This window comes from Chiloscyllium punctatum, unplaced genomic scaffold (assembly GCF_047496795.1).
Source record: "Chiloscyllium punctatum isolate Juve2018m unplaced genomic scaffold, sChiPun1.3 scaffold_57, whole genome shotgun sequence".
Classification (NCBI taxonomy): domain Eukaryota; kingdom Metazoa; phylum Chordata; class Chondrichthyes; order Orectolobiformes; family Hemiscylliidae; genus Chiloscyllium; species Chiloscyllium punctatum.
In genome coordinates this window covers 2,307,323-2,438,394 of record NW_027309792.1, presented here as the reverse complement: position 1 = coordinate 2,438,394, position 131,072 = coordinate 2,307,323, and positions in this window count along the sequence as shown.

Sequence of the window (131,072 nt, the reverse complement as noted above, 5' to 3'; positions counted from 1 at the left end):
TCGCCCTCTGTTTCAGCCCCTCTGTTTCAGCGCCTCTGTTTCTCGCCCTCTGTTTCTCGCCCTCTGTTTCAGCCCCTCTGTTTCAGCCGCTCTGTTTCTCGCCCTCTGTTTCAGCCCCTCTGTTTCTCGCCCTCTGTTTCAGCCCCTCTGTTTCAGCCCCTCTGTTTCAGCCCCTCTGTTTCTCGCCCTCTGTTTCAGCCCCTCTGTTTCAGCCCCTCTGTTTCAGCCCCTCTGTTTCAGCCCCTCTGTTTCTCGCCCTCTGTTTCAGACCCCTCTGTTTCTCGCCCTCTGTTCAGCCCCTATGTTTCTTGCCCTCTGTTTCAGCGCCTCTGTTTCTCGCCCTCTGTTTCAGCCCCTCTGTTTCAGCCCTTCTGATTCTCGCCCTCTGTTTTAGCCCCTCTGTTTCAGCCCCTCTGTTTCTCGCCCTCTGTTTCAGCCCATCTGATTCTCGCCCTCTGTTTCAGCCCTTCTGATTCTCGCCCTCTGTTTCAGCCCCTCTGATTCAGCCCCTCTGTTTCAGCCCCTCTGATTCAGCCCCTCTGATTCAGCCCCTCTGATGCAGCCCCTCTGTTTCTCGCCCTCTGTTTCAGCCCCTCTGTTTCAGCCCCTCTGTTTCAGCGCCTCTGTTTCTCGCCCTCTGTTTCAGCCCCTCTGTTTCTCGCCCTCTGTTTCAGCCCCTCTGATTCAGCCCCTCTTTTTCAGCCCCTATGTTTCTCCCCCTCTGTTCCAGCCCCTCTGTTTCAGCCCCTCTGTTTCAGCCACTCTGTTTCAGCCCCTCTGTTTCAGCCCCTCTGTTTCAGCCCTTCTGTTTCTCGCCCTGTGTTTCAGCCCCTCTGTTTCTCGCCCTCTGTTTCAGCCCCTCTGTTTCAGCCCGTCTGTTTCAGCCACTCTGTTTCTCGCCCTCTGTTTCAGCCCCTCTGTTTCTCACCCTCTGTTTCAGCCCCTCTGATTCAGACCCTCTGTTTCTCGCCCTCTGTTTCAGCCCCTCTGTTTCTCGCCCTCTGTTTCAGCCCCTCTGTTTCAGCACCTCTGTTTCAGGCTCTCAGTTTCTCGCCCTCTGTTTCAGGCCCTCTGTTTCTCGCCCTCTGTTTCAGCCCCTCTGATTCAGCACCTCTATTTCAGCCCCTCTGATTCAGCCCCTCTGTTTCAGCCCCTCTGTTTCAGCCCCTCTGTTTCAGCCCCTCTGTTTCTCGCCCTCTATTTCTCACCCTCTGTTTCTCGCCCTCTGTTTCAGCCCCTCTGTTTTTCGCCCTCTGTTTCAGCCCCTCTGTTTCTTGCCCTCTGTTTCAGGCTCTCTGTTTCAGCCCGTCTGTTTCAGCCCCTCTGTTTCTCGCCCTCTGTTTCAGCCCCTCTGATTCAGCCCCTCTGTTTCAGCCCCTCTGATTCAGCCCCTCTGATTCAGCCCCTCTGATTCAGCCTCTCTGTTTCTCGCCCTCTGTTTCAGCCCCTCTGTTTCAGCCCCTCTGTTTCTCGCCCTCTGTTTCAGCCCCTCTGTTTCAGCCCCTATATTTCAGCCCCTCTGTTTCTCGTCCTCTGTTTCAGCCCGTCTGTTTCTCGCCCTCTGTTTCAGCCCCTCTGTTTCTCGCCCTCTGTTTCAGCCCCTCTGATTCAGCCCCTCTGTTTCAGCCCCTCTGATTTAGCCCCTCTGTTTCAGCCCCTCTGTTTCAGCCCCTCTGTTCTTGCATTCTATTTCTCACCCTCTGTTTCTCGCCCTCTGTTTCAGCCCCTCTGTTTTTCGCCCTCTGTTTCAGCCCCTCTGTTTCTCGACCTCTGTTTCAGGCTCTCTGTTTCAGCCCGTCTGTTTCAGCCCCTCTGTTTCAGCCCCTCTGTTTCGTGCACTCTGTTTCTCGCCCGCTGTTTCAGCCCCTTTGTTTCTCGCCGTCTGTTTCAGCCCCTCTGTTTCAGCCCCTCTGCTTCAGCCCCTCTGATTCAGCCCCTCTGTTTCTCGCCATCTGTTTCAGCCCCTCTGTTTCAGCCTCTCTGTTTCAGCTCCTCTGTTTCAGCCCCTCTGTTTCTCGCCCTCTGTTTCAGCCCCTCTGTTTCTCGCCCTCTGTTTCTCGCCCTCTGTTTCAGCCCCTCTGTTTCAGCCGCTCTGTTTCTCGCCCTCTGTTTCAGCCCCTCTGTTTCCCGCCCTCTGTTTCAGCCCCTCTGTTTCAGCCCCTCTGTTTCAGCCCCTCTGTTTCAGCCCCTCTGTTTCTCGCCCTCTGTTTCAGACCCCTCTGTTTCTCGCCCTCTGTTCAGCCCCTATGTTTCTCGCCCTCTATTTCAAACCCCTCTGTTTCTCGCCCTCTGTTTCAGCCCCTCTGTTTCAGCCCCTCTGTTTCTCGCCCTCTGTTTCTGCCCCTCTGTTTCTCGCCCTCTGTTTCAGCCCCTCTATTTCTCGCCCTCTGTTTCAGCCCCGCTGATTCAGCCCCTCTGTTTCAGCCCCTCTGAATCAGCCCCTCTGATTCAGCCCCTCTGTTTCAGCCCCTCTGTTTCAGCCCCTCTGTTTCTCGCCCTCTGTTTCAGCCCATCTGATTCTCGCCCTCTGTTTCAGCCCTTCTGATTCTCGCCCTCTGTTTTAGCCCCTCTGATTCAGCCCCTCTGTTTCAGCCCCTCTGATTCAGCCCGTCTGATTCAGCCCCTCTGATGCAGTCCCTCTGTTTCTCGCCCTCTGTTTCAGCCCCTCTGTTTCAGCCCCTCTGTTTCAGCGCCTCTGTTTCTCGCCCTCTGTTTCAGCCCCTCTGATTCAGCCCCTCTGTTTCAGCCCATCTGTTTCAGCCCATCTGTTTCTCGCCCTCTATTTCTCACCCTCTGTTTCTCGCCCTCTGTTTCAGCCCCTCTGTTTCTCGCCCTCTGTTTCAGCCCCTCTGTTTCTTGCCCTCTGTTTCAGGCTCTCTGTTTCAGCCCGTCTGTTTCAGCCCCTCTGTTTCAGACCCTCTGTTTCTCGCCCTCTGTTTCAGCCCCTCTGATTCTCGCCCTCTGTTTCAGCCCCTCTGTTTTTCGCCCTCTGTTTCAGCCCCTCTGATTCAGCCCCTCTGTTTCAGCCCCTCTGATTCAGCCCCTCTGATTCAGCCCCTCTGATTCAGCCTCTCTGTTTCTCGACCTCTGTTTCAGGCTCTCTGATTCAGCCCGTCTGTTTCAGCCCCTCTGTTTCAGCCCCTCTGTTTCGCGCCCTCTGTTTCTCGCCCGCTGTTTCAGCCCCTTTGTTTCTCGCCCTCTGTTTCAGCCCCTCTCTTTCAGCCCCTCTGATTCAGCCCCTCTGATTCAGCCCCTCTGTTTCTCGCCATCTGTTTCAGCTCCTCTGTTTCAGCCTCTCTGTTTCAGCTCCTCTGTTTCAGCCCCTCTGTTTCTCGCCCTCTGTTTCAGCCCCTCTGTTTCTCGCCCTCTGTTTCTCCCCCTCTGTTTCAGCCCCTCTGTTTCAGCCGCTCTGTTTCTCGCCCTCTGTTTCAGCCCCTCTGTTTCTCGCCCTCTGTTTCAGACCCTCTGTTTCAGCCCCTCTGTTTCAGCCCCTCTGTTTCTCGCCCTCTGTTTCAGCCCCTCTGTTTCAGCCCCTCTGTTTCAGCCCCTCTGTTTCAGCCCCTCTGATTCTCGCCCTCTGTTTCAGACCCCTCTGTTTCTCGCCCTCTGTTCAGCCCCTATGTTTCTCGCCCTCTGTTTCAGCGCCTCTGTTTCTCGCCCTCTGTTTCTGCCCCTCTGTTTCAGCCCCTCTGTTTCTCGCCCTCTGTTTCTGCCCCTCTGTTTCTCGCCCTCTGTTTCAGCCCCTCTATTTCTCGCCCTCTGTTTCAGCCCCGCTGATTCAGCCCCTCTGTTTCAGCCCCTCTGAATCAGCCCCTCTGATTCATCCCCTCTGTTTCAGCCCCTCTGTTTCAGCCCCTCTGTTTCTCGCCCTCTGTTTCAGCCCCTCTGTTTCAGCCCCTCTGTTTCAGCCCCTCTGTTTCTCGCCCTCTGTTTCAGCCCCTCTGTTTCAGCCCCTCTGTTTCAGCCCCTCTGTTTCAGCCCCTCTGTTTCTCGCCCTCTGTTTCAGCCCCTCTGTTTCTCACCCTCTGTTTCAGCCCCTCTGTTTCAGCGCCTCTGTTTCTCGCCCTCTGTTTCTCGCCCTCTGTTTCAGCCCCTCTGTTTCAGCCGCTCTGTTTCTCGCCCTCTGTTTCAGCCCCTCTGTTTCTCGCCCTCTGTTTCAGCCCCTCTGTTTCAGCCCCTCTGTTTCAGCCCCTCTGTTTCTCGCCCTCTGTTTCAGCCCCTCTGTTTCAGCCCCTCTGTTTCTCGCAAACTGTTTCAGACCCCTCTGTTTCTCGCCCTCTGTTCAGCCCCTATGTTTCTCGCCCTCTGTTTCAGCCCCTCTGTTTCAGCCCCTCTGTTTCTCGCCCTCTGTTTCAGCCCATCTGATTCTCGCCCTCTGTTTCAGCCCTTCTGATTCTCGCCCTCTGTTTCAGCCCCTCTGATTCAGCCCCTCTGTTTCAGCCCCTCTGATTCAGCCCCTCTGATTCAGCCCCTCTGATGCAGCCCCTCTGTTTCTCGCCCTCTGTTTCAGCCCCTCTGTTTCAGCCCCTCTGTTTCAGGCTCTCTGTTTCAGCCCGTCTGTTTCAGCCCCTCTGTTTCAGCCCCTCTGTTTCGCGCACTCTGTTTCTCGCCCGCTGTTTCAGCCCCTTTGTTTCTCGCCGTCTGTTTCAGCCCCTCTGTTTCAGCCCCTCTGCTTCAGCCCCTCTGATTCAGCCCCTCTGTTTCTCGCCATCTGTTTCAGCCCCTCTGTTTCAGCCTCTCTGTTTCAGCTCCTCTGTTTCAGCCCCTCTGTTTCTCGCCCTCTGTTTCAGCCCCTCTGTTTCTCGCCCTCTGTTTCTCGCCCTCTGTTTCAGCCCCTCTGTTTCAGCCGCTCTGTTTCTCGCCCTCTGTTTCAGCCCCTCTGTTTCAGCCCCTCTGAATCAGCCCCTCTGATTCATCCCCTCTGTTTCAGCCCCTCTGTTTCAGCCCCTCTGTTTCTCGCCCTCTGTTTCAGCCCCTCTGTTTCAGCCCCTCTGTTTCAGCCCCTCTGTTTCTCGCCCTCTGTTTCAGCCCCTCTGTTTCAGCCCCTCTGTTTCAGCCCCTCTGTTTCAGCCCCTCTGTTTCTCGCCCTCTGTTTCAGCCCCTCTGTTTCTCACCCTCTGTTTCAGCCCCTCTGTTTCAGCGCCTCTGTTTCTCGCCCTCTGTTTCTCGCCCTCTGTTTCAGCCCCTCTGTTTCAGCCGCTCTGTTTCTCGCCCTCTGTTTCAGCCCCTCTGTTTCTCGCCCTCTGTTTCAGCCCCTCTGTTTCAGCCCCTCTGTTTCAGCCCCTCTGTTTCTCGCCCTCTGTTTCAGCCCCTCTGTTTCAGCCCCTCTGTTTCTCGCCCTCTGTTTCAGACCCCTCTGTTTCTCGCCCTCTGTTCAGCCCCTATGTTTCTCGCCCTCTGTTTCAGCCCCTCTGTTTCAGCCCCTCTGTTTCTCGCCCTCTGTTTCAGCCCATCTGATTCTCGCCCTCTGTTTCAGCCCTTCTGATTCTCGCCCTCTGTTTCAGCCCCTCTGATTCAGCCCCTCTGTTTCAGCCCCTCTGATTCAGCCCCTCTGATTCAGCCCCTCTGATGCAGCCCCTCTGTTTCTCGCCCTCTGTTTCAGCCCCTCTGTTTCAGCCCCTCTGTTTCAGGCTCTCTGTTTCAGCCCGTCTGTTTCAGCCCCTCTGTTTCAGCCCCTCTGTTTCGCGCACTCTGTTTCTCGCCCGCTGTTTCAGCCCCTTTGTTTCTCGCCGTCTGTTTCAGCCCCTCTGTTTCAGCCCCTCTGCTTCAGCCCCTCTGATTCAGCCCCTCTGTTTCTCGCCATCTGTTTCAGCCCCTCTGTTTCAGCCTCTCTGTTTCAGCTCCTCTGTTTCAGCCCCTCTGTTTCTCGCCCTCTGTTTCAGCCCCTCTGTTTCTCGCCCTCTGTTTCTCGCCCTCTGTTTCAGCCCCTCTGTTTCAGCCGCTCTGTTTCTCGCCCTCTGTTTCAGCCCCTCTGTTTCTCGCCCTCTGTTTCAGCCCCTCTGTTTCAGCCCCTCTGTTTCAGCCCCTCTGTTTCAGCTCCTCTGTTTCAGCCTCTCTGTTTCAGCTCCTCTGTTTCAGCCCCTCTGTTTCTCGCCCTCTGTTTCAGCCCCTCTGTTTCTCGCCCTCTGTTTCTCCCCCTCTGTTTCAGCCCCTCTGTTTCATCCGCTCTGTTTCTCGCCCTCTGTTTCAGCCCCTCTGTTTCAGCCCCTCTGTTTCAGCCCCTCTGTTTCTCGCCCTCTGTTTCAGCCCCTCTGTTTCAGCCCCTCTGTTTCAGCCCCTCTGTTTCAGCCCCTCTGTTTCTCGCCCTCTGTTTCAGACCCCTCTGTTTCTCGCCCTCTGTTCAGCCCCTATGTTTCTCGCCCTCTGTTTCAGCGCCTCTGTTTCACGCCCTCTGTTTCTGCCCCTCTGTTTCAGCCCCTCTGTTTCTCGCCCTCTGTTTCTGCCCCTCTGTTTCTCGCCCTCTGTTTCAGCCCCTCTATTTCTCGCCCTCTGTTTCAGCCCCGCTGATTCAGCCCCTCTGTTTCAGCCCCTCTGAATCAGCCCCTCTGATTCATCCCCTCTGTTTCAGCTCCTCTGTTTCAGCCCCTCTGTTTCTCGCCCTCTGTTTCAGCCCCTCTGTTTCAGCCCCTCTGTTTCAGCCCCTCTGTTTCAGCCCCTCTGTTTCTCGCCCTCTGTTTCAGCCCCTCTGTTTCAGCCCCTCTGTTTCAGCCCCTCTGTTTCAGACCCTCTGTTTCTCGCCCTCTGTTTCAGCCGCTCTGTTTCTCACCCTCTGTTTCAGCCCCTCTGTTTCAGCGCCTCTGTTTCTCGCCCTCTGTTTCTCGCCATCTGTTTCAGCCCCTCTGTTTCAGCCGCTCTGTTTCTCGCCCTCTGTTTCAGCCCCTCTGTTTCTCGCCCTCTGTTTCAGCCCCTCTGTTTCAGCCCCTCTGTTTTAGCCCCTCTGTTTCTCGCCCTCTGTTTCAGCCCCTCTGTTTCAGCCCCTCTGTTTCAGCCCCTCTGTTTCAGCCCCTCTGTTTCTCGCCCTCTGTTTCAGACCCCTCTGTTTCTCGCCCTCTGTTCAGCCCCTATGTTTCTCGCCCTCTGTTTCAGCCCCTCTGTTTCAGCCCCTCTGTTTCTCGCCCTCTGTTTCAGCCCCTCTGATTCTCGCCCTCTGTTTCAGCCCTTCTGATTCTCGCCCTCTGTTTCAGCCCCTCTGATTCAGCCCCTCTGTTTCAGCCCCTCTGATTCAGCCCCTCTGATTCAGCCCCTCTGATGCAGCCCCTCTGTTTCTCGCCCTCTGTTTCAGCCCCTCTGTTTCAGCCCCTCTGTTTCAGGCTCTCTGTTTCAGCCCGTCTGTTTCAGCCCCTCTGTTTCACCCCCTCTGTTTCGCGCACTCTGTTTCTCGCCCGCTGTTTCAGCCCCTTTGTTTCTCGCCGTCTGTTTCAGCCCCTCTGTTTCAGCCCCTCTGCTTCAGCCCCTCTGATTCAGCCCCTCTGTTTCTCGCCATCTGTTTCAGCCCCTCTGTTTCAGCCTCTCTGTTTCAGCTCCTCTGTTTCAGCCCCTCTGTTTCTCGCCCTCTGTTTCAGCCCCTCTGTTTCTCGCCCTCTGTTTCTCGCCCTCTGTTTCAGCCCCTCTGTTTCAGCCGCTCTGTTTCTCGCCCTCTGTTTCAGCCCCTCTGTTTCTCGCCCTCTGTTTCAGCCCCTCTGTTTCAGCCCCTCTGTTTCAGCCCCTCTGTTTCAGCCCCTCTGTTTCAGCCCCTCTGTTTCTCGCCCTCTGTTTCAGACCACTCTGTTTCTCGCCCTCTGTTTCAGCCCCTATGTTTCTCGCCCTCTGTTTCAGCCCCTCTGTTTCTCGCCCTCTGTTTCAGCCCCTCTGTTTCAGCCCCTCTGTTTCTCGCCCTCTGTTTCTGCCCCTCTGTTTCTCGCCCTCTGTTTCAGCCCCTCTATTTCTCGCCCTCTGTTTCAGCCCCGCTGATTCAGCCCCTCTGTTTCAGCCCCTCTGAATCAGCCCCTCTGATTCAGCCCCTCTGTTTCAGCCCCTCTGTTTCAGCCCCTCTGTTTCTCGCCCTCTGTTTCAGCCCATCTGATTCTCGCCCTCTGTTTCAGCCCTTCTGATTCTCGCCCTCTGTTTTAGCCCCTCTGATTCAGCCCCTCTGTTTCAGCCCCTCTGATTCAGCCCCTCTGATTCAGCCCCTCTGATGCAGTCCCTCTGTTTCTCGCCCTCTGTTTCAGCCCCTCTGTTTCAGCCCCTCTGTTTCAGCGCCTCTGTTTCTCGCGCTCTGTTTCAGCCCCTCTGTTTCTCGCCCTCTGTTTCAGCCCCTCTGATTCAGCCTCTCTGTTTCAGCCCCTCTGTTTCAGCCCATCTGTTTCTCGCCCTCTATTTCTCACCCTCTGTTTCTCGCCCTCTGTTTCAGCCCCTCTGTTTCTCGCCCTCTGTTTCAGCCCCTCTGTTTCTTACCATCTGTTTCAGGCTCTCTGTTTCAGCCCGTCTGTTTCAGCTCCTCTGTTTCAGACCCTCTGTTTCTTGCCCTCTGTTTCAGCCCCTCTGATTCTCGCCCTCTGTTTCAGCCCCTCTGTTTCTCGCCCTCTGTTTCAGCCCCTCTGATTCAGCCCCTCTGTTTCAGCCCCTCTGATTCAGCCCCTCTGATTCAGCCCCTCTGATTCAGCCTCTCTGTTTCTCGACCTCTGTTTCAGGCTCTCTGATTCAGCCCGTCTGTTTCAGCCCCTCTGTTTCAGCCCCTCTGTTTCGCGCCCTCTGTTTCTCGCCCGCTGTTTCAGCCCCTTTGTTTCTCGCCCTCTGTTTCAGCCCCTCTCTTTCAGCCCCTCTGATTCAGCCCCTCTGATTCAGCCCCTCTGTTTCTCGCCATCTGTTTCAGCCCCTCTGTTTCAGCCTCTCTGTTTCAGCTCCTCTGTTTCAGCCCCTCTGTTTCTCGCCCTCTGTTTCAGCCCCTCTGTTTCTCGCCCTCTGTTTCTCCCCCTCTGTTTCAGCCCCTCTGTTTCAGCCGGTCTGTTTCTCGCCCTCTGTTTCAGCCCCTCTGTTTCTCGCCCTGTGTTTCAGACCCTCTGTTTCAGCCCCTCTGTTTCAGCCCCTCTGTTTCTCGCCCTCTGTTTCAGCCCCTCTGTTTCAGCCCCTCTGTTTCAGCCCCTCTGTTTCAGCCCCTCTGTTTCTCGCCCTCTGTTTCAGACCCCTCTGTTTCTCGCCCTCTGTTCAGCCCCTATGTTTCTCGCCCACTGTTTCAGCGCCTCTGTTTCTCGCCCTCTGTTTCTGCCCCTCTGTTTCAGCCCCTCTGTTTCTCGCCCTCTGTTTCTGCCCCTCTGTTTCTCGCCCTCTGTTTCAGCCCCTCTATTTCTCGCCCTCTGTTTCAGCCCCGCTGATTCAGCCCCTCTGTTTCAGCCCCTCTGAATCAGCCCCTCTGATTCAGCCCCTCTGTTTCAGCCCCTCTGTTTCAGCCCCTCTGTTTCTCGCCCTCTGTTTCAGCCCCTCTGTTTCAGCCGCTCTGTTTCTCGCCCTCTGTTTCAGCCCCTCTGTTTCTCGCCTCTGTTCCAGCCCCTCTGTTTCAGCCCCTCTGTTTCAGCCCCTCTGTTTCAGCCCCTCTGTTTCTCGCCCTCTGTTTCAGCCCCTCTGTTTCAGCCCCTCTGTTTCAGCCCCTCTGTTTCAGCCCCTCTGTTTCTCGCCCTCTGTTTCAGCCCCTCTGTTTCAGCCCCTCTGTTTCAGCCCCTCTGTTTCAGCCCCTCTGTTTCTCGCCCTCTGTTTCAGCCGCTCTGTTTCTCGCCCTCTGTTTCAGCCCCTCTGTTTCAGCGCCTCTGTTTCTCGCCCTCTGTTTCTCGCCCTCTGTTTCAGCCCCTCTGTTTCAGCCGCTCTGTTTCTCGCCCTCTGTTTCAGCCCCTCTGTTTCTCGCCCTCTGTTCAGCCCCTATGTTTCTCGCCCTCTGTTTCAGCGCCTCTGTTTCTCGCCCTCTGTTTCTGCCCCTCTGTTTCAGCCCCTCTGTTTCTCGCCCTCTGTTTCTGCCCCTCTGTTTCTCGCCCTCTGTTTCAGCCCCTCTATTTCTCGCCCTCTGTTTCAGCCCCGATGATTCAGCCCCTGTGTTTCAGCCCCTCTGAATCAGCCCCTCTGATTCAGCCCCTCTGTTTCAGCCCCTCTGTTTCAGCCCCTCTGTTTCTCGCCCTCTGTTTCAGCCCCTCTGTTTCAGCCCCTCTGTTTCAGCCCCTCTGTTTCAGCCCCTCTGTTTCTCGCCCTCTGTTTCAGCCCCTCTGTTTCAGCCCCTCTGTTTCAGCCCCTCTGTTTCAGCCCCTCTGTTTCTCGCCCTCTGTTTCAGCCGCTCTGTTTCTCGCCCTCTGTTTCAGCCCCTCTGTTTCAGCGCCTCTGTTTCTCGCCCTCTGTTTCTCGCCCTCTGTTTCAGCCCCTCTGTTTCAGCCGCTCTGTTTCTCGCCCTCTGTTTCAGCCCCTCTGTTTCTCGCCCTCTGTTTCAGCCCCTCTGTTTCAGCCCCTCTGTTTCAGCCCCTCTGTTTCTCGCCCTCTGTTTCAGCCCCTCTGTTTCAGCCCCTCTGTTTCAGCCCCTCTGTTTCAGCCCCTCTGTTTCTCGCCCTCTATTTCAGACCCCTCTGTTTCTCGCCCTCTGTTCAGCCCCTATGTTTCTCGCCCTCTGTTTCAGCGCCTCTGTTTCTCGCCCTCTGTTTCAGCCCCTCTGTTTCAGCCCCTCTGTTTCTCGCCCTCTGTTTCAGCCCATCTGATTCTCGCCCTCTGTTTCAGCCCTTCTGATTCTCGCCCTCTGTTTCAGCCCCTCTGATTCAGCCCCTCTGTTTCAGCCCCTCTGATTCAGCCCCTCTGATTCAGCCCCTCTGATGCAGCCCCTCTGTTTCTCGCCCTCTGTTTCAGCCCCTCTGTTTCAGCCCCTCTGTTTCAGCGCCTCTGTTTCTCGCCCTCTGTTTCAGCCCCTCTGTTTCTCGCCCTCTGTTTCAGCCCCTCTGATTCAGCCCCTCTTTTTCAGCCCCTATGTTTCTCCCCCTCTGTTCCAGCCCCTCTGTTTCAGCCCCTCTGTTTCAGCCACTCTGTTTCAGCCCCTCTGTTTCAGCCCCTCTGTTTCAGCCCTTCTGTTTCTCGCCCTGTGTTTCAGCCCCTCTGTTTCTCGCCCTCTGTTTCGGCCCCTCTGTTTCAGCCCGTCTGTTTCAGCCACTCTGTTTCTCGCCCTCTGTTTCAGCCCCTCTGTTTCTCACCCTCTGTTTCAGCCCCTCTGATTCAGACCCTCTGTTTCTCGCCCTCTGTTTCAGCCCCTCTGTTTCAGTCCCTCTGTTTCTCGCCCTCTGTTTCAGCCCCTCTGTTTCAGCCGCTCTGTTTCTCGCCCTCTGTTTCAGCCCCTCTGTTTCTCGCCCTCTGTTTCATCCCCTCTGTTTCTCGCCCTCTGTTTCAGCCCCTCTGTTTCTCGCCCTCTGTTTCAGCCCCTCTGTTTCAGCCCCTATATTTCAGCCCCTCTGTTTCTCGTCCTCTGTTTTAGCCCGTCTGTTTCTCGCCCTCTGTTTCAGCCCCTCTGTTTCTCGCCCTCTGTTTCAGCCCCTCTGATTCAGCCCCTCTGTTTCAGCCCCTCTGATTTAGCCCCTCTGTTTCATCCCCTCAGTTTCAGCCCCTCTGTTTCAGCCCCTCTGTTTCTTGCCCTCTGTTTCAGCCCCTCTGTTTCTCGCCCTCTGTTTCAGCCCCTCTGTTTTTCGCCCTCTGTTTCAGCCCCTCTGTTTCTCGACCTCTGTTTCAGGCTCTCTGTTTCAGCCCGTCTGTTTCAGCCCCTCTGTTTCAGCCCCTCTGTTTCGCGCACTCTGTTTCTCGCCCGCTGTTTCAGCCCCTTTGTTTCTCGCCGTCTGTTTCAGCCCCTCGGTTCAGCCCCTCTGCTTCAGCCCCTCTGATTCAGCCCCTCTGTTTCTCGCCATCTGTTTCAGCCCCTCTGTTTCAGCCTCTCTGTTTCAGCTCCTCTGTTTCAGCCCCTCTGTTTCTCGCCCTCTGTTTCAGCCCCTCTGTTTCTCGCCCTCTGTTTCTCGCCCTCTTTTTCAGCCCCTCTGTTTCAGCCGCTCTGTTTCTCGCCCTCTGTTTCAGCCCCTCTGTTTCTCGCCCTCTGTTCCAGCCCCTCTGTTTCAGCCCGTCTGTTTCAGCCCCTCTGTTTCAGCCCCTCTGTTTCAGCCACTCTGTTTCTCGCCCTCTGTTTCAGACCTTTCTGTTTCTCGCCCTCTGTTCAGCCCCTATGTTTCTCGCCCTCTGTTTCAGCCCCTCTGTTTCTCGCCCTCTGTTTCAGCCACTCCGTTTCAGCCCCTCTGTTTCTCGCCCTCTGTTTCTGACCCTCTGTTTCTCGCCCACTGTTTCAGCCCCTCTGTTTCAGCCCCTCTGTTTCTCGCCCTCTGTTTCAGCCCCTCTGTTTCAGCCCCTCTGTTTCAGCCCCTCTGTTTCAGCCCCTCTGTTTCTCGCCCTCTGTTTCAGACCCCTCTGTTTCTCGCCCTCTGTTCAGCCCCTATGTTTCTCGCCCTCTGTTTCAGCGCCTGTTTCTCGCCCTCTGTTTCTGCCCCTCTGTTTCAGCCCCTCTGTTTCTCGCCCTCTGTTTCTGCCCCTCTGTTTCTCGCACTCTGTTTCAGCCCCTCTATTTCTCGCCCTCTGTTTCCGCCCCGCTGACTCAGCCCCTCTGTTTCAGCCCCTCTGAATCAGCCCCTCTGATTCAGCCCCTCTGTTTCAGCCCCTCTGTTTCAGCCCCTCTGTTTCTCGCCCTCTGTTTCAGCCCCTCTGTTTCAGCCCCTCTGTTTCAGCCCCTCTGTTTCAGCCCCTCTGTTTCTCGCCCTCTGTTTCAGCCCCTCTGTTTCAGCCCCTCTGTTTCAGGCCCTCTGTTTCAGCCCCTCTGTTTCTCGACCTCTGTTTCAGCCGCTCTGTTTCTCGCCCTCTGTTTCAGCCCCTCTGTTTCAGCGCCTCTGTTTCTCGCCCTCTGTTTCTCGCCCTCTGTTTCAGCCCCTCTGTTTCAGCCGCTCTGTTTCTCGCCCTCTGTTTCAGCCCCTCTGTTTCTCGCCCTCTGTTTCAGACCCTCTGTTTCAGCCCCTCTGTTTCAGCCCCTCTGTTTCTCGCCCTCTGTTTCAGCCCCTCTGTTTCAGCCCCTCTGTTCCAGCCCCTCTGTTTCAGCCCCTCTGTTTCTCGACCTCTGTTTCAGACCCCTCTGTTTCTCGCCCTCTGTTCAGCCCCTATGTTTCTCGCCCTCTGTTTCAGCGCCTCTGTTTCTCGCCCTCTGTTTCAGCCCCTCTGTTTCAGCCCCTCTGTTTCTCGCCCTCTGTTTCAGCCCATCTGATTCTCGCCCTCTGTTTCAGCCCTTCTGATTCTCGCCCTCTGTTTCAGCCCCTCTGATTCAGCCCCTCTGTTTCAGCCCCTCTGATTCAGCCCCTCTGATTCAGCCCCTCTGATGCAGCCCCTCTGTTTCTCGCCCTCTGTTTCAGCCCCTCTGTTTCAGCCCCTCTGTTTCAGCGCTTCTGTTTCTCGCCCTCTGTTTCAGCCCCTCTGTTTCTCGCCCTCTGTTTTAGCCCCTCTGATTCAGCCCCTCTTTTTCAGCCCCTATGTTTCTCCCCCTCTGTTCCAGCCCCTCTGTTTCAGCCCCTCTGTTTCAGCCACTCTGTTTCAGCCCCTCTGTTTCAGCCCCTCTGTTTCAGCCCTTCTGTTTCTCGCCCTCTGTTTCAGCCCCTCTGTTTCTCGCCCTCTGTTTCAGCCCCTCTGTTTCAGCCCCTCTGTTTCAGCCCCTCTGTTTCAGCCCCTCTGTTTCTCGCCCTCTGTTTCAGCCCCTCTGATTCAGCCCCTCTATTTCAGCCCCTCTGATTCAGCCCCTCTGTTTCAGCCCCTCTGTTTCAGCCCCTCTGTTTCAGCCCCTCTGTTTCTCGCCCTCTATTTCTCACCCTCTGTTTCTCGCCCTCTGTTTCAGCCCCTCTGTTTTTCGCACTCTGTTTCAGCCCCTCTGTTTCTTGCCCTCTGTTTCAGGCTCTCTGTTTCAGCCCGTCTGTTTCAGCCCCTCTGTTTCAGACCCTCTGTTTCTCGCCCTCTGTTTCAGCCCCTCTGATTCTCGCCCTCTGTTTCAGCCCCTCTGTTTCTCACCCTCTGTTTCAGCCCCTCTGATTCAGCCCCTCTGTTTCAGCCCCTCTGATTCAGCCCCTCTGATTCAGCCCCTCTGATTCTGCCTCTCTGTTTCTCGCCCTCTGTTTCAGCCCCTCTGTTTCAGCCCCTCTGATTCAGCCCCTCTGATTCAGCCCCTCTGATTCAGCCGCTCTGTTTCCCGCCCCTCTGTTTCAGCCCCTCTGTTTCTCGCCCTCTGTTTCAGCCCCTCTGTTTCTCGCCCTCTGTTTCAGCCCCTCTGTTTCAGCCCCTCTGTTTCAGTCCCTCTGTTTCTCGCCCTCTGTTTCAGCCCCTCTGTTTCTCGCCCTCTGTTTCAGACCCTCTGTTTCAGCCCCTCTGTTTCAGTCCCTCTGTTTCTCGCCCTCTGTTTCTCGCCCTCTGTTTCAGCCCCTCTGTTTCTCGCCCTCTGTTTCAGCCCCTCTGTTTCTCGCCCTCTGCTTCAGCCCCTCTGTTTCAACCCCTCTGTTTCAGCCCCTCTGTTTCAGCCCCCCTGTTTCTCGCCCTCTGTTTCAGCCCCTCTGTTTCTCGCCCTCTGTTTCATCCCCTCTGTTTCTCGCCCTCTGTTTCAGCCCCTCTGTTTCTCGCCCTCTGTTTCAGCGCCTCTGTTTCTGCCCCTATATTTCAGCCCCTCTGTTTCTCGTCCTCTGTTTTAGCCCGTCTGTTTCTCGCCCTCTGTTTCAGCCCCTCTGTTTCTCGCCCTCTGTTTCAGCCCCTCTGATTCAGCCCCTCTGTTTCAGCCCCTCTGATTTAGCCCCTCTGTTTCATCCCCTCAGTTTCAGCCCCTCTGTTTCAGCCCCTCTGTTTCTTGCCCTCTATTTCTCACCCTCTGTTTCTCGCCCTCTGTTTCAGCCCCTCTGTTTTTCGCCCTCTGTTTCAGCCCCTCTGTTTCTCGACCTCTGTTTCAGGCTCTCTGTTTCAGCCCGTCTGTTTCAGCCCCTCTGTTTCAGCCCCTCTGTTTCGCGCACTCTGTTTCTCGCCCGCTGTTTCAGCCCCTTTGTTTCTCGCCGTCTGTTTCAGCCCCTCTGTTTCAGCCCCTCTGCTTCAGCCCCTCTGATTCAGCCCCTCTGTTTCTCGCCATCTGTTTCAACCCCTCTGTTTCAGCCTCTCTGTTTCAGCTCCTCTGTTTCAGCCCCTCTGTTTCTCGCCCTCTGTTTCATCCCCTCTGTTTCTCGCCCTCTGTTTCTCGCCCTCTGTTTCAGCCCCTCTGTTTCAGCCGCTCTGTTTCTCGCCCTCTGTTTCAGCCCCTCTGTTTCTCGCCCTCTGTTCCAGCCCCTCTGTTTCAGCCCCTCTGTTTCAGCCCCTCTGTTTCAGCCCCTCTGTTTCAGCCCCTCTGTTTCTCGCCCTCTGTTTCAGACCCCTCTGTTTCTCGCCCTCTGTTCAGCCCCTATGTTTCTCGCCCTCTGTTTCAGCCCCTCTGTTTCTCGCCCTCTGTTTCAGCCCCTCTGTTTCAGCCCCTCTGTTTCTCGCCCTCTGTTTCTGCCCCTCTGTTTCTCGCCCTCTGTTTCAGCCCCTCTATTTCTCACCCTCTGTGTCAGCCCCGTTGATTCAGCCCCTCTGTTTCAGCTCCTCTGAATCAGCCCCTCTGATTCAGCCCCTCTGTTTCAGCCCCTCTGTTTCAGCCCCTCTGTTTCTCGCCCTCTGTTTCAGCCCATCTGATTCTCGCCCTCTGTTTCAGCCCTTCTGATTCTCGCCCTTTGTTTTAGCCCCTCTGATTCAGCCCCTCTGTTTCAGCCCCTCTGATTCAGCCCCTCTGATTCAGCCCCTCTGATGCAGTCCCTCTGTTTCTCGCCCTCTGTTTCAGCCCCTCTGTTTCAGCCCCTCTGTTTCAGCGCCTCTGTTTCTCGCCCTCTGTTTCAGCCCCTCTGTTTCTCGCCCTCTGTTTCAGCCCCTCTGATTCAGCCCCTATGTTTCAGCCCCTCTGTTTCAGCCCCTCTGTTTCTCGCCCTCTATTTCTCACCCTCTGTTTCTCGCCCTCTGTTTCAGCCCCTCTGTTTTTCGCCCTCTGTTTCAGCCCCTCTGTTTCTTGCCCTCTGTTTCAGGCTCTCTGTTTCAGCCCGTCTGTTTCAGCCCCTCTGTTTCAGACCCTCTGTTTCTCGCCCTCTGTTTCAGCCCCTCTGATTCTTGCCCTCTGTTTCAGCCCGTCTGTTTCTCGCCCTCTGTTTCAGCCCCTCTGATTCAGCCCCTCTGCTTCAGCCGCTCTGATTCAGCCCCTCTGATTCAGCCCCTCTGATTCAGCCTCTCTGTTTCTCGCCCTCTGTTTCAGCCCCTCTGTTTCAGCCCCTCTGTTTCAGCCCCTCTGTTTCTCACCCTCTGTTTCAGCCCCTCTGATTCAGCCCCTCTGATTCAGCCCCTCTGATTCAGCCCCTCTGTTTCCCGCCCCTCTGTTTCAGCCCCTCTGTTTCTCGCCCTCTGTTTCAGCCCCTCTGATTCTCGCCCTCTCTTTCAGCCCCTCTGTTTCAGCCCCTCTGTTTCAGTCCCTCTGTTTCTCGCCCTCTGTTTCAGCCCCTCTGTTTCTCGCCCTCTGTTTCTCGCCCTCTGTTTCAGCGCCTCTGTTTCTCGCCCTCTGTTTCAGCCCCTCTGTTTCTCGCCCTCTGCTTCAGCCCCTCTGTTTCAGCCCCTCTGTTTCAGCCCCTCTGTTTCAGCTCCCCTGTTTCTCGCCCTCTGTTTCAGCCCCTCAGTTTCTCGCCCTCTGTTTCATCCCCTCTGTTTCTCGCCCTCTGTTTCAGCCCCTCTGTTTCTCGCCCTCTGTTTCAGCGCCTCTGTTTCAGCCCCTATATTTCAGCCCCTCTGTTTCTCGTTCTCTGTTTCAGCCCCTCTGTTTCAGCCCCTCTGTTTCAGCCCCTCTGTTTCTCGCCCTCTGTTTCAGCCCCTCTGATTCAGCCCCTCTGTTTCAGCCCCTCTGATTTAGCCCCTCTGTTTCAGCCCCTCTGTTTCTCGACCTCTGTTTCAGGCTCTCTGTTTCAGCCCGTCTGTTTCAGCCCCTCTGTTTCAGCCCCTCTGTTTCGCGCCCTCTGTTTCTCGCCCGCTGTTTCAGCCCCTCTGTTTCTCGCCCTCTGTTTCAGCCCCTCTGTTTCAGCCCCTCTGTTTCAGCCCCTCTGTTTCAGCCCCTCTGTTTCTCGCCCTCTGTTTCAGCCGCTCTGTTTCTCGCCCTCTGTTTCAGCCCCTCTGTTTCAGCGCCTCTGTTTCTCGCCCTCTGTTTCTCGCCCTCTGTTTCAGCCCCTCTGTTTCAGCCGCTCTGTTTCTCGCCCTCTGTTTCAGCCCCTCTGTTTCTCGCCCTCTGTTTCAGCCCCTCTGTTTCAGCCCCTCTGTTTCTCGCCCTCTGTTTCAGCCCCTCTGTTTCAGCCCCTCGGTTTCAGCCCCTCTGTTTCAGCCCCTCTGTTTCTCGCCCTCTGTTTCAGACCCCTCTGTTTCTCGCCTTCTGTTCAGCCCCTATGTTTCTCGCCCTCTGTTTCAGCGCCTCTGTTTCTCGCCCTCTGTTTCAGCCCCTCTGTTTCAGCCCCTCTGTTTCTCGCCCTCTGTTTCCGCCCATCTGATTCTCGCCCTCTGTTTCAGCCCTTCTGATTCTCGCCCTCTGTTTCAGCCCCTCTGATTCAGCCCCTCTGTTTCAGCCCCTCTGATTCAGCCCCTCTGATTCAGCCCCTCTGATGCAGCCCCTCTGTTTCTCGCCCTCTGTTTCAGCCCCTCTGTTTCAGCCCCTCTGTTTCAGCGCCTCTGTTTCTCGCCCTATGTTTCAGCCCCTCTGTTTCTCGCCCTCTGTTTCAGCCCCTCTGATTCAGCCCCTCTTTTTCAGCCCCTATGTTTCTCCCCCTCTGTTCCAGCCCCTCTGTTTCAGCCCTTCTGTTTCAGCCACTCTGTTTCAGCCCCTCTGTTTCAGCCCCTCTGTTTCAGCCCTTCTGTTTCTCGCCCTGTGTTTCAGCCCCTCTGTTTCTCGCCCTCTGTTTCAGCCCCTCTGTTTCAGCCCGTCTGTTTCAGCCACTCTGTTTCTCGCCCTCTGTTTCAGCCCCTCTGTTTCTCACCCTCTGTTTCAGCCCCTCTGATTCAGACCCTCTGTTTCTCGCCCTCTGTTTCAGCCCCTCTGTTTCTCGCCCTCTGTTTCAGCCCCTCTGTTTCAGCCCCTCTGTTTCAGCCTCTCTGTTTCTCGCCCTCTGTTTCAGGCCCTCTGTTTATCGCCCTCTGTTTCAGCCCCTCTGATTCAGCCCCTCTATTTCAGCCCCTCTGATTCAGCCCCTCTGTTTCAGCCCCTCTGTTTCAGCCCCTCTGTTTCAGCCCCTCTGTTTCTCGCCCTCTATTTCTCACCCTCTGTTTCTCGCCCTCTGTTTCAGCCCCTCTGTTTTTCGCCCTCTGTTTCAGCCCCTCTGTTTCTTGCCCTCTGTTTCAGGCTCTCTGTTTCAGCCAGTCTGTTTCAGCCCCTCTGTTTCAGACCCTCTGTTTCTCGCCCTCTGTTTCAGCCCCTCTGATTCTCGCCCTCTGTTTCAGCCCCTCTGTTTCTCGCCCTCTGTTTCAGCCCCTCTGATTCAGCCCCTCTGTTTCAGCCCCTCTGATTCAGCCTCTCTGTTTCAGCCCCTCTGATTCAGCCCCTCTGATTCAGCCCCTCTGATTCAGCCCCTCTGTTTCCCGCCCCTCTGTTTCAGCCACTCTGTTTCTCGCCCTCTGTTTCAGCCCCTCTGTTTCTCACCCTCTGTTTCAGCCCCTCTGATTCAGACCCTCTGTTTCTCGCCCTCTGTTTCAGCCCCTCTGTTTCAGCCGCTCTGTTTCTCGCCCTCTGTTTCAGCCCCTCTGTTTCTCGCCCTCTGTTTCAGCCCCTCTGTTTCAGCCCCTCTGTTTCTCGCCCTCTGTTTCAGCCCCTCTGTTTCAGCCCCTCGGTTTCAGCCCCTCTGTTTCAGCCCCTCTGTTTCTCGCCCTCTGTTTCAGACCCCTCTGTTTCTCGCCCTCTGTTCAGCCCCTATGTTTCTCGCCCTCTGTTTCAGCGCCTCTGTTTCTCGCCCTCTGTTTCAGCCCCTCTGTTTCAGCCCCTCTGTTTCTCGCCCTCTGTTTCCGCCCATCTGATTCTCGCCCTCTGTTTCAGCCCTTCTGATTCTCGCCCTCTGTTTCAGCCCCTCTGATTCAGCCCCTCTGTTTCAGCCCCTCTGATTCAGCCCCTCTGATTCAGCCCCTCTGATGCAGCCCCTCTGTTTCTCGCCCTCTGTTTCAGCCCCTCTGTTTCAGCCCCTCTGTTTCAGCGCCTCTGTTTCTCGCCCTATGTTTCAGCCCCTCTGTTTCTCGCCCTCTGTTTCAGCCCCTCTGATTCAGCCCCTCTTTTTCAGCCCCTATGTTTCTCCCCCTCTGTTCCAGCCCCTCTGTTTCAGCCCCTCTGTTTCAGCCACTCTGTTTCAGCCCCTCTGTTTCAGCCCCTCTGTTTCAGCCCTTCTGTTTCTCGCCCTGTGTTTCAGCCCCTCTGTTTCTCGCCCTCTGTTTCAGCCCCTCTGTTTCAGCCCGTCTGTTTCAGCCACTCTGTTTCTCGCCCTCTGTTTCAGCCCCTCTGTTTCTCACCCTCTGTTTCAGCCCCTCTGATTCAGACCCTCTGTTTCTCGCCCTCTGTTTCAGCCCCTCTGTTTCTCGCCCTCTGTTTCAGCCCCTCTGTTTCAGCCCCTCTGTTTCAGCCTCTCTGTTTCTCGCCCTCTGTTTCAGGCCCTCTGTTTATCGCCCTCTGTTTCAGCCCCTCTGATTCAGCCCCTCTATTTCAGCCCCTCTGATTCAGCCCCTCTGTTTCAGCCCCTCTGTTTCAGCCCCTCTGTTTCAGCCCCTCTGTTTCTCGCCCTCTATTTCTCACCCTCTGTTTCTCGCCCTCTGTTTCAGCCCCTCTGTTTTTCGCCCTCTGTTTCAGCCCCTCTGTTTCTTGCCCTCTGTTTCAGGCTCTCTGTTTCAGCCAGTCTGTTTCAGCCCCTCTGTTTCAGACCCTCTGTTTCTCGCCCTCTGTTTCAGCCCCTCTGATTCTCGCCCTCTGTTTCAGCCCCTCTGTTTCTCGCCCTCTGTTTCAGCCCCTCTGATTCAGCCCCTCTGTTTCAGCCCCTCTGATTCAGCCTCTCTGTTTCAGCCCCTCTGATTCAGCCCCTCTGATTCAGCCCCTCTGATTCAGCCCCTCTGTTTCCCGCCCCTCTGTTTCAGCCACTCTGTTTCTCGCCCTCTGTTTCAGCCCCTCTGTTTCTCACCCTCTGTTTCAGCCCCTCTGATTCAGACCCTCTGTTTCTCGCCCTCTGTTTCAGCCCCTCTGTTTCAGTCCCTCTGTTTCTCGCCCTCTGTTTCAGCCCCTCTGTTTCAGCCGCTCTGTTTCTCGCCCTCTGTTTCAGCCCCTCTGTTTCTCGCCCTCTGTTTCATCCCCTCTGTTTCTCGCCCTCTGTTTCAGCCCCTCTGTTTCTCGCCCTCTGTTTCAGCCCCTCTGTTTCAGCCCCTATATTTCAGCCCCTCTGTTTCTCGTCCTCTGTTTTAGCCCGTCTGTTTCTCGCCCTCTGTTTCAGCCCCTCTGTTTCTCGCCCTCTGTTTCAGCCCCTCTGATTCAGCCCCTCTGTTTCAGCCCCTCTGATTTAGCCCCTCTGTTTCATCCCCTCAGTTTCAGCCCCTCTGTTTCAGCCCCTCTGTTTCTTGCCCTCTGTTTCAGCCCCTCTGTTTCTCGCCCTCTGTTTCAGCCCCTCTGTTTTTCGCCCTCTGTTTCAGCCCCTCTGTTTCTCGACCTCTGTTTCAGGCTCTCTGTTTCAGCCCGTCTGTTTCAGCCCCTCTGTTTCAGCCCCTCTGTTTCGCGCACTCTGTTTCTCGCCCGCTGTTTCAGCCCCTTTGTTTCTCGCCGTCTGTTTCAGCCCCTCGGTTCAGCCCCTCTGCTTCAGCCCCTCTGATTCAGCCCCTCTGTTTCTCGCCATCTGTTTCAGCCCCTCTGTTTCAGCCTCTCTGTTTCAGCTCCTCTGTTTCAGCCCCTCTGTTTCTCGCCCTCTGTTTCAGCCCCTCTGTTTCTCGCCCTCTGTTTCTCGCCCTCTTTTTCAGCCCCTCTGTTTCAGCCGCTCTGTTTCTCGCCCTCTGTTTCAGCCCCTCTGTTTCTCGCCCTCTGTTCCAGCCCCTCTGTTTCAGCCCGTCTGTTTCAGCCCCTCTGTTTCAGCCCCTCTGTTTCAGCCACTCTGTTTCTCGCCCTCTGTTTCAGACCTTTCTGTTTCTCGCCCTCTGTTCAGCCCCTATGTTTCTCGCCCTCTGTTTCAGCCCCTCTGTTTCTCGCCCTCTGTTTCAGCCACTCCGTTTCAGCCCCTCTGTTTCTCGCCCTCTGTTTCTGCCCCTCTGTTTCTCGCCCACTGTTTCAGCCCCTCTGTTTCAGCCCCTCTGTTTCTCGCCCTCTGTTTCAGCCCCTCTGTTTCAGCCCCTCTGTTTCAGCCCCTCTGTTTCAGCCCCTCTGTTTCTCGCCCTCTGTTTCAGACCCCTCTGTTTCTCGCCCTCTGTTCAGCCCCTATGTTTCTCGCCCTCTGTTTCAGCGCCTGTTTCTCGCCCTCTGTTTCTGCCCCTCTGTTTCAGCCCCTCTGTTTCTCGCCCTCTGTTTCTGCCCCTCTGTTTCTCGCACTCTGTTTCAGCCCCTCTATTTCTCGCCCTCTGTTTCCGCCCCGCTGATTCAGCCCCTCTGTTTCAGCCCCTCTGAATCAGCCCCTCTGATTCAGCCCCTCTGTTTCAGCCCCTCTGTTTCAGCCCCTCTGTTTCTCGCCCTCTGTTTCAGCCCCTCTGTTTCAGCCCCTCTGTTTCAGCCCCTCTGTTTCAGCCCCTCTGTTTCTCGCCCTCTGTTTCAGCCCCTCTGTTTCAGCCCCTCTGTTTCAGGCCCTCTGTTTCAGCCCCTCTGTTTCTCGCCCTCTGTTTCAGCCGCTCTGTTTCTCGCCCTCTGTTTCAGCCCCTCTGTTTCAGCGCCTCTGTTTCTCGCCCTCTGTTTCTCGCCCTCTGTTTCAGCCCCTCTGTTTCAGCCGCTCTGTTTCTCGCCCTCTGTTTCAGCCCCTCTGTTTCTCGCCCTCTGTTTCAGACCCTCTGTTTCAGCCCCTCTGTTTCAGCCCCTCTGTTTCTCGCCCTCTGTTTCAGCCCCTCTGTTTCAGCCCCTCTGTTTCAGCCCCTCTGTTTCAGCCCCTCTGTTTCTCGACCTCTGTTTCAGACCCCTCTGTTTCTCGCCCTCTGTACAGCCCCTATGTTTCTCGCCCTCTGTTTCAGCGCCTCTGTTTCTCGCCCTCTGTTTCAGCCCCTCTGTTTCAGCCCCTCTGTTTCTCGCCCTCTGTTTCAGCCCATCTGATTCTCGCCCTCTGTTTCAGCCCTTCTGATTCTCGCCCTCTGTTTCAGCCCCTCTGATTCAGCCCCTCTGTTTCAGCCCCTCTGATTCAGCCCCTCTGATTCAGCCCCTCTGATGCAGCCCCTCTGTTTCTCGCCCTCTGTTTCAGCCCCTCTGTTTCAGCCCCTCTGTTTCAGCGCTTCTGTTTCTCGCCCTCTGTTTCAGCCCCTCTGTTTCTCGCCCTCTGTTTTAGCCCCTCTGATTCAGCCCCTCTTTTTCAGCCCCTATGTTTCTCCCCCTCTGTTCCAGCCCCTCTGTTTCAGCCCCTCTGTTTCAGCCACTCTGTTTCAGCCCCTCTGTTTCAGCCCCTCTGTTTCAGCCCTTCTGTTTCTCGCCCTCTGTTTCAGCCCCTCTGTTTCTCGCCCTCTGTTTCAGCCCCTCTGTTTCAGCCCCTCTGTTTCAGCCCCTCTGTTTCAGCCCCTCTGTTTCTCGCCCTCTGTTTCAGCCCCTCTGATTCAGCCCCTCTATTTCAGCCCCTCTGATTCAGCCCCTCTGTTTCAGCCCCTCTGTTTCAGCCCCTCTGTTTCTCGCCCTCTATTTCTCACCCTCTGTTTCTCGCCCTCTGTTTCAGCCCCTCTGTTTTTCGCACTCTGTTTCAGCCCCTCTGTTTCTTGCCCTCTGTTTCAGGCTCTCTGTTTCAGCCCGTCTGTTTCAGCCCCTCTGTTTCAGACCCTCTGTTTCTCGCCCTCTGTTTCAGCCCCTCTGATTCTCGCCCTCTGTTTCAGCCCCTCTGTTTCTCACCCTCTGTTTCAGCCCCTCTGATTCAGCCCCTCTGTTTCAGCCCCTCTGATTCAGCCCCTCTGATTCAGCCCCTCTGATTCTGCCTCTCTGTTTCTCGCCCTCTGTTTCAGCCCCTCTGTTTCAGCCCCTCTGATTCAGCCCCTCTGATTCAGCCCCTCTGATTCAGCCGCTCTGTTTCCCGCCCCTCTGTTTCAGCCCCTCTGTTTCTCGCCCTCTGTTTCAGCCCCTCTGTTTCTCGCCCTCTGTTTCAGCCCCTCTGTTTCAGCCCCTCTGTTTCAGTCCCTCTGTTTCTCGCCCTCTGTTTCAGCCCCTCTGTTTCTCGCCCTCTGTTTCAGACCCTCTGTTTCAGCCCCTCTGTTTCAGTCCCTCTGTTTCTCGCCCTCTGTTTCTCGCCCTCTGTTTCAGCCCCTCTGTTTCTCGCCCTCTGTTTCAGCCCCTCTGTTTCTCGCCCTCTGCTTCAGCCCCTCTGTTTCAACCCCTCTGTTTCAGCCCCTCTGTTTCAGCCCCCCTGTTTCTCGCCCTCTGTTTCAGCCCCTCTGTTTCTCGCCCTCTGTTTCATCCCCTCTGTTTCTCGCCCTCTGTTTCAGCCCCTCTGTTTCTCGCCCTCTGTTTCAGCGCCTCTGTTTCAGCCCCTATATTTCAGCCCCTCTGTTTCTCGTCCTCTGTTTTAGCCCGTCTGTTTCTCGCCCTCTGTTTCAGCCCCTCTGTTTCTCGCCCTCTGTTTCAGCCCCTCTGATTCAGCCCCTCTGTTTCAGCCCCTCTGATTTAGCCCCTCTGTTTCATCCCCTCAGTTTCAGCCCCTCTGTTTCAGCCCCTCTGTTTCTTGCCCTCTATTTCTCACCCTCTGTTTCTCGCCCTCTGTTTCAGCCCCTCTGTTTTTCGCCCTCTGTTTCAGCCCCTCTGTTTCTCGACCTCTGTTTCAGGCTCTCTGTTTCAGCCCGTCTGTTTCAGCCCCTCTGTTTCAGCCCCTCTGTTTCGCGCACTCTGTTTCTCGCCCGCTGTTTCAGCCCCTTTGTTTCTCGCCGTCTGTTTCAGCCCCTCTGTTTCAGCCCCTCTGCTTCAGCCCCTCTGATTCAGCCCCTCTGTTTCTCGCCATCTGTTTCAACCCCTCTGTTTCAGCCTCTCTGTTTCAGCTCCTCTGTTTCAGCCCCTCTGTTTCTCGCCCTCTGTTTCATCCCCTCTGTTTCTCGCCCTCTGTTTCTCGCCCTCTGTTTCAGCCCCTCTGTTTCAGCCGCTCTGTTTCTCGCCCTCTGTTTCAGCCCCTCTGTTTCTCGCCCTCTGTTCCAGCCCCTCTGTTTCAGCCCCTCTGTTTCAGCCCCTCTGTTTCAGCCCCTCTGTTTCAGCCCCTCTGTTTCTCGCCCTCTGTTTCAGACCCCTCTGTTTCTCGCCCTCTGTTCAGCCCCTATGTTTCTCGCCCTCTGTTTCAGCCCCTCTGTTTCTCGCCCTCTGTTTCAGCCCCTCTGTTTCAGCCCCTCTGTTTCTCGCCCTCTGTTTCTGCCCCTCTGTTTCTCGCCCTCTGTTTCAGCCCCTCTATTTCTCACCCTCTGTGTCAGCCCCGTTGATTCAGCCCCTCTGTTTCAGCTCCTCTGAATCAGCCCCTCTGATTCAGCCCCTCTGTTTCAGCTCCTCTGTTTCAGCCCCTCTGTTTCTCGCCCTCTGTTTCAGCCCATCTGATTCTCGCCCTCTGTTTCAGCCCTTCTGATTCTCGCCCTTTGTTTTAGCCCCTCTGATTCAGCCCCTCTGTTTCAGCCCCTCTGATTCAGCCCCTCTGATTCAGCCCCTCTGATGCAGTCCCTCTGTTTCTCGCCCTCTGTTTCAGCCCCTCTGTTTCAGCCCCTCTGTTTCAGCGCCTCTGTTTCTCGCCCTCTGTTTCAGCCCCTCTGTTTCTCGCCCTCTGTTTCAGCCCCTCTGATTCAGCCCCTATGTTTCAGCCCCTCTGTTTCAGCCCCTCTGTTTCTCGCCCTCTATTTCTCACCCTCTGTTTCTCGCCCTCTGTTTCAGCCCCTCTGTTTTTCGCCCTCTGTTTCAGCCCCTCTGTTTCTTGCCCTCTGTTTCAGGCTCTCTGTTTCAGCCCGTCTGTTTCAGCCCCTCTGTTTCAGACCCTCTGTTTCTCGCCCTCTGTTTCAGCCCCTCTGATTCTTGCCCTCTGTTTCAGCCCGTCTGTTTCTCGCCCTCTGTTTCAGCCCCTCTGATTCAGCCCCTCTGTTTCAGCCGCTCTGATTCAGCCCCTCTGATTCAGCCCCTCTGATTCAGCCTCTCTGTTTCTCGCCCTCTGTTTCAGCCCCTCTGTTTCAGCCCCTCTGTTTCAGCCCCTCTGTTTCTCACCCTCTGTTTCAGCCCCTCTGATTCAGCCCCTCTGATTCAGCCCCTCTGATTCAGCCCCTCTGTTTCCCGCCCCTCTGTTTCAGCCCCTCTGTTTCTCGCCCTCTGTTTCAGCCCCTCTGATTCTCGCCCTCTCTTTCAGCCCCTCTGTTTCAGCCCCTCTGTTTCAGTCCCTCTGTTTCTCGCCCTCTGTTTCAGCCCCTCTGTTTCTCGCCCTCTGTTTCTCGCCCTCTGTTTCAGCGCCTCTGTTTCTCGCCCTCTGTTTCAGCCCCTCTGTTTCTCGCCCTCTGCTTCAGCCCCTCTGTTTCAGCCCCTCTGTTTCAGCCCCTCTGTTTCAGCTCCCCTGTTTCTCGCCCTCTGTTTCAGCCCCTCAGTTTCTCGCCCTCTGTTTCATCCCCTCTGTTTCTCGCCCTCTGTTTCAGCCCCTCTGTTTCTCGCCCTCTGTTTCAGCGCCTCTGTTTCAGCCCCTATATTTCAGCCCCTCTGTTTCTCGTCCTCTGTTTCAGCCCCTCTGTTTCAGCCCCTCTGTTTCAGCCCCTCTGTTTCTCGCCCTCTGTTTCAGCCCCTCTGATTCAGCCCCTCTGTTTCAGCCCCTCTGATTTAGCCCCTCTGTTTCAGCCCCTCTGTTTCTCGACCTCTGTTTCAGGCTCTCTGTTTCAGCCCGTCTGTTTCAGCCCCTCTGTTTCAGCCCCTCTGTTTCGCGCCCTCTGTTTCTCGCCCGCTGTTTCAGCCCCTCTGTTTCTCGCCCTCTGTTTCAGCCCCTCTGTTTCTCGCCCTCTGTTTCAGCCGCTCTGTTTCTCGCCCTCTGTTTCAGCCCCTCTGTTTCAGCGCCTCTGTTTCTCGCCCTCTGTTTCAGCCCCTCTGTTTCAGCCGCTCTGTTTCTCGCCCTCTGTTTCAGCCCCTCTGTTTCTCGCCCTCTGTTTCAGCCCCTCTGTTTCAGCCCCTCTGTTTCTCGCCCTCTGTTTCAGCCCCTCTGTTTCAGCCCCTCGGTTTCAGCCCCTCTGTTTCAGCCCCTCTGTTTCTCGCCCTCTGTTTCAGACCCCTCTGTTTCTCGCCCTCTGTTCAGCCCCTATGTTTCTCGCCCTCTGTTTCAGCGCCTCTGTTTCTCGCCCTCTGTTTCAGCCCCTCTGTTTCAGCCCCTCTGTTTCTCGCCCTCTGTTTCCGCCCATCTGATTCTCGCCCTCTGTTTCAGCCCTTCTGATTCTCGCCCTCTGTTTCAGCCCCTCTGATTCAGCCCCTCTGTTTCAGCCCCTCTGATTCAGCCCCTCTGATTCAGCCCCTCTGATGCAGCCCCTCTGTTTCTCGCCCTCTGTTTCAGCCCCTCTGTTTCAGCCCCTCTGTTTCAGCGCCTCTGTTTCTCGCCCTATGTTTCAGCCCCTCTGTTTCTCGCCCTCTGTTTCAGCCCCTCTGATTCAGCCCCTCTTTTTCAGCCCCTATGTTTCTCCCCCTCTGTTCCAGCCCCTCTGTTTCAGCCCCTCTGTTTCAGCCACTCTGTTTCAGCCCCTCTGTTTCAGCCCCTCTGTTTCAGCCCTTCTGTTTCTCGCCCTGTGTTTCAGCCCCTCTGTTTCTCGCCCTCTGTTTCAGCCCCTCTGTTTCAGCCCGTCTGTTTCAGCCACTCTGTTTCTCGCCCTCTGTTTCAGCCCCTCTGTTTCTCACCCTCTGTTTCAGCCCCTCTGATTCAGACCCTCTGTTTCTCGCCCTCTGTTTCAGCCCCTCTGTTTCTCGCCCTCTGTTTCAGCCCCTCTGTTTCAGCCCCTCTGTTTCAGCCTCTCTGTTTCTCGCCCTCTGTTTCAGGCCCTCTGTTTATCGCCCTCTGTTTCAGCCCCTCTGATTCAGCCCCTCTATTTCAGCCCCTCTGATTCAGCCCCTCTGTTTCAGCCCCTCTGTTTCAGCCCCTCTGTTTCAGCCCCTCTGTTTCTCGCCCTCTATTTCTCACCCTCTGTTTCTCGCCCTCTGTTTCAGCCCCTCTGTTTTTCGCCCTCTGTTTCAGCCCCTCTGTTTCTTGCCCTCTGTTTCAGGCTCTCTGTTTCAGCCAGTCTGTTTCAGCCCCTCTGTTTCAGACCCTCTGTTTCTCGCCCTCTGTTTCAGCCCCTCTGATTCTCGCCCTCTGTTTCAGCCCCTCTGTTTCTCGCCCTCTGTTTCAGCCCCTCTGATTCAGCCCCTCTGTTTCAGCCCCTCTGATTCAGCCTCTCTGTTTCAGCCCCTCTGATTCAGCCCCTCTGATTCAGCCCCTCTGATTCAGCCCCTCTGTTTCCCGCCCCTCTGTTTCAGCCCCTCTGTTTCTCGCCCTCTGTTTCAGCCCCTCTGTTTCTCGCCCTCTGTTTCAGCCCCTCTGTTTCAGCCCCTCTGTTTCAGTCCCTCTGTTTCTCGCCCTCTGTTTCAGCCCCTCTGTTTCTCGCCCTCTGTTTCAGACCCTCTGTTTCAGCCCCTCTGTTTCAGTCCCTCTGTTTCTCGCCCTCTGTTTCTCGCCCTCTGTTTCAGCCCCTCTGTTTCTCGCCCTCTGTTTCAGCCCCTCTGTTTCTCGCCCTCTGCTTCAGCCCCTCTGTTTCAGCCCCTCTGTTTCAGCCCCTCTGTTTCAGCCCCCCTGTTTCTCGCCCTCTGTTTCAGCCCCTCTGTTTCTCGCCCTCTGTTTCATCCCCTCTGTTTCTCGCCCTCTGTTTCAGCCCCTCTGTTTCTCGCCCTCTGTTTCAGCCCGTCTTTTTCTCGCCCTCTGTTTCAGCCCCTCTGATTCAGCCCCTCTGTTTCAGCCCCTCTGATTTAGCCCCTCTGTTTCATCCCCTCAGTTTCAGCCCCTCTGTTTCAGCCCCTCTGTTTCTTGCCCTCTATTTCTCACCCTCTGTTTCTCGCCCTCTGTTTCAGCCCCTCTGTTTTTCACCCTCTGTTTCAGCCCCTCTGTTTCTCGACCTCTGTTTCAGGCTCTCTGTGTCAGCCCGTCTGTTTCAGCCCCTCTGTTTCAGCCCCTCTGTTTCGCGCACTCTGTTTCTCGCCCGCTGTTTCAGCCCCTTTGTTTCTCGCCGTCTGTTTCAGCCCCTCTGTTTCAGCCCCTCTGCTTCAGCCCCTCTGATTCAGCCCCTCTGTTTCTCGCCATCTGTTTCAACCCCTCTGTTTCAGCCTCTCTGTTTCAGCTCCTCTGTTTCAGCCCCTCTGTTTCTCGCCCTCTGTTTCAGCCCCTCTGTTTCTCGCCCTCTGTTACTCGCCCTCTGTTTCAGCCCCTCTGTTTCAGCCGCTCTGTTTCTCGCCCTCTGTTTCAGCCCCTCTGTTTCTCGCCCTCTGTTCCAGCCCCACTGTTTCAGCCCCTCTGTTTCAGCCCCTCTGTTTCAGCCCCTCTGTTTCAGCCCCTCTGTTTCTCGCATTCTGTTTCAGACCCCTCTGTTTCTCGCCCTCTGTTTCAGACCCCTCTGTTCAGCCCCTATGTTTCTCGCCCTCTGTTTCAGCCCCTCTGTTTCTCGCCCTCTGTTTCAGCCCCTCTGTTTCAGCCCCTCTGTTTCTCGCCCTCTGTTTCTGCCCCTCTGTTTCTCGCCCTCTGTTTCAGCCCCTCTATTTCTCGCCCTCTGTTTCAGCCCCGCTGATTCAGCCCCTCTGTTTCAGCCCCTCTGAATCAGCCCCTCTGATTCAGCCCCTCTGTTTCAGCCCCTCTGTTTCAGCCCCTCTGTTTCTCGCCCTCTGTTTCAGCCCATCTGATTCTCGCCCTCTGTTTCAGCCCTTCTGATTCTCGCCCTCTGTTTTAGCCCCTCTGATTCAGCCCCTCTGTTTCAGCCCCTCTGATTCAGCCCCTCTGATTCAGCCCCTCTGATGCAGTCCCTCTGTTTCTCGCCCTCTGTTTCAGCCCCTCTGTTTCAGCCCCTCTGTTTCAGCGCCTCTGTTTCTCGCCCTCTGTTTCAGCCCCTCTGTTTCTCGCCCTCTGTTTCAGCCCCTCTGATTCAGCCCCTATGTTTCAGCCCCTCTGTTTCAGCCCCTCTGTTTCTCGCCCTCTATTTCTCACCCTCTGTTTCTCGCCCTCTGTTTCAGCCCCTCTGTTTTTCGCCCTCTGTTTCAGCCCCTCTGTTTCTTGCCCTCTGTTTCAGGCTCTCTGTTTCAGCCCGTCTGTTTCAGCCCCTCTGTTTCAGACCCTCTGTTTCTCGCACTCTGTTTCAGCCCCTCTGATTCTTGCCCTCTGTTTCAGCCCGTCTGTTTCTCGCCCTCTGTTTCTCGCCCTCTGTTTCTGCCCCTCTGTTTCAGCCGCTTTGATTTAGCCCCTCTGATTCAGCCCCTCTGATTCTGCCTCTCTGTTTCTCGCCCTCTGTTTCAGCCCGTCTGTTTCAGCCCCTCTGTTTCAGCCCCTCTGTTTCTCACCCTCTGTTTCAGCCCCTCTGATTCAGCCCCTCTGATTCAGCCCCTCTGATTCAGCCCCTCTGTTTCCCGCCCCTCTGTTTCAGCCCCTCTGTTTCTCGCCCTCTGTTTCAGCCCCTCTGTTTCTCGCCCTCTGTTTCAGCCCCTCTGTTTCAGCCCCTCTGTTTCAGTCCCTCTGTTTCTCGCCCTCTGTTTCAGCCCCTCTGTTTCTCGCCCTCTGTTTCAGACCCTCTGTTTCAGCCCCTCTGTTTCAGTCCCTCTGTTTCTCGCCCTCTGTTTCAGCCCCTCTGTTTCTCGCCCTCTGTTTCAGCCCCTCTGTTTCTCGCCCTCTGCTTCAGCCCCTCTGTTTCAGCCCCTCTGTTTCAGCACCTCTGTTTCAGCCCCCCTGTTTCTCGCCCTCTGTTTCAGCCCCTCAGTTTCTCGCCCTCTGTTTCTCACCCTCTGTTTCTCGCCCTCTGTTTCAGCCCCTCTGTTTCTCGCCCTCTGTTTCAGCGCCTCTGTTTCAGCCCCTATATTTCAGCCCCTCTGTTTCTCGTCCTCTGTTTCAGCCCCTCTGTTTCAGCCCCTCTGTTTCAGCCCCTCTGTTTCTCGCCCTCTGTTTCAGCCCCTCTGATTCAGCCCCTCTGTTTCAGCCCCTCTGATTTAGCCCCTCTGTTTCAGCCCCTCTGTTTCTCGACCTCGGTTTCAGGCTCTCTGTTTCAGCCCGTCTGTTTCAGCCCCTCTGTTTCAGCCCCTCTGTTTCGCGCCCTCTGTTTCTCGCCCGCTGTTTCAGCCCCTTTGTTTCTCGCCGTCTGTTTCAGCCCCTCTGTTTCAGCCCCTCTGTTTCAGCCTCTCTGTTTCAGCTCCTCTGTTTCAGCCCCTCTGTTTCTCGACCTCTGTTTCAGCCCCTCTGTTTCTCGCCCTCTGTTTCTCGCCCTCTGTTTCAGGCCCTCTGTTTCAGCCGCTCTGTTTCTCGCCCTCTGTTTCAGCCCCTCTGTTTCTCGCCCTCTGTTTCAGCCCCTCTGTTTCAGCCCCTCTGTTTCAGCCCCTCTGTTTCAGCCCCTCTGTTTCTCGCCCTCTGTTTCAGACCCCTCTGTTTCTCGCCCTCTGTTCAGCCCCTATGTTTCTCGCCCTCTGTTTCAGCCCCTCTGTTTCTCGCCCTCTGTTTCAGCCCCTCTGTTTCAGCCCCTCTGTTTCTCGCCCTCTGTTTCAGCCCCTCTGTTTCTCGCCCTCTGTTTCAGCCCCTCTATTTCTCGCCCTCTGTTTCAGCCCCGCTGATTCAGCCCCTCTGTTTCAGCCCCTCTGAATCAGCCCCTCTGATTCAGCCTCTCTGTTTCAGCCCCTCTGTTTCAGCGCCTCTGTTTCTCGCCCTCTGTTTCAGCCCCTCTGTTTCTCGCCCTCTGTTTCAGCCCCTCTGATTCAGCCCCTCTGTTTCAGCCCCTCTGTTTCAGCCCCTCTGTTTCTTGCCCTCTATTTCTCACCCTCTGTTTCTCGCCCTCTGTTTCTGCCCCTCTGTTTCTCGCCCTCTGTTTCAGCCCCTCTATTTCTCGCCCTCTGTTTCAGCCCCGCTGATTCAGCCCCTCTGTTTCAGCCCCTCTGAATCAGCCCCTCTGATTCAGCCCCTCTGTTTCAGCCCCTCTGTTTCAGCCCCTCTGTTTCTCGCCCTCTGTTTCAGCCCATCTGATTCTCGCCCTCTGTTTCAGCCCTTCTGATTCTCGCCCTCTGTTTTAGCCCCTCTGATTCAGCCCCTCTGTTTCAGCCCCTCTGATTCAGCCCCTCTGATTCAGCCCCTCTGATGCAGTCCCTCTGTTTCTCGCCCTCTGTTTCAGCCCCTCTGTTTCAGCCCCTCTGTTTCAGCGCCTCTGTTTCTCGCCCTCTGTTTCAGCCCCTCTGTTTCTCGCCCTCTGTTTCAGCCCCTCTGATTCAGCCCCTATGTTTCAGCCCCTCTGTTTCAGCCCCTCTGTTTCTCGCCCTCTATTTCTCACCCTCTGTTTCTCGCCCTCTGTTTCAGCCCCTCTGTTTTTCGCCCTCTGTTTCAGCCCCTCTGTTTCTTGCCCTCTGTTTCAGGCTCTCTGTTTCAGCCCGTCTGTTTCAGCCCCTCTGTTTCAGACCCTCTGTTTCTCGCCCTCTGTTTCAGCCCCTCTGATTCTTGCCCTCTGTTTCAGCCCGTCTGTTTCTCGCCCTCTGTTTCTCGCCCTCTGTTTCTGCCCCTCTGTTTCAGCCGCTTTGATTTAGCCCCTCTGATTCAGCCCCTCTGATTCTGCCTCTCTGTTTCTCGCCCTCTGTTTCAGCCCGTCTGTTTCAGCCCCTCTGTTTCAGCCCCTCTGTTTCTCACCCTCTGTTTCAGCCCCTCTGATTCAGCCCCTCTGATTCAGCCCCTCTGATTCAGCCCCTCTGTTTCCCGCCCCTCTGTTTCAGCCCCTCTGTTTCTCGCCCTCTGTTTCAGCCCCTCTGTTTCTCGCCCTCTGTTTCAGCCCCTCTGTTTCAGCCCCTCTGTTTCAGTCCCTCTGTTTCTCGCCCTCTGTTTCAGCCCCTCTGTTTCTCGCCCTCTGTTTCAGACCCTCTGTTTCAGCCCCTCTGTTTCAGTCCCTCTGTTTCTCGCCCTCTGTTTCAGCCCCTCTGTTTCTCGCCCTCTGTTTCAGCCCCTCTGTTTCTCGCCCTCTGCTTCAGCCCCTCTGTTTCAGCCCCTCTGTTTCAGCCCCTCTGTTACAGCCCCCCTGTTTCTCGCCCTCTGTTTCAGCCCCTCAGTTTCTCGCCCTCTGTTTCTCACCCTCTGTTTCTCGCCCTCTGTTTCAGCCCCTCTGTTTCTCGCCCTCTGTTTCAGCGCCTCTGTTTCAGCCCCTATATTTCAGCCCCTCTGTTTCTCGTCCTCTGTTTCAGCCCCTCTGTTTCAGCCCCTCTGTTTCAGCCCCTCTGTTTCTCGCCCTCTGTTTCAGCCCCTCTGATTCAGCCCCTCTGTTTCAGCCCCTCTGATTTAGCCCCTCTGTTTCAGCCCCTCTGTTTCTCGACCTCGGTTTCAGGCTCTCTGTTTCAGCCCGTCTGTTTCAGCCCCTCTGTTTCAGCCCCTCTGTTTCGCGCCCTCTGTTTCTCGCCCGCTGTTTCAGCCCCTTTGTTTCTCGCCGTCTGTTTCAGCCCCTCTGTTTCAGCCCCTCTGTTTCAGCCTCTCTGTTTCAGCTCCTCTGTTTCAGCCCCTCTGTTTCTCGCCCTCTGTTTCAGCCCCTCTGTTTCTCGCCCTCTGTTTCTCGCCCTCTGTTTCAGGCCCTCTGTTTCAGCCGCTCTGTTTCTCGCCCTCTGTTTCAGCCCCTCTGTTTCTCGCCCTCTGTTTCAGCCCCTCTGTTTCAGCCCCTCTGTTTCAGCCCCTCTGTTTCAGCCCCTCTGTTTCTCGCCCTCTGTTTCAGACCCCTCTGTTTCTCGCCCTCTGTTCAGCCCCTATGTTTCTCGCCCTCTGTTTCAGCCCCTCTGTTTCTCGCCCTCTGTTTCAGCCCCTCTGTTTCAGCCCCTCTGTTTCTCGCCCTCTGTTTCAGCCCCTCTGTTTCTCGCCCTCTGTTTCAGCCCCTCTATTTCTCGCCCTCTGTTTCAGCCCCGCTGATTCAGCCCCTCTGTTTCAGCCCCTCTGAATCAGCCCCTCTGATTCAGCCCCTCTGTTTCAGCCCCTCTGTTTCAGCCCCTCTGTTTCTCGCCCTCTGTTTCAGCCCATCTGATTCTCGCCCTCTGTTTCAGCCCTTCTGATTCTCGCCCTCTGTATTTAGCCCCTCTGATTCAGCCCCTCTGTTTCAGCCCCTCTGTTTCAGCGCCTCTGTTTCTCGCCCTCTGTTTCAGCCCCTCTGTTTCTCGCCCTCTGTTTCAGCCCCTCTGATTCAGCCCCTCTGTTTCAGCCCCTCTGTTTCAGCCCCTCTGTTTCTCGCCCTCTATTTCTCACCCTCTGTTTCTCGCCCTCTGTTTCAGCCCCTCTGTTTTTCGCCCTCTGTTTCAGCCCCTCTGTTTCTTGCCCTCTGTTTCAGGCTCTCTGTTTCAGCCCGTCTGTTTCAGCCCCTCTGTTTCAGACCCTCTGTTTCTCGCCCTCTGTTTCAGCCCCTCTGATTCTCGCCCTCTGTTTCAGCCCCTCTGTTTCTCGCCCTCTGTTTCAGCCCCTCTGATTCAGCCCCTCTGTTTCAGCCCCTCTGATTCAGCCCCTCTGATTCAGCCCCTCTGATTCAGCCTCTCTGTTTCTCGCCCTCTGTTTCAGCCCCTCTGTTTCAGCCCCTCTGTTTCAGCCCCTCTGTTTCTCACCCTCTGTTTCAGCCCCTCTGATTCAGCCCCTCGGATTCAGCCCCTCGGATTCAGCCCCTCTGTTTCCCGCCCCTCTGTTTCAGCACCTCTGTTTCTCGCCCTCTGTTTCAGTCCCTCTGTTTCTCGCCCTCTGTTTCAGCCCCACTGTTTCAGCCCCTCTGTTTCAGCCCCTCTGTTTCAGCGCCTCTGTTTCTCGCCCTCTGTTTCAGCCCCTCTGTTTCTCGCCCTCTGTTTCAGCCCCTCTGATTCAGCCCCTCTGTTTCGGCCCATCTGTTTTAGCCCCTCTGTTTCAGCCCCTCTGTTTCTCGCCCTCTGTTTCAGCCCCTCTGTTTCTCGCCCTCTGTTTCAGCCCCACTGTTTCAGCCCGTCTGTTTCAGCCACTCTGTTTCTCGCCCTCTGTTTCAGCCCCTCGGTTTCTCACCCTCTGTTTCAGCCCCTCTGGTTCAGCGCCTCTGTTTCTCGCCCTCTGTTTCAGCCCCTCTGTTTCTCGCCCTCTGTTTCAGCCCCTCTGTTTAAGCCCCTCTGTTTCAGCCCCTCTGTTTCTTGCCCTCTGATTCATCCCCTCTGTTTCTCGACCTCTGTTTCAGGCCCTCTGTTTCTCGCCCGCTGTTTCAGCCCCTTTGTTTCTCGCCCTCTGTTTCAGCCCCTCTGTTTCAGCCCCTCTGTTTCAGCCACTCTGTTTCAGCCACACTGTTTTAGCCCCTCTGTTTCAGCCCCTCTGTTTCTCGCCCTCTGTTTCAGCCCCTCTGTTTCTCGCCCTCTGTTTCAGCCCCACTGTTTCAGCCCGTCTGTTTCAGCCACTCTGTTTCTCGCCCTCTGTTTCAGCCCCTCTGTTTCTCACCCTCTGTTTCAGCCCCTCTGGTTCAGCGCCTCTGTTTCTCGCCCTCTGTTTCAGCCCCTCTGTTTCTCGCCCTCTGTTTCAGCCCCTCTGTTTAAGCCCCTCTGTTTCAGCCCCTCTGTTTCTCGCCCTCTGATTCAGCCCCTCTGTTTCTCGACCTCTGTTTCAGGCCCTCTGTTTCTCGCCCGCTGTTTCAGCCCCTTTGTTTCTCGCCGTCTGTTTCAGCCCCTCTGTTTCAGCTCCTCTGCTTCAGCCCCTCTGTTTCAGCCCCTCTGTTTCTCGCCCTCTGTTTCAGCCCCTCTTTTTCTCGCCCTCTGTTTCTCGCCCTCTGTTTCAGCCCCTCTGTTTCAGCCGCTCTGTTTCTCGCCCTCTTTTTCAGCCCCTCTGTTTCTCGCCCTCTGTTTCAGCCCCTCTGTTTCAGCCCCTCTGTTTCAGCCCCTCTGTTTCAGCCACTCTGTTTCAGCCCCTCTGTTTCTCGCCCTCTGTTTCAGACACCTCTGTTTCTCGCCCTCTTTTTCAGCCCCTCTGTTTCTCGCCCTCTGTTTCAGCCCCTCTGTTTCAGCCCCTCTGTTTCAGCCCCTATGTTTCTCGCCCTCTGTTTCAGCCCCTCTGTTTCTCGCCCTCTGTTTCAGCCCCTCTGTTTCAGCCCCTATGTTTCTCGCCCTCTGTTTCAGCCCCTCTGTTTCTCGCCCTCTGTTTCAGCCCCTCTGTTTCAGCCCCTCTGTTTCTCGCCCTCTGTTTCAGCCCCTCTGTTTCTCGCCCTCTGTTTCAGCCCCTCTATTTCTCGCCCTCTGTTTCAGCCCCGCTGATTCAGCCCCTCTGTTTCAGCCCCTCTGAATCAGCCCCTCTGATTCAGTCCCTCTGTTTCAGCCCCTCTGTTTCAGCCCCTCTGTTTCTCGCCCTCTGTTTCAGCCCATCTGATTCTCGCCCTCTGTTTCAGCCCTTCTGATTCTCGCCCTCTGTATTTAGCCCCTCTGATTCAGCCCCTCTGTTTCAGCCCCTCTGTTTCAGCGCCTCTGTTTCTCGCCCTCTGTTTCAGCCCCTCTGTTTCTCGCCCTCTGTTTCAGCCCCTCTGATTCAGCCCCTCTGTTTCAGCCCCTCTGTTTCAGCCCCTCTGTTTCTCGCCCTCTATTTCTCACCCTCTGTTTCTCGCCCTCTGTTTCAGCCCCTCTGTTTTTCGCCCTCTGTTTCAGCCCCTCTGTTTCTTGCCCTCTGTTTCAGGCTCTCTGTTTCAGCCCGTCTGTTTCAGCCCCTCTGTTTCAGACCCTCTGTTTCTCGCCCTCTGTTTCAGCCCCTCTGATTCTCGCCCTCTGTTTCAGCCCCTCTGTTTCTCGCCCTCTGTTTCAGCCCCTCTGATTCAGCCCCTCTGTTTCAGCCCCTCTGATTCAGCCCCTCTGATTCAGCCCCTCTGATTCAGCCTCTCTGTTTCTCGCCCTCTGTTTCAGCCCCTCTGTTTCAGCCCCTCTGTTTCAGCCCCTCTGTTTCTCACCCTCTGTTTCAGCCCCTCTGATTCAGCCCCTCGGATTCAGCCCCTCGGATTCAGCCCCTCTGTTTCCCGCCCCTCTGTTTCAGCACCTCTGTTTCTCGCCCTCTGTTTCAGTCCCTCTGTTTCTCGCCCTCTGTTTCAGCCCCACTGTTTCAGCCCCTCTGTTTCAGCCCCTCTGTTTCAGCGCCTCTGTTTCTCGCCCTCTGTTTCAGCCCCTCTGTTTCTCGCCCTCTGTTTCAGCCCCTCTGATTCAGCCCCTCTGTTTCGGCCCATCTGTTTTAGCCCCTCTGTTTCAGCCCCTCTGTTTCTCGCCCTCTGTTTCAGCCCCTCTGTTTCTCGCCCTCTGTTTCAGCCCCACTGTTTCAGCCCGTCTGTTTCAGCCACTCTGTTTCTCGCCCTCTGTTTCAGCCCCTCGGTTTCTCACCCTCTGTTTCAGCCCCTCTGGTTCAGCGCCTCTGTTTCTCGCCCTCTGTTTCAGCCCCTCTGTTTCTCGCCCTCTGTTTCAGCCCCTCTGTTTAAGCCCCTCTGTTTCAGCCCCTCTGTTTCTCGCCCTCTGATTCAGCCCCTCTGTTTCTCGACCTCTGTTTCAGGCCCTCTGTTTCTCGCCCGCTGTTTCAGCCCCTTTGTTTCTCGCCCTCTGTTTCAGCCCCTCTGTTTCAGCCCCTCTGTTTCAGCCACTCTGTTTCAGCCACACTGTTTTAGCCCCTCTGTTTCAGCCCCTCTGTTTCTCGCCCTCTGTTTCAGCCCCTCTGTTTCTCGCCCTCTGTTTCAGCCCCACTGTTTCAGCCCGTCTGTTTCAGCCACTCTGTTTCTCGCCCTCTGTTTCAGCCCCTCTGTTTCTCACCCTCTGTTTCAGCCCCTCTGGTTCAGCGCCTCTGTTTCTCGCCCTCTGTTTCAGCCCCTCTGTTTCTCGCCCTCTGTTTCAGCCCCTCTGTTTAAGCCCCTCTGTTTCAGCCCCTCTGTTTCTCGCCCTCTGATTCAGCCCCTCTGTTTCTCGACCTCTGTTTCAGGCCCTCTGTTTCTCGCCCGCTGTTTCAGCCCCTTTGTTTCTCGCCGTCTGTTTCAGCCCCTCTGTTTCAGCTCCTCTGCTTCAGCCCCTCTGTTTCAGCCCCTCTGTTTCTCGCCCTCTGTTTCAGCCCCTCTTTTTCTCGCCCTCTGTTTCTCGCCCTCTGTTTCAGCCCCTCTGTTTCAGCCGCTCTGTTTCTCGCCCTCTTTTTCAGCCCCTCTGTTTCTCGCCCTCTGTTTCAGCCCCTCTGTTTCAGCCCCTCTGTTTCAGCCCCTCTGTTTCAGCCACTCTGTTTCAGCCCCTCTGTTTCTCGCCCTCTGTTTCAGACACCTCTGTTTCTCGCCCTCTTTTTCAGCCCCTCTGTTTCTCGCCCTCTGTTTCAGCCCCTCTGTTTCAGCCCCTCTGTTTCAGCCCCTATGTTTCTCGCCCTCTGTTTCAGCCCCTCTGTTTCTCGCCCTCTGTTTCAGCCCCTCTGTTTCAGCCCCTCTGTTTCTCGCCCTCTGTTTCTGCCCCTCTGTTTCTCGCCCTCTGTTTCAGCCCCTCTATTTCTCGCCCTCTGTTTCAGCCCCGCTGAATCAGCCCCTCTGTTTCAGCCCCTCTGAATCAGCCCCTCTGATTCAGCCCCTCTGTTTCAGCCCCTCTGTTTCAGCCCCTCTGTTTTTCGCCCTCTGTTTCAGCCCATCTGATTCTCGCCCTCTGTTTCAGCCCTTCTGATTCTCGCCCTCTGTTTTAGCCCCTCTGATTCAGCCCCTCTGATGCAGCCCCTCTGTTTCTCGCCCTCTGTTTCAGTCCCTCTGTTTCAGCCCCTCTGTTTCAGCGCCTCTGTTTCTCGCCCTCTGTTTCAGCCCCTCTGTTTCTCGCCCTCTGTTTCAGCCCCTCTGATTCAGCCCCTCTGTTTCAGCCCCTCTGTTTCAGCCCCTCTGTTTCTCGCCCTCTATTTCTCACCCTCTGTTTCTCGCCCTCTGTTTCAGCCCCTGTGTTTTTCGCCCTCTGTTTCAGCCCCTCTGTTTCTTGCCCTCTGTTTCAGGCTCTCTGTTTCAGCCCGTCTGTTTCAGCCCCTCTGTTTCAGACCCTCTTTTTCTCGCCCTCTGTTTCAGCCCCTCTGATTCTCGCCCTCTGTTTCAGCCCCTCTGTTTCTCGCCCTCTGTTTCAGCCCCTCTGATTCAGCCCCTCTGTTTCAGCCCCTCTGATTCAGCCCCTCTGATTCAGCCCCTCTGATTCAGCCTCTCTGTTTCTCGCCCTCTGTTTCAGCCCCTCTGTTTCAGCCCCTCTGTTTCAGCCCCTCTGTTTCTCACCCTCTGTTTCAGCCCCTCTGATTCAGCCCCTCGGATTCAGCCCCTCGGATTCAGCCCCTCTGTTTCCCGCCCCTCTGTTTCAGCACCTCTGTTTCTCGCCCTCTGTTTCAGTCCCTCTGTTTCTCGCCCTCTGTTTCAGCCCCACTGTTTCAGCCCCTCTGTTTCAGCCCCTCTGTTTCAGCGCCTCTGTTTCTCGCCCTCTGTTTCAGCCCCTCTGTTTCTCGCCCTCTGGTTCAGCCCCTCTGATTCAGCCCCTCTGTTTCGGCCCCTCTGTTTCTCCGCCTCTGTTCCAGCCCCTCTGTTTCATCCCCTCTGTTTCAGCCACTCTGTTTCAGCCACACTGTTTTAGCCCCTCTGTTTCAGCCCCTCTGTTTCTCGCACTCTGTTTCAGCTCCTCTGTTTCTCGCCCTCTGTTTCAGCCCCACTGTTTCAGCCCGTCTGTTTCAGCCACTCTGTTTCTCGCCCTCTGTTTCAGCCCCTCTGTTTCTCACCCTCTGTTCCAGCCCCTCTGATTCAGCGCCTCTGTTTCTCGCCCTCTGTTTCAGCCCCTCTGTTTCTCGCCCTCTGTTTCAGCCCCTCTGTTTCAGCCCCTCTGTTTCAGCCCCTCTGTTTCTCGCCCTCTGATTCAGCCCCTCTGTTTCTCGACCTCTGTTTCAGGCCCTCTGTTTCTCGCCCTCAGTTTCAGCCCCTCTGATTCAGCCCCTCAGTTTCAGCCCCTCTGATTCAGCCCCTCTGTTTCAGCCCCTCTGATTCTCGCCCTCTGTTTCTCGCCCGCTGTTTCAGCCCCTTTGTTTCTCGCCCTCTGTTTCTCCCCCGCTGTTTCAGCCCCATTGTTTCTCGCCCTCTGTTTCAGGCCCTCTGTTTCTCGCCCTCTGTTTCAGCCCCACTGATTCAGCCCCTCTGTTTCAGCCCCTCTGATTCAGCCCCTCTGTTTCAGCCCCTCTGATTCAGCCCCTCTGTTTCAGCCCCACTGATTCAGCCCCTCTGTTTCAGCCCCTCTGTTTCAGCCCCTCTGTGTCTCGCCCTCTGTTTCAGCCCCTCTGTTTCTCGCCCTCTGTTTCAGACCCTCTCTTTCAGCCCGTCTGTTTCACCCACTCTGTTGCTCGCCCTCTGTTTCCGCCCCTCTGTTTCTCACCCTCTGTTTCAGCCCCTCTGATTCAGCCCCTCTGTTTCTCGCCCTCTGTTTCAGCCCCTCTGTTTCTCGCGCTCTGTTTCAGCCCCTCTGTTTCTCGCCCTCTGTTTCAGCCCCTCTGTTTCAGCCCCTCTGATTCAGCCTCTCTGTTTCTCGCCCTCTGTTTCAGCCCCTCTGTTTCTCGCCCTCTGTTTCAGCCCCTCTGTTTCTCGCCCTCTGTTTCAGCCTCTCTGTTTCAGCCCGTCTGTTTCACCCACTCTGTTTCTCGCCCTCTGTTTCAGCCCCTCTGTTTCTCATCCTCTGTTTCAGTCCCTCTGATTCAGCCCCTCTGTTTCAGCCCCTCTGATTCAGCCCCTCTGTTTCACCGCCTCTGTTTCAGCCCCTCTGTTTCAGCCCCTCTGTTTCTCGCCCTCCCTTTCTCACCCTCTGTTTCAGCTCCTCTGTTTCAGCCGCTCTGTTTCTCGCCCTCTGTTTCAGCCCCTCTGTTTCTCGCCCTCTGTTTCAGCCCCTCTGTTTCAGCCCCTTTGTTTCAGCCCCTCTGTTTCTCGCCCTCTGTTTCAGCCCATCTGATTCTCGCCCTCTGTTTCAGCCCTTCTGATTCTCGCCCTCTGTTTCAGCCCCTCTGATTCAGCCCCTCTGTTTCAGCCCCTCTGATTCAGTCCCTCTGATTCAGCCCCTCTGATTCAGCCCCTCTGTTTCTCGCCCTCTGTTTCAGCCCCTCTGTTTCAACCCCTCTGTTTCAGCCCCTCTGTTTCTCGCCCTCTGTTTCAGCCCCTCTGTTTCTCGCCCTCTGTTTCAGCCCCTCTGATTCAGCCCCTCTGTTTCAGCCCCTATGTTTCTCCCCCTCTGTTCCAGCCCCTCTGTTTCAGCCCCTCTGTTTCAGCCACTCTGTTTCAGCCCCTCTGTTTCAGCCCCTCTGTTTCAGCCCCTCTGTTTCTCGCCCTCTGTTTCAGCCCCTCTGTTTCTCGCCCTCTGTTTCAGCCCCTCTGTTTCAGCCCGTCTGTTTCAGCCACTCTGTTTCTCGCCCTCTGTTTCAGCCCCTCTGTTTCTCACCCTCTGTTTCAGCCCCTCTGATTCAGGCCCTCTGTTTCAGCCACTCTGTTTGGCGCCCTCTGTTTAAGCCCCTCTGATTCTCGCCCTCTGTTTCAGCCCCTCTGTTTCTCGCCCTCTGTTTCAGCCCCACTGTTTCAGCCCCTCTGTTTCAGCCCCTCTGTTTCAGCGCCTCTGTTTCCCGCCCCTCTGTTTCAGCACCTCTGTTTCTCGCCCTCTGTTTCAGTCCCTCTGTTTCTCGCCCTCTGTTTCAGCCCCACTGTTTCAGCCCCTCTGTTTCAGCCCCTCTGTTTCAGCGCCTCTGTTTCTCGCCCTCTGTTTCAGCCCCTCTGTTTCTCGCCCTCTGTTTCAGCCCCTCTGATTCAGCCCCTCTGTTTCGGCCCCTCTGTTTCTCCGCCTCTGTTCCAGCCCCTCTGTTTCATCCCCTCTGTTTCAGCCACTCTGTTTCAGCCACACTGTTTTAGCCCCTCTGTTTCAGCCCCTCTGTTTCTCGCACTCTGTTTCAGCTCCTCTGTTTCTCGCCCTCTGTTTCAGCCCCACTGTTTCAGCCCGTCTGTTTCAGCCACTCTGTTTCTCGCCCTCTGTTTCAGCCCCTCTGTTTCTCACCCTCTGTTCCAGCCCCTCTGATTCAGCGCCTCTGTTTCTCGCCCTCTGTTTCAGCCCCTCTGTTTCTCGCCCTCTGTTTCAGCCCCTCTGTTTCAGCCCCTCTGTATCAGCCCCTCTGTTTTTCGCCCTCTGATTCAGCCCCTCTGTTTCTCGACCTCTGTTTCAGGCCCTCTGTTTCTCGCCCTCAGTTTCAGCCCCTCTGATTCAGCCCCTCTGTTTCAGCCCCACTGATTCAGCCCCTCTGTTTCAGCTCCTCTGTTTCAGCCCCTCTGTTTCAGCCCCTCTGATTCTCGCCCTCTGTTTCTCGCCCGCTGTTTCAGCCCCTTTGTTTCTCGCCCTCTGTTTCAGGCCCTCTGTTTCTCACCCTCTGTTCCAGCCCCTCTGATTCAGCGCCTCTGTTTCTCGCCCTCTGTTTCAGCCCCTCTGTTTCTCGCCCTCTGTTTCAGCCCCTCTGTTTCAGCCCCTCTGTATCAGCCCCTCTGTTTTTCGCCCTCTGATTCAGCCCCTCTGTTTCTCGCCCTCTGTTTCAGCCCCACTGTTTCAGCCCCTCTGTTTCAGCCCCTCTGTTTCAGCGCCTCTGTTTCTCGCCCTCTGTTTCAGCCCCTCTGTTTCTCGCCCTCTGTTTCAGCCCCTCTGATTCAGCCCCTCTTTTTCAGCCCCTCTGTTTCTCCGCCTCTGTTCCAGCCCCTCTGTTTCAGACCCTCTGTTTCAGCCACTCTGTTTCAGCCCCTCTGTTTTAGCCCCTCTGTTTCAGCCCCTCTGTTTCTCGCCCTCTGTTTCAGCCCCTCTGTTTCTCGCCCTCTGTTTCAGCCCCACTGTTTCAGCCCGTTTGTTTCAGCCACTCTGTTTCTCGCCCTCTGTTTCAGCCCCTCTGTTTCTCACCCTCTGTTTCAGCCCCTCTGATTCAGCGCCTCTGTTTCTCGCCCTCTGTTTCAGCCCCTCTGTTTCTCGCCCTCTGTTTCAGCCCCTCTGTTTCAGCCCCTCTGTTTCAGCCCCTCTGTTTCTCGCTCTCTGATTCAGCCCCTCTGTTTCTCGCCCTCTGTTTCAGGCCCTCTGTTTCTCGCCCTCTGTTTCAGCCCCTCTGATTCAGCCCCTCTGTTTCAGCCCCTCTGATTCTCCCCCTCTGTTTCAGCCCCTCTGTTTCAGCCCCTCTGTTTCAGCCCCTCTGTTTCTCGCCCTCTGTTTCTCGCCCGCTGTTTCAGCCCCTTTGTTTCTCGCCCTCTGTTTCAGCCCCACTGTTTCAGCCCCTCTGATTCAGCCCCTCTGATTCAGCCCCTCTGTTTCTCGCCCTCTGTTTCAGCCCCTCTGTTTCAGCCCCTCTCTTTCTCGCCCTCTGTTTCAGCCCCTCTGTTTCTCGCCCTCTGTTTCAGCCCTCTCTGTTTCTCGCCCTCTGTTTCAGCCCCGCTGTTTCTCGCCCTCTGTTTCAGCCCCGCTGATTCAGCCCCTCTGTTTCAGCCCCTCTGAATCAGCCCCTCTGATTCAGCCCCTCTGTTTCAGCCCCTCTGATTCAGCCCCTCTGATTCTCGCCCTCTGTTTCAGCCCCTCTGATTCTCGCCCGCTGTTTCAGCCCCTCTGTTTCTCGCCGTCTGTTTCAGCCCCTCTGATTCAGTCCCTCTGTTTCAGCCCCTCTGATTCAGCCCCTCTGATTCAGCCCCTCTGATTCGGCCCCTCTGTTTCTCGCCCTCTGTTTCAGCCCCTCTGTTTCAGCCCCTCTGATTCAGCCCCTCTGTTTCTCGCCCTCTGTTTCAGCCCTTCTGATTCTCGCCCGCTGTTTCAGCCCCTCTGTTTCTCGCCGTCTGTTTTAGCCCCTCTGATTCAGCCCCTCTGTTTCAGCCCCTCTGATTCAGCCCCTCTGATTCAGCCCCTCTGATTCGGCCCCTCTGTTTCTCGCCCTCTGTTTCAGCCCCTCTGTTTCAGCCCCTCTGTTTCAGCCCCTCTGTTTCTCACCCTCTGTTTCAGCCCCTCTGATTCAGCCCCTCTGATTCAGCCCCTCTGTTTCAGCCCCTCTGATTCTCCCCCTCTGTTTCAGCCCCTCTGTTTCAGCCCCTCTGTTTCAGCCCCTCTGTTTCTCGCCCTCTGTTTCTCGCCCGCTGTTTCAGCCCCTTTGTTTCTCGCCCTCTGTTTCAGCCCCACTGTTTCAGCCCCTCTGATTCAGCCCCTCTGATTCAGCCCCTCTGTTTCTCGCCCTCTGTTTCAGCCCTCTCTGTTTCTCGCCCTCTGTTTCAGCCCCGCTGTTTCTCGCCCTCTGTTTCAGCCCCCCTGATTCAGCCCCTCTGTTTCAGCCCCTCTGAATCAGCCCCTCTGATTCAGCCCCTCTGTTTCAGCCCCTCTGTTTCAGCCCCTCTGTTTCTCGCCCTCTGTTTCAAAAACCTCTGATTCTCGCCCGCTGTTTCAGCCCCTCTGTTTCTCGCCGTCTGTTTTAGCCCCTCTGATTCAGCCCCTCTGTTTCAGCCCCTCTGATTCAGCCCCTCTGATTCAGCCCCTCTGATTCGGCCCCTCTGTTTCTCGCCCTCTGTTTCAGCCCCTCTGTTTCAGCCCCTCTGTTTCAGCCCCTCTGTTTCTCACCCTCCGTTTCAGCCCCTCTGATTCAGCCCCTCTGATTCAGCCCCTCTGATTCAGCCCCTCTGTTTCCCGCCCCTCTGTTTCAGCCCCTCTGTTTCAGCCCCTCTGTTTCTCGCCCTCCCTTTCTCACCCTCTGTTTCAGCTCCTCTGTTTCAGCCGCTCTGTTTCTCGCCCTCTGTTTCAGCCCCTCTGTTTCTCGCCCTGTGTTTCAGCCCCTCTGTTTCTTGCCCTCTGTTTCAGCCCCTCTGTTTCAGCCCCTCTGTTTCAGCCCCTCTGTTTCTCGCCCTGTGTTTCAGCCCCTCTGTTTCAGCCCCTCTGTTTCAGCCCCACTGTTTCTCGCCCTCTGTTTCAGCCCCTCTGTTTCAGCCCCTCTGTTTCAGACCCCTCTGTTTCTCGCCCTCTGTTCAGCCCCTATGTTTCCCGCCCTCTGTTTCAGCCCCTCTGTTTCCCGCCCTCTGTTTCAGCCCCTCTGTTTCAGCCCCTCAGTTTCTCGCCCTCTGTTTCTGCTCCTCTGTTTCTCGCCCTCTGTTTCAGCCCCTCTGTTTCTCGCCCTCTGTTTCAGCCCCGCTGATTCAGCCCCTCTGTTTAAGCCCCTCTGAATCAGCCCCTCTGATTCAGCCCCTCTGTTTCAGCCCCTCTGTTTCAGCCCCTCTGTTTCTCGCCCTCTGTTTGAGCCCATCTGATTCTCGCCCTCTGTTTCAGCCCTTCTGATTATCGCCCTCTGTTTCAGCCCCTCTGATTCAGCCCCTCTGTTTCAGCCCCTGGGATTCAGCCCCTATGATTCAGCCCCGTCTGATTCAGCCCCTCTGTTTCAGCCCCTCTGTTTCTCGGCCTCTGTTTCAGCCCCTCTGATTCAGCCCCTCTGTTTCAGCCCCTATGTTTCTCCCCCTCTGTTCCAGCCCCTCTGTTTCAGCCCCTCTGTTTCAGCCACTCTGTTTCAGCCCCTCTGTTTCAGCCCCTCCTGTTTCAGCCCCTCTGTTTCTCGCCCTCTGTTTCAGCCCCTCTGTTTCTCGCCCTCTGTTTCAGCCCCTCTGTTTCAGCCCGTCTGTTTCAGCCACTCTGTTTCTCGCCCTCTGTTTCAGCCCCTCTGTTTCTCACCCTCTGTTTCAGCCCCTCTGATTCAGCCCCTCTGTTTCTCGCCCTCTGTTTCAGCCCCTCTGTTTCTCGCCCTCTGTTTCAGCCCCTCTGTTTCAGCCCCTCTGTTTCAGCCCCTCTGTTTCTCGCCCTCTGTTTCAGCCCCTCTGTTTCTCGCCCTCTGTTTCAGCCCCTCTGTTTCAGCCCGTCTGTTTCAGCCACTCTGTTTCTCGCCCTCTGTTTCAGCCCCTCTGTTTCTCACCCTCTGTTTCAGCCCCTCTGATTCAGCCCCTCTGTTTCTCGCCCTCTGTTTCAGCCCCTCTGTTTCTCGCCCTCTGTTGCAGCCCCTCTGTTTCAGCCCCTCTGTTTCAGCCCCTCTGTTTCTCGCCCTCTGTTTCAGCCACTCTGTTTCTCGCCCTCTGTTTCAGGCCCTCTGTTTCTCGCCCTCTGTTTCAGCCACTCTGATTCAGCCCCTCTGCTTCAGCCCAACTGATTCAGCCCCTCTGTTTCAGCCCCTCTGTTTCAGCCCCTCTGTTTCAGCCCCTCTGTTTCTCGCCCTCTGTTTCTCGCCCGCTGTTTCAGCCCCTTTGTTTCTCGCCCTCTGTTTCAGCCCCACTGTTTCAGCCCCTCTGATTCAGCCCCTCTGATTCAGCCCCTCTGTTTCTCGCCCTCTGTTTCAGCCCCTCTGTTTCAGCCCCTCTGCTTCAGCCCCTCTGTTTCAGCCCCTCTGTTTCTCGCCCTCTGTTTCAGCCCCTCTTTTTCTCGCCCTCTGTTTCTCGCCCTCTGTTTCAGCCCCTCTGTTTCAGCCGCTCTGTTTCTCGCCCTCTTTTTCAGCCCCTCTGTTTCTCGCCCTCTGTTTCAGCCCCTCTGTTTCAGCCCCTCTGTTTCAGCCCCTCTGTTTCAGCCACTCTGTTTCAGCCCCTCTGTTTCTCACCCTCTGTTTCAGACACCTCTGTTTCTCGCCCTCTGTTCAGCCCCTATGTTTCTCGCCCTCTGTTTCAGCCCCTCTGTTTCTCGCCCTCTGTTTCAGCCCCTCTGTTTCAGCCCCTCTGTTTCTCGCCCTCTGTTTCTGCCCCTCTGTTTCTCGCCCTCTGTTTCAGCCCCTCTATTTCTCGCCCTCTGTTTCAGCCCCGCTGATTCAGCCTCTCTGTTTCAGCCCCTCTGAATCAGCCCCTCTGATTCAGCCCCTCTGTTTCAGCCCCTCTGTTTCAGCCCCTCTGTTTTTCGCCCTCTGTTTCAGCCCATCTGATTCTCGCCCTCTGTTTCAGCCCTTCTGATTCTCGCCCTCTGTTTTAGCCCCTCTGATTCAGCCCCTCTGATGCAGCCCCTCTGTTTCTCGCCCTCTGTTTCAGTCCCTCTGTTTCAGCCCCTCTGTTTCAGCGCCTCTGTTTCTCGCCCTCTGTTTCAGCCCCTCTGTTTCTCGCCCTCTGTTTCAGCCCCTCTGATTCAGCCCCTCTGTTTCAGCCCCTCTGTTTCAGCCCCTCTGTTTCTCGCCCTCTATTTCTCACCCTCTGTTTCTCGCCCTCTGTTTCAGCCCCTGTGTTTTTCGCCCTCTGTTTCAGCCCCTCTGTTTCTTGCCCTCTGTTTCAGGCTCTCTGTTTCAGCCCGTCTGTTTCAGCCCCTCTGTTTCAGACCCTCTTTTTCTCGCCCTCTGTTTCAGCCCCTCTGATTCTCGCCCTCTGTTTCAGCCCCTCTGTTTCTCGCCCTCTGTTTCAGCCCCTCTGATTCAGCCCCTCTGTTTCAGCCCCTCTGATTCAGCCCCTCTGATTCAGCCCCTCTGATTCAGCCTCTCTGTTTCTCGCCCTCTGTTTCAGCCCCTCTGTTTCAGCCCCTCTGTTTCAGCCCCTCTGTTTCTCACCCTCTGTTTCAGCCCCTCTGATTCAGCCGCTCGGATTCAGCCCCTCGGATTCAGCCCCTCTGTTTCCCGCCCCTCTGTTTCAGCACCTCTGTTTCTCGCCCTCTGTTTCAGTCCCTCTGTTTCTCGCCCTCTGTTTCAGCCCCACTGTTTCAGCCCCTCTGTTTCAGCCCCTCTGTTTCAGCGCCTCTGTTTCTCGCCCTCTGTTTCAGCCCCTCTGTTTCTCGCCCTCTGTTTCAGCCCCTCTGTTTCTCGCCCTCTGTTTCAGCCCCTCTGTTTCAGCCCCTCTGTTTCAGCCCCTCTGTTTCTCGCCCTCTGTTTCAGCCCCTCTGTTTCTCGCCCTCTGTTTCAGCCCCTCTGTTTCAGCCCGTCTGTTTCAGCCACTCTGTTTCTCGCCCTCTGTTTCAGCCCCTCTGTTTCTCACCCTCTGTTTCAGCCCCTCTGATTCAGCCCCTCTGTTTCTCGCCCTCTGTTTCAGCCCCTCTGTTTCTCGCCCTCTGTTGCAGCCCCTCTGTTTCAGCCCCTCTGTTTCAGCCCCTCTGTTTCTCGCCCTCTGTTTCAGCCACTCTGTTTCTCGCCCTCTGTTTCAGGCCCTCTGTTTCTCGCCCTCTGTTTCAGCCACTCTGATTCAGCCCCTCTGCTTCAGCCCAACTGATTCAGCCCCTCTGTTTCAGCCCCTCTGTTTCAGCCCCTCTGTTTCAGCCCCTCTGTTTCTCGCCCTCTGTTTCTCGCCCGCTGTTTCAGCCCCTTTGTTTCTCGCCCTCTGTTTCAGCCCCACTGTTTCAGCCCCTCTGATTCAGCCCCTCTGATTCAGCCCCTCTGTTTCTCGCCCTCTGTTTCAGCCCCTCTGTTTCAGCCCCTCTGCTTCAGCCCCTCTGTTTCAGCCCCTCTGTTTCTCGCCCTCTGTTTCAGCCCCTCTTTTTCTCGCCCTCTGTTTCTCGCCCTCTGTTTCAGCCCCTCTGTTTCAGCCGCTCTGTTTCTCGCCCTCTTTTTCAGCCCCTCTGTTTCTCGCCCTCTGTTTCAGCCCCTCTGTTTCAGCCCCTCTGTTTCAGCCCCTCTGTTTCAGCCACTCTGTTTCAGCCCCTCTGTTTCTCGCCCTCTGTTTCAGACACCTCTGTTTCTCGCCCTCTGTTCAGCCCCTATGTTTCTCGCCCTCTGTTTCAGCCCCTCTGTTTCTCGCCCTCTGTTTCAGCCCCTCTGTTTCAGCCCCTCTGTTTCTCGCCCTCTGTTTCTGCCCCTCTGTTTCTCGCCCTCTGTTTCAGCCCCTCTATTTCTCGCCCTCTGTTTCAGCCCCGCTGATTCAGCCCCTCTGTTTCAGCCCCTCTGAATCAGCCCCTCTGATTCAGCCCCTCTGTTTCAGCCCCTCTGTTTCAGCCCCTCTGTTTTTCGCCCTCTGTTTCAGCCCATCTGATTCTCGCCCTCTGTTTCAGCCCTTCTGATTCTCGCCCTCTGTTTTAGCCCCTCTGATTCAGCCCCTCTGATGCAGCCCCTCTGTTTCTCGCCCTCTGTTTCAGTCCCTCTGTTTCAGCCCCTCTGTTTCAGCGCCTCTGTTTCTCGCCCTCTGTTTCAGCCCCTCTGTTTCTCGCCCTCTGTTTCAGCCCCTCTGATTCAGCCCCTCTGTTTCAGCCCCTCTGTTTCAGCCCCTCTGTTTCTCGCCCTCTATTTCTCACCCTCTGTTTCTCGCCCTCTGTTTCAGCCCCTGTGTTTTTCGCCCTCTGTTTCAGCCCCTCTGTTTCTTGCCCTCTGTTTCAGGCTCTCTGTTTCAGCCCGTCTGTTTCAGCCCCTCTGTTTCAGACCCTCTTTTTCTCGCCCTCTGTTTCAGCCCCTCTGATTCTCGCCCTCTGTTTCAGCCCCTCTGTTTCTCGCCCTCTGTTTCAGCCCCTCTGATTCAGCCCCTCTGTTTCAGCCCCTCTGATTCAGCCCCTCTGATTCAGCCCCTCTGATTCAGCCTCTCTGTTTCTCGCCCTCTGTTTCAGCCCCTCTGTTTCAGCCCCTCTGTTTCAGCCCCTCTGTTTCTCACCCTCTGTTTCAGCCCCTCTGATTCAGCCGCTCGGATTCAGCCCCTCGGATTCAGCCCCTCTGTTTCCCGCCCCTCTGTTTCAGCACCTCTGTTTCTCGCCCTCTGTTTCAGTCCCTCTGTTTCTCGCCCTCTGTTTCAGCCCCACTGTTTCAGCCCCTCTGTTTCAGCCCCTCTGTTTCAGCGCCTCTGTTTCTCGCCCTCTGTTTCAGCCCCTCTGTTTCTCGCCCTCTGGTTCAGCCCCTCTGATTCAGCCCCTCTGTTTCGGCCCCTCTGTTTCTCCGCCTCTGTTCCAGCCCCTCTGTTTCATCCCCTCTGTTTCAGCCACTCTGTTTCAGCCACACTGTTTTAGCCCCTCTGTTTCAGCCCCTCTGTTTCTCGCACTCTGTTTCAGCTCCTCTGTTTCTCGCCCTCTGTTTCAGCCCCACTGTTTCAGCCCGTCTGTTTCAGCCACTCTGTTTCTCGCCCTCTGTTTCAGCCCCTCTGTTTCTCACCCTCTGTTCCAGCCCCTCTGATTCAGCGCCTCTGTTTCTCGCCCTCTGTTTCAGCCCCTCTGTTTCTCGCCCTCTGTTTCAGCCCCTCTGTTTCAGCCCCTCTGTTTCAGCCCCTCTGTTTCTCGCCCTCTGATTCAGCCCCTCTGTTTCTCGACCTCTGTTTCAGGCCCTCTGTTTCTCGCCCTCAGTTTCAGCCCCTCTGATTCAGCCCCTCTGTTTCAGCCCCACTGATTCAGCCCCTCTGTTTCAGCTCCTCTGTTTCAGCCCCTCTGTTTCAGCCCCTCTGATTCTCGCCCTCTGTTTCTCGCCCGCTGTTTCAGCCCCTTTGTTTCTCGCCCTCTGCTTCAGGCCCTCTGTTTCTCGCCCTCTGTTTCAGCCCCACTGATTCAGCCCCTCTGTTTCAGCCCCTCTGATTCAGCCCCTCTGTTTCAGCCCCTCTGATTCAGCCGCTCTGTTTCAGCCCCACTGATTCAGCCCCTCTGTTTCAGCCCCTCTGTTTCAGCCACTCTGTTTCAGCCCCTCTCTTTTAGCCCCTCTGTTTCAGCCCCTCTGTGTCTCGCCCTCTGTTTCAGCCCCTCTGTTTCTCGCCCTCTGTTTCAGACCCTCTCTTTCAGCCCGTCTGTTTCACCCACTCTGTTGCTCGCCCTCTGTTTCCGCCCCTCTGTTTCTCACCCTCTGTTTCAGCCCCTCTGATTCAGCCCCTCTGTTTCTCGCCCTCTGTTTCAGCCCCTCTGTTTCTCGCGCTCTGTTTCAGCCCCTCTGTTTCTCGCCCTCTGTTTCAGCCCCTCTGTTTCAGCCCCTCTGATTCAGCCTCTCTGTTTCTCGCCCTCTGTTTCAGCCCCTCTGTTTCTCGCCCTCTGTTTCAGCCCCTCTGTTTCTCGCCCTCTGTTTCAGCCTCTCTGTTTCAGCCCGTCTGTTTCACCCACTCTGTTTCTCGCCCTCTGTTTCAGCCCCTCTGTTTCTCATCCTCTGTTTCAGTCCCTCTGATTCAGCCCCTCTGTTTCAGCCCCTCTGATTCAGCCCCTCTGTTTCACCGCCTCTGTTTCAGCCCCTCTGTTTCAGCCCCTCTGTTTCTCGCCCTCCCTTTCTCACCCTCTGTTTCAGCTCCTCTGTTTCAGCCGCTCTGTTTCTCGCCCTCTGTTTCAGCCCCTCTGTTTCTCGCCCTCTGTTTCAGCCCCTCTGTTTCAGCCCCTCTGTTTCAGCCCCTCTGTTTCTCGCCCTCTGTTTCAGCCCATCTGATTCTCGCCCTCTGTTTCAGCCCTTCAGATTCTCGCCCTCTGTTTCAGCCCCTCTGATTCAGCCCCTCTGTTTCAGCCCCTCTGATTCAGTCCCTCTGATTCAGCCCCTCTGATTCAGCCCCTCTGTTTCTCGCCCTCTGTTTCAGCCCCTCTGTTTCAACCCCTCTGTTTCAGCCCCTCTGTTTCTCGCCCTCTGTTTCAGCCCCTCTGTTTCTCGCCCTCTGTTTCAGCCCCTCTGATTCAGCCCCTCTGTTTCAGCCCCTATGTTTCTCCCCCTCTGTTCCAGCCCCTCTGTTTCAGCCCCTCTGTTTCAGCCACTCTGTTTCAGCCCCTCTGTTTCAGCCCCTCTGTTTCAGCCCCTCTGTTTCTCGCCCTCTGTTTCAGCCCCTCTGTTTCTCGCCCTCTGTTTCAGCCCCTCTGTTTCAGCCCGTCTGTTTCAGCCACTCTGTTTCTCGCCCTCTGTTTCAGCCCCTCTGTTTCTCACCCTCTGTTTCAGCCCCTCTGATTCAGGCCCTCTGTTTCAGCCACTCTGTTTGGCGCCCTCTGTTTCAGCCCCTCTGATTCTCGCCCTCTGTTTCAGCCCCTCTGTTTCTCGCCCTCTGTTTCAGCCCCTCTGATTCAGCCCCTCTGTTTCAGCCCCTCTGATTCAGCCCCTCTGATTCAGCCCCTCTGATTCAGCCTCTCTGTTTCTCGCCCTCTGTTTCAGCCCCTCTGTTTCAGCCCCTCTGTTTCAGCCCCTCTGTTTCTCACCCTCTGTTTCAGCCCCTCTGATTCAGCCCCTCGGATTCAGCCCCTCGGATTCAGCCCCTCTGTTTCCCGCCCCTCTGTTTCAGCACCTCTGTTTCTCGCCCTCTGTTTCAGTCCCTCTGTTTCTCGCCCTCTGTTTCAGCCCCACTGTTTCAGCCCCTCTGTTTCAGCCCCTCTGTTTCAGCGCCTCTGTTTCTCGCCCTCTGTTTCAGCCCCTCTGTTTCTCGCCCTCTGTTTCAGCCCCTCTGATTCAGCCCCTCTGTTTCGGGCCCTCTGTTTCTCCGCCTCTGTTCCAGCCCCTCTGTTTCATCCCCTCTGTTTCAGCCACTCTGTTTCAGCCACACTGTTTTAGCCCCTCTGTTTCAGCCCCTCTGTTTCTCGCACTCTGTTTCAGCTCCTCTGTTTCTCGCCCTCTGTTTCAGCCCCACTGTTTCAGCCCGTCTGTTTCAGCCACTCTGTTTCTCGCCCTCTGTTTCAGCCCCTCTGTTTCTCACCCTCTGTTCCAGCCCCTCTGATTCAGCGCCTCTGTTTCTCGCCCTCTGTTTCAGCCCCTCTGTTTCTCGCCCTCTGTTTCAGCCCCTCTGTTTCAGCCCCTCTGTATCAGCCCCTCTGTTTTTCGCCCTCTGATTCAGCCCCTCTGTTTCTCGACCTCTGTTTCAGGCCCTCTGTTTCTCGCCCTCAGTTTCAGCCCCTCTGATTCAGCCCCTCTGTTTCAGCCCCACTGATTCAGCCCCTCTGTTTCAGCTCCTCTGTTTCAGCCCCTCTGTTTCAGCCCCTCTGATTCTCGCCCTCTGTTTCTCGCCCGCTGTTTCAGCCCCTTTGTTTCTCGCCCTCTGTTTCAGGCCCTCTGTTTCTCACCCTCTGTTCCAGCCCCTCTGATTCAGCGCCTCTGTTTCTCGCCCTCTGTTTCAGCCCCTCTGTTTCTCGCCCTCTGTTTCAGCCCCTCTGTTTCAGCCCCTCTGTATCAGCCCCTCTGTTTTTCGCCCTCTGATTCAGCCCCTCTGTTTCTCGACCTCTGTTTCAGGCCCTCTGTTTCTCGCCCTCAGTTTCAGCCCCTCTGATTCAGCCCCTCTGTTTCAGCCCCACTGATTCAGCCCCTCTGTTTCAGCTCCTCTGTTTCAGCCCCTCTGTTTCAGCCCCTCTGATTCTCGCCCTCTGTTTCTCGCCCGCTGTTTCAGCCCCTTTGTTTCTCGCCCTCTGTTTCAGGCCCTCTGTTTCTCGCCCTCTGTTTCAGCCCCACTGATTCAGCCCCTCTGTTTCAGCCCCTCTGATTCAGCCCCTCTGTTTCAGCCCCTCTGATTCAGCCCCTCTGTTTCAGCCCCACTGATTCAGCCCCTCTGTTTCAGCCCCTCTGTTTCAGCCACTCTGTTTCAGCCCCTCTCTTTTAGCCCCTCTGTTTCAGCCCCTCTGTGTCTCGCCCTCTGTTTCAGCCCCTCTGTTTCTCGCCCTCTGTTTCAGACCCTCTCTTTCAGCCCGTCTGTTTCACCCACTCTGTTGCTCGCCCTCTGTTTCCGCCCCTCTGTTTCTCACCCTCTGTTTCTCGCCCTCTGTTTCAGCCCCTCTGTTTCAGCCCCTCTGTTTCAGCCCCTCTGTTTCTCGCCCTCTATTTCTCACCCTCTGTTTCTCGCCCTCTGTTTCAGCCCCTCTGTTTTTCGCCCTCTGTTTCAGCCCCTCTGTTTCTTGCCCTCTGTTTCAGGCTCTCTGTTTCAGCCCGTCTGTTTCAGCCCCTCTCTTTCAGACCCTCTGTTTCTCGCCCTCTGTTTCAGCCCCTCTGATTCTCGCCCTCTGTTTCAGCCCCTCTGATTCAGCCCCTCTGATTCAGCCCCTCTGATTCAGCCTCTCTGTTTCTCGCCCTCTGTTTCTGCCCCTCTGTTTCAGACCCTCTGTTTCAGCCCCTCTGTTTCTCACCCTCTGTTTCAGCCCCTCTGATTCAGCCCCTCTGATTCAGCCCCTCGGATTCAGCCCCTCTGTTTCCCGCCCCTCTGTTTCAGCACCTCTGTTTCTCGCCCTCTGTTTCAGTCCCTCTGTTTCTCGCCCTCTGTTTCAGCCCCACTGTTTCAGCCCCTCTGTTTCAGCCCCTCTGTTTCAGCGCCTCTGTTTCTCGCCCTCTGTTTCAGCCCCTCTGTTTCTCGCCCTCTGTTTCAGCCCCTCTGATTCAGCCCCTCTTTTTCAGCCCCTCTGTTTCTCCGCCTCTGTTCCAGCCCCTCTGTTTCAGACCCTCTGTTTCAGCCACTCTGTTTCAGCCCCTCTGTTTTAGCCCCTCTGTTTCAGCCCCTCTGTTTCTCGCCCTCTGTTTCAGCCCCTCTGTTTCTCGCCCTCTGTTTCAGCCCCACTGTTTCAGCCCGTTTGTTTCAGCCACTCTGTTTCTCGCCCTCTGTTTCAGCCCCTCTGTTTCTCACCCTCTGTTTCAGCCCCTCTGATTCAGCGCCTCTGTTTCTCGCCCTCTGTTTCAGCCCCTCTGTTTCTCGCCCTCTGTTTCAGCCCCTCTGTTTCAGCCCCTCTGTTTCAGCCCCTCTGTTTCTCGCTCTCTGATTCAGCCCCTCTGTTTCTCGCCCTCTGTTTCAGGCCCTCTGTTTCTCGCCCTCTGTTTCAGCCCCTCTGATTCAGCCCCTCTGTTTCAGCCCCTCTGATTCTCCCCCTCTGTTTCAGCCCCTCTGTTTCAGCCCCTCTGTTTCAGCCCCTCTGTTTCTCGCCCTCTGTTTCTCGCCCGCTGTTTCAGCCCCTTTGTTTCTCGCCCTCTGTTTCAGCCCCACTGTTTCAGCCCCTCTGATTCAGCCCCTCTGATTCAGCCCCTCTGTTTCTCGCCCTCTGTTTCAGCCCCTCTGTTTCAGCCCCTCTCTTTCTCGCCCTCTGTTTCAGCCCCTCTGTTTCTCGCCCTCTGTTTCAGCCCTCTCTGTTTCTCGCCCTCTGTTTCAGCCCCGCTGTTTCTCGCCCTCTGTTTCAGCCCCGCTGATTCAGCCCCTCTGTTTCAGCCCCTCTGAATCAGCCCCTCTGATTCAGCCCCTCTGTTTCAGCCCCTCTGATTCAGCCCCTCTGTTTCTCGCCCTCTGTTTCAGCCCCTCTGATTCTCGCCCGCTGTTTCAGCCCCTCTGTTTCTCGCCGTCTGTTTCAGCCCCTCTGATTCAGTCCCTCTGTTTCAGCCCCTCTGATTCAGCCCCTCTGATTCAGCCCCTCTGATTCGGCCCCTCTGTTTCTCGCCCTCTGTTTCAGCCCCTCTGTTTCAGCCCCTCTGTTTCAGCCCCTCTGTTTCTCACCCTCTGTTTCAGCCCCTCTGATTCTCGCCCGCTGATTCAGCCCCTCTGTTTCTCGCCGTCTGTTTTAGCCCCTCTGATTCAGTCCCTCTGTTTCAGCCCCTCTGATTCAGCCCCTCTGATTCAGCCCCTCTGATTCGGCCCCTCTGTTTCTCGCCCTCTGTTTCAGCCATTCTGATTCAGCCCCTCTGATACAGCCCCCCTGATTCAGCCCTCTGTTTCCCGCCCCTCTGTTTCAGCCCCTCTGATTCAGCCCCTCTGTTTCCCGCCCCTCTGTTTCAGCCCCGCTGATTCAGCCCCTCTGTTTCAGCCCCTCTGAATCAGCCCCTCTGATTCAGCCCCTCTGTTTCAGCCCCTCTGATTCAGCCCCTCTGTTTCTCGCCCTCTGTTTCAGCCCCTCTGATTCTCGCCCGCTGTTTCAGCCCCTCTGTTTCTCGCCGTCTGTTTTAGCCCCTCTGATTCAGCCCCTCTGTTTCAGCCCCTCTGATTCAGCCCCTCTGATTCAGCCCCTCTGATTCGGCCCCTCTGTTTCTCGCCCTCTGTTTCAGCCCCTCTGTTTCAGCCCCTCTGTTTCAGCCCCTCTGTTTCTCACCCTCTGTTTCAGCCCCTCTGATTCAGCCCCTCTGATTCAGCCCCTCTGTTTCAGCCCCTCTGATTCTCCCCCTCTGTTTCAGCCCCTCTGTTTCAGCCCCTCTGTTTCAGCCCCTCTGTTTCTCGCCCTCTGTTTCTCGCCCGCTGTTTCAGCCCCTTTGTTTCTCGCCCTCTGTTTCAGCCCCACTGTTTCAGCCCCTCTGATTCAGCCCCTCTGATTCAGCCCCTCTGTTTCTCGCCCTCTGTTTCAGCCCTCTCTGTTTCTCGCCCTCTGTTTCAGCCCCGCTGTTTCTCGCCCTCTGTTTCAGCCCCCCTGATTCAGCCCCTCTGTTTCAGCCCCTCTGAATCAGCCCCTCTGATTCAGCCCCTCTGTTTCAGCCCCTCTGTTTCAGCCCCTCTGTTTCTCGCCCTCTGTTTCAAAAACCTCTGATTCTCGCCCGCTGTTTCAGCCCCTCTGTTTCTCGCCGTCTGTTTTAGCCCCTCTGATTCAGCCCCTCTGTTTCAGCCCCTCTGATTCAGCCCCTCTGATTCAGCCCCTCTGATTCGGCCCCTCTGTTTCTCGCCCTCTGTTTCAGCCCCTCTGTTTCAGCCCCTCTGTTTCAGCCCCTCTGTTTCTCACCCTCCGTTTCAGCCCCTCTGATTCAGCCCCTCTGATTCAGCCCCTCTGATTCAGCCCCTCTGTTTCCCGCCCCTCTGTTTCAGCCCCTCTGTTTCAGCCCCTCTGTTTCTCGCCCTCCCTTTCTCACCCTCTGTTTCAGCTCCTCTGTTTCAGCCGCTCTGTTTCTCGCCCTCTGTTTCAGCCCCTCTGTTTCTCGCCCTGTGTTTCAGCCCCTCTGTTTCTTGCCCTCTGTTTCAGCCCCTCTGTTTCAGCCCCTCTGTTTCAGCCCCTCTGTTTCTCGCCCTGTGTTTCAGCCCCTCTGTTTCAGCCCCTCTGTTTCAGCCCCACTGTTTCTCGCCCTCTGTTTCAGCCCCTCTGTTTCAGCCCCTCTGTTTCAGACCCCTCTGTTTCTCGCCCTCTGTTCAGCCCCTATGTTTCCCGCCCTCTGTTTCAGCCCCTCTGTTTCCCGCCCTCTGTTTCAGCCCCTCTGTTTCAGCCCCTCAGTTTCTCGCCCTCTGTTTCTGCTCCTCTGTTTCTCGCCCTCTGTTTCAGCCCCTCTGTTTCTCGCCCTCTGTTTCAGCCCCGCTGATTCAGCCCCTCTGTTTAAGCCCCTCTGAATCAGCCCCTCTGATTCAGCCCCTCTGTTTCAGCCCCTCTGTTTCAGCCCCTCTGTTTCTCGCCCTCTGTTTGAGCCCATCTGATTCTCGCCCTCTGTTTCAGCCCTTCTGATTATCGCCCTCTGTTTCAGCCCCTCTGATTCAGCCCCTCTGTTTCAGCCCCTGGGATTCAGCCCCTATGATTCAGCCCCGTCTGATTCAGCCCCTCTGTTTCAGCCCCTCTGTTTCTCGGCCTCTGTTTCAGCCCCTCTGATTCAGCCCCTCTGTTTCAGCCCCTATGTTTCTCACCCTCTGTTCCAGCCCCTCTGTTTCAGCCCCTCTGTTTCAGCCACTCTGTTTCAGCCCCTCTGTTTCAGCCCCTCCTGTTTCAGCCCCTCTGTTTCTCGCCCTCTGTTTCAGCCCCTCTGTTTCTCGCCCTCTGTTTCAGCCCCTCTGTTTCAGCCCGTCTGTTTCAGCCACTCTGTTTCTCGCCCTCTGTTTCAGCCCCTCTGTTTCTCACCCTCTGTTTCAGCCCCTCTGATTCAGCCCCTCTGTTTCTCGCCCTCTGTTTCAGCCCCTCTGTTTCTCGCCCTCTGTTTCAGCCCCTCTGTTTCAGACCCTCTGTTTCAGCCCCTCTGTTTCTCGCCCTCTGTTTCAGCCCCTCTGTTTCTCGCCCTCTGTTTCAGCCCCTCTGTTTCAGCCCGTCTGTTTCAGCCACTCTGTTTCTCGCCCTCTGTTTCAGCCCCTCTGTTTCTCACCCTCTGTTTCAGCCCCTCTGATTCAGCCCCTCTGTTTCTCGCCCTCTGTTTCAGCCCCTCTGTTTCTCGCCCTCTGTTGCAGCCCCTCTGTTTCAGCCCCTCTGTTTCAGCCCCTCCCTTTCTCGCCCTCTGTTTCAGCCACTCTGTTTCTCGCCCTCTGTTTCAGGCCCTCTGTTTCTCGCCCTCTGTTTCAGCCACTCTGATTCAGCCCCTCTGCTTCAGCCCAACTGATTCAGCCCCTCTGTTTCAGCCCCTCTGTTTCAGCCCCTCTGTTTCAGCCCCTCTGTTTCTCGCCCTCTGTTTCTCGCCCGCTGTTTCAGCCCCTTTGTTTCTCGCCCTCTGTTTCAGCCCCACTGTTTCAGCCCCTCTGATTCAGCCCCTCTGATTCAGCCCCTCTGTTTCTCGCCCTCTGTTTCAGCCCCTCTGTTTCAGCCCCTCTGTTTCAGCCCCTCTGTTTCTCGCCCTCTGTTTCAGCCCCTGTGTTTCTCGCCCTCTGTTTCAGCCCATCTGTTTCTCGCCCTCTGTTTCAGCCCCTCTGTTTCAGCCCCTCTGTTTCTCGTCCACTGTTTCTGCCCCTCTGTTTCTCTCACTCTGTTTCAGCCCCGCTGTTTCGCGCCCTATGTTTCAGCCCTGCTGATTCAGCCCGTCTGTTTCAGCCCCTCTGAATCAGCCCCTCTGATTCAGCCCCTCTGTTTAGCCCCTCTGTTTCTCGCCCTCTGTTTCAGCCCCTCTGATTCTCGCCCTCTGTTTCAGCCCCTCTGATTCAGCCCCTCTGTTTCAGCCCCTCTGATTCAGCCCCTCTGATTCAGCCCCTCTGATTCAGCCCCTCTGTTTCTCGCCCACTGTTTCAGCCCCTCTGTTTAAGCCCCTCTGTTTCAGCCCCTCTGTTTCAGCCCCTCTGTTTCTCACCCTCTGTTTCAGCCATTCTGATTCAGCCCCTCTGATACAGCCCCTCTGATTCAGCCCCTCTGTTTCCCGCCCCTCTGTTTCAGCCCCTCTGATTCAGCCCCTCTGTTTCCCGCCCCTCTGTTTCAGCCCCGCTGATTCAGCCCCTCTGTTTCAGCCCCTCTGAATCAGCCCCTCTGATTCAGCCCCTCTGTTTCAGCCCCTCTGATTCAGCCCCTCTGTTTCTCGCCCTCTGTTTCAGCCCCTCTGATTCTCGCCCGCTGTTTCAGCCCCTCTGTTTCTCGCCGTCTGTTTTAGCCCCTCTGATTCAGACCCTCTGTTTCAGCCCCTCTGATTCAGCCCCTCTGATTCAGCCCCTCTGATTCGGCCCCTCTGTTTCTCGCCCTCTGTTTCAGCCCCTCTGTTTCAGCCCCTCTGTTTCAGCCCCTCTGTTTCTCACCCTCTGTTTCAGCCCCTCTGATTCAGCCCCTCTGATTCAGCCCCTCTGTTTCAGCCCCTCTGATTCTCCCCCTCTGTTTCAGCCCCTCTGTTTCAGCCCCTCTGTTTCAGCCCCTCTGTTTCTCGCCCTCTGTTTCTCGCCCGCTGTTTCAGCCCCTTTGTTTCTCGCCCTCTGTTTCAGCCCCACTGTTTCAGCCCCTCTGATTCAGCCCCTCTGATTCAGCCCCTCTGTTTCTCGCCCGCTGTTTCAGCCCCTCTGTTTCAGCCCCTCTCTTTCTCGCCCTCTGTTTCAGCCCCTCTGTTTCTCGCCCTCTGTTTCAGCCCTCTCTGTTTCTCGCCCTCTGTTTCAGCCCCGCTGTTTCTCGCCCTCTGTTTCAGCCCCGCTGATTCAGCCCCTCTGTTTCATCCCCTCTGAATCAGCCCCTCTGATTCAGCCCCTCTGTTTCAGCCCCTCTGTTTCAGCCCCTCTGTTTCTCGTCCTCTGTTTCAAAAACCTCTGATTCTCGCCCGCTGTTTCAGCCCCTCTGTTTCTCGCCGTCTGTTTTAGCCCCTCTGATTCAGCCCCTCTGTTTCAGCCCCTCTGATTCAGCCCCTCTGATTCAGCCCCTCTGATTCGGCCCCTCTGTTTCTCGCCCTCTGTTTCAGCCCCTCTGTTTCAGCCCCTCTGTTTCAGCCCCTCTGTTTCTCACCCTCTGTTTCAGCCCCTCTGATTCAGCCCCTCTGATTCAGCCCCTCTGATTCAGCCCCTCTGTTTCCCGCCCCTCTGTTTCAGCCCCTCTGTTTCAGCCCCTCAGTTTCTCGCCCTCCCTTTCTCACCCTCTGTTTCAGCTCCTCTGTTTCAGCCGCTCTGTTTCTCGCCCTCTGTTTCAGCCCCTCTGTTTCTCGCCCTGTGTTTCAGCCCCTCTGTTTCTTGCCCTCTGTTTCAGCCCCTCGGTTTCAGCCCCTCTGTTTCAGCCCCTCTGTTTCAGCCCCTCTGTTTCTCGCCCTGTGTTTCAGCCCCTCTGTTTCAGCCCCTCTGTTTCAGCCCCACTGTTTCTCGCCCTCTGTTTCAGCCCCTCTGTTTCAGCCCCTCTGTTTCAGACCCCTCTGTTTCTCGCCCTCTGTTCAGCCCCTATGTTTCCCGCCCTCTGTTTCAGCCCCTCTGTTTCCCGCCCTCTGTTTCAGCCCCTCTGTTTCAGCCCCTCAGTTTCTGGCCCTCTGTTTCTGCTCGTCTGTTTCTCGCCCTCTGTTTCAGCCCCTCTGTTTCTCGCCCTCTGTTTCAGCCCCGCTGATTCAGCCCCTCTGTTTAAGCCCCTCTGAATCAGCCCCTCTGATTCAGCCCCTCTGTTTCAGCCCCTCTGTTTCAGCCCCTCTGTTTCTCGCCCTCTGTTTGAGCCCATCTGATTCTCGCCCTCTGTTTCAGCCCTTCTGATTCTCGCCCTCTGTTTCAGCCCCTCTGATTCAGCCCCTCTGTTTCAGCCCCTGGGATTCAGCCCCTCTGATTCAGCCCCGTCTGATTCAGCCCCTCTGTTTCTCGCCCTCTGTTTCTCGCCCTCTGTTTCAGCCCCTCTGTTTCTCGGCCTCTGTTTCAGCCCCTCTGATTCAGCCCCTCTGTTTCAGCCCCTATGTTTCTCCCCCTCTGTTCCAGCCCCTCTGTTTCAGCCCCTCTGTTTCAGCCACTCTGTTTCAGCCCCTCTGTTTCAGCCCCTCCTGTTTCAGCCCCTCTGTTTCTCGCCCTCTGTTTCAGCCCCTCTGTTTCTCGCCCTCTGTTTCAGCCCCTCTGTTTCAGCCCGTCTGTTTCAGCCACTCTGTTTCTCGCCCTCTGTTTCAGCCCCTCTGTTTCTCACCCTCTGTTTCAGCCCCTCTGATTCAGCCCCTCTGTTTCTCGCCCTCTGTTTCAGCCCCTCTGTTTCTCGCCCTCTGTTTCAGCCCCTCTGTTTCAGCCCCTCTGTTTCAGCCCCTCTGTTTCTCGCCCTCTGTTTCAGCCCCTCTGTTTCTCGCCCTCTGTTTCAGCCCCTCTGTTTCAGCCTGTCTGTTTCAGCCACTCTGTTTCTCGCCCTCTGTTTCAGCCCCTCTGTTTCTCACCCTCTGTTTCAGCCCCTCTGATTCAGCCCCTCTGTTTCTCGCCCTCTGTTTCAGCCCCTCTGTTTCTCGCCCTCTGTTTCAGCCCCTCTGTTTCAGCCCCTCTGTTTCAGCCCCTCTGTTTCTCGCCCTCTGTTTCAGCCACTCTGTTTCTCGCCCTCTGTTTCAGGCCCTCTGTTTCTCGCCCTCTGTTTCAGCCACTCTGATTCAGCCCCTCTGCTTCAGCCCAACTGATTCAGCCCCTCTGTTTCAGCCCCTCTGTTTCAGCCCCTCTGTTTCAGCCCCTCTGTTTCTCGCCCTCTGTTTCTCGCCCGCTGTTTCAGCCCCTTTGTTTCTCGCCCTCTGTTTCAGCCCCACTGTTTCAGCCCCTCTGATTCAGCCCCTCTGATTCAGCCCCTCTGTTTCTCGCCCTCTGTTTCAGCCCCTCTGTTTCAGCCCCTCTGTTTCAGCCCCTCTGTTTCTCGAAATCTGTTTCAGCCCATCTGTTTCTCACCCTCTGTTTCAGCCCCTCTGTTTCAGCCCCTCTGTTTCTCGTCCTCTGTTTCTGCCCCTCTGTTTCTCTCACTCTGTTTCAGCCCCGCTGTTTCGCGCCCTATGTTTCAGCCCTGCTGATTCAGCCCGTCTGTTTCAGCCCCTCTGAATCAGCCCCTCTGATTCAGCCCCTCTGTTTAGCCCCTCTGTTTCTCGCCCTCTGTTTCAGCCCCTCTGATTCTCGCCCTCTGTTTCAGCCCCTCTGATTCAGCCCCTCTGTTTCAGCCCCTCTGATTCAGCCCCTCTGATTCAGCCCCTCTGATTCAGCCCCTCTGTTTCTCGCCCTCTGTTTCAGCCCCTCTGTTTAAGCCCCTCTGTTTCTCGCCCTCTGTTTCAGACCCTCTCTTTCAGCCCATCTGTTTCACCCACTCTGTTGCTCGCCCACTGTTTCAGCCCCTCTGTTTCTCACCCTCTGTTTCAGCCCCTCTGATTCAGCCCCTCTGTTTCTCGCCCTCTGTTTCAGCCCCTCTGTTTCTCGTCCTCTGTTTCAGCCCCTCTGTTTCTCGCCCTCTGTTTCAGCCCCTCTGTTTCAGCCCCTCTGATTCAGCCTCTCTGTTTCTCGCCCTCTGTTTCAGCCCCTCTGTTTCTCGCCCTCTGTTTCAGCCCCTCTGTTTCTCGCCCTCTGTTTCAGCCCCTCTGTTTCAGCCCGTCTGTTTCACCCACTCTGTTTCTCGCCCTCTGTTTCAGCCCCTCTGTTTCTCACCCTCTGTTTCAGCCCCTCTGATTCAGCCCCTCTGTTTCAGCCACTCTGATTCAGCCCCTCTGTTTCACCCCCTCTGTTTCAGCCCCTCTGTTTCAGCCCCTCTGTTTCTCGCCCTCCCTTTCTCACCCTCTGTTTCAGCTCCTCTGTTTCAGCCGCTCTGTTTCTCGACCTCTGTTTCAGCCCCTCTGTTTCTCGTCCTCTGTTTCAGCCCCTCTGTTTCTTGCCCTCTGTTTCAGCCCCTCTGTTTCAGCCCCTCTGTTTCAGCCGCTCTGTTTCAGCCCCTCTGTTTCTCGCCCTGTGTTTCAGCCCCTCTGTTTCAGCCCCTCTGTTTCAGCCCCACTGTTTCTCGCCCTCTGTTTCAGCCCCTCTGTTTCTCGCCCTCTGTTTCAGCCCCTCTGTTTCAGCCCCTCTGTTTCTCGCCCTCTGTTTCAGACCCCTCTGTTTCTCGCCCTCTGTTCAGCCCCTATGTTTCTCGCCCTCTGTTCCAGCCCCTCTGTTTCCCGCCCTCTGTTTCAGCCCCTCTGTTTCAGCCCCTCTGTTTCTCACCCTCTGTTTCAGCCCCTCTGATTCAGCCCCTCTGTTTCTCGCCCTCTGTTTCAGCCCCTCTGTTTCTCGCCCTCTGTTTCAGCCCCTCTGTTTCAGCCCCTCTGTTTCAGCCCCTCTGTTTCTCGCCCTCTGTTTCAGCCACTCTGTTTCTCGCCCTCTGTTTCAGGCCCTCTGTTTCTCGCCCTCTGTTTAAGCCACTCTGATTCAGCCCCTCTGCTTCAGCCCAACTGATTCAGCCCCTCTGTTTCAGCCCCTCTGTTTCAGCCCCTCTGTTTCAGCCCCTCTGTTTTTCACCCTCTGTTTCTCGCCCGCTGTTTCAGCCCTTTGTTTCTCGCCCTCTGTTTCAGCCCCACTGTTTCAGCCCCTCTGATTCAGCCCCTCTGATTCTGCCCCTCTGTTTCTCGCCCTCTGTTTCAGCCCCTCTGTTTCAGCCCCTCTGTTTCAGCCCCTCTGTTTCTCGCCCTCTGTTTCAGCCCCTGTGTTTCTCGCCCTCTGTTTCAGCCCATCTGTTTCTCGCCCTCTGTTTCAGCCCCTCTGTTTCAGCCCCTCTGTTTCTCGTCCTCTGTTTCTGCCCCTCTGTTTCTCTCACTCTGTTTCAGCCCCGCTGTTTCGCGCCCTATGTTTCAGACCCGCTGATTCAGCCCGTCTGTTTCGGCCCCTCTGAATCAGCCCCTCTGATTCAGCCCCTCTGTTTAGCCCCTCTGTTTCTCGCCCTCTGTTTCAGCCCCTCTGATTCTCGCCCTCTGTTTCAGCCCCTCTGATTCAGCCCCTCTGTTTCAGCCCCTCTGATTCAGCCCCTCTGATTCAGCCCCTCTGATTCAGCCCCTCTGTTTCTCGCCCTCTGTTTCAGCCCCTCTGTTTAAGCCCCTCTGTTTCTCGCCCTCTGTTTCAGACCCTCTCTTTCAGCCCATCTGTTTCACCCACTCTGTTGCTCGCCCACTGTTTCAGCCCCTCTGTTTCTCACCCTCTGTTTCAGCCCCTCTGATTCAGCCCCTCTGTTTCTCGCCCTCTGTTTCAGCCCCTCTGTTTCTCGTCCTCTGTTTCAGCCCCTCTGTTTCTCGCCCTCTGTTTCAGCCCCTATGTTTCAGCCCCTCTGATTCAGCCTCTCTGTTTCTCCCCCTCTGTTTCAGCCCCTCTGTTTCTCGCCCTCTGTTTCAGCCCCTCTGTTTCTCGCCCTCTGTTTCAGCCCCTCTGTTTCAGCCCGTCTGTTTCACCCACTCTGTTTCTCGCCCTCTGTTTCAGCCCCTCTGTTTCTCACCCTCTGTTTCAGCCCCTCTGATTCAGCCCCTCTGTTTCAGCCACTCTGATTCAGCCCCTCTGTTTCACCCCCTCTGTTTCAGCCCCTCTGTTTCAGCCCCTCTGTTTCTCGCCCTCCCTTTCTCACCCTCTGTTTCAGCTCCTCTGTTTCAGCCGCTCTGTTTCTCGACCTCTGTTTCAGCCCCTCTGTTTCTCGTCCTCTGTTTCAGCCCCTCTGTTTCTTGCCCTCTGTTTCAGCCCCTCTGTTTCAGCCCCTCTGTTTCAGCCGCTCTGTTTCAGCCCCTCTGTTTCTCGCCCTGTGTTTCAGCCCCTCTGTTTCAGCCCCTCTGTTTCAGCCCCACTGTTTCTCGCCCTCTGTTTCAGCCCCTCTGTTTCTCGCCCTCTGTTTCAGCCCCTCTGTTTCAGCCCCTCTGTTTCTCGCCCTCTGTTTCAGACCCCTCTGTTTCTCGCCCTCTGTTCAGCCCCTATGTTACTCGCCCTCTGTTCCAGCCCCTCTGTTTCCCGCCCTCTGTTTCAGCCCCTCTGTTTCAGCCCCTCTGTTTCTCGCCCTCTGTTTCTGCTCCTCTGTTTCTCGCCCTCTGTTTCAGCCCCTCTGTTTCTCGCCCTCTGTTTCTCCTCCTCTGTTTCTCGCCCTCTGTTTCAGCCCCGCTGATTTAGCCCCTCTGTTTCAGCCCCTCTGAATCAGCCCCTCTGATTCAGCCCCTCTTTTTCAGCCCCTCTGTTTCTCGCCCTCTGTTTCAGCCCATCTGATTCTCGCCCTCTGTTTCAGCCCTTCTGATTCTCGCCCTCTGTTTCAGCCCCTCTGATTCAGCCCCTCTGTTTCAGCCCCTCTGATTCAGCCCCTCTGATTCAGCCCCTCTGATTCAGCCCCTCTGTTTCTCGCCCTCTGTTTCAGCCCCTCTGTTTCAGCCCCTCTGTTTCAGCGCCTCTGTTTCTCGCCCTCTGTTTCAGCCCCTCTGTTTCTCGCCCTCTGTTTCAGCCCCTCTGATTCAGCCCCTCTGTTTCAGCCCCTATGTTTCTCCCCCTTTGTTCCAGCCCCTCTGTTTCAGCCCCTCTGTTTCAGCCACTCTGATTCAGCCCCTCTGTTTCAGCCCCTATGTTTCTCCCCCTTTGTTCCAGCCCCTCTGTTTCAGCCCCTCTGTTTCAGCCACTCTGATTCAGCCCCTCTGTTTCAGCCCAACTGATTCAGCCCCTCTGTTTCAGCCCCACTGTTTCAGCCCCTCTGTTTCAGCCCCTCTGTTTCTCGCCCTCTGTTTCTCGCCCGCTGTTTCAGCCCCTTTGTTTCTCGCCCTCTGTTTCAGCCCCACTGTTTCAGCCCCTCTGATTCAGCCCCTCTGATTCAGCCCCTCTGTTTCTCGCCCTCTGTTTCAGCCCCTCTGTTTCAGCCCCTCTGTTTCAGCCCCTCTGTTTCTCGCCCTCTGTTTCAGCCCCTCTGTTTCTCGCCCTCTCTTTCAGCCCCTCTGTTTCAGCCCCTCTGTTTCTCGCCCTCTATTTCTGCCCCTCTGTTTCTCGCCCTCTGTTTCAGCCCCTCTGTTTCTCGCCCTCTGTTTCAGCCCCGCTGATTCAGCCCCTCTGTTTCAGCCCCTCTGAATCAGCCCCTCTGATTTAGCCCCGCTGTTTCAGCCCCTCTGTTTCAGCCCCTCTGTTTCTTGCCCTCTGTTTCAGCCCATCTGATTCTCGCCCTCTGTTTCAGCCCCTCTGATTCTCGCCCTCTGTTTCAGCCCCTCTGATTCAGCCCCTCTGTTTCAGCCCCTCAGATTCAGCCCCTCTGATTCAGCCCCTCTGATTCAGCCCCTCCGTTTCTCACCCTCTGTTTCAGCCCCTCTGATTCAGCCCCTCTGTTTCAGCCCCTATGTTTCAGCGCCTCTGTTTCTCGCCCTCTCTTTCAGCCCCTTTGTTTCAGCCCCTCTGTTTCAGCTCCTCTGTTTCAGCCCCTCTGTTTCTCACCCTTTGTTTCAGCCCCTCTGTTTCTCGCCCTCTGTTTCAGCCCCTCTGTTTCAGCCCCTCTGTTTCAGCCCCACTGTTTCAGCCCCTCTGTTTCTCGCCCTCTGTTTCACCCCCTCTGTTTCTCCCACTCTGTTTCAGCCCCTCTGTTTCTCGCCCTCTGTTTCAGCCCCTCTGTTCCTCGCCCTCTGTTTCAGCCCCTCTGTTTCAGCCACTCTGTTTCTCGCCCTCTGTTTCAGCCCCTCTGTTTCTCGCCCTCTGTTTCAGCCCCGCTGATTCAGCCCCTCTGTTTCAGCCCCGCTGATTCAGCCCCTCTGTTTCAGCCCCTCTGAATCAGCCCCTCTGATTCAGCCCCTCTGTTTCAGCCCCTCTGTTTCAGCCCCTCTGTTTCAGCGCCTGGGTTTCTTGTCCTCTGTTTAAGCCCCTCTGATTCAGCCCCTCTGTTTCAGCCCCTCTGATTCAGCCCCTCTGATTCAGCCCCTCTGTTTCTCGCCCTCTTTTTCAGCCCCTCTGTTTCAGCCCCTCTGTTTCAGCCCCTCTGTTTCTCACCCTCTGTTTCAGCCCCCTGATTCAGCCCCTCTGATTCAGCCCCTCTGATTCAGCCCCTCTGTCTCCCGCCCCTCTGTTTCAGCCCCTCTGTTTCTCGCCCTCTGTTTCTCGCCCTATGTTTCAGCCCCTCTGTTTCTCGGCCTCTGTTTCAGCCCCTCTGATTCAGCCCCTCTGTTTCAGCCCCTATGTTTCTCACCCTCTGTTCCAGCCCCTCTGTTTCAGCCCCTCTGTTTCAGCCACTCTGTTTCAGCCCCTCTGTTTCAGCCCCTCCTGTTTCAGCCCCTCTGTTTCTCGCCCTCTGTTTCAGCCCCTCTGTTTCTCGCCCTTTGTTTCAGCCCCTCTGTTTCAGCCCGTCTGTTTCAGCCACTCTGTTTCTCGCCCTCTGTTTCAGCCCCTCTGTTTCTCACCCTCTGTTTCAGCCCCTCTGATTCAGCCCCTCTGTTTCTCGCCCTCTGTTTCAGCCCCTCTGTTTCTCGCCCTCTCTTTCAGCCCCTCTGTTTCAGCCCCTCTGTTTCAGCCCCTCTGTTTCTTGCCCTCTGTTTCAGCCCCTCTGTTTCTCGCCCTCTGTTTCAGCCCCTCTGTTTCAGCCTGTCTGTTTCAGCCACTCTGTTTCTCGCCCTCTGTTTCAGCCCCTCTGTTTCTCACCCTCTGTTTCAGCCCCTCTGATTCAGCCCCTCTGTTTCTCGCCCTCTGTTTCAGCCCCTCTGTTTCTCGCCCTCTGTTTCAGCCCCTCTGTTTCAGCCCCTCTGTTTCTCGCCCTCTGTTTCAGCCACTCTGTTTCTCGCCCTCTGTTTCAGGCCCTCTGTTTCTCGCCCTCTGTTTCAGCCACTCTGATTCAGCCCCTCTGCTTCAGCTTAACTGATTCAGCCCCTCTGTTTCAGCCCCTCTGTTTCAGCCCCTCTGTTTCAGCCCCTCTGTTTCTCGCCCTCTGTTTCTCGCCCGCTGTTTCAGCCCCTTTGTTTCTCGCCCTCTGTTTCAGCCCCACTGTTTCAGCCCCTCTGATTCAGCCCCTCTGATTCAGCCCCTCTGTTTCTCGCCCTCTGTTTCAGCCCCTCTGTTTCAGCCCCTCTGTTTCAGCCCCTCTGTTTCTCGCCCTCTGTTTCAGCCCCTGTGTTTCTCGCCCTCTGTTTCAGCCCATCTGTTTCTCACCCTCTGTTTCAGCCACTCTGTTTCAGCCCCTCTGTTTCTCTCACTCTGTTTCAGCCCCGCTGTTTCGCGCCCTATGTTTCAGCCCCGCTGATTCAGCCCGTCTGTTTCAGCCCCTCTGAATCAGCCCCTCTGATTCAGCCCCTCTGTTTAGCCCCTCTGTTTCTCGCCCTCTGTTTCAGCCCCTCTGATTCTCGCCCTCTGTTTCAGCCCCTCTGATTCAGCCCCTCTGTTTCAGCCCCTCTGATTCAGCCCCTCTGATTCAGCCCCTCTGATTCAGCCCCTCTGTTTCTCGCCCTCTGTTTCAGCCCCTCTGTTTAAGCCCCTCTGTTTCTCGCCCTCTGTTTCAGATCCTCTCTTTCAGCCCATCTGTTTCACCCACTCTGTTGCTCGCCCACTGTTTCAGCCCCTCTGTTTCTCACCCTCTGTTTCAGCCCCTCTGATTCAGCCCCTCTGTTTCTCGCCCTCTGTTTCAGCCCCTCTGTTTCTCGTCCTCTGTTTCAGCCCCTCTGTTTCTCGCCCTCTGTTTCAGCCCCTCTGTTTCAGCCCCTCTGATTCAGCCTCTCTGTTTCTCGCCCTCTGTTTCAGCCTCTCTGTTTCTCGCCCTCTGTTTCAGCCCCTCTGTTTCTCGCCCTCTGTTTCAGCCCCTCTGTTTCAGCCCGTCTGTTTCACCCACTCTGTTTCTCGCCCTCTGTTTCAGCCCCTCTGTTTCTCACCCTCTGTTTCAGCCCCTCTGATTCAGCCCCTCTGTTTCAGCCACTCTGATTCAGCCCCTCTGTTTCACCCCCTCTGTTTCAGCCCCTCTGTTTCAGCCCCTCTGTTTCTCGCCCTCCCTTTCTCACCCTCTGTTTCAGCTCCTCTGTTTCAGCCGCTCTGTTTCTCGACCTCTGTTTCAGCCCCTCTGTTTCTCGTCCTCTGTTTCAGCCCCTCTGTTTCTTGCCCTCTGTTTCAGCCCCTCTGTTTCAGCCCCTCTGTTTCAGCCGCTCTGTTTCAGCCCCTCTGTTTCTCGCCCTGTGTTTCAGCCCCTCTGTTTCAGCCCCTCTATTTCAGCCCCACTGTTTCTCGCCCTCTGTTTCAGCCCCTCTGTTTCTCGCCCTCTGTTTCAGCCCCTCTGTTTCAGCCCCTCTGTTTCTCGCCCTCTGTTTCAGACCCCTCTGTTTCTCGCCCTCTGTTCAGCCCCTATGTTTCTCGCCCTCTGTTCCAGCCCCTCTGTTTCCCGCCCTCTGTTTCAGCCCCTCTGTTTCAGCCCCTCTGTTTCTCGCCCTCTGTTTCTGCTCCTCTGTTTCTCGCCCTCTGTTGCAGCCCCTCTGTTTCTCGCCCTCTGTTTCTGCTCCTCTGTTTCTCGCCGTCTGTTTCAGCCCCGCTGATTTAGCCCCTCTGTTTCAGCCCCTCTGAATCAGCCCCTCTGATTCAGCCCCTCTTTTTCAGCCCCTCTGTTTCTCGCCCTCTGTTTCAGCCCATCTGATTCTCGCCCTCTGTTTCAGCCCTTCTGATTCTCGCCCTCTGTTTCAGCCCCTCTGATTCAGCCCCTCTGTTTCAGCCCCTCTGATTCAGCCCCTCTGATTCAGCCCCTCTGATTCAGCCCCTCTGTTTCTCGCCCTCTGTTTCAGCCCCTCTGTTTCAGCCCCTCTGTTTCAGCGCCTCTGTTTCTCGCCCTCTGTTTCAGCCCCTCTGTTTCTCGCCCTCTGTTTCAGCCCCTCTGATTCAGCCCCTCTGTTTCAGCCCCTATGTTTCTCCCCCTTTGTTCCAGCCCCTCTGTTTCAGCCCCTCTGTTTCAGCCACTCTGTTTCAGCCCCTCTGTTTCTCACCCTCTGTTTCAGCCCCTCTGTTTCTCGCCCTCTGTTTCAGCCCCTGTTTCTCGCCCTCTGTTTCAGCCCCACTGTTTCAGCCCGTCTGTTTCAGCCACTCTGTTTCTCACCCTCTGTTTCAGCCCCTCTGTTTCTCACCCTCTGTTTCAGCCCCTCTGATTTAGCCCCTCTGTTTCTCCCCCTATGTTTCAGCCCCTCTGTTTCTCGCCCTCTGTTTCAGCCCCTCTGTTTCAGCCCCTCTGTTTCAGACCCTCTGTTTCTCGCCCTCTGTATCAGCCCTTCTCTTTCTCGCCCTCTGTTTCAGCCCCTCTGTTTCAGCCCGTCTGTTTCAGCCACTCTGTTTCTCGCCCTCTGTTTCAGCCCCTCTGTTTCTCACCCTCTGTTTCAGCCGCTCTGATTCAGCCCCTCTGTTTCTCGCCCTCTGTTTCAGCCCCTCTGTTTCTCGCCCTCTGTTTCAGCCCCTCTGTTTAAGCCCCTCTGTTTCAGCCACTCTGTTTCTCGCCCTCTGTTTCAGCCACTCTGTTTCTCGCCCTCTGTTTCAGGCCCTCTGTTTCTCGCCCTCTGTTTCAGCCACTCTGATTCAGCCCCTCTGTTTCAGCCCCTCTGATTCAGCCCCTCTGTTTCTCGCCCTCTGTTTCAGCCCCTCTGTTTCAGCCCCTCTGTTTCAGCCCCTCTGTTTCTCGCCCTCTGTTTCAGCCCCTCTGTTTCTCGCCCTCTGTTTCAGCCCCTCTGTTTCAGCCCCTCTGTTTCTCGCCCTCTATTTCTGCCCCTCTGTTTCTCGCCCTCTGTTTCAGCCCCTCTGTTTCTCGCCGTCTGTTTCAGCCCCGCTGATTCAGCCCCTCTGTTTCAGCCCCTCTGAATCAGCCCCTCTGATTTAGCCCCGCTGTTTCAGCCCCTCTGTTTCAGCCCCTCTGTTTCTCGCCCTCTGTTTCAGCCCATCTGATTCTCGCCCTCTGTTTCAGCCCCTCTGATTCTCGCCCTCTGTTTCAGCCCCTCTGATTCAGCCCCTCTGTTTCAGCCCCTCAGATTCAGCCCCTCTGATTCAGCCCCTCTGATTCAGCCCCTCTGATTCTCGCCCTCTGTTTCAGCGCCTGGGTTTCTCGTCCTCTGTTTAAGCCCCTCTGATTCAGCCCCTCTGTTTCAGCCCCTCTGATTCAGCCCCTCTGTTTCAGCCCCTCTGTTTCAGCCCCTCTGAATCAGCCCCTCTGATTCAGCCCCTCTGTTTCAGCCCCTCTGTTTCAGCCCCTCTGTTTCAGCCCCTCTGTTTCTCGCCCTCTTTTTCAGCCCCTCTGTTTCAGCCCCACTGTTTCAGCCCCTCTGTTTCTCACCCTCTGTTTCAGCCCCCTGATTCAGCCCCTCTGATTCAGCCCCTCTGATTCAGCCCCTCTGTCTCCCGCCCCTCTGTTTCAGCCCCTCTGTTTCTCGCCCTCTGTTTCAGCCGCTCTGTTTCTCGCCTTCTGTTTCAGCCCCTCTGTTTCAGCCCCTCTGTTTCAGACCCTCTGTTTCTCGCCCTCTGTTTCAGCCCCTCTGTTTCTCGCCCTCTGTTTCAGCCCCTCTGTTTCAGCCCCTCTGTTTCAGTCCCTCTGTTTCTCGCCCTCTGTTTCTCGCCCTCTGTTTCAGCCCCTCTGTTTCTCGCCCTCTGTTTCAGCCCCTCTGATTCTCGCCCTCTGCTTCAGCCCCTCTGTTTCAGCCCCTCTGTTTCAGCCCCTCTGTTTCTCGCCCTCTGTTTCAGCCCCTCTGTTTCTCGCCCTCTGTTTCAGCCCCTCTGTTTCAGCCCCTGTATTTCAGACCCTCTGTTTCTCGTCCTCTGTTTCAGCCCCTCTGTTTCTCGCCCTCTGTTTCAGCCCCTCTGTTTCTCGCCCTCTGTTTCAGCCCCTCTGTTTCAGCCCCTCTGTTTCAGCCCCTCTGTTTCAGCCCCTCTGTTTCTCGCCCTCTATTTCAGACCCGTCTGTTTCTCGCCCTCTGTTCAGCCCCTATGTTTCTCGCCCTCTGTTTCAGCCCCTCTGTTTCCCGCCCTCTGTTTCAGCCCCTCTGTTTCAGCCCCTCTGTTTCTCGCCCTCTGTTTCTGCTCCTCTGTTTCTCGCCCTCTGTTTCAGCCCCTCTGTTTCTCGCCCTCTGTTTCAGCCCCGCTGATTCAGCCCCTCTGTTTCAGCCCCTCTGAATCAGCCCCTCTGATTCAGCCCCTCTGTTTCAGCCCCTCTGTTTCAGCCCTTCTGTTTCTCGCCCTCTGTTTCAGCCCATCTGATTCTCGCCCTCTGTTTCAGCCCTTCTGATTCGCGCCCTCTGTTTCAGCCCCTCTGATTCAGCCCCTCTGTTTCAGCCCCTCTGATTCAGCCCCTCTGATTCAGCCCCTCTGATTCAACCCCTCTGTTTCTCGCCCTCTGTTTCAGCCCCTCTGTTTCAGCCCCTCTGTTTCAGCGCCTCTGTTTCTCGCCCTCTGTTTCAGCCCCTCTGTTTCTCGCCCTCTGTTTCAGAACCTCTGATTCAGCCCCTCTGTTTCAGCCCCTATGTTTCTTCCCCCCCCTGTTCCAGCCCCTCTGTTTCAGCCCCTCTGTTTCAGCCACTCTGTTTCAGCCCCTCTGTTTCAGCCCCTCTGTTTCAGCCCCTCTGTTTCTCGCCCTCTGTTTCAGCCCCTCTGTTTCTCGCCCTCTGTTTCAGCCCCTCTGTTTCAGCCACTCTGTTTCTCGCCCTCTGTTTCAGCCCCTCTGTTTCTCACGCTCTGTTTCAGCCCCACTGATTCAGCCCCTCTGTTTCTCGCACTCTGTTTCAGCCCCTCTGTTTCTCGCCCTCTGTTTCAGCCCCTCTGTTTCAGCCCCTCTGTTTCAGCCCCTCTGTTTCTCGCCCTCTGTTTCAGCCCCTCTGTTTCAGCCCGTCTGTTTCAGCCACTCTGTTTCTCGCCCTCTGTTTCAGCCCCTCTGTTTCTCACCCTCTGTTTCAGCCCCTCTGATTCAGCTCCTCTGTTTCTTGCCCTCTGTTTCAGCCCCTCTGTTTCTCGCCCTCTGTTTCAGCCCGTCTGTTTCAGCGCCTCTGTTTCAGCCCCTCTGTTTCTCGCCCTCTGTTTCAGCCACTCTGTTTCTCGCCCTCTGTTTCAGGCCCCCTGTTTCTCGCCCTCTCATTCAGCCACTCTGATTCAGCCACTCTGTTTCAGCCCAACTGATTCAGCCCCTCTGTTTCAGCCCCTCTGTTTCAGCCCCTCTGTTTCAGCCCCTCTGTTTCTCGCCCTCTGTTTCTCGCCCGCTGTTTCAGCCCCTTTGTTTCTCGCCCTCTGTTTCAGCCCCACTGTTTCAGCCCCTCTGATTCAGCCCCTCTGATTCAGCCCCTCTGTTTCTCGCCCTCTGTTTCAGCCCCTCTGTTTCAGCCCCTCTGTTTCTCGCCCTCTGTTTCAGCCCCTCTGTTTCTCGCCCTCTGTTTCAGCCCCTCTGTTTCAGCCCCTCTGTTTCTCGCCCTCTGTTTCTGCCCCTCTGTTTCTCGCCCTCTGTTTCAGCCCCTCTGTTTCTCGCCCTCTGTTTCAGCCCCGCTGATTCAGCCCCTCTGTTTCAGCCCCTCTGAATCAGCCCCTCTGATTCAGCCCCTCTGTTTCAGCCCCTCTGTTTCTCGCCCTCTGTTTCAGCCCATCTGATTCTCGCCCTCTGTTTCAGCCCCTCTGATTCTCGCCCTCTGTTTCAGCGCCTCTGATTCAGCCCCTCTGTTTCAGCCCCTCAGATTCAGCCCCTCTGATTCAGCCCCTCTGATTCAGCCCCTCTGTTTCTCGCCCTCTGTTTCAGCCCCTCTGTTTCAGCCCCTCTGTTTCAGCCCCTCCGTTTCTCACCCTCTGTTTCAGCCAATCTGATTCAGCACCTCTGATTCAGCCCCTCTGATTCAGCCCCTCTGTTTCAGCGCCTCTGTTTCTCGCCCTCTCTTTCAGCCCCTCTGAATCAGCCCCTCTGATTCAGCCCCTCTGTTTCAGCCCCTCTGTTTCTCGCCCTCTGTTTCAGCCCATCTGATTCTCGCCCTCTGTTTCAGCCCCTCTGATTCTCGCCCTCTGTTTCAGCCCCTCTGATTCAGCCCCTCTGTTTCAGCCCCTCAGATTCAGCCCCTCTGATTCAGCCCCTCTGATTCAGCCCCTCTGTTTCTCGCCCTCTGTTTCAGCCCCTCTGTTTCAGCCCCTCTGTTTCAGCCCCTCCGTTTCTCACCCTCTGTTTCAGCCAATCTGATTCAGCACCTCTGATTCAGCCCCTCTGATTCAGCCCCTCTGTTTCAGCGCCTCTGTTTCTCGCCCTCTCTTTCAGCCCCTCTGTTTCAGCCCCTCTGTTTCAGCTCCTCTGTTTCAGCCCCTCTGTTTCTCGCCCTCTGTTTCAGCCCCTCTGTTTCTCGCCCTCTGTTTCAGCCCCTCTGTTTCAGCCCCTCTGTTTCATCCCCACTGTTTCAGCCCTTCTGTTTCTCGCCCTCTGTTTCAGCCCCTCTGTTTCTCCCCCTCTGTTTCAGCCCCTCTGTTTCTCGCCCTCTGTTTCAGCCCCTCTATTCCTCGCCCTCTGTTTCAGCCCCTCTGTTTCAGCCCCTCTGTTTCTCGCCCTCTGTTTCAGCCCCTCTGTTTCAGCCACTCTGTTTCTCGCCCTCTGTTTCAGCCACTCTGTTTCTCGCCCTCTGTTTCAGGCCCTCTGTTTCTCGCCCTCTGTTTCAGCCACTCTGATTCAGCCCCTCTGTTTCAGCCCAACTGATTCAGCCCCTCTGTTTCAGCCCCTCTGTTTCAGCCCCTCTGTTTCAGCCCCTCTGTTTCTCGCCCTCTGTTTCTCGCCCGCTGTTTCAGCCCCTTTGTTTCTCGCCCTCTGTTTCAGCCCCACTGTTTCAGCCCCTCTGATTCAGCCCCTCTGATTCAGCCCCTCTGTTTCTCGCCCTCTGTTTCAGCCCCTCTGTTTCAGCCCCTCTGTTTCAGCCCCTCTGTTTCTCGCCCTCTGTTTCAGCCCCTCTGTTTCTCGCCCTCTGTTTCAGCCCCTCTGTTTCAGCCCCTCTGTTTCTCGCCCTCTGTTTCTGCCCCTCTGTTTCTCGCCCTCTGTTTCAGCCCCTCTGTTTCTCGCCCTCTGTTTCAGCCCCGCTGATTCAGCCCCTCTGTTTCAGCCCCTCTGAATCAGCCCCTCTGATTCAGCCCCTCTGTTTCAGCCCCTCTGTTTCAGCCCCTCTGTTTCTCGCCCTCTGTTTCAGCCCATCTGATTCTCGCCCTCTGTTTCAGCCCATCTGATTCTCGCCCTCTGTTTCAGCCCCTCTGATTCAGCCCCTCTGTTTCAGCCCCTCTGATTCAGCCCCTCTGATTCAGCCCCTCTGCTTCTCGCCCTCTTTTTCAGCCCCTCGGTTTCAGCCCCTCTGTTTCAGCCCCTCCGTTTCTCACCCTCTGTTTTTTCCCCTCTGATTCAGCACCTCTGATTCAGCCCCTCTGATTCAGCCCCTCTGTTTCAGCGCCTCTGTTTCTCGCCCTCTCTTTCAGACCCTCTGTTTCAGCCCATCTGTTTCAGCTCCTCTGTTTCAGCCCCTCTGTTTCTCGCCCTCTGTTTCAGCCCCTCTGTTTCTCGCCCTCTGTTTCAGCCCCTCTGTTTCAGCCCCTCTGTTTCTCGCCCTCTGTTTCTGCCCCTCTGTTTCTCGCCCTCTGTTTCAGCCCCTCTGTTTCTCGCCCTCTGTTTCAGCCCCGCTGATTCAGCCCCTCTGTTTCAGCCCCTCTGAATCAGCCCCTCTGATTCAGCCCCTCTGTTTCAGCCCCTCTGTTTCAGCCCCTCTGTTTCTCGCCCTCTGTTTCAGCCCATCTGATTCTCGCCCTCTGTTTCAGGCCCTCTGATTCTCGCCCTCTGTTTCAGCCCCTCTGATTCAGCCCCTCTGTTTCAGCCCCTCTGATTCCGCCCCTCTGATTCAGCCCCTCTGATTCAGCCCCTCTGTTTCTCGCCCTCTGTTTCAGCCCCTCTGTTTCAGCCCCTCTGTTTCAGCCCCTCCGTTTCTCACCCTCTGTTTCAGCCCCTCTGATTCAGCACCTCTGATTCAGCCCCTCTGATTCAGCCCCTCTGTTTCAGCGCCTCTGTTTCTCGCCCTCTCTTTCAGCCCCTCTGTTTCAGCCCCTCTGTTTCAGCTCCTCTGTTTCAGCCCCTCTGTTTCTCGCCCTCTGTTTCAGCCCCTCTGTTTCTCGCCCTCTGTTTCAGCCCCTCTGTTTCTCGCCCTCTGTTTCAGCCCCTCTGTTTCAGCCCCTCTGTTTCAGCCCCACTGTTTCAGCCCCTCTGTTTCTCGCCCTCTTTTTCAGCCCCTCTGTTTCTCCCCCTCTGTTTCAGCCCCTCTGTTTCTCCCCCTCTGTTTCAGCCCCTCTGTTTCTCGCCCTCTGTTTCAGCCCCTCTGTTTCTCGCCCTCTGTTTCTGCCCCTCTGGTTCTCGCCCTCTGTTTCAGCCCCGCTGTTTCTCGCCCTCTGTTTCAGCCCCGCTGATTCAGCCCCTCTGTTTCAGCCCCTCTGAATCAGCCCCTCTGATTCAGCCCCTCTGTTTCAGCCCCTCTGTTTCAGCCCCTCTGTTTCAGCCCCTCTGTTTCTCGCCCTCTGTTTCAGCCCCTCTGATTCTCGCCCTCTGTTTCAGCGCCTGGGTTTCTCGTCCTCTGTTTAAGCCCCTCTGATTCAGCCCCTCTGATTCAGCCCCTCTGATTCAGCCCCTCTTTTTCAGCCCAAATGTTTCAGCCCCTCTGTTTCAGCCCCTCTGTTTCTCACCCTCTGTTTCAGCCCCCTGATTCAGCCCCTCTGATTCAGCCCCTCTGTGTCCCGCCCCTCTGTTTCAGCCCCTCTGTTTCTCGCCCTCTGTTTCTGCCCCTCTGTTTCTCGCCTTCTGTTTCAGCCCCTCTGTTTCAGTCCCTCTGTTTCAGTCCCTCTGTTTCTCGCCCTCTGTTTCAGCCCCTCTGTTTCAGCCCCTCAGATCCAGCCCCTCTAATTCAGCCCCTCTGATTCAGCCCCTCTGTTTCTCGCCCTCTGTTTCAGCCCATCTGATTCTCGCGCTCTGTTTCACCCCTCTGATTCTCGCCCTCTGTTTCAGCCCCTCTGATTCAGCCCCTCTGTTTCAGCCCCTCAGATTCAGCCCCTCTGATTCAGCCCCTCTGATTCAGCCCCTCTGTTTCTCGCCCTCTGTTTCAGCCCCTCTGTTTCAGCCCCTCTGTTTCAGCCCCTCCGTTTCTCACCCTCTGTTTCAGCCCCTCTGATTCAGCACCTCTGATTCAGCCCCTCTGTTTCAGCCCCTCTGTTTCAGCGCCTCTGTTTCTTGCCCTCTCTTTCAGCCCCTCTGTTTCAGCCCCTCTGTTTCAGCACCTCTGTTTCAGCCCCTCTGTTTCTCGCCATCTGTTTCAGCCCCTCTGTTTCTCGCCCTCTGTTTCAGCCCCTCTGTTTCTTGCCCTCTGTTTCAGCCCCTCTGTTTCAGCCCCTCTGTTTCAGCCCCACTGTTTCAGCCCCTCTGTTTCTCGCCCTCTGTTTCAGCCCCTCTGTTTCTCCCCCTCTGTTTCAGCCCCTCTGTTTCTCGCCCTCTGTTTCAGCCCCTCTGTTCCTCGCCCTCTGTTTCAGCCCCTCTGTTTCAGCCCCTCTGTTTCTCGCCCTCTGTTTCAGCCCCTCTGTTTCTCGCCCTCTGTTTCAGCCCCGCTGTTTCTCGCCCTCTGTTTCAGCGCCGCTGATTCAGCCCCTCTGTTTCAGCCCCTCTGAATCAGACCCTCTGATTCAGCCCCTCTGTTTCAGCCCCTCTGTTTCAGCCCCTCTGTTTCTCGCCCTCTGTTTCAGCCCCTCTGATTCTCGCCCTCTGTTTCAGCGCCTGGGTTTCTCGTCCTCTGTTTAAGCCCCTCTGATTCAGCCCCTCTGTTTCAGCCCCTCTGATTCAGCCACTCTGATTCAGCCCCTCTGTTTCTCGCCCTCTTTTTCAGCCCCTCTGTTTCAGCCCCTCTGTTTCAGCCCCTCTGTTTCTCACCCTCTGTTTCAGCCCCCTGATTCAGCCCCTCTGATTCAGCCCCTCTGATTCAGCCCCTCTGTCTCCCGCCCCTCTGTTTCAGCCCCTCTGTTTCTCGCCCTCTGTTTCAGCCGCTCTGATTCTCGCCCTCTGCTTCAGCCCCTCTGTTTCAGCCCCTCTGTTTCAGCCCCTCTGTTTCAGCCCCTCTGTTTCAGCCCCTCTGATTCTCGCCCTCTGCTTCAGCCCCTCTGTTTCAGCCCCTCTGTTTCAGCCCCTCTGTTTCTCGCCCTCTGTTTCATCCCCTCTGTTTCTCGCCCTCTGTTTCAGCCCCTCTGTTTCAGCCCCTATATTTCAGCCCCTCTGTTTCTCGCCCTCTGTTTCAGCTCCTCTGTTTCTCGCCCTCTGTTTCAGCCCCTCTGATTCAGCCCCTCTGTTTCAGCCCCTCTGATTCAGCCCCTCTGTTTCAGCCCCAGTGTTTCAGCCCCTCTGTTTCAGCCCCTCTGTTTCTTGCCCTTTATTTCTCACCCTCTGTTTCTCGCCCTCTGTTTCATTCCCTCTGTTTCTCGCCCTCTGTTTCAGCCCCTCTGTTTGAGCCCCTATATTTCAGACCCTCTGTTTCTCGTCCTCTGTTTCAGCCCCTCTGTTTCTCGCCCTCTGTTTCAGCCCCTCTGTTTCTCGCCCTCTGTTTCAGCCCCTCTGTTTCAGCCCCTCTGTTTCAGCCCCTCTGTTTCAGCCCCTCTGTTTCTCGCCCTCTGTTTCAGACCCCTCTGTTTCTCGCCCTGTGTTCAGCCCCTATGTTTCTCGCCCTCTGTTTCAGCCCCTCTGTTTCCCGCCCTCTGTTTCAGCCCCTCTGTTTCAGCCCCTCTGTTTCTCGCCCTCTGTTTCTGCTCCTCTGTTTCTCGCCCTCTGTTTCAGCCCCTCTGTTTCTCGCCCTCTGTTTCAGCCCCGCTGATTCAGCCCCTCTGTTTCAGCCCCTCTGAATCAGCCCCTCTGATTCAGCCCCTCTGTTTCAGCCCCTCTGTTTCAGCCCCTCTGTTTCTCGCCCTCTGTTTCAGCCCATCTGATTCTCGCCCTCTGTTTCAGCCCTTCTGATTCGCGCCCTCTGTTTCAGCCCCTCTGATTCAGCCCCTCTGTTTCAGCCCCTCTGATTCAGCCCCTCTGATTCAGCCCCTCTGATTCAGCCCCTCTGTTTCTCGCCCTCTGTTTCAGCCCCTCTGTTTCAGCCCCTCTGTTTCAGCGCCTCTGTTTCTCGCCCTCTGTTTCAGCCCCTCTGTTTCTCGCACTCTGTTTCAGCCCCTCTGATTCAGCCCCTCTGTTTCAGCCCCTATGTTTCTCCCCCTCTGTTCCAGCCCCTCTGTTTCAGCCCCTCTGTTTCAGCCCCTCTGTTTCAGCCCCTCTGTTTCAGCCCCTCTGTTTCTCGCCCTCTGTTTCTCGCCCTCTGTTTCAGCCCCTCTGTTTCTCGCCCTCTGTTTCAGCCCCTCTGTTTCAGCCACTCTGTTTCTCGCCCTCTGTTTCAGCCCCTCTGTTTCTCACCCTCTGTTTCAGCCCCTCTGATTCAGCCCCTCTGTTTCTCGCCCTCTGTTTCAGCCCCTCTGTTTCTCGCCCTCTGTTTCAGCCCCTCTGTTTCAGCCCCTCTGTTTCAGCCCCTCTGTTTCTCGCCCTCTGTTTCAGCCCCTCTGTTTCTCGCCCTCTGTTTCAGCCCCTCTGTTTCAGCCCGTCTGTTTCAGCCACTCTGTTTCAGCCCCTCTGTTTCAGCCCCTCTGTTTCTCACCCTCTGTTTCAGCCCCTCTGATTCAGCCCCTCTGTTTCTTGCCCTCTGTTTCAGCCCCTCTGTTTCTCGCCCTCTGTTTCAGCCCCTCTGTTTCAGCCCCTCTGTTTCAGCCCCTCTGTTACTCGCCCTCTGTTTCAGCCACTCTGTTTCTCGCCCTCTGTTTCAGGCCCCCTGTTTCTCGCCCTCTGTTTCTGCCCCTCTGTTTCTCACCCTCTGTTTCAGCCCCTCTGTTTCTCGCCCTCTGTTTCAGCCCCGCTGATTCAGGCCCTCTGTTTCAGCCCCTCTGAATCAGCCCCTCTGATTCAGCCCCTCTGTTTCAGCCCCTCTGTTTCAGCCCCTCTGTTTCTCGCCCTCTGTTTCAGCCCATCTGATTCTCGCCCTCTGTTTCAGTCCCTCTGATTCTTGCCCTCTGTTTCAGCCCCTCTGATTCAGCCCCTCTGTTTCAGCCCCTCTGATTCAGCCCCTCTGATTCAGCCCCTCTGATTCAGCCCCTCTGTTTCTCGCCCTCTGTTTCAGCCCCTCTGTTTCAGCCCCTCTGTTTCAGCCCCTCCGTTTCTCACCCTCTGTTTCAGCCAATCTGATTCAGCACCTCTGATTCAGCCCCTCTGATTCAGCCCCTCTGTTTCAGCTCCTCTGTTTCAGCCCCTCTGTTTCTCGCCCTCTGTTTCAGCCCCTCTGTTTCTCGCCCTCTGTTTCAGCCCCTCTGTTTCTCGCCCTCTGTTTCAGCCCCTCTGTTTCAGCCCCTCTGTTTCAGCCCCACTGTTTCAGCCCCTGTGTTTCTCGCCCTCTGTTTCAGCCCCTCTGTTTCTCCCCCTCTGTTTCAGCCCCTCTGTTTCTCGCCCTCTGTTTCAGCCCCTCTGTTTCTCGCCCTCTGTTTCAGCCCCTCTGTTTCAGCCACTCTGTTTCTCGCCCTCTGTTTCAGCCCCTCTGTTTCTCACCCTCTGTTTCAGCCCCTCTGATTCAGCCCCTCTGTTTCTCGCCCTCTGTTTCAGCCCCTCTGTTTCTCGCCCTCTGTTTCAGCCCCTCTGTTTCTCGCCCTCTGTTTCAGCCCCTCTGTTTCTCGCCCTCTGTTTCAGCCCCTCTGTTTCAGCCCCTCTGTTTCTCGCCCTCTGTTTCAGCCCCTCTGTTTCAGCCCCTCTGATTCAGCCCCTCTGTTTCTCGCCCTCTGTTTCAGCCCCTCTGTTTCTCGCCCTCTGTTTCAGCCCCTCTGTTTCTCGCCCTCTGTTTCAGCCCCTCTGTTTCAGCCCGTCTGTTTCAGCCACTCTGTTTCAGCCCCTCTGTTTCAGCCCCTCTGTTTCTCACACTCTGTTTCAGCCCCTCTGATTCAGCCCCTCTGTTTCTTGCCCTCTGTTTCAGCCCCTCTGTTTCTCGCCCTCTGTTTCAGCCCCTCTGTTTCAGCACCTCTGTTTCAGCCCCTCTGTTACTCGCCCTCTGTTTCAGCCACTCTGTTTCTCGCCCTCTGTTTCAGGCCCCCTGTTTCTCGCGCTCTGTTTCTGCCCCTCTGTTTCTCGCCCTCTGTTTCAGCCCCTCTGTTTCTCGCCCTCTGTTTCAGCCCCGCTGATTCAGGCCCTCTGTTTCAGCCCCTCTGAATCAGCCCCTCTGATTCAGCCCCTCTGTTTCAGCCCCTCTGTTTCAGCCCCTCTGTTTCTCGCCCTCTGTTTCAGCCCATCTGATTCTCGCCCTCTGTTTCAGGCCCTCTGATTCTTGCCCTCTGTTTCAGCCCCTCTGATTCAGCCCCTCTGTTTCAGCCCCTCTGATTCAGCCCCTCTGATTCAGCCCCTCTGATTCAGCCCCTCTGTTTCTCGCCCTCTGTTTCAGCCCCTCTGTTTCAGCCCCTCTGTTTCAGCCCCTCCGTTTCTCACCCTCTGTATCAGCCAATCTGATTCAGCACCTCTGATTCAGCCCCTCTGAGTCAGCCCCTCTGTTTCAGCCCCTCTGTTTCTCGCCCTCTGTTTCAGCGCCTCTGTTTCTCGCACTCTGTTTCAGCCCCTCTGTTTCTCGCCCTCTGTTTCAGCCCCTCTGTTTCAGCCCCTCTGTTTCAGCCCCACTGTTTCAGCCCCTCTGTTTCTCGCCCTCTGTTTCAGCCCCTCTGTTTCTCCCCCTCTGTTTCAGCCCCTCTGTTTCTCGCCCTCTGTTTCAGCCCCTCTGTTCCTCGCCCTCTGTTTCAGCCCCTCTGTTTATCGCCCTCTGTTTCAGCCCCTCAGTTTCTCGCCCTCTGTTTCAGGCCCTCTGTTTCTCGCCCTCTGTTTCAGCCCCTCTGTTTCAGCCCCTCTGAATCAGCCCCTCTGATTCAGCCCCTCTGTTTCAGCCCCTCTGTTTCAGCCCCTCTGTTTCTCGCCCTCTGTTTCAGCCCCTCTGATTCTCGCCCTCTGTTTCAGCGCCTGGGTTTCTCGTCCTCTGTTTAAGCCCCTCTGATTCAGCCCCTCTGTTTCAGCCCCTCTGAATCAGCCCCTCTGATTCAGCCCCTCTGTTTCTCGCCCTCTTTTTCAGCCCCTCTGTTTCAGCCCCTCTGTTTCAGCCCCTCTGTTTCTCACCCTCTGTTTCAGCCCCCTGATTCAGCCCCTCTGATTCAGCCCCTCTGATTCAGCCCCTCTGTGTCCCGCCACTCTGTTTCAGCCCCTCTGTTTCTCGCCTTCTGTTTCAGCCCCTCTGTTTCAGCCCCTCTGTTTCAGTCCCTCTGTTTCTCGCCTTCTGTTTCAGCCCCTCTGTTTCTCGCCCTCTGTTTCAGCCCCTCTGTTTCAGCCCCTCTGTTTCAGTCCCTCTGTTTCTCGCCCTCTGTTTCTCGCCCTCTGTTTCAGCCCCTCTGTTTCAGCCCCTCTGTTTCAGCCCCTCTGTTTCTCGCCCTCTGCTTCAGCCCCTCTGTTTCAGCCCCTCTGTTTCAGCCCCTCTGTTTCAGCCCCTCTGTTTCTCGCCCTCTGTTTCAGCCCCTCTGTTTCTGGCCCTCTGTTTCAGCCCATCTGTTTCAGCCCCTCTGTTTCTCGCCCTCTGTTTCTGCCCCTCTGTTTCTCGCACTCTGTTTCAGCCCGGCTGTTTCTCGCCCTCTGTTTTGGCCCTTCTGATTCAGCCCGTCTGTTTCAGCCACTCTGTTTCTCGCCCTCTGTTTCAGCCCCTCTGTTTCTCGCCCTCTGTTTCAGCCCCTCTGTTTCTCGCCCTCTGTTTCAGCCCCTCTGTTTCAGCCCCTATATTTCAGACCCTCTGTTTCTCGTACTCTGTTTCAGCCCCTCTGTTTCTCGCCCTCTGTTTCAGCCCCTCTCTTTCTCGCCCTCTGTTTCAGCCCCTCTGATTCAGCCCCTCTGTTTCAGCCCCTCTGATTCAGCCCCTCTGCTTCTTGCCCTCTATTTCTCACCCTTTGTTTCTCGCCCTCTGTTTCATCGCTCTGTTTCTCGCCCTCTGTTTCAGCCCCTCTGTTTCAGCCCCTATATTTCAGACCCTCTGTTTCTCGTCCTCTGTTTCAGCCTCTCTGTTTCTTGACCTCTGTTTCAGCCCCTCTGTTTCTAGCCCTCTGTTTCAGCCCCTCTGTTTCAGCCCCTCTGTTTCAGCCCCTCTGTTTCAGCCCCTCTGTTTCTCGCACTCTGTTTCAGACCCGTCTGTTTCTCGCCCTCTGTTCAGCCCCTATGTTTCTCGCCCTCTGTTTCAGCCCCTCTGTTTCCCGCCCTCTGTTTCAGCCCCTCTGTTTCAGCCCCTCTGTTTCTCGCCCTCTGTTTCTGCTCCACTGTTTCTCGCCCTCTGTTTCAGCCCCTCTGTTTCTCGCCCTCTGTTTCAGCCCCGCTGATTTAGCCCCTCTGTTTCAGCCCCTCTGAATCAGCCCCTCTGATTCAGCGCCTCTGTTTCAGCCCCTCTGTTTCAGCCCCTCTGTTTCTCGCCCTCTGTTTCAGCCCATCTGATTCTCGCCCTCTGTTTCAGCCCTTCTGATTCTCGCCCTCTGTTTCAGCCCCTCTGATTCAGCCCCTCTGTTTCAGCCCCTCTGATTCAGCCCCTCTGATTCAGCCCCTCTGATTCAGCCCCTCTGCTTCTCGCCCTCGGTTTCAGCCCCTCTGTTTCAGCCCCTCTGTTTCAGCGCCTCTGTTTCTCGCCCTCTGTTTCAGCCCCTCTGTTTCTCGCCCTCGGTTTCAGCCCCTCTGTTTCAGCCCCTATGTTTCTCCCCCTCTGTTCCAGCCCCTCTGTTTCAGCCCCTCTGTTTCAACCCCTCTGTTACAGCCCCTCTGTTTCAGCCCCTCTGTTTCTCGCCCTCTGTTTCAGCCCCTCTGTTTCAGCCCGTCTGTTTCAGCCACTCTGTTTCTCGCCCTCTGTTTCAGCCCCTCTGTTTCTGACCCTCTGTTTCAGCCCCTCTGATTCAGCCCCTCTGTTTCTCGCCCTCTGTTTCAGCCCGTCTGTTTCTCGCCCTCTGTTTCAGCCCCTCTGTTTCAGCCCCTCTGTTTCAGCCCCTCTGTTTCAGCCCCTCTGTTTCTCGCCCTCTGTTTCAGACCCCTCTGTTTCTCGCCCTCTGTTCAGCCCCTATGTTTCTCGCCCTCTGTTTCAGCCCCTCTGTTTCTCGCCCTCTGTTTCAGCCCCTCTGTTTCAGCCCCTCTGTTTCTCGCCCTCTGTTTCTGCTCCTCTGTTTCTCGCCCTCTGTTTCAGCCCCTCTGTTTCTCGCCCTCTGTTTCAGCCCATCTGATTCTCGCCCTCTGTTTCAGCCCTTCTGATTCTCGCCCTCTGTTTCAGCCCCTCTGATTCAGCACCTCTGTTTCAGCCCCTCTGATTCAGCCCCTCTGATTCAGCCCCTCTGATTCAGCCCCTCTGTTTCTCGCCCTCTGTTTCAGCCCCTCTGTTTCAGCCCCTCTGTTTCAGCGCCTCTGTTTCTCGCCCTCTGTTTCAGCCCCTCTGTTTCTCGCCCTCTGTTTCAGCCCCTCTGATTCAGCCCCTCTGTTTCAGCCCCTATGTTTCTCCCCCTCTGTTCCAGCCCCTCTGTTTCAGCCCCTCTGTTTCAGCCACTCTGTTTCAGCCCCTCTGTTTCAGCCCCTCTGTTTCAGCCCCTCTGTTTCTCGCCCTCTGTTTCAGCCCCTCTGTTTCTCGCCCTCTGTTTCAGCCCATCTGTTTCAGACCGTCTGTTTCAGCCACTCTGTTTCTCGCCCTCTGTTTCAGCCCCTCTGTTTCTCACCCTCTGTTTCAGCCCCTCTGATTCAGCCCCTCTGTTTCTCGCCCTCTGTTTCAGCCCCTCTGTATCTCGCCCTCTGTTTCAGCCCCTCTGTTTCAGCCCCTCTGTTTCAGCCCCTCTCTTTCTCGCCCTCTGTTTCAGCCCCTCTGTTTCTCGCCCTCTGTTTCTCGCCCGCTGTTTCAGCCCCTTTGTTTCTCGCCCTCTGTTTCAGCCCCACTGTTTCAGCCCCTCTGATTCAGCCCCTCTGATTCAGCCCCTCTGTTTCTCGCCCTCTGTTTCAGCCCCTCTGGTTCAGCCCCTCTGTTTCAGCCCCTCTGTTTCTCGCCCTCTGTTTCAGCCCCTCTGTTTCTCGCCCTCTGTTTCTCGCCCTCTGTTTCAGCCCCTCTGTTTCTCGCCCTCTGTTTCTGCCCCTCTGTTTCTCGCCCTCTGTTTCAGCCCCTCTGTTTCTCGCCCTCTGTTTCAGCCCCGCTGATTCAGCCCCTCTGTTTCAGTCCCTCTGTTTCTCGCCCTCTGTTTCTCGCCCTCTGTTTCAGCCCCTCTGTTTCTTGCCCTCTGTTTCAGCCCCTCTGTTTCTCGCCCTCTGCTTCAGCCCCTCTGTTTCAGCCCCTCTGTTTCAGCCCCTCTGTTTCAGCCCCTCTGTTTCTCGCCCTCTGTTTCAGCCCCTCTGTTTCTCGCCCTCTGTTTCATCCCCTCTGTTTCTCGCCCTCTGTTTCAGCCCCTCTGTTTCAGCCCCTATATTTCAGACCCTCTGTATCTCGTCCTCTGTTTCAGCCCCTATGTTTCTCGCCCTCTGTTTCAGCCCCTCTGTTTCTCGCCCTCTGTTTCAGCCCCTCTGATTCAGCCCCTCTGTTTCAGCCCCTCTGATTCAGCCCCTCTGTTTCAGCCCCTGTGGTTCAGCCCCTCTGTTTCAGCCCCTCTGTTTCTTGCCCTCTATTTCTCACCCTCTGTTTCTCGCCCTCTGTTTCATCGCTCTGTTTCTCGCCCTCTGTTTCAGCCCCTCTGTTTCAGTCCCTATATTTCAGACCCTCTGATTCTCGTCCTCTGTTTCAGCCCCTCTGTTTCTCGCCCTCTGTTTCAGCCCCTCTGTTTCTAGCCCTCTGTTTCAGCCCCTCTGTTTCAGCGCCTCTGTTTCAGCCCCTCTGTTTCAGCCCCTCTGTTTCTCGCCCTCTGTTTCAGGCCCGTCTGTTTCTCGCCCTCTGTTTCAGCCCCTATGTTTCTCGCCCTCTGTTTCAGCCCCTCTGTTTCCCGCCCTCTGTTTCAGCCCCTCTGTTTCAGCCCCTCTGTTTCTCGCCCTCTGTTTCTGCTCCTCTGTTTCTCGCCCTCTGTTTCAGCCCCTCTGTTTCTCGCCCTCTGTTTCAGCCCCGCTGATTTAGCCCCTCTGTTTCAGCCCCTCTGAATCAGCCCCTCTGATTCAGCCCCTCTGTTTCAGCCCCTCTTTTTCAGCCCCTCTGTTTCTCGACCTCTGTTTCAGCCCATCTGATTCTCGCCCTCTGTTTCAGCCCTTCTGATTCAGCCCCTCTGATTCAGCCCCTCTGATTCAGCCCCTCTGATTCAGCCCCTCTGTTTCTCGCCCTCGGTTTCAGCCCCTCTGTTTCAGCCCCTCTGTTTCAGCGCCTCTGTTTCTCGCCCTCTGTTTCAGCCCCTCTGTTTCTCGCCCTCTGTTTCAGCCCCTCTGTTTCAGCCCCTCTGTTTCAGCCCCTCTGTTTCTCGCCCTCTGTTTCAGCCCCTCTGTTTCTCGCCCTCTGTTTCAGCCCCTCTGTTTCAGCCCCTCTGTTTCAGCCCCTATGTTTCTCACCCTCTGTTCCAGCCCCTCTGTTTCAGCCCCTCTGTTTCAGCCCCTCTGTTTCAGCCCCTCTGTTTCAGCCCCTCTGTTTCTCGCCCTCTGTTTCAGCCCCTCTGTTTCTCGCCCTCTGTTTCAGCCCCTCTGTTTCAGCCCGTCTGTTTCAGCCATTCTGTTTCTCGCCCTCTGTTTCAGCCCCTCTGTTTCTCGCCCTCTGTTTCATCCCCTCTGTTTCTCGCCCTCTGTTTCAGCCCCTCTGTTTCAGCCCCTATATTTCAGACCCTCTGTATCTCGTCCTCTGTTTCAGCCCCTCTGTTTCTCGCCCTCTGTTTCAGCCCCTCTGTTTCTCGCCCTCTGTTTCAGCCCCTCTGATTCAGCCCCTCTGTTTCAGCCCCTCTGATTCAGCCCCTCTGTTTCAGCCCCTGTGGTTCAGCCCCTCTGTTTCAGCCCCTCTGTTTCTTGCCCTCTATTTCTCACCCTCTGTTTCTCGCCCTCTGTTTCATCGCTCTGTTTCTCGCCCTCTGTTTCAGCCCCTCTGTTTCAGTCCCTATTTTCAGACCCTCTGTTTCTCGTCCTCTGTTTCAGCCCCTCTGTTTCTCGCCCTCTGTTTCAGCCCCTCTGTTTCTAGCCCTCTGTTTCAGCCCCTCTGTTTCAGCGCCTCTGTTTCAGCCCCTCTGTTTCAGCCCCTCTGTTTCTCGCCCTCTGTTTCAGACCCGTCTGTTTCTAGCCCTCTGTTCAGCCCCTATGTTTCTCGCCCTCTGTTTCAGCCCCTCTGTTTCCCGCCCTCTGTTTCAGCCCCTCTGTTTCAGCCCCTCTGTTTCTCGCCCTCTGTTTCTGCTCCTCTGTTTCTCGCCCTCTGTTTCAGCCCCTCTGTCTCTCGCCCTCTGTTTCAGCCCCGCTGATTTAGCCCCTCTGTTTCAGCCCCTCTGAATCAGCCCCTCTGATTCAGCCCCTCTGTTTCAGCCCCTCTGTTTCAGCCCCTCTGTTTCTCGCCCTCTGTTTCAGCCCATCTGATTCTCGCCCTCTGTTTCAGCCCTTCTGATTCTCGCCCTCTGTTTCAGCCCCTCTGATTCAGCCCCTCTGTTTCAGCCCCTCTGATTCAGCCCCTCTGATTCAGCCCCTCTGATTCAGCCCCTCTGTTTCTCGCCCTCGGTTTCAGCCCCTCTGTTTCAGCCCCTCTGTTTCAGCGCCTCTGTTTCTCGCCCTCTGTTTCAGCCCCTCTGTTTCTCGCCCTCTGTTTCAGCCCCTCTGTTTCAGCCCCTCTGTTTCAGCCCCTATGTTTCTCCCCCTCTGTTCCAGCCCCTCTGTTTCAGCCCCTCTGTTTCAGCCCCTCTGTTTCAGCCCCTCTGTTTCAGCCCCTCTGTTTCTCGCCCTCTGTTTCAGCCCCTCTGTTTCTCGCCCTCTGTTTCAGCCCCTCTGTTTCAGCCCGTCTGTTTCAGCCACTCTGTTTCTCGCCGTCTGTTCCAGCCCCTCTGTTTCTCACCCTCTGTTTCAGCCCCTCTGATTCAGCCCCTCTGTTTCTCGCCCTCTGTTTCAGCCCCTCTGTTTCTCGCCCTCTGTTTCAGCCCCTCTGTTTCAGCCCCTCTGTTTCTCGCCCTCTGTTTCAGCTCCTCTGTTTCTCGCCCTCTGTTCCAGCCCCTCTGTTTCAGCCCGTCTGTTTCAGCCACTCTGTTTCTCGCCCTCTGTTTCAGCCCCTCTGTTTCTCACCCTCTGTTTCAGCCCCTCTGATTCAGCCCCTCTGTTTCTCGCCCTCTGTTTCAGCCCCTTGTTTCTCGCCCTCTGTTTCAGCCCCTCTGTTTCAGCCCCTCTGTTTCAGCCCCTCTGTTTCGCGCCCTCTGTTTCAGCCACTCTGTTTCTCGCCCTCTGTTTCAGGCCCCCTGTTTCTCGCCCTCTGTTTCAGCCACTCTGCTTCAGCCCCTCTGTTTCAGCCCAACTGATTCAGCCCCTCTGTTTCAGCCCCTCTGTTTCAGCCCCTCTGTTTCAGCCCCTCTGTTTCTCGCCCTCTGTTTCTCGCCCGCTGTTTCAGCCCCTTTGTTTCTCGCCCTCTGTTTCAGCCCCACTGTTTCAGCCCCTCTGATTCAGCCCCTCTGATTCAGCCCCTCTGTTTCTCGCCCTCTGTTTCAGCCCCTCTGTTTCAGCCCCTCTGTTTCAGCCACTCTGTTTCTCGCCCTCTGTTTCAGCCCCTCTGTTTCTCGCCCTCTGTTTCAGCCCCTCTGTTTCAGCCCCTGTTTCTCGCCCTCTGTTTCTGCCCCTCTGTTTCTCGCCCTCTGTTTCAGCCCCTCTGTTTCTCGCCCTCTGTTTCAGCCCCGCTGATTCCGCCCCTCTGTTTCAGCCCCTCTGAATCAGCCCCTCTGATTCAGCACCTCTGTTTCAGCCCCTCTGTTTCAGCCCCTCTGTTTCTCGCCCTCTGTTTCAGCCCATCTGATTCTCGCCCTCTGTTTCATTCCCTCTGATTCTCGCCCTCTGTTTCAGCCCCTCTGATTCAGCCCCTCTGTTTCAGCCCCTCTGATTCAGCCCCTCTGATTCAGCCCCTCTGATTCAGCCCCTCTGTTTCTCGCCCTCTGTTTCAGCCCCTCTGTTTCAGCCCCTCCGTTTCTCACCCTCTGTTTCAGCCCCTCTGATTCAGCACCTCTGATTCAGCCCCTCTGTTTCAGCGTCTCTGTTTCTCGCCCTCTCTTTCAGCCCCTCTGTTTCAGCCCCTCTGTTTCAGCTCCTCTGTTTCAGCCCCTCTGTTTCTCGCCCTCTGTTTCAGCCCCTCTGTTTCTCGCCCTCTGTTTCAGCCCATCTGTTTCTCGCCCTCTGTTTCAGCCCCTCTGTTTCAGCCCCTCTGTTTCAGCCCCACTGTTTCAGCCCCTCTGTTTCTCGCCCTCTGTTTCAGCCCATCTGTTTCTCCCCCTCTGTTTCAGCCCCTCTGTTTCTCGCCCTCTGTTTCAGCCCCTCTGTTCCTCGCCCTCAGTTTCAGCCCCTCTGTTTCAGCCCCTCTGTTTCTCGCCCTCTGTTTCTGCCCCTCTGTTTCTCGCCCTCTGTTTCAGCCCCGCTGTTTCTCGCCCTCTGTTTCAGCCCCGCTGATTCAGCCCCTCTGTTTCAGCCCCTCTGAATCAGCCCCTCTGATTCAGCCCCTCTGTTTCAGTCCCTCTGTTTCAGCCCCTCTGTTTCAGCCCCTCTGTTTCTCGCCCTCAGTTTCAGCCCCTCTGATTCTCGCCCTCTGTTTCAGCGCCTGGATTTCTCATCCTCTGTTTAAGCCCCTCTGATTCAGCCCAACTGTTTCAGCCCCTCTGATTCAGCCCCTCTGTTTCTCGCCCTCTTTTTCAGCCCCTCTGTTTCAGCCCCTCTGTTTCAGCCCCTCTGTTTCTCACCCTCTGTTTCAGCCCCCTGATTCAGCCCCTCTGATTCAGCCCCTCTGATTCAGCCCCTCTGTCTCCCACCCCTCTGTTTCAGCCCCTCTGTTTCTCGCCCTCTGTTTCAGACCCTCTGTTTCTCGCCCTCTGTTTCAGCCCCTCTGTTTCAGCCCCTCTGTTTCAGTCCCTCTGTTTCTCGCCCTCTGTTTCTCGCCCTCTGTTTCAGCCCCTCTGTTTCAGCCCCTCTGTTTCAGCCCCACTGTTTCTCGCCCTCTGTTTCAGCCCCTCTGTTTCTCGCCCTCTGTTTCATCCCCTCTGTTTCTCGCCCTCTGTTTCAGCCCCTCTGTTTCAGCCCCTATATTTCAGACGCTCTGTTTCTCGTCCTCTGTTTCAGCCCCTCTGTTTCTCGCCCTCTGTTTCAGCCCCTCTGTTTCTCGCCCTCTGTTTCAGCCCCTCTGATTCAGCCCCTCTGTTTCAGCCCCTGTGTTTCAGCCCCTCTGTTTCAGCCCCTCTGTTTCTTGCCCTCTATTTCTCACCCTCTGTTTCTCGCCCTCTGTTTCATCCCCTCTATTTCTCCCCCTCTGTTTCAGCCCCTCTGTTTCAGCCCCTATATTTCAGACCCTCTGTTTCTCGCCCTCTGTTCAGCCCCTATGTTTCTCGCCCTCTGATTCAGCCCCTCTGTTTCTCGCCCTCTGTTTCACCCCTCTGTTTCAGCCCCTCTGTTTCAGCGCCTCTGTTTTTCGCCCTCTGTTTCAGCACCTCTGTTTCTCGCCCTCTGTTTCAGCCCCTCTGATTCAGCCCCTCTGTTTCAGCCCCTATGTTTCTCCCCCTCTGTTCCAGCCCCTCTGTTTCAGCCCCTCTGTTTCAGCCACTCTGTTTCAGCCCCTCTGTTTCAGCCCCTCTGTTTCAGCCCCTCTGTTTCTCGCCCTCTGTTTCAGCCCCTCTGTTTCACGCCCTCTGTTTCAGCCCCTCTGTTTCAGCCCGTCTGTTTCAGCCACTCTGTTTCTCGCCCTCTGTTTCAGCCCCTCTGTTTCTCACCCTCTGTTTAAGCCCCTCTGATTCAGCCCCTCTGTTTCTCGCCCTCTGTTTCAGCCCCTCTGTTTCTCGCCCTCTGTTTCAGCCCCTCTGTTTCAGCCCCTCTGTTTCTCACCCTCTGTTTCAGCCCCTCTGTTTCTCGCCCTCTGTTCCAGCCCCTCTGTTTCAGCCAGTCTGTTTCAGCCACTCTGTTTCTCGCCCTCTGTTTCAGCCCCTCTGTTTCTCACCCTCTGTTTCAGCCCCTCTGATTCAGCCCCTCTGTTTCTCGCCCTCTGTTTCAGCCCCTCTGTTTCTCGCCCTCTGTTTCAGCCCCTCTGTTTCAGCCCCTCTGTTTCAGCCCCTCTGTTTCTCGCCCTCTGTTTCAGCCCCTCTGTTTCTCGCCCTCTGTTTCAGGCCCCCTGTTTCTCGCCCTCTGTTTCAGCCACTCTGATTCAGCCCCTCTGTTTCAGCCCAACTGATTCAGCCCCTCTGTTTCAGCCCCTCTGTTTCAGCCCCACTGTTTCAGCTACTCTGTTTCTCGCCCTCTGTTTCTCGCCCGCTGTTTCAGCCCCTTTGTTTCTCGCCCTCTGTTTCAGCCCCACTGTTTCAGCCCCTCTGATTCACCCCCTCTGATTCAGCCCCTCTGTTTCTCGCCCTCTGTTTCAGCCCCTGTGTTTCAGCCCCTCTGTTTCAGCCCCTCTGTTTCTCGCCCTCTGTTTCAGCCCCTCTGTTTCTCGCCCTCTGTTTCAGCCCCTCTGTTTCAGCCCCTCTGTTTCTCGCCCTCTGTTTCGGCCCCTCTGTTTCTCGCCCTCTGTTTCAGCCCCTCTGTTTCTCGCCCTCTGTTTCAGCCCCGCTGATTCAGCCCCTCTGTTTCAGCCCCTCTGAATCAGCCCCTCTGATTCAGTCCCTCTATTTCAGCCCCTCTGTTTCAGCCCCTCTGTTTCTCGCCCTATGTTTCAGCCCATCTGATTCTCGCCTCTGTTTCATTCCCTCTGATTCTCGCCCTCTGTTTCAGCCCCTCTGATTCAGCCCCTCTGTTTCAGCCCCTCCGATTCAGCCCCTCTGATTCAGCCCCTCTGATTCAGCCCATCTGTTTCTCGCCCTCTGTTTCAGCCCCTCTGTTTCAGCCCCTCTGTTTCAGCCCCTCCGTTTCTCACCCTCTGTTTCAGCCCCTCTGATTCAGCACCTCTGATTCAGCCCCTCTGATTCAGCCCCTCTGTTTCAGCGCCTCTGTTTCACGCCCTCTCTTTCAGCCCCTCTGTTTCAGCCCCTCTGTTTCAGCTCCTCTGTTTCAGCCCCTCTGTTTCTCGCCATCTGTTTCAGCCCCTCTGTTTCTCGCCCTCTGTTTCAGCCCATCTGTTTCTCGCCCTCTGTTTCAGCCCCTCTGTTTCAGCCCCTCTGTTTCAGCCCCACTGTTTCAGCCCCTCTATTTCTCGCCCTCTGTTTCAGCCCCTCTGTTTCTCCCCCTCTGTTTCAGCCCCTCTGTTTCTCGCCCTCTGTTTCAGCCCCTCTGTTCCTCGCCCTCTGTTTCAGCCCCTCTGTTTCAGCCCCTCTGTTTCTCGCCCTCTGTTTCTGCCCCTCTGTTTCTCGCCCTCTGTTTCAGCCCCGTTGTTTCTCGCCCTCTGTTTCAGCCCCGCTGATTCAGCCCCTCTGTTTCAGCCCGTCTGAATCAGCCCCTCTGATTCAGCCCCTCTGTTTCAGCCCCTCTGTTTCAGCCCCTCTGTTTCAGCCCCTCTGTTTCTCGCCCTCTGTTTCAGCCCCTCTGATTCTCGCCCTCTGTTTCAGCGCCTGGATTTCTCATCCTCTGTTTAAGCCCCTCTGATTCAGCCCCTCTGATTCAGCCCCTCTGTTTCAGCCCCTATGTTTCTCCCCCTCTGTTCCAGCCCCTCTGTTTCAGCCCCTCTGTTTCAGCCACTCTGTTTCAGCCCCTCTGATTCAGCCCCTCTGTTTCAGCCCCTCTGTTTCTCGCCCTCTGTTTCAGCCCCTCTGTTTCTCGCCCTCTGTTTCAGCCCCTCTGTTTCAGCCCGTCTGTTTCAGCCACTCTGTTTCTCGCCCTCTGTTTCAGCCCCTCTGTTTCTCACCCTCTGTTTCAGCCCCTCTGATTCAGCCCCTCTGTTTCTCGCCCTCTGTTTCAGCCCCTCTGTTTCTCGCCCTCTGTTTCAGCCCCTCTGTTTCAGCCCCTCTGTTTCAGCCCCTCTGTTTCTCGCCCTCTGTTTCAGCCCCTCTGTTTCTCGCCCTCTGTTCCAGCCCCTCTGTTTCAGCCCGTCTGTTTCAGCCACTCTGTTTCTCGCCCTCTGTTTCAGCCCCTCTGTTTCTCACCCTCTGTTTCAGCCCCTCTGATTCAGCCCCTCTGTTTCTCGCCCTCTGTTTCAGCCCCTCTGTTTCTCGCCCTCTGTTTCAGCCCCTCTGTTTCAGCCCCTCTGTTTCAGCCCCTCTGTTTCTCGCCCTCTGTTTCAGCCCCTCTGTTTCTCGCCCTCTGTTTCAGGCCCCCTGTTTCTCGCCCTCTGTTTCAGCCACTCTGATTCAGCCCCTCTGTTTCAGCCCAACTGATTCAGCCCCTCTGTTTCAGCCCCTCTGTTTCTGCCCCTCTGTTTCAGCCCCTCTGTTTCTCGCCCTCTGTTTCTCGCCCGCTGTTTCAGCCCCTTTGTTTCTCGCCCTCTGTTTCAGCCCCACTGTTTCAGCCCCTCTGAATCAGCCCCTCTGATTCAGCCCCTCTGTTTCTCGCCCTCTGTTTCAGCCCCTCTGTTTCAGCCCCTCTGTTTCAGCCCCTCTGTTTCTCGCCCTCTGTTTCAGCCCCTCTGTTTCTCGCCCTCTGTTTCAGCCCCTCTGTTTCAGCCCCTCTGTTTCTCGCCCTCTGTTCCGCCCCTCTGTTTCTCGCCCTCTGTTTCAGCCCCTTTGTTTCTCGCCCTCTGTTTCAGCCCCGCTGATTCAGCCCCTCTGTTTCAGCCCCTCTGTTTCAGCCCCTCTGTTTCTCGCCCTCTGTTTCAGCCCCTTTGTTTCTCGCCCTCTGTTTCAGCCCCACTGTTTCAGCCTCTCTGAATCAGCCCCTCTGATTCAGCCCCTCTGTGTCTCGCCCTCTGTTTCAGCCCCTCTGTTTCAGCCCCTCTGTTTCAGCCCCTCTGTTTCTCGCCCTCTGTTTCAGCCCCTCTGTTTCTCGCCCTCTGTTTCAGCCCCTCTGTTTCAGCCCCTCTGTTACTCGCCCTCTGTTTCGGCCCCTCTGTTTCTCGCCCTCTCTTTCAGCCCCTCTGTTTCTCGCCCTCTGTTTCAGCCCCTCTGTTTCAGCCCCTCTGTTTCTCGCCCTCTGTTTCAGCCCATCTGATTCTCGCCCTCTGTTTCATTCCCTCTGATTCTCGCCCTCTGTTTCAGCCCCTCTGATTCAGCCCCTCTGTTTCAGCCCCTCCGATTCAGCCCCTCTGATTCAGCCCATCTGTTTCTCGCCCTCTGTTTCAGCCCCTCTGTTTCAGCCCCTCCATTTCTCACCCTCTGTTTCATTCCCTCTGATTCTCGCCCTCTGTTTCAGCCCCTCTGATTCAGCCCCTCTGTTTCAGCCCCTCCGATTCAGCCCCTCTGATTCAGCCCCTCTGATTCAGCCCATCTGTTTCTCGCCCTCTGTTTCAGCCCCTCTGTTTCAGCCCCTCTGTTTCAGCCCCTCCGTTTCTCACCCTCTGTTTCAGCCCCTCTGATTCAGCACCTCTGATTCAGCCCCTCTGATTCAGCCCCTCTGTTTCAGCGCCTCTGTTTCACGCCCTCTCTTTCAGCCCCTCTGTTTCAGCCCCTCTGTTTCAGCTCCTCTGTTTCAGCCCCTCTGTTTCTCGCCATCTGTTTCAGCCCCTCTGTTTCTCGCCCTCTGTTTCAGCCCATCTGTTTCTCGCCCTCTGTTTCAGCCCCTCTGTTTCAGCCCCTCTGTTTCAGCCCCACTGTTTCAGCCCCTCTATTTCTCGCCCTCTGTTTCAGCCCCTCTGTTTCTCCCCCTCTGTTTCAGCCCCTCTGTTTCTCGCCCTCTGTTTCAGCCCCTCTGTTCCTCGCCCTCTGTTTCAGCCCCTCTGTTTCAGCCCCTCTGTTTCTCGCCCTCTGTTTCTGCCCCTCTGTTTCTCGCCCTCTGTTTCAGCCCCGTTGTTTCTCGCCCTCTGTTTCAGCCCCGCTGATTCAGCCCCTCTGTTTCAGCCCGTCTGAATCAGCCCCTCTGATTCAGCCCCTCTGTTTCAGCCCCTCTGTTTCAGCCCCTCTGTTTCAGCCCCTCTGTTTCTCGCCCTCTGTTTCAGCCCCTCTGATTCTCGCCCTCTGTTTCAGCGCCTGGATTTCTCATCCTCTGTTTAAGCCCCTCTGATTCAGCCCCTCTGATTCAGCCCCTCTGTTTCAGCCCCTATGTTTCTCCCCCTCTGTTCCAGCCCCTCTGTTTCAGCCCCTCTGTTTCAGCCACTCTGTTTCAGCCCCTCTGATTCAGCCCCTCTGTTTCAGCCCCTCTGTTTCTCGCCCTCTGTTTCAGCCCCTCTGTTTCTCGCCCTCTGTTTCAGCCCCTCTGTTTCAGCCCGTCTGTTTCAGCCACTCTGTTTCTCGCCCTCTGTTTCAGCCCCTCTGTTTCTCACCCTCTGTTTCAGCCCCTCTGATTCAGCCCCTCTGTTTCTCGCCCTCTGTTTCAGCCCCTCTGTTTCTCGCCCTCTGTTTCAGCCCCTCTGTTTCAGCCCCTCTGTTTCAGCCCCTCTGTTTCTCGCCCTCTGTTTCAGCCCCTCTGTTTCTCGCCCTCTGTTCCAGCCCCTCTGTTTCAGCCCGTCTGTTTCAGCCACTCTGTTTCTCGCCCTCTGTTTCAGCCCCTCTGTTTCTCACCCTCTGTTTCAGCCCCTCTGATTCAGCCCCTCTGTTTCTCGCCCTCTGTTTCAGCCCCTCTGTTTCTCGCCCTCTGTTTCAGCCCCTCTGTTTCAGCCCCTCTGTTTCAGCCCCTCTGTTTCTCGCCCTCTGTTTCAGCCCCTCTGTTTCTCGCCCTCTGTTTCAGGCCCCCTGTTTCTCGCCCTCTGTTTCAGCCACTCTGATTCAGCCCCTCTGTTTCAGCCCAACTGATTCAGCCCCTCTGTTTCAGCCCCTCTGTTTCTGCCCCTCTGTTTCAGCCCCTCTGTTTCTCGCCCTCTGTTTCTCGCCCGCTGTTTCAGCCCCTTTGTTTCTCGCCCTCTGTTTCAGCCCCACTGTTTCAGCCCCTCTGAATCAGCCCCTCTGATTCAGCCCCTCTGTTTCTCGCCCTCTGTTTCAGCCCCTCTGTTTCAGCCCCTCTGTTTCAGCCCCTCTGTTTCTCGCCCTCTGTTTCAGCCCCTCTGTTTCTCGCCCTCTGTTTCAGCCCCTCTGTTTCAGCCCCTCTGTTTCTCGCCCTCTGTTCCGCCCCTCTGTTTCTCGCCCTCTGTTTCAGCCCCTTTGTTTCTCGCCCTCTGTTTCAGCCCCGCTGATTCAGCCCCTCTGTTTCAGCCCCTCTGTTTCAGCCCCTCTGTTTCTCGCCCTCTGTTTCAGCCCCTTTGTTTCTCGCCCTCTGTTTCAGCCCCACTGTTTCAGCCTCTCTGAATCAGCCCCTCTGATTCAGCCCCTCTGTGTCTCGCCCTCTGTTTCAGCCCCTCTGTTTCAGCCCCTCTGTTTCAGCCCCTCTGTTTCTCGCCCTCTGTTTCAGCCCCTCTGTTTCTCGCCCTCTGTTTCAGCCCCTCTGTTTCAGCCCCTCTGTTACTCGCCCTCTGTTTCGGCCCCTCTGTTTCTCGCCCTCTCTTTCAGCCCCTCTGTTTCTCGCCCTCTGTTTCAGCCCCTCTGTTTCAGCCCCTCTGTTTCTCGCCCTCTGTTTCAGCCCATCTGATTCTCGCCCTCTGTTTCATTCCCTCTGATTCTCGCCCTCTGTTTCAGCCCCTCTGATTCAGCCCCTCTGTTTCAGCCCCTCCGATTCAGCCCCTCTGATTCAGCCCCTCTGATTCAGCCCATCTGTTTCTCGCCCTCTGTTTCAGCCCCTCTGTTTCAGCCCCTCCATTTCTCACCCTCTGTTTCAGCCCCTCTGATTCAGCACCTCTGATTCAGCCCCTCTGATTCAGCCCCTCTGTTTCAGCGCCTCTGTTTCACGCCCTCTCTTTCAGCCCCTCTGTTTCAGCCCCTCTGTTTCAGCTCCTCTGTTTCAGCCCCTCTGTTTCTCGCCCTCTGTTTCAGCCCCTCTGTTTCTCGCCCTCTGTTTCAGCCCATCTGTTTCTCGCCCTCTGTTTCAGCCCCTCTGTTTCAGCCCCTCTGTTTCAGCCCCACTGTTTCAGCCCCTCTGTTTCTCGCCCTCTGTTTCAGCCCCTCTGTTTCTCCCCCTCTGTTTCAGCCCCTCTGTTTCTCGCCCTCTGTTTCAGCCCCTCTGTTCCTCGCCCTCTGTTTCAGCCCCTCTGTTTCAGCCCCTCTGTTTCTCGCCCTCTGTTTCTGCCCCTCTGTTTCTCGCCCTCTGTTTCAGCCCAGCTGTTTCTCGCCCTCTGTTTCAGCCCCGCTGATTCAGCCCCTCTGTTTCAGCCCCTCTGAATCAGCCCCTCTGATTCAGCCCCTCTGTTTCAGCCCCTCTGTTTCAGCCCCTCTGTTTCAGCCCCTCTGTTTCTCGCCCTCTGTTTCAGCCCCTCTGATTCTCGCCCTCTGTTTCAGCGCCTGGGTTTCTCATCCTCTGTTTAAGCCCCTCTGATTCAGCCCAACTGTTTCAGCCCCTCTGATTCAGCCCCTCTGATTCAGCCCCTCTGTTTCTCGCCCTCTTTTTCAGCCCCTCTGTTTCAGCCCCTCTGTTTCAGCCACTCTGTTTCTCACCCTCTGTTTCAGCCCCCTGATTCAGCCCCTCTGAATCAGCCCCTCTGATTCAGCCCCTCTGTCTCTCGCCCCTCTGTTTCAGCCCCTCTGTTTCTCGCCCTCTGTTTCAGCCCCTCTGTTTCTCGCCTTCTGTTTCAGCCCCTCTGTTTCAGCCCCTCTGTTTCAGTCCCTCTGTTTCTCGCCCTCTGTTTCAGCCCCTCTGTTTCTCGCCCTCTGTTTCAGCCCCTCTGTTTCAGCCCCTCTGTTTCAGTCCCTCTGTTTCTCGCCCTCTGTTTCTCGCCCTCTGTTTCAGCCCCTCTTTTTCTCGCCCTCTGTTTCAGCCCCTCTGTCTCTCGCCCTCTGCTTCAGCCCCTCTGTTTCAGCCCCTCTGTTTCAGCCCCTCTGTTTCTCGCCCTCTGTTTCAGCCCCTCTGTATCTCGCCCTCTGTTTCATCCCCTCTGTTTCAGCCCCTATATTTCAGACCCTCTGTTTCTCGTCCTCTGTTTCAGCCCCTCTGTTTCTCGCCCTCTGTTTCAGCCCCTCTGTTTCTCGCCCTCTGTTTCAGCCCCTCTGATTCAGCCCCTCTGTTTCAGCCCCTCTGATTCAGCCCTTCTGTTTCAGCCCCTGTGTTTCAGCCCCTCTGTTTCAGCCCCTCTGTTTCTTGCCCTCTATTTCTCACCCTCTGTTTCTCGCCCTCTGTTTCAGCCCCTCTGTTTTTCGCCCTCTGTTTCAGCCACTCTGTTTCTCGACCTCTGTTTCAGGCTCTCTGTTTCAGCCTGTCTGTTTCAGCCCCTCTGTTTCAGCCCCTCTCTTTCGCGCCCTCTGTTTCTCGCTCGCTGTTTCAGCCCCTTTGTTTCTCGCCCTCTGTTTCAGCCCCTCTGTTTCAGCCCCTCTGATTCAGCCCATCTGATTCAGCCCCTCTGTTTCTCGCCATCTGTTTCAGCCCCTCTGTTTCAGCCTCTCTGTTTCAGCCCGTCTGTTTCAGCCACTCTGTTTCTCGCCCTCTGTTTCAGCCCCTCTGTTTCTCACCCTCTGTTTCAGCCCCTCTGATTCAGCCCCTCTGTTTCTCGCCCTCTGTTTCAGCCCCTCTGTTTCTCGCCCTCTGTTTCAGCCCCTCTGTTTCAGCCCCTCTGTTTCAGCCCCTCTGTTTCTCACCCTCTGTTTCAGCCCCTCTGTTTCTCGCCCTCTGTTCCAGCCCCTCTGTTTCAGCCCGTCTGTTTCAGCCACTCTGTTTCTCGCCCTCTGTTTCAGCCCCTCTGTTTCTCACCCTCTGTTTCAGCCCCTCTGATTCAGCCCCTCTGTTTCTCGCCCTCTGTTTCAGCCCCTCTGTTTCTCGCCCTCTGTTTCAGCCCCTCTGTTTCAGCCCCTCTGTTTCAGCCCCTCTGTTTCTCGCCCTCTGTTTCAGCCCCTCTGTTTCTCGCCCTCTGTTTCAGGCCCCCTGTTTCTCGCCCTCTGTTTCAGCCACTCTGATTCAGCCACCCTGTTTCAGCCCAACTGATTCAGCCCCTCTGTTTCAGCCCCTCTGTTTCAGCCCCACTGTTTCAGCTACTCTGTTTCTCGCCCTCTGTTTCTCGCCCGCTGTTTCAGCCCCTTTGTTTCTCGCCCTCTGTTTCAGCCCCACTGTTTCAGCCCCTCTGATTCACCCCCTCTGATTCAGCCCCTCTGTTTCTCGCCCTCTGTTTCAGCCCCTCTGTTTCAGCCCTTCTGTTTCAGCCCCTCTGTTTCTCGCCCTCTGTTTCAGCCCCTCTGTTTCTCGCCCTCTGTTTCAGCCCCTCTGTTTCAGCCCCTCTGTTTCTCGCCCTCTGTTTCGGCCCCTCTGTTTCTCGCCCTCTGTTTCGGCCCCTCTGTTTCTCGCCCTCTGTTTCGGCCCCTCTGTTTCAGCCCCGCTGATTCAGCCCCTCTGTTTCAGCCCCTCTGAATCAGCCCCTCTGATTCAGTCCCTCTATTTCAGCTCCTCTGTTTCAGCCCCTCTGTTTCTCGCCCTATGTTTCAGCCCATCTGATTCTCGCCCTCTGTTTCATTCCCTCTGATTCTCGCCCTCTGTTTCAGCCCCTCTGATTCAGTCCCTCTGTTTCAGCCCCTCCGATTCAGCCCCTCTGATTCAGCCCCTCTGATTCAGCCCATCTGTTTCTCGCCCTCTGTTTCAGCCCCTCTGTTTCAGCCCCTCTGTTTCAGCCCCTCCGTTTCTCACCCTCTGTTTCAGCCCCTCTGATTCAGCACCTCTGATTCAGCCCCTCTGATTCAGCCCCTCTGTTTCAGCGCCTCTGTTTCACGCCCTCTCTTTCAGCCCCTCTGTTTCAGCCCCTCTGTTTCAGCTCCTCTGTTTCAGCCCCTCTGTTTCTCGCCATCTGTTTCAGCCCCTCTGTTTCTCGCCCTCTGTTTCAGCCCATCTGTTTCTCGCCCTCTGTTTCAGCCCCTCTGTTTCAGCCCCTCTGTTTCAGCCCCACTGTTTCAGCCCCTCTATTTCTCGCCCTCTGTTTCAGCCCCTCTGTTTCTCCCCCTCTGTTTCAGCCCCTCTGTTTCTCGCCCTCTGTTTCAGCCCCTCTGTTCCTCGCCCTCTGTTTCAGCCCCTCTGTTTCAGCCCCTCTGTTTCTCGCCCTCTGTTTCTGCCCCTCTGTTTCTCGCCCTCTGTTTCAGCCCCGCTGTTTCTCGCCCTCTGTTTCAGCCCCGCTGATTCAGCCCCTCTGTTTCAGCCCCTCTGAATCAGCCCCTCTGATTCAGCCCCTCTGTTTCAGCCCCTCTGTTTCAGCCCCTCTGTTTCAGCCCCTCTGTTTCTCGCCCTCTGTTTCAGCCCCTCTGATTCTCGCTCTCTGTTTCAGCGCCTGGATTTCTCATCCTCTGTTTAAGCCCCTCTGATTCAGCCCCTCTGATTCAGCCCCTCTGTTTCAGCCCCTATGTTTCTCCCCCTCTGTTCCAGCCCCTCTGTTTCAGCCCCTCTGTTTCAGCCACTCTGTTTCAGCCCCTCTGTTTCAGCCCCTCTGTTTCAGCCCCTCTGTTTCTCGCCCTCTGTTTCAGCCCCTCTGTTTCTCGCCCTCTGTTTCAGCCCCTCTGTTTCAGCCCGTCTGTTTCAGCCACTCTGTTTCTCGCCCTCTGTTTCAGCCCCTCTGTTTCTCACCCTCTGTTTCAGCCCCTCTGATTCAGCCCCTCTGTTTCTCGCCCTCTGTTTCAGCCCCTCTGTTTCTCGCCCTCTGTTTCAGCCCCTCTGTTTCAGCCCCTCTGTTTCAGCCCCTCTGTTTCTCGCCCTCTGTTTCAGCCCCTCTGTTTCTCGCCCTCTGTTCCAGCCCCTCTGTTTCAGCCCGTCTGTTTCAGCCACTCTGTTTCTCGCCCTCTGTTTCAGCCCCTCTGTTTCTCACCCTCTGTTTCAGCCCCTCTGATTCAGCCCCTCTGTTTCTCGCCCTCTGTTTCAGCCCCTCTGTTTCTCGCCCTCTGTTTCAGCCCCTCTGTTTCAGCCCCTCTGTTTCAGCCCCTCTGTTTCTCGCCCTCTGTTTCAGCCCCTCTGTTTCTCGCCCTCTGTTTCAGGCCCCCTGTTTCTCGCCATCTGTTTCAGCCACTCTGATTCAGCCCCTCTGTTTCAGCCCAACTGATTCAGCCCCTCTGTTTCAGCCCCTCTGTTTCTGCCCCTCTGTTTCAGCCCCTCTGTTTCTCGCCCTCTGTTTCTCGCCCGCTGTTTCAGCCCCTTTGTTTCTCGCCCTCTGTTTCAGCCCCACTGTTTCAGCCCCTCTGAATCAGCCCCTCTGATTCAGCCCCTCTGTTTCTCGCCCTCTGTTTCAGCCCCTCTGTTTCAGCCCCTCTGTTTCAGCCCCTCTGTTTCAGCCCCTCTGTTTCGCGCCCTCTGTTTCAGCCCCTTTGTTTCTCGCCCTCTGTTTCAGCCCCACTGTTTCAGCCCCTCTGAATCAGCCCCTCTGATTCAGCCCCTCTGTGTCTCGCCCTCTGTTTCAGCCCCTCTGTTTCAGCCCCTCTGTTTCAGCCCCTCTGTTTCAGCCCCTCTGTTTCAGCCCCTCTGTTTCTCGCCCTCTGTTTCAGCCCCTCTGTTTCAGCCCCTCTGTTTCTCGCCCTCTGTTTCGGCCCCTCCGTTTCTCGCCCTCTGTTTCAGCCCCTCTGTTTCTCGCCCTCTGTTTCAGCCCCTCTGTTTCAGCCCCTCTGTTTCTCGCCCTCTGTTTCAGCCCCGCTGATTCAGCCCCTCTGTTTCAGCCCCTCGGTTTCAGCCCCTCTGTTTCTCGCCCTCTGTTTCGGCCCCTCTGTTTCTCGCCCTCTGTTTCAGCCCCTTTGTTTCTCGCCCTCTGTTTCAGCCCCGCTGATTCAGCCCCTCTGTTTCAGCCCCTCTGTTTCAGCCCCTCTGTTTCTCGCCCTCTGTTTCAGCCCCTTTGTTTCTCGCCCTCTGTTTCAGCCCCTCTGATTCAGCCCCTCTGTGTCTCGCCCTCTGTTTCAGCCCCTCTGTTTCAGCCCCTCTGTTTCTCGCCCTCTGTTTCAGCCCCTCTGTTTCAGCCCCTCTGTTTCTCGCCCTCTGTTTCAGCCCCGCTGATTCAGCCCCTCTGTTTCAGCCCCTCTGTTTCAGCCCCTCTGTTTCTCGCCCTCTGTTTCGGACCCTCTGTTTCTCGCCCTCTGTTTCAGCCCCTTTGTTTCTCGCCCTCTGTTTCAGCCCCGCTGATTCAGCCCCTCTGTTTCAGCCCCTCTGTTTCAGCCCCTCTGTTTCTCGCCCTCTGTTTCAGCCCCTTTGTTTCTCGCCCTCTGTTTCAGCCCCACTGTTTCAGCCCCTCTGAATCAGCCCCTCTGATTCAGCCCCTCTGTGTCTCGCCCTCTGTTTCAGCCCCTCTGTTTCAGCCCCTCTGTTTCAGCCCCTCTGTTTCTCGCCCTCTGTTTCAGCCCCTCTGTTTCAGCCCCTCTGTTTCTCGCCCTCTGTTTCGGCCCCTCTGTTTCTCGCCCTCTGTTTCAGCCCCTCTGTTTCTCGCCCTCTGTTTCAGCCCCTCTGTTTCTCGCCCTCTGTTTCAGCCCCTCTGTTTCAGACCCTCTGTTTCAGCCCCTCTGTTTCAGCCCCTCTGTTTCAGCCCCACTGTTTCAGCCCCTCTGTTTCTCGCCCTCTGTTTCAGCCCCTCTGTTTCTCGCCCTCTGTTTCAGCCCCTCTGTTCCTCGCCCTCTGTTTCAGCCCCTCTGTTTCAGCCCCTCTGTTTCTCGCCCTCTGTTTCTGCCCCTCTGTTTCTCGCCCTCTGTTTCAGCCCAGCTGTTTCTCGCCCTCTGTTTCAGCCCCGCTGATTCAGCCCCTCTGTTTCAGCCCCTCTGAATCAGCCCCTCTGATTCAGCCCCTCTGTTTCAGCCCCTCTGTTTCAGCCCCTCTGTTTCAGCCCCTCTGTTTCTCGCCCTCTGTTTCAGCCCCTCTGATTCTCGCCCTCTGTTTCAGCGCCTGGGTTTCTCATCCTCTGTTTAAGCCCCTCTGATTCAGCCCAACTGTTTCAGCCCCTCTGATTCAGCCCCTCTGATTCAGCCCCTCTGTTTCTCGCCCTCTTTTTCAGCCCCTCTGTTTCAGCCCCTCTGTTTCAGCCACTCTGTTTCTCACCCTCTGTTTCAGCCCCCTGATTCAGCCCCTCTGATTCAGCCCCTCTGATTCAGCCCCTCTGTCTCTCGCCCCTCTGTTTCAGCCCCTCTGTTTCTCGCCCTCTGTTTCAGCCCCTCTGTTTCTCGCCTTCTGTTTCAGCCCCTCTGTTTCAGCCCCTCTGTTTCAGTCCCTCTGTTTCTCGCCCTCTGTTTCAGCCCCTCTGTTTCTCGCCCTCTGTTTCAGCCCCTCTGTTTCAGCCCCTCTGTTTCAGTCCCTCTGTTTCTCGCCCTCTGTTTCTCGCCCTCTGTTTCAGCCCCTCTTTTTCTCGCCCTCTGTTTCAGCCCCTCTGTCTCTCGCCCTCTGCTTCAGCCCCTCTGTTTCAGCCCCTCTGTTTCAGCCCCTCTGTTTCAGCCCCTCTGTTTCTCGCCCTCTGTTTCAGCCCCTCTGTTTCTCGCCCTCTGTTTCATCCCCTCTGTTTCAGCCCCTATATTTCAGACCCTCTGTTTCTCGTCCTCTGTTTCAGCCCCTCTGTTTCTCGCCCTCTGTTTCAGCCCCTCTGTTTCTCGCCCTCTGTTTCAGCCCCTCTGATTCAGCCCCTCTGTTTCAGCCCCTCTGATTCAGCCCTTCTGTTTCAGCCCCTGTGTTTCAGCCCCTCTGTTTCAGCCCCTCTGTTTCTTGCCCTCTATTTCTCACCCTCTGTTTCTCGCCCTCTGTTTCAGCCCCTCTGTTTTTCGCCCTCTGTTTCAGCCACTCTGTTTCTCGACCTCTGTTTCAGGCTCTCTGTTTCAGCCTGTCTGTTTCAGCCCCTCTGTTTCAGCCCCTCTCTTTCGCGCCCTCTGTTTCTCGCTCGCTGTTTCAGCCCCTTTGTTTCTCGCCCTCTGTTTCAGCCCGTCTGTTTCAGCCCCTCTGATTCAGCCCATCTGATTCAGCCCCTCTGTTTCTCGCCATCTGTTTCAGCCCCTCTGTTTCAGCCTCTCTGTTTCAGCTCCTCTGTTTCAGCGCCTCTGTTTCTCGCCCTCTGATTCAGCCCCTCTGTTTCTCGCCCTCTGTTTCAGACCCTCTGTTTCAGCCCCTCTGTTTCAGCCCCTCTGTTTCTCGCCCTCTGTTTCAGCCCATCTGATTCTCGCCCTCTGTTTCAGCCCTTCTGATTCTCGCCCTCTGTTTCAGCGCATCTGATTCAGCCCCTCTGTTTCAGCCCCTCTGATTCAGCCCCTCTGATTCAGCCCCTCTGTTTCTCGCCCTCTGTTTCAGCCCCTCTGTTTCTGCCCCTCTGTTTCAGCGCCTCTGTTTCTCGCCCTCTGTTTCTGTCCGTCTGTTTCTCGCCCTCTGTTTCAGCCCCTCTGATTCATCCCCTCTGTTTCATCTCCTATGTTTCTCCCCCTCTGTTCCAGCCCCTCTGTTTCAGCCGCTTTGTTTCAGCCACTCTGTTTCAGCCCCTCTGTTTCTGCCCCTCTGTTTCAGCGCCTCTGTTTCTCGCCCTCTGTTTCTGTCCCTCTGTTTCTCGCCCTCTGTTTCAGCCCCTCTGATTCATCCCCTCTGTTTCATCTCCTATGTTTCTCCCCCTCTGTTCCAGCCCCTCTGTTTCAGCCCCTTTGTTTCAGCCACTCTGTTTCAGCCCCTCTGTTTCAGCCCCTCTGTTTCAGCCCCTCTGTTTCTCGCCCTCTGTTTCAGCCCCTCTGTTTGTCACCCTCTGATTCAGCCCCTCTGTTTCTCGCCCTCTGCTTCAGCCCCTCTGTTTCTCGCCCTCTGTTTCAGCCCCTCTGATTCAGCCGCTCTGATTCAGCCCCTCTGTTTCAGCCCCTCTGTTTCAGCCCCTCTGTTTCTCGCCCTCTGTTTCTGCCCCTCTGTTTCTCGCCCTCTGTTTCAGCCCTGCTGATTCAGCCCCTCTGTTTCAGCCCCTCTGAATCAGCCCCTCTGATTCAGCCCCTCTGTTTCAGCCCCTCTGTTTCAGCCCCTCTGTTTCAGCCGCTCTGTTTCTCGCCCTCTGTTTCAGCCCCTCTGATTCTCGCGCTCTGTTTCAGCGCCTGGGTTTCTCGTCCTCTGTTTAAGCACCTCTGATTCAGCCCCTCTGTTTCAGCCCCTCTGATTCAGCCCCTCTGATTCAGCCCCTCTGTTTCTCGCTCTCTTTTTCAGCCCCTCTGTTTCAGCCACTCTGTTTCAGCCCCTCTGTTTCTCACCCTCTGTTTCAGCCCCCTGATTCAGCCCCTCTAATTCAGCCCCTCTGATTCAGCCCCTCTGTCTCCCGCCCCTCTGTTTCAGCCCCTCTGTTTCTCGCCCTCTGTTTCAGCACCTCTGTTTCTCGCCTTCTGTTTCAGCCCCTCTGTTTCAGCCCCTCTGTTTCAGTCCCTCTGTTTCTCGCCCTCTGTTTCAGCCCCTTTGTTTCTCGCCCTCTGTTTCAGCCCCGCTGATTCAGCCCCTCTGTTTCAGCCCCTCTGTTTCAGCCCCTCTGTTTCTCGCCCTCTGTTTCAGCCCCTTTGTTTCTCGCCCTCTGTTTCAGCCCCACTGTTTCAGCCCCTCTGAATCAGCCCCTCTGATTCAGCCCCTCTGTGTCTCGCCCTCTGTTTCAGCCCCTCTGTTTCAGCCCCTCTGTTTCAGCCCCTCTGTTTCTCGCCCTCTGTTTCAGCCCCTCTGTTTCAGCCCCTCTGTTTCTCGCCCTCTGTTTCGGCCCCTCTGTTTCTCGCCCTCTGTTTCAGCCCCTCTGTTTCTCGCCCTCTGTTTCAGCCCCTCTGTTTCTCGCCCTCTGTTTCAGCCCCTCTGTTTCAGACCCTCTGTTTCAGCCCCTCTGTTTCAGCCCCTCTGTTTCAGCCCCACTGTTTCAGCCCCTCTGTTTCTCGCCCTCTGTTTCAGCCCCTCTGTTTCTCGCCCTCTGTTTCAGCCCCTCTGTTCCTCGCCCTCTGTTTCAGCCCCTCTGTTTCAGCCCCTCTGTTTCTCGCCCTCTGTTTCTGCCCCTCTGTTTCTCGCCCTCTGTTTCAGCCCAGCTGTTTCTCGCCCTCTGTTTCAGCCCCGCTGATTCAGCCCCTCTGTTTCAGCCCCTCTGAATCAGCCCCTCTGATTCAGCCCCTCTGTTTCAGCCCCTCTGTTTCAGCCCCTCTGTTTCAGCCCCTCTGTTTCTCGCCCTCTGTTTCAGCCCCTCTGATTCTCGCCCTCTGTTTCAGCGCCTGGGTTTCTCATCCTCTGTTTAAGCCCCTCTGATTCAGCCCAACTGTTTCAGCCCCTCTGATTCAGCCCCTCTGATTCAGCCCCTCTGTTTCTCGCCCTCTTTTTCAGCCCCTCTGTTTCAGCCCCTCTGTTTCAGCCACTCTGTTTCTCACCCTCTGTTTCAGCCCCCTGATTCAGCCCCTCTGATTCAGCCCCTCTGATTCAGCCCCTCTGTCTCTCGCCCCTCTGTTTCAGCCCCTCTGTTTCTCGCCCTCTGTTTCAGCCCCTCTGTTTCTCGCCTTCTGTTTCAGCCCCTCTGTTTCAGCCCCTCTGTTTCAGTCCCTCTGTTTCTCGCCCTCTGTTTCAGCCCCTCTGTTTCTCGCCCTCTGTTTCAGCCCCTCTGTTTCAGCCCCTCTGTTTCAGTCCCTCTGTTTCTCGCCCTCTGTTTCTCGCCCTCTGTTTCAGCCCCTCTTTTTCTCGCCCTCTGTTTCAGCCCCTCTGTCTCTCGCCCTCTGCTTCAGCCCCTCTGTTTCAGCCCCTCTGTTTCAGCCCCTCTGTTTCAGCCCCTCTGTTTCTCGCCCTCTGTTTCAGCCCCTCTGTTTCTCGCCCTCTGTTTCATCCCCTCTGTTTCAGCCCCTATATTTCAGACCCTCTGTTTCTCGTCCTCTGTTTCAGCCCCTCTGTTTCTCGCCCTCTGTTTCAGCCCCTCTGTTTCTCGCCCTCTGTTTCAGCCCCTCTGATTCAGCCCCTCTGTTTCAGCCCCTCTGATTCAGCCCTTCTGTTTCAGCCCCTGTGTTTCAGCCCCTCTGTTTCAGCCCCTCTGTTTCTTGCCCTCTATTTCTCACCCTCTGTTTCTCGCCCTCTGTTTCAGCCCCTCTGTTTTTCGCCCTCTGTTTCAGCCACTCTGTTTCTCGACCTCTGTTTCAGGCTCTCTGTTTCAGCCTGTCTGTTTCAGCCCCTCTGTTTCAGCCCCTCTCTTTCGCGCCCTCTGTTTCTCGCTCGCTGTTTCAGCCCCTTTGTTTCTCGCCCTCTGTTTCAGCCCGTCTGTTTCAGCCCCTCTGATTCAGCCCATCTGATTCAGCCCCTCTGTTTCTCGCCATCTGTTTCAGCCCCTCTGTTTCAGCCTCTCTGTTTCAGCTCCTCTGTTTCAGCGCCTCTGTTTCTCGCCCTCTGATTCAGCCCCTCTGTTTCTCGCCCTCTGTTTCAGACCCTCTGTTTCAGCCCCTCTGTTTCAGCCCCTCTGTTTCTCGCCCTCTGTTTCAGCCCATCTGATTCTCGCCCTCTGTTTCAGCCCTTCTGATTCTCGCCCTCTGTTTCAGCGCATCTGATTCAGCCCCTCTGTTTCAGCCCCTCTGATTCAGCCCCTCTGATTCAGCCCCTCTGTTTCTCGCCCTCTGTTTCAGCCCCTCTGTTTCTGCCCCTCTGTTTCAGCGCCTCTGTTTCTCGCCCTCTGTTTCTGTCCGTCTGTTTCTCGCCCTCTGTTTCAGCCCCTCTGATTCATCCCCTCTGTTTCATCTCCTATGTTTCTCCCCCTCTGTTCCAGCCCCTCTGTTTCAGCCGCTTTGTTTCAGCCACTCTGTTTCAGCCCCTCTGTTTCTGCCCCTCTGTTTCAGCGCCTCTGTTTCTCGCCCTCTGTTTCTGTCCCTCTGTTTCTCGCCCTCTGTTTCAGCCCCTCTGATTCATCCCCTCTGTTTCATCTCCTATGTTTCTCCCCCTCTGTTCCAGCCCCTCTGTTTCAGCCCCTTTGTTTCAGCCACTCTGTTTCAGCCCCTCTGTTTCAGCCCCTCTGTTTCAGCCCCTCTGTTTCTCGCCCTCTGTTTCAGCCCCTCTGTTTGTCACCCTCTGATTCAGCCCCTCTGTTTCTCGCCCTCTGCTTCAGCCCCTCTGTTTCTCGCCCTCTGTTTCAGCCCCTCTGATTCAGCCGCTCTGATTCAGCCCCTCTGTTTCAGCCCCTCTGTTTCAGCCCCTCTGTTTCTCGCCCTCTGTTTCTGCCCCTCTGTTTCTCGCCCTCTGTTTCAGCCCTGCTGATTCAGCCCCTCTGTTTCAGCCCCTCTGAATCAGCCCCTCTGATTCAGCCCCTCTGTTTCAGCCCCTCTGTTTCAGCCCCTCTGTTTCAGCCGCTCTGTTTCTCGCCCTCTGTTTCAGCCCCTCTGATTCTCGCGCTCTGTTTCAGCGCCTGGGTTTCTCGTCCTCTGTTTAAGCACCTCTGATTCAGCCCCTCTGTTTCAGCCCCTCTGATTCAGCCCCTCTGATTCAGCCCCTCTGTTTCTCGCTCTCTTTTTCAGCCCCTCTGTTTCAGCCACTCTGTTTCAGCCCCTCTGTTTCTCACCCTCTGTTTCAGCCCCCTGATTCAGCCCCTCTAATTCAGCCCCTCTGATTCAGCCCCTCTGTCTCCCGCCCCTCTGTTTCAGCCCCTCTGTTTCTCGCCCTCTGTTTCAGCACCTCTGTTTCTCGCCTTCTGTTTCAGCCCCTCTGTTTCAGCCCCTCTGTTTCAGTCCCTCTGTTTCTCGCCCTCTGTTTCAGCCCCTCTGTTTCTCGCCCTCTGTTTCAGCCCCTCTGTTTCAGCCCCTCTGTTTCAGTCCCTCTGTTTCTCGCCCTCTGTTTCTCGCCCTCTGTTTCAGCCCCTCTGTTTCTCGCCCTCTGTTTCAGCCCCTCTGTTTCTCGCCCTCTGCTTCAGCCCCTCTGTTTCAGCCCCTCTGTTTCAGCCCCTCTGTTTCAGCCCCTCTGTTTCTCGCCCTCTGTTTCAGCCCCTCTGTTTCTCGCCCTCTGTTTCATCCCCTCTGTTTCTCGCCCTCTGTTTCAGCCCCTCTGTTTCAGCCCCTATATTTCAGACCCTCTGTTTCTCGTCCTCTGTTTCAGCCCCTCTGTTTCTCGCCCTCTGTTTCAGCCCCTCTGTTTCTCGCCCTCTGTTTCAGCCCCTCTGATTCAGCCCCTCTGTTTCAGCCCCTCTGATTCAGCCCCTCTGTTTCAGCCCCTGTGTTTCAGCCCCTCTGTTTCAGCCCCTCTGTTTCTTGCCCTCTATTTCTCACCCTCTGTTTCTCGCCCTCTGTTTCATCCCCTCTGTTTTTCGCCCTCTGTTTCAGCCCCTCTGTTTCTCGACCTCTGTTTCAGGCTCTCTGTTTCAGCCCATCTGTTTCAGCCCCTCTGTTTCAGCCCCTCTGTTTCGCGCCCTCTGTTTCTCGCTCGCTGTTTCAGCCCCTTTGTTTCTCGCCCTCTGTTTCATCCCCTCTGTTTCTTGCCATCTGTTTCAGCCCCTCTGTTTCAGCCTCTCTGTTTCAGCACCTCTGTTTCAGCGCCTCTGTTTCTCGCCCTCTGATTCAGCCCCTCTGTTTCTCGCCCTCTGTTTCAGCACCTCTGTTTCAGCCCCTCTGTTTCAGCCCCGCTGTTTCTCGCCCTCTGTTTCAGCCCCTCTGTTTCTCGCCCTCTGTTTCAGCCCCTCTGTTTCAGCCCCTCTGTTTCAGCCCCTCTGTTTCTCGCCCTCTGTTTCAGCCCCTTTGTTTCAGCCCCTCTGTTTCAGCCCCTCTGTTTCAGCCCCTCTGTTTCTCGCCCTCTGTTTCAGACCCCACTGTTTCTCGCCCTCTGTTCAGCCCCTATGTTTCTCGCCCTCTGTTTCAGCCCCTCTGTTTCTCGCCCTCTGTTTCTGCCCCTCTGTTTCTCACCCTCTGTTTCAGCCCCTCTGTTTCTCGCCCTCTGTTTCAGCCCCGCTGATTCAGCCCCTCTGTTTCAGCCCCTCTGAATCTGCCCCTCTGATTCATCCCCTCTGTTTCAGCCCCTCTGTTTCAGCCCCTCTGTTTCTCGCCCTCTGTTTCAGCCCATCTGATTCTCGCCCTCTGTTTCAGCCCTTCTGATTCTCGCACTCTGTTTCAGCGCCTCTGATTCAGCCCCTCTGTTTCAGCCCCTCTGATTCAGCCCCTCTGATTCAGCCCCTCTGATTCAGCCCCTCTGTTTCTCGCCCTCTGTTTCAGCCCCTCTGTTTCTGCCCCTCTGTTTCAGCGCCTCTGTTTCTCGCCCTCTGTTTCTGTCCCTCTGTTTCTCGCCCTCTGTTTCAGCCCCTCTGATTCATCCCCTCTGTTTCATCTCCTATGTTTCTCCCCCTCTGTTCCAGCCCCTCTGTTTCAGCCCCTTTGTTTCAGCCACTCTGTTTCAGCCCCTCTGTTTCAGCCCCTCTGTTTCAGCCCCTCTGTTTCTCGCCCTCTGTTTCAGCCCCTCTGTTTGTCACCCTCTGATTCAGCCCCTCTGTTTCAGCCCCTCTGATTCAGCCCCTCTGATTCAGCCCCTCTGTTTCTCGCCCTCTGTTTCAGCCCCTCTGTTTCTGCCCCTCTGTTTCAGCGCCTCTGTTTCTCGCCCTCTGTTTCTGTCCCTCTGTTTCTCGCCCTCTGTTTCAGCCCCTCTGATTCAGCCCCTCTGATTCAGCCCCTCTGTTTCAGCCCCTCTGATTCAGCCCCTCTGTTTCAGCCCCTCTGTTTCAGCCCCTCTGTTTCAGCCACTCTGTTTATCGCCCTCTATTTCTCACCCTCTGTTTCTCGCCCTCTGTTTCAGCCCCTCTGTTTTTCGCCCTCTGTTTCAGCCCCTCTGTTTCTTGCCCTCTGTTTCAGGCTCTCTGTTTCAGCCCGTCTGTTTCAGCCCCTCTGTTTCAGGCCCTCTGTTTCTCGCCCTCTGTTTCAGCCCCTCTGATTCTCGCCCTCTGTTTCAGCCCCTCTGTTTCTCGCACTCTGTTTCTGCCCCTCTGTTTCTCGCCCTCTGTTTCAGCACCTCTGTTTCTCGCCCTCTGTTTCAGCCCCGCTGATTCAGCCCCTCTGTTTCAGCCCCTCTGAATCACCCCCTCTGATTCAGCCCCTCTGTTTCAGCCCCTCTGTTTCAGCCCCTGTGTTTCTCGCCCTCTGTTTCAGCCCATCTGATTCTCGCTCTCTGTTTCAGCCCCTCTGATTCTCGCCCTCTGTTTCAGCCCCTCTGTTTCAGCCCCTCTGATTCAGCCCCTCTAATTCAGCCCCTCTGATTCAGCCCCTCTGTTTCTCGCCCTCTGTTTCAGCCCCTCTGTTTCAGCCCCTCGGTTTCAGCCCCTCTGTTTCTCACCCTCTGTTTCAGCCCCTCTGATTCAGCACCTCTGATTCAGCCCCTCTGATTCAGCCCCTCTGTTTCAGCGCCTCTGATTCAGCCCCTCTGTTTCTCGCCCTCTCTATCAGCCCCTCTGTTTCAGCCTCTCTGTTTCAGCTCCACTGTTTCAGCCCCTCTGTTTCTCGCCCTCTGTTTCAGCCCCTCTGTTTCAGCCCGTCTGTTTCACCCACTCTGTTTCTCGCCCTCTGTTTCAGCCCCTGTGTTTCTCGCCCTCTGTTTCAGCCCATCTGATTCTCGCTCTCTGTTTCAGCCACTCTGATTCTCGCCCTCTGTTTCAGCCCCTCTGTTTCAGCCCCTCTGATTCAGCCCCTCTAATTCAGCCCCTCTGATTCAGCCCCTCTGTTTCTCGCCCTCTGTTTCAGCCCCTCTGTTTCAGCCCCTCGGTTTCAGCCCCTCTGTTTCTCACCCTCTGTTTCAGCCCCTCTGATTCAGCACCTCTGATTCAGCCCCTCTGATTCAGCCCCTCTGTTTCAGCGCCTCTGATTCAGCCCCTCTGTTTCTCGCCCTCTCTATCAGCCCCTCTGTTTCAGCCTCTCTGTTTCAGCTCCACTGTTTCAGCCCCTCTGTTTCTCGCCCTCTGTTTCAGCCCCTCTGTTTCAGCCCGTCTGTTTCACCCACTCTGTTTCTCGCCCTCTGTTTCAGCCCCTCTGTTTCTCACCCTCTGTTTCAGCCCCTCTGATTCAACCCCTCTGTTTCAGCCCCTCTGATTCAGCCCCTCTGTTTCACCCCCTCTGTTTCAGCCCCTCTGTTTCGCCCCCCTGTTTCTCGCCCTCCCTTTCTCACCCTCTGTTTCAGCTCCTCTGTTTCAGCCGCTCTGTTTCTCGCTCTCTGTTTCAGCCCCTCTGTTTCTCGCCCTCTGTTTCAGCCCCTCTGTTTCTTGCCCTCTGTTTCAGCCCCTCTGTTTCAGCCCCTCTGTTTCAGCCCCTCTGTTTCTGCCCCTCTGTTTCTCGCCCTGTGTTTCAGCCCCTCTGTTTCAGCCCCTCTGTTTCAGCCCCACTGTTTCTCGCCCTCTGTTTCAGCCCCTCTGTTTCAGCCCCTCTGTTTCAGCCCCTCTGTTTCTCGCCCTCTGTTTCAGACCCCTCTGTTTCTCGCCCTCTGTTCAGCCCCTATGTTTCTCGCCCTCTGTTTCAGCCCCTCTGTTTCAGCCCCTCTGTTTCTCACCCTCTGTTTCTGCTCCTCTGTTTCTCGCCCTCTGTTTCAGCCCCTCTGTTTCTCGCCCTCTGTTTCAGCCCCGCTGATTCAGCCCCTCTGTTTTAGCCCCTCTGAATCAGCCCCTCTGATTCAGCCCCTCTGTTTCAGCCCCTCTGTTTCAGCCCCTCTGTTTCTCGCCCTCTGTTTCAGCCCATCTGATTCTCGCCCTCTGTTTCAGCCCTTCTGATTCTCGCCCTCTGTTTCAGCCCCTCTGATTCAGCCCCTCTGATTCAGCCCCTCTCATTCAGCCCCTCTGTTTCTCGCCCTCTGTTTCAGCCCCTCTGTTTCAGCCACTCTGTTTCAGCCCCTCTGTTACAGCCCCTCTGTTTCAGCCCCTCTGTTTCTCGCCCTCTGTTTCAGCCCATCTGTTTCTCGCCCTCTGTTTCAGCCACTCTGTTTCTCGCCCTCTGTTTCAGCCCCTCTGTTTCTCACCCTCTGTTTCAGCCCCTCTGATTCAGCCCCTCTCTTTCTTGCCCTCTGTTTCAGCCCCTCTGTTTCTCGCCCTCTGTTTCAGCCCCTCTGTTTCAGCCCCTCTGTTTCAGCTCCTCTGTTTCTCGCCCTCTGTTTCAGCCCCTCTGTTTCTCGCCCTGTGTTTCAGCCCCTCTGTTTCAGCCCGTCTGTTTCAGCCCCTCTGTTTCTCGCCCTCTGTTTCAGCCCCTCTGTTTCTCACCCTCTGTTTCAGCCCCTCTGATTCAGCCCCTCTGTTTCTTGCCCTCTGTTTCAGCCCCTCTGTTTCTCGCCCTCTGTTTCAGCCCCTCTGTTTTAGCCCCTCTGTTTCAGCCCCTCTGTTTCTCGCCCTCTGTTTCAGCCACTCTGTTTCTCGCCCTCTGTTTCAGCCACTCTGATTCAGCCCCTCTGTTTCAGCCCAACTGATTCAGCACCTCTGTTTCAGCCCCTCTGTTTCAGCCCCTCTGTTTCATCCCTCTGTTTCTCGCCCTCTGTTTCTCGCACGCTGTTTCAGCCCCTTTGTTTCTCACCCTCTGTTTCAGCCCCACTGTTTCAGCCCCTCTGATTCAGCCCCTCTGATTCAGCCCCTCTGTTTCTCGCCCTCTGTTTCAGCCCCTCTGTTTCAGCCCCTCAGTTTCAGCCCCTCTGTTTCTCACCCTCTGTTTCAGCCCCCTGATTCAGCCCCTCTGATTCAGCCCCTCTGATTCAGCCCCTCTGTTTCCCGCCCCTCTGTTTCAGCCCCTCTGTTTCTCGCCCTCTGTTTCAGCCCCTCTGTTTCAGCGTCTCTGTCCCAACCCCTCTGTTTCAGCCCCTCTGTTTCAGCCACTCTCTTTCAGCCCCTCTCTTTCAAACCCTCTGTTTCAGCCCCTCTGTTTCAGCCCCTCTGTTTCTCGCCCTCTGTTTCAGACCCTCTCTTTCAGCCTGTCTGTTTCACCCACTCTGTTGCTCGCCCTCTGTTTCAGCCCCTCTGCTTCTCACCCTCTGTTCCAGCCCCTCTGATTCAGCCCCTCTGTTTCTCGCCCTCTGTTTCAGCCCCTCTGTTTCTCGTCCTCTGTTTCAGCCCCTCTGTTTCTCGCCCTCTGTTTCAGCCCCTCTGTTTCAGCCCCTCTGATTCAGCCTCTCTGTTTCTCGCCCTCTGTTTCAGCCCCTCTGTTTCTCACCCTCTGTTTCAGCCCCTCTGTTTCTCGCCCTCTGTTTCAGCCCCTCTGTTTCAGCCCGTCTGTTTCACCCACTCTGTTTCTCGCCCTCTGTTTCAGCCCCTCTGTTTCTCACCCTCTGTTTCAGCCCCTCTGATTCAGCCCCTCTGTTTCAGCCCCTCTGATTCAGCCCCTCTGTTTCACCCACTCTGTTTCAGTCCCTCTGTTTCAGCCCCTCTGTTTCTCGCCCTCCCTTTCTCACCCTCTGTTTCAGCTCCTCTGTTTCAGCCACTCTGTTTCTCGCCCTCTGTTTCAGCCCCTCTGTTTCTTGCCCTCTGTTTCAGCCCCTCTGTTTCAGCCCCTCTGTTTCAGCTCCTCTGTTTCTGCCCCTCTGTTTCTCGCCCTGTGTTTCAGCCCCTCTGTTTCAGCCCCTCTGTTTCAGCCCCACTGTTTCTCGCCCTCTGTTTCAGCCCCTCTGTTTCAGCCCCTCTGTTTCAGCCCCTCTGTTTCAGCCCCTCTGTTTCTCGCCCTCTGTTTCAGACCCCTCTGTTTCTCGCCCTCTGTTCAGCCCCTATGTTTCTCGCCCTCTGTTTCAGCCCCTATGTTTCCCGCCCTCTGTTTCAGCCACTCTGTTTCTCGCCCTCTGTTTCAGCCCCTCTGTTTCTTGCCCTCTGTTTCAGCCCCTCTGTTTCAGCCCCTCTGTTTCAGCTCCTCTGTTTCTGCCCCTCTGTTTCTCGCCCTGTGTTTCAGCCCCTCTGTTTCAGCCCCTCTGTTTCAGCCCCACTGTTTCTCGCCCTCTGTTTCAGCCCCTCTGTTTCAGCCCCTCTGTTTCAGCCCCTCTGTTTCAGCCCCTCTGTTTCTCGCCCTCTGTTTCAGACCCCTCTGTTTCTCGCCCTCTGTTCAGCCCCTATGTTTCTCGCCCTCTGTTTCAGCCCCTCTGTTTCTCGCCCTCTGTTTCAGGCCCCCTGTTTCTCGCCCTCTGTTTCAGCCACTCTGATTCAGCCCCTCTGTTTCAGCCCAACTGATTCAGCCCCTCTGTTTCAGCCCCTCTGTTTCTGCCCCTCTGTTTCAGCCCCTCTGTTTCTCGCCCTCTGTTTCTCGCCCGCTGTTTCAGCCCCTTTGTTTCTCGCCCTCTGTTTCAGCCCCACTGTTTCAGCCCCTCTGAATCAGCCCCTCTGATTCAGCCCCTCTGTTTCTCGCCCTCTGTTTCAGCCCCTCTGTTTCAGCCCCTCTGTTTCAGCCCCTCTGTTTCAGCCCCTCTGTTTCGCGCCCTCTGTTTCAGCCCCTTTGTTTCTCGCCCTCTGTTTCAGCCCCACTGTTTCAGCCCCTCTGAATCAGCCCCTCTGATTCAGCCCCTCTGTGTCTCGCCCTCTGTTTCAGCCCCTCTGTTTCAGCCCCTCTGTTTCAGCCCCTCTGTTTCTCGCCCTCTGTTTCAGCCCCTCTGTTTCAGCCCCTCTGTTTCTCGCCCTCTGTTTCGGCCCCTCCGTTTCTCGCCCTCTGTTTCAGCCCCTCTGTTTCTCGCCCTCTGTTTCAGCCCCTCTGTTTCAGCCCCTCTGTTTCTCGCCCTCTGTTTCAGCCCCGCTGATTCAGCCCCTCTGTTTCAGCCCCTCTGTTTCAGCCCCTCTGTTTCTCGCCCTCTGTTTCGGCCCCTCTGTTTCTCGCCCTCTGTTTCAGCCCCTTTGTTTCTCGCCCTCTGTTTCAGCCCCGCTGATTCAGCCCCTCTGTTTCACCCCTCTGTTTCAGCCCCTCTGTTTCTCGCCCTCTGTTTCAGCCCCTTTGTTTCTCGCCCTCTGTTTCAGCCCCACTGTTTCAGCCCCTCTGAATCAGCCCCTCTGATTCAGCCCCTCTGTGTCTCGCCCTCTGTTTCAGCCCCTCTGTTTCAGCCCCTCTGTTTCTCGCCCTCTGTTTCAGCCCCTCTGTTTCAGCCCCTCTGTTTCTCGCCCTCTGTTTCAGCCCCGCTGATTCAGCCCCTCTGTTTCAGCCCCTCTGTTTCAGCCCCTCTGTTTCTCGCCCTCTGTTTCGGCCCCTCTGTTTCTCGCCCTCTGTTTCAGCCCCTTTGTTTCTCGCCCTCTGTTTCAGCCCCGCTGATTCAGCCCCTCTGTTTCAGCCCCTCTGTTTCAGCCCCTCTGTTTCTCGCCCTCTGTTTCAGCCCCTTTGTTTCTCGCCCTCTGTTTCAGCCCCACTGTTTCAGCCCCTCTGAATCAGCCCCTCTGATTCAGCCCCTCTGTGTCTCGCCCTCTGTTTCAGCCCCTCTGTTTCAGCCCCTCTGTTTCAGCCCCTCTGTTTCTCGCCCTCTGTTTCAGCCCCTCTGTTTCAGCCCCTCTGTTTCTCGCCCTCTGTTTCGGCCCCTCTGTTTCTCGCCCTCTGTTTCAGCCCCTCTGTTTCTCGCCCTCTGTTTCAGCCCCTCTGTTTCTCGCCCTCTGTTTCAGCCCCTCTGTTTCAGACCCTCTGTTTCAGCCCCTCTGTTTCAGCCCCTCTGTTTCAGCCCCACTGTTTCAGCCCCTCTGTTTCTCGCCCTCTGTTTCAGCCCCTCTGTTTCTCGCCCTCTGTTTCAGCCCCTCTGTTTCTCGCCCTCTGTTTCAGCCCCTCTGTTCCTCGCCCTCTGTTTCAGCCCCTCTGTTTCAGCCCCTCTGTTTCTCGCCCTCTGTTTCTGCCCCTCTGTTTCTCGCCCTCTGTTTCAGCCCAGCTGTTTCTCGCCCTCTGTTTCAGCCCCGCTGATTCAGCCCCTCTGTTTCAGCCCCTCTGAATCAGCCCCTCTGATTCAGCCCCTCTGTTTCAGCCCCTCTGTTTCAGCCCCTCTGTTTCAGCCCCTCTGTTTCTCGCCCTCTGTTTCAGCCCCTCTGATTCTCGCCCTCTGTTTCAGCGCCTGGGTTTCTCATCCTCTGTTTAAGCCCCTCTGATTCAGCCCAACTGTTTCAGCCCCTCTGATTCAGCCCCTCTGTTTCTCGCCCTCTTTTTCAGCCCCTCTGTTTCAGCCCCTCTGTTTCAGCCACTCTGTTTCTCACCCTCTGTTTCAGCCCCCTGATTCAGCCCCTCTGATTCAGCCCCTCTGATTCAGCCCCTCTGTCTCTCGCCCCTCTGTTTCAGCCCCTCTGTTTCTCGCCCTCTGTTTCAGCCCCTCTGTTTCTCGCCTTCTGTTTCAGCCCCTCTGTTTCAGCCCCTCTGTTTCAGTCCCTCTGTTTCTCGCCCTCTGTTTCAGCCCCTCTGTTTCTCGCCCTCTGTTTCAGCCCCTCTGTTTCAGCCCCTCTGTTTCAGTCCCTCTGTTTCTCGCCCTCTGTTTCTCGCCCTCTGTTTCAGCCCCTCTTTTTCTCGCCCTCTGTTTCAGCCCCTCTGTCTCTCGCCCTCTGCTTCAGCCCCTCTGTTTCAGCCCCTCTGTTTCAGCCCCTCTGTTTCAGCCCCTCTGTTTCTCGCCCTCTGTTTCAGCCCCTCTGTTTCTCGCCCTCTGTTTCATCCCCTCTGTTTCAGCCCCTATATTTCAGACCCTCTGTTTCTCGTCCTCTGTTTCAGCCCCTCTGTTTCTCGCCCTCTGTTTCAGCCCCTCTGTTTCTCGCCCTCTGTTTCAGCCCCTCTGATTCAGCCCCTCTGTTTCAGCCCCTCTGATTCAGCCCTTCTGTTTCAGCCCCTGTGTTTCAGCCCCTCTGTTTCAGCCCCTCTGTTTCTTGCCCTCTATTTCTCACCCTCTGTTTCTCGCCCTCTGTTTCAGCCCCTCTGTTTTTCGCCCTCTGTTTCAGCCACTCTGTTTCTCGACCTCTGTTTCAGGCTCTCTGTTTCAGCCTGTCTGTTTCAGCCCCTCTGTTTCAGCCCCTCTCTTTCGCGCCCTCTGTTTCTCGCTCGCTGTTTCAGCCCCTTTGTTTCTCGCCCTCTGTTTCAGCCCGTCTGTTTCAGCCCCTCTGATTCAGCCCATCTGATTCAGCCCCTCTGTTTCTCGCCATCTGTTTCAGCCCCTCTGTTTCAGCCTCTCTGTTTCAGCTCCTCTGTTTCAGCGCCTCTGTTTCTCGCCCTCTGATTCAGCCCCTCTGTTTCTCGCCCTCTGTTTCAGACCCTCTGTTTCAGCCCCTCTGTTTCAGCCCCTCTGTTTCTCGCCCTCTGTTTCAGCCCATCTGATTCTCGCCCTCTGTTTCAGCCCTTCTGATTCTCGCCCTCTGTTTCAGCGCATCTGATTCAGCCCCTCTGTTTCAGCCCCTCTGATTCAGCCCCTCTGATTCAGCCCCTCTGTTTCTCGCCCTCTGTTTCAGCCCCTCTGTTTCTGCCCCTCTGTTTCAGCGCCTCTGTTTCTCGCCCTCTGTTTCTGTCCGTCTGTTTCTCGCCCTCTGTTTCAGCCCCTCTGATTCATCCCCTCTGTTTCATCTCCTATGTTTCTCCCCCTCTGTTCCAGCCCCTCTGTTTCAGCCGCTTTGTTTCAGCCACTCTGTTTCAGCCCCTCTGTTTCTGCCCCTCTGTTTCAGCGCCTCTGTTTCTCGCCCTCTGTTTCTGTCCCTCTGTTTCTCGCCCTCTGTTTCAGCCCCTCTGATTCATCCCCTCTGTTTCATCTCCTATGTTTCTCCCCCTCTGTTCCAGCCCCTCTGTTTCAGCCCCTTTGTTTCAGCCACTCTGTTTCAGCCCCTCTGTTTCAGCCCCTCTGTTTCAGCCCCTCTGTTTCTCGCCCTCTGTTTCAGCCCCTCTGTTTGTCACCCTCTGATTCAGCCCCTCTGTTTCTCGCCCTCTGCTTCAGCCCCTCTGTTTCTCGCCCTCTGTTTCAGCCCCTCTGATTCAGCCGCTCTGATTCAGCCCCTCTGTTTCAGCCCCTCTGTTTCAGCCCCTCTGTTTCTCGCCCTCTGTTTCTGCCCCTCTGTTTCTCGCCCTCTGTTTCAGCCCCTCTGATTCTCGCGCTCTGTTTCAGCGCCTGGGTTTCTCGTCCTCTGTTTAAGCACCTCTGATTCAGCCCCTCTGTTTCAGCCCCTCTGATTCAGCCCCTCTGATTCAGCCCCTCTGTTTCTCGCTCTCTTTTTCAGCCCCTCTGTTTCAGCCACTCTGTTTCAGCCCCTCTGTTTCTCACCCTCTGTTTCAGCCCCCTGATTCAGCCCCTCTAATTCAGCCCCTCTGATTCAGCCCCTCTGTCTCCCGCCCCTCTGTTTCAGCCCCTCTGTTTCTCGCCCTCTGTTTCAGCACCTCTGTTTCTCGCCTTCTGTTTCAGCCCCTCTGTTTCAGCCCCTCTGTTTCAGTCCCTCTGTTTCTCGCCCTCTGTTTCAGCCCCTCTGTTTCTCGCCCTCTGTTTCAGCCCCTCTGTTTCAGCCCCTCTGTTTCAGTCCCTCTGTTTCTCGCCCTCTGTTTCTCGCCCTCTGTTTCAGCCCCTCTGTTTCTCGCCCTCTGTTTCAGCCCCTCTGTTTCTCGCCCTCTGCTTCAGCCCCTCTGTTTCAGCCCCTCTGTTTCAGCCCCTCTGTTTCAGCCCCTCTGTTTCTCGCCCTCTGTTTCAGCCCCTCTGTTTCTCGCCCTCTGTTTCATCCCCTCTGTTTCTCGCCCTCTGTTTCAGCCCCTCTGTTTCAGCCCCTATATTTCAGACCCTCTGTTTCTCGTCCTCTGTTTCAGCCCCTCTGTTTCTCGCCCTCTGTTTCAGCCCCTCTGTTTCTCGCCCTCTGTTTCAGCCCCTCTGATTCAGCCCCTCTGTTTCAGCCCCTCTGATTCAGCCCCTCTGTTTCAGCCCCTGTGTTTCAGCCCCTCTGTTTCAGCCCCTCTGTTTCTTGCCCTCTATTTCTCACCCTCTGTTTCTCGCCCTCTGTTTCATCCCCTCTGTTTTTCGCCCTCTGTTTCAGCCCCTCTGTTTCTCGACCTCTGTTTCAGGCTCTCTGTTTCAGCCCATCTGTTTCAGCCCCTCTGTTTCAGCCCCTCTGTTTCGCGCCCTCTGTTTCTCGCTCGCTGTTTCAGCCCCTTTGTTTCTCGCCCTCTGTTTCATCCCCTCTGTTTCTTGCCATCTGTTTCAGCCCCTCTGTTTCAGCCTCTCTGTTTCAGCACCTCTGTTTCAGCGCCTCTGTTTCTCGCCCTCTGATTCAGCCCCTCTGTTTCTCGCCCTCTGTTTCAGCACCTCTGTTTCAGCCCCTCTGTTTCAGCCCCGCTGTTTCTCGCCCTCTGTTTCAGCCCCTCTGTTTCTCGCCCTCTGTTTCAGCCCCTCTGTTTCAGCCCCTCTGTTTCAGCCCCTCTGTTTCTCGCCCTCTGTTTCAGACCCCACTGTTTCTCGCCCTCTGTTCAGCCCCTATGTTTCTCGCCCTCTGTTTCAGCCCCTCTGTTTCTCGCCCTCTGTTTCTGCCCCTCTGTTTCTCACCCTCTGTTTCAGCCCCTCTGTTTCTCGCCCTCTGTTTCAGCCCCGCTGATTCAGCCCCTCTGTTTCAGCCCCTCTGAATCTGCCCCTCTGATTCATCCCCTCTGTTTCAGCCCCTCTGTTTCAGCCCCTCTGTTTCTCGCCCTCTGTTTCAGCCCATCTGATTCTCGCCCTCTGTTTCAGCCCTTCTGATTCTCGCACTCTGTTTCAGCGCCTCTGATTCAGCCCCTCTGTTTCAGCCCCTCTGATTCAGCCCCTCTGATTCAGCCCCTCTGATTCAGCCCCTCTGTTTCTCGCCCTCTGTTTCAGCCCCTCTGTTTCTGCCCCTCTGTTTCAGCGCCTCTGTTTCTCGCCCTCTGTTTCTGTCCCTCTGTTTCTCGCCCTCTGTTTCAGCCCCTCTGATTCATCCCCTCTGTTTCATCTCCTATGTTTCTCCCCCTCTGTTCCAGCCCCTCTGTTTCAGCCCCTTTGTTTCAGCCACTCTGTTTCAGCCCCTCTGTTTCAGCCCCTCTGTTTCAGCCCCTCTGTTTCTCGCCCTCTGTTTCAGCCCCTCTGTTTGTCACCCTCTGATTCAGCCCCTCTGTTTCAGCCCCTCTGATTCAGCCCCTCTGATTCAGCCCCTCTGATTCAGCCCCTCTGTTTCTCGCCCTCTGTTTCAGCCCCTCTGTTTCTGCCCCTCTGTTTCAGCGCCTCTGTTTCTCGCCCTCTGTTTCTGTCCCTCTGTTTCTCGCCCTCTGTTTCAGCCCCTCTGATTCAGCCCCTCTGATTCAGCCCCTCTGTTTCAGCCCCTCTGATTCAGCCCCTCTGTTTCAGCCCCTCTGTTTCAGCCCCTCTGTTTCAGCCACTCTGTTTATCGCCCTCTATTTCTCACCCTCTGTTTCTCGCCCTCTGTTTCAGCCCCTCTGTTTTTCGCCCTCTGTTTCAGCCCCTCTGTTTCTTGCCCTCTGTTTCAGGCTCTCTGTTTCAGCCCGTCTGTTTCAGCCCCTCTGTTTCAGGCCCTCTGTTTCTCGCCCTCTGTTTCAGCCCCTCTGATTCTCGCCCTCTGTTTCAGCCCCTCTGTTTCTCGCACTCTGTTTCTGCCCCTCTGTTTCTCGCCCTCTGTTTCAGCACCTCTGTTTCTCGCCCTCTGTTTCAGCCCCGCTGATTCAGCCCCTCTGTTTCAGCCCCTCTGAATCACCCCCTCTGATTCAGCCCCTCTGTTTCAGCCCCTCTGTTTCAGCCCCTGTGTTTCTCGCCCTCTGTTTCAGCCCATCTGATTCTCGCTCTCTGTTTCAGCCCCTCTGATTCTCGCCCTCTGTTTCAGCCCCTCTGTTTCAGCCCCTCTGATTCAGCCCCTCTAATTCAGCCCCTCTGATTCAGCCCCTCTGTTTCTCGCCCTCTGTTTCAGCCCCTCTGTTTCAGCCCCTCGGTTTCAGCCCCTCTGTTTCTCACCCTCTGTTTCAGCCCCTCTGATTCAGCACCTCTGATTCAGCCCCTCTGATTCAGCCCCTCTGTTTCAGCGCCTCTGATTCAGCCCCTCTGTTTCTCGCCCTCTCTATCAGCCCCTCTGTTTCAGCCTCTCTGTTTCAGCTCCACTGTTTCAGCCCCTCTGTTTCTCGCCCTCTGTTTCAGCCCCTCTGTTTCAGCCCGTCTGTTTCACCCACTCTGTTTCTCGCCCTCTGTTTCAGCCCCTGTGTTTCTCGCCCTCTGTTTCAGCCCATCTGATTCTCGCTCTCTGTTTCAGCCCCTCTGATTCTCGCCCTCTGTTTCAGCCCCTCTGTTTCAGCCCCTCTGATTCAGCCCCTCTAATTCAGCCCCTCTGATTCAGCCCCTCTGTTTCTCGCCCTCTGTTTCAGCCCCTCTGTTTCAGCCCCTCGGTTTCAGCCCCTCTGTTTCTCACCCTCTGTTTCAGCCCCTCTGATTCAGCACCTCTGATTCAGCCCCTCTGATTCAGCCCCTCTGTTTCAGCGCCTCTGATTCAGCCCCTCTGTTTCTCGCCCTCTCTATCAGCCCCTCTGTTTCAGCCTCTCTGTTTCAGCTCCACTGTTTCAGCCCCTCTGTTTCTCGCCCTCTGTTTCAGCCCCTCTGTTTCAGCCCGTCTGTTTCACCCACTCTGTTTCTCGCCCTCTGTTTCAGCCCCTCTGTTTCTCACCCTCTGTTTCAGCCCCTCTGATTCAACCCCTCTGTTTCAGCCCCTCTGATTCAGCCCCTCTGTTTCACCCCCTCTGTTTCAGCCCCTCTGTTTCGCCCCCCTGTTTCTCGCCCTCCCTTTCTCACCCTCTGTTTCAGCTCCTCTGTTTCAGCCGCTCTGTTTCTCGCTCTCTGTTTCAGCCCCTCTGTTTCTCGCCCTCTGTTTCAGCCCCTCTGTTTCTTGCCCTCTGTTTCAGCCCCTCTGTTTCAGCCCCTCTGTTTCAGCCCCTCTGTTTCTGCCCCTCTGTTTCTCGCCCTGTGTTTCAGCCCCTCTGTTTCAGCCCCTCTGTTTCAGCCCCACTGTTTCTCGCCCTCTGTTTCAGCCCCTCTGTTTCAGCCCCTCTGTTTCAGCCCCTCTGTTTCTCGCCCTCTGTTTCAGACCCCTCTGTTTCTCGCCCTCTGTTCAGCCCCTATGTTTCTCGCCCTCTGTTTCAGCCCCTCTGTTTCAGCCCCTCTGTTTCTCACCCTCTGTTTCTGCTCCTCTGTTTCTCGCCCTCTGTTTCAGCCCCTCTGTTTCTCGCCCTCTGTTTCAGCCCCGCTGATTCAGCCCCTCTGTTTTAGCCCCTCTGAATCAGCCCCTCTGATTCAGCCCCTCTGTTTCAGCCCCTCTGTTTCAGCCCCTCTGTTTCTCGCCCTCTGTTTCAGCCCATCTGATTCTCGCCCTCTGTTTCAGCCCTTCTGATTCTCGCCCTCTGTTTCAGCCCCTCTGATTCAGCCCCTCTGATTCAGCCCCTCTCATTCAGCCCCTCTGTTTCTCGCCCTCTGTTTCAGCCCCTCTGTTTCAGCCACTCTGTTTCAGCCCCTCTGTTACAGCCCCTCTGTTTCAGCCCCTCTGTTTCTCGCCCTCTGTTTCAGCCCATCTGTTTCTCGCCCTCTGTTTCAGCCACTCTGTTTCTCGCCCTCTGTTTCAGCCCCTCTGTTTCTCACCCTCTGTTTCAGCCCCTCTGATTCAGCCCCTCTCTTTCTTGCCCTCTGTTTCAGCCCCTCTGTTTCTCGCCCTCTGTTTCAGCCCCTCTGTTTCAGCCCCTCTGTTTCAGCTCCTCTGTTTCTCGCCCTCTGTTTCAGCCCCTCTGTTTCTCGCCCTGTGTTTCAGCCCCTCTGTTTCAGCCCGTCTGTTTCAGCCCCTCTGTTTCTCGCCCTCTGTTTCAGCCCCTCTGTTTCTCACCCTCTGTTTCAGCCCCTCTGATTCAGCCCCTCTGTTTCTTGCCCTCTGTTTCAGCCCCTCTGTTTCTCGCCCTCTGTTTCAGCCCCTCTGTTTTAGCCCCTCTGTTTCAGCCCCTCTGTTTCTCGCCCTCTGTTTCAGCCACTCTGTTTCTCGCCCTCTGTTTCAGCCACTCTGATTCAGCCCCTCTGTTTCAGCCCAACTGATTCAGCACCTCTGTTTCAGCCCCTCTGTTTCAGCCCCTCTGTTTCATCCCTCTGTTTCTCGCCCTCTGTTTCTCGCACGCTGTTTCAGCCCCTTTGTTTCTCACCCTCTGTTTCAGCCCCACTGTTTCAGCCCCTCTGATTCAGCCCCTCTGATTCAGCCCCTCTGTTTCTCGCCCTCTGTTTCAGCCCCTCTGTTTCAGCCCCTCAGTTTCAGCCCCTCTGTTTCTCACCCTCTGTTTCAGCCCCCTGATTCAGCCCCTCTGATTCAGCCCCTCTGATTCAGCCCCTCTGTTTCCCGCCCCTCTGTTTCAGCCCCTCTGTTTCTCGCCCTCTGTTTCAGCCCCTCTGTTTCAGCGTCTCTGTCCCAACCCCTCTGTTTCAGCCCCTCTGTTTCAGCCACTCTCTTTCAGCCCCTCTCTTTCAAACCCTCTGTTTCAGCCCCTCTGTTTCAGCCCCTCTGTTTCTCGCCCTCTGTTTCAGACCCTCTCTTTCAGCCTGTCTGTTTCACCCACTCTGTTGCTCGCCCTCTGTTTCAGCCCCTCTGCTTCTCACCCTCTGTTCCAGCCCCTCTGATTCAGCCCCTCTGTTTCTCGCCCTCTGTTTCAGCCCCTCTGTTTCTCGTCCTCTGTTTCAGCCCCTCTGTTTCTCGCCCTCTGTTTCAGCCCCTCTGTTTCAGCCCCTCTGATTCAGCCTCTCTGTTTCTCGCCCTCTGTTTCAGCCCCTCTGTTTCTCACCCTCTGTTTCAGCCCCTCTGTTTCTCGCCCTCTGTTTCAGCCCCTCTGTTTCAGCCCGTCTGTTTCACCCACTCTGTTTCTCGCCCTCTGTTTCAGCCCCTCTGTTTCTCACCCTCTGTTTCAGCCCCTCTGATTCAGCCCCTCTGTTTCAGCCCCTCTGATTCAGCCCCTCTGTTTCACCCCCTCTGTTTCAGTCCCTCTGTTTCAGCCCCTCTGTTTCTCGCCCTCCCTTTCTCACCCTCTGTTTCAGCTCCTCTGTTTCAGCCACTCTGTTTCTCGCCCTCTGTTTCAGCCCCTCTGTTTCTTGCCCTCTGTTTCAGCCCCTCTGTTTCAGCCCCTCTGTTTCAGCTCCTCTGTTTCTGCCCCTCTGTTTCTCGCCCTGTGTTTCAGCCCCTCTGTTTCAGCCCCTCTGTTTCAGCCCCACTGTTTCTCGCCCTCTGTTTCAGCCCCTCTGTTTCAGCCCCTCTGTTTCAGCCCCTCTGTTTCAGCCCCTCTGTTTCTCGCCCTCTGTTTCAGACCCCTCTGTTTCTCGCCCTCTGTTCAGCCCCTATGTTTCTCGCCCTCTGTTTCAGCCCCTATGTTTCCCGCCCTCTGTTTCAGCCCCTCTGTTTCAGCCCCTCTGTTTCTCACTCTCTGTTTCTGCTCCTCTGTTTCTCGCCCTCTGTTTCAGCCCCTCTGTTTCTCGCCCTCTGTTTCAGCCCTGCTGACTCAGCCCCTCTGTTTTCAGCCCCTCAGAATCAGCCCCTCTGATTCAGCCGCTCTGTTTCAGCCCCTCTGTTTCAGCCCCTCTGTTTCTCGCCCTCTGTTTCTGCCCATCTGATTCTCGCCCTCTGTTTCAGCCCTTCTGATTCTCGCCCTCTGTTTCAGCCCCTCTGATTCAGCCCCTCTGATTCAGCCCCTCTGATTCAGCCCCTCTGTTTCAGCCCCTCTGATTCAGCCCCTCTGATTCAGCCCCTCTGATTCAGCCCCTCTGTTTCTCGCCCTCTGTTTCAGCCCCTCTGTTTCAGCCACTCTGTTTCAGCCCCTCTGATTCAGCCCCTCTGATTCAGCCCCTCTGATTCAGCCCCTCTGTTTCTCGCCCTCTGTTTCAACCCCTCTGTTTCTCGCCCTCTGTTTCAGCCCCTCTGTTTCTCGCCCTCTGTTTCAGCCACTCTGTTTCTCGCCCTCTGTTTCAGCCCCTCTGTTTCTCACCCTCTGTTTCAGCCCCTCTGATTCAGCCCCTCTATTTCTCGCCCTCTGTTTCAGCCCCGCTGATTCAGCCCCTCTGTTTCAGCCCCTCTGAATCAGCCCCTCTGATTCAGCCCCTCTGTTTCAGCCCCTCTGTTTCAGCCCCTCTGTTTCTCGCCCTCTGTTTCAGCCCCTCTGTTTCAGCCCGTCTGTTTCAGCCACTCTGTTTCTAGCCCTCTGTTTCAGCCCCTCTGTTTCTCACCCTCTGTTTCAGCCCCTCTGATTCAGCCCCTCTGTTTCTTGCCCTCTGTTTCAGCCCCTCTGTTTCTCGCCCTCTGTTTCAGCCCCTCTGTTTTAGCCCCTCTGTTTCAGCCCGTCTGTTTCTCGCCCTCTGTTTCAGCCACTCTGTTTCTCGCCCTCTGTTTCAGGCCCTCTGTTTCTCGCCCTCTGTTTCAGCCACTCTGATTCAGCCCCTCTGTTTCAGCCCAACTGATTCAGCCCCTCTGTTTCAGCCCCTCTGTTTCAGCCCCTCTGTTTCAGCCCCTGTGTTTCTCGCCCTCTGTTTCTCGCCCGCTGTTTCAGCCCCTTTGTTTCTCGCCCTCTGTTTCAGCCCCACTGTTTCAGCCCCTCTGTTTCAGCCCCACTGTTTCTCGCCCTCTGTTTCAGCCCCTCTGTTTCTCGCTCTCTGTTTCATCCCCTCTGTTTCTCGCCCTCTGTTTCAGCCCCTCTGTTTCAGCCCCTCTGTTTCTCGCCCTCTGTTTCAGCCCCTCTGTTTCAGCCCCTCTGTTTCAGCCCCACTGTTTCTCGCCCTCTGTTTCAGCCCCTCTGTTTCTCGCTCTCTGTTTCATCCCCTCTGTTTCTCGCCCTCTGTTTCAGCCCCTCTGATACAGCCCCTCTGTTTCTCGCCCTCTGTTTCAGCCCCTCTGTTTCAGCCCGTCTGTTTCACGCACTCTGTTTCTCGCCCTCTGTTTCAGCCCCTCTGTTTCTCACCCTCTTTTCCAGCCCCTCTGATTCAGCCCCTCTGTTTCTCGCCCTCTGTTTCAGCCCCTCTGTTTCTCGCACTCTGTTTCAGCCCCTCTGTTTCTTGCCCTCTGTTTCAGCCCCTCTGTTTCAGCCCCTCTGATTCAGCCTCTCTGTTTCTCGCCCTCTGTTTCAACCCCTCTGTTTCTCGCCCTCTGTTTCAGCCCCTCTGTTTCTCGCCCTCTGTTTCAGCCCCTCTGTTTCAGCCCGTCTGTTTCACCCACTCTGTTTCTCGCCCTCTGTTTCAGCCCCTCTGTTTCTCACCCTCTGTTTCAGCCCCTCTGATTCAACCCCTCTGTTTCAGCCCCTCTGATTCAGCCCTTCTGTTTCACCCCCTCTGTTTCAGCCCCTCTGTTTCGCCCCCCTGTTTCTCGCCCTCCCTTTCTCACCCTCTGTTTCAGCTCCTCTGTTTCAGCCGCTCTGTTTCTCGCCCTCTGTTTCAGCCCCTCTGTTTCTCGCCCTCTGTTTCAGCCCCTCTGTTTCTTGCCCTCTGTTTCAGCCCCTCTGTTTCAGCCCCTCTGTTTCAGCCCCTCTGTTTCTGCCCCTCTGTTTCTCGCCCTATGTTTCAGCCCCTCTGTTTCAGCCCCTCTGTTTCAGCCCCACTGTTTCTCGCCCTCTGTTTCAGCCCCTCTGTTTCTCGCCCTCTGTTTCAGCCCCTCTGTTTCTCGCCCTCTGTTACAACCCCTCTGTTTCAGCCCCTCTGTTTCAGCCCCTCTGTTTCAGCGTCTCTGTCCCAACCCCTCTGTTTCAGCCCCTCTGTTTCAGCCACTCTCTTTCAGCCCCTCTCTTTCAAACCCTCTGTTTCAGCCCCTCTGTTTCAGCCCCTCTGTTTCTCGCCCTCTGTTTCAGACCCTCTCTTTCAGCCCGACTGTTTCACCCACTCTGTTGCTCGCCCTCTGTTTCAGCCCCTCTGCTTCTCACCCTCTGTTCCAGCCCCTCTGATTCAGCCCCTCTGTTTCTCGCCCTCTGTTTCAGCCCCTCTGTTTCTCGTCCTCTGTTTCAGCCCCTCTGTTTCTCGCCCTCTGTTTCAGCCCCTCTGTTTCAGCCCCTCTGATTCAGCCTCTCTGTTTCTCGCCCTCTGTTTCAGCCCCTCTGTTTCTCACCCTCTGTTTCAGCCCCTCTGTTTCTCGCCCTCTGTTTCAGCCCCTCTGTTTCAGCCCGTCTGTTTCACCCACTCTGTTTCTCGCCCTCTGTTTCAGCCCCTCTGTTTCTCACCCTCTGTTTCAGCCCCTCTGATTCAGCCCCTCTGTTTCAGCCCCTCTGATTCAGCCCCTCTGTTTCACCCCCTCTGTTTCAGTCCCTCTGTTTCTGCCCCTCTGTTTCTTGCCCTCCCTTTCTCACCCTCTGTTTCAGCTCCTCTGTTTCAGCCACTCTGTTTCTCGCCCTCTGTTTCAGCCCCTCTGTTTCTTGCCCTCTGTTTCAGCCCCTCTGTTTCAGCCCCTCTGTTTCAGCTCCTCTGTTTCTGCCCCTCTGTTTCTCGCCCTGTGTTTCAGCCCCTCTGTTTCAGCCCCTCTGTTTCAGCCCCACTGTTTCTCGCCCTCTGTTTCAGCCCCTCTGTTTCAGCCCCTCTGTTTCAGCCCCTCTGTTTCAGCCCCTCTGTTTCTCGCCCTCTGTTTCAGACCCCTCTGTTTCTCGCCCTCTGTTCAGCCCCTATGTTTCTCGCCCTCTGTTTCAGCCCCTATGTTTCCCGCCCTCTGTTTCAGCCCCTCTGTTTCAGCCCCTCTGTTTCTCACCCTCTGTTTCTGCTCCTCTGTTTCTCGCCCTCTGTTTCAGCCCCTCTGTTTCTCGCCCTCTGTTTCAGCCCTGCTGACTCAGCCCCTCTGTTTCAGCCCCTCAGAATCAGCCCCTCTGATTCAGCCGCTCTGTTTCAGCCCCTCTGTTTCAGCCCCTCTATTTCTCGCCCTCTGTTTCTGCCCATCTGATTCTCGCCCTCTGTTTCAGCCCTTCTGATTCTCGCCCTCTGTTTTAACCCATTCTGATTCAGCCCCTCTGATTCAGCCCCTCTGATTCAGCCCCTCTGTTTCTCACCCTCTGTTTCAGCCCCTCTGTTTCAGCCACTCTGTTTCAGCCCCTCTGTTTCAACCCCTCTGTTTCTCGCCCTCTGTTTCAGCCCCTCTGTTTCTCGCCCTCTGTATCAGCCACTCTGTTTCTCGCCCTCTGTTTCAGCCCCTCTGTTTCTCACCCTCTGTTTCAGCCCCTCTGATTCAGCCCCTCTATTTCTCGCCCTCTGTTTCAGCCCCGCTGATTCAGCCCCTCTGTTTCAGCCCCTCTGAATCAGCCCCTCTGATTCAGCCCCTCTGTTTCAGCCCCTCTGTTTCAGCCCCTCTGTTTCTCGCCCTCTGTTTCAGCCCCTCTGTTTCAGCCCGTCTGTTTCAGCCACTCTGTTTCTCGCCCTCTGTTTCAGCCCCTCTGTTTCTCACCCTCTGTTTCAGCCCCTCTGATTCAGCCCCTCTGTTTCTTGCCCTCTGTTTCAGCCCCTCTGTTTCTCGCCCTCTGTTTCAGCCCCTCTGTTTTAGCCCCTCTGTTTCAGCCCCTCTGTTTCTCGCCCTCTGTTTCAGCCACTCTGTTTCTCGCCCTTTGTTTCAGGCCCTCTGTTTCTCGCCCTCTGTTTCAGCCACTCTGATTCAGCCCCTCTGTTTCAGCCCAACTGATTCAGCCCCTCTGTTTCAGCCCCTCTGTTTCAGCCCCTCTGTTTCAGCCCCTGTGTTTCTCGCCCTCTGTTTCTCGCCCGCTGTTTCAGCCCCTTTGTTTCTCGCCCTCTGTTTCAGCCCCACTGTTTCAGCCCCTCTGTTTCAGCCCCACTGTTTCTCGCCCTCTGTTTCAGCCCCTCTGTTTCTCGCTCTCTGTTTCATCCCCTCTGTTTCTCGCCCTCTGTTTCAGCCCCTCTGTTTCAGCCCCTCTGTTTCTCGCCCTCTGTTTCAGCCCCCCTGTTTCAGCCCCTCTGTTTCAGCCCCACTGTTTCTCGCCCTCTGTTTCCGCCCCTCTGTTTCTCGCTCTCTGTTTCATCCCCTCTGTTTCTCGCCCTCTGTTTCAGCCCCTCTGATACAGCCCCTCTGTTTCTCGCCCTCTGTTTCAGCCCCTCTGTTTCAGCCCCTCTGTTTCAGCCCCACTGTTTCTCGCCCTCTGTTTCAGCCCCTCTGTTTCTCGCTCTCTGTTTCATCCCCTCTGTTTCTCGCCCTCTGTTTCAGCCCCTCTGTTTCAGCCCCTCTGTTTCTCGCCCTCTGTTTCTGCCCCTCTGTTTCTCGCCCTCTGTTTTAGCCCCTCTGATTCAGCCCCTCTGTTTCAGCCCCTCTGATTCAGCCCCTCTGATTCAGCCCCTCTGATTCAGCCCCTCTGTTTCTCGCCCTCTGTTTCAGCCCCTCTGTTTAAGCCCCTCTGTTTCTCGCCCTCTGTTTCAGACCCTCTCTTTCAGCCCGTCTGTTTCACCCACTCTGTTGCTCGCCCTCTGTTTCAGTCCCTCTGTTTCTCACCCTCTGATTCAGGCCCTCTGATTCAGCCGCTCTGTTTCTCGCCCTCTGTTTCAGCCCCTCTGATTCTCGCCCTCTGTTTCAGCCCCTCTGTTTCTCGCCCTCTGTTTCAGCCCCTCTGTTTCAGCCCCTCTGATTCAGCCTCTCTGTTTCTCGCCCTCTGTTTCAGCCCCTCTGTTTCTCGCCCTCTGTTTCAGCCCCTCTGTTTCAGCCCGTCTGTTTCACCCACTCTGTTTCTCGCCCTCTGTTTCAGCCCCTCTGTTTCTCACCCTCTGTTTCAGCCCCTCTGATTCAGCCCCTCTGTTTCACCCCCTCTGATTCAGCCCCTCTGTTTCAGCCCCTCTGTTTCAGCCCCTCTGTTTCAGCCCCTCTGTTTCTCGCCCTCCCTTTCTCACCCTCTGTTTCAGCTCCTCTGTTTCAGCCGCTCTGTTTCTCGCACTCTGTTTCAGCCCCTCTGTTTCTCGCCCTCTGTTTCAGCCCCTCTGTTTCTTGCCCTCTGTTTCAGCCCCTCTGTTTCAGCCCCTCTGTTTCAGCCCCTCTGTTTCAGCCCCTCTGTTTCTCGCCCTGTGTTTCAGCCCCTCTGTTTCAGCCCCTCTGTTTCAGCCCCACTGTTTCTCGCCCTCTGTTTCAGCCCCTCTGTTTCAGCCCCTCTGTTTCAGCCCCTCTGTTTCAGCCCCTCTGTTTCTCGCCCTCTGTTTCAGACCCCTCTGTTTCTCGCCCTCTGTTCAGCCCCTATGTTTCTCGCCCTCTGTTTCAGCCCCTCTGTTTCCCGCCCTCTGTTTCAGCCCCTCTGTTTCAGCCCCTCTGTTTCTCGCCCTCTGTTTCTGCTCCTCTGTTTCTCGCCCTCTGTTTCAGCCCCTCTGCTTCTCGCCCTCTGTTTCAGCACCGCTGATTCAGCCCCTCTGTTTCAGCCCCTCTGAATCAGCCCCTCTGATTCAGCCCCTCTGTTTCAGCCCTCCTGTTTCAGCCCCTCTGTTTCTCCCACTCTGTTTCAGCCCCTCTGTTCCAGCCCCTCTGTTTCAGCCCCTCTGTTTCAGCCACTCTGTTTCAGCCCCTCTGTTTCAGCCACTCTGTTTCAGCCCCTCTGTTTCTCGCCCTCTGTTTCAGCCCCTCTGTTTCTCGCCCTCTGTTTCAGCCCCTCTGTTTCAGCCCGTCTGTTTCAGCCACTCTGTTTCTCGCCCTCTGTTTCAGACCCTCTGTTTCTCACCCTCTGTTTCAGACCCTCTGATTCAGCCCCTCTGTTTCTCGCCCTCTGTTTCAGCCCCTCTGTTTCTCGCCCTCTGTTCCAGCCCCTCTGTTTCAGCCCCTCTGTTTCTCGCCCTCTGTTTCAGCCCCTCTGTTTCTCGCGCTCTGTTTCAGCCCCTCTGTTTCAGCCTGTCTGTTTCAGCCACTCTGTTTCTCGCCCTCTGTTTCAGCCCCTCTGTTTCTCACCCTCTGTTTCAGCTCCTCTGATTCAGC